The sequence below is a fragment of the Pseudopodoces humilis genome, chromosome 28 (genome assembly GCF_049639895.1).
Source record: "Pseudopodoces humilis isolate 2021_Gansu_Grassland_sample_001 chromosome 28, ASM4963989v1, whole genome shotgun sequence".
In the NCBI taxonomy this organism is placed as follows: domain Eukaryota; kingdom Metazoa; phylum Chordata; class Aves; order Passeriformes; family Paridae; genus Pseudopodoces; species Pseudopodoces humilis.
The window spans coordinates 111,562-252,854 of NC_142227.1; the positions used below are offsets into that span (position 1 = coordinate 111,562).

General features: G+C 45.9%; 6 protein-coding genes across 12 annotated transcripts; 2 read left to right on the forward strand and 4 right to left on the reverse strand.

Moving 5' to 3' along the window:
* Nucleotides 1-5,027: 5,027 nt before the first annotated feature.
* AP1M1 (adaptor related protein complex 1 subunit mu 1) lies at nt 5,028-14,175 on the reverse strand. Its single transcript, XM_005531604.3, has 12 exons — nt 13,698-14,175; nt 13,005-13,161; nt 12,600-12,667; nt 11,922-12,052; nt 11,628-11,775; nt 11,140-11,266; nt 10,303-10,445; nt 9,534-9,605; nt 9,093-9,251; nt 8,362-8,487; nt 8,083-8,158; nt 5,028-7,137 (listed from the first exon to the last, which is right to left on the reverse strand). Exons 1-12 carry the CDS (start codon nt 13,737-13,739, stop codon nt 7,115-7,117), a joined length of 1,272 nt encoding a protein of 423 aa, XP_005531661.1. The 5' UTR covers nt 13,740-14,175; the 3' UTR covers nt 5,028-7,114.
* A 135-nt stretch (nt 14,176-14,310) lies between these two features.
* FAM32A (family with sequence similarity 32 member A) lies at nt 14,311-15,687 on the reverse strand. The gene is made up of 4 exons (XM_005531605.3): nt 15,560-15,687; nt 15,328-15,466; nt 15,181-15,234; nt 14,311-15,013 (listed from the first exon to the last, which is right to left on the reverse strand). Exons 1-4 carry the CDS (start codon nt 15,634-15,636, stop codon nt 14,945-14,947), a joined length of 339 nt encoding a protein of 112 aa, XP_005531662.1. The 5' UTR covers nt 15,637-15,687; the 3' UTR covers nt 14,311-14,944.
* A 20-nt stretch (nt 15,688-15,707) lies between these two features.
* Nucleotides 15,708-22,543, forward strand: CIB3 (calcium and integrin binding family member 3). Of its 3 annotated transcripts, XM_005531606.3 has the most exons (6): nt 15,708-17,553; nt 17,865-17,899; nt 18,689-18,800; nt 19,159-19,306; nt 20,045-20,240; nt 20,744-22,543. In XM_005531606.3, exons 1-6 carry the CDS (start codon nt 17,503-17,505, stop codon nt 20,763-20,765), a joined length of 564 nt encoding a protein of 187 aa, XP_005531663.2. In that variant the 5' UTR covers nt 15,708-17,502; the 3' UTR covers nt 20,766-22,543. The 3 variants fall into 3 exon arrangements, with proteins under 3 accessions (XP_005531663.2, XP_014115804.2, XP_014115803.1); XM_014260329.2 differs by lacking the exons at nt 15,708-17,553; nt 17,865-17,899 and adding an exon at nt 18,422-18,470; XM_014260328.2 differs by lacking the exons at nt 15,708-17,553; nt 17,865-17,899; nt 18,689-18,800 and adding an exon at nt 18,817-19,059.
* Nucleotides 22,544-23,721: 1,178 nt separating this feature from the next.
* Nucleotides 23,722-29,055, reverse strand: RAB8A (RAB8A, member RAS oncogene family). Its single transcript, XM_005531608.3, has 8 exons — nt 28,896-29,055; nt 28,485-28,545; nt 28,192-28,252; nt 27,751-27,828; nt 27,234-27,323; nt 26,540-26,605; nt 26,138-26,188; nt 23,722-25,235 (listed from the first exon to the last, which is right to left on the reverse strand). The coding sequence occupies exons 1-8, from the start codon at nt 29,053-29,055 to the stop codon at nt 25,143-25,145; spliced, it is 660 nt and encodes a 219-aa protein (XP_005531665.2). The 3' UTR covers nt 23,722-25,142.
* A 217-nt stretch (nt 29,056-29,272) lies between these two features.
* On the reverse strand, nt 29,273-38,050 carry TPM4 (tropomyosin 4). Of its 4 annotated transcripts, none has more exons than XM_005531611.3 (9): nt 37,730-38,050; nt 35,642-35,767; nt 32,524-32,657; nt 32,142-32,259; nt 31,685-31,755; nt 31,391-31,466; nt 31,035-31,097; nt 30,886-30,955; nt 29,273-29,685 (listed from the first exon to the last, which is right to left on the reverse strand). In XM_005531611.3, the coding sequence occupies exons 1-9, from the start codon at nt 37,841-37,843 to the stop codon at nt 29,603-29,605; spliced, it is 855 nt and encodes a 284-aa protein (XP_005531668.1). In that variant the 5' UTR covers nt 37,844-38,050; the 3' UTR covers nt 29,273-29,602. The 4 variants fall into 4 exon arrangements, with proteins under 4 accessions (XP_005531668.1, XP_005531669.1, XP_087923741.1 ...); XM_088067615.1 differs by lacking the exon at nt 29,273-29,685 and adding an exon at nt 30,167-30,396; XM_005531612.3 differs by lacking the exons at nt 35,642-35,767; nt 37,730-38,050 and adding an exon at nt 34,649-34,850.
* A 10,548-nt stretch (nt 38,051-48,598) lies between these two features.
* Nucleotides 48,599-59,047, forward strand: TINCR (TINCR ubiquitin domain containing). Of its 2 annotated transcripts, none has more exons than XM_088067802.1 (4): nt 48,599-48,898; nt 55,608-55,721; nt 57,854-57,974; nt 58,941-59,047. In XM_088067802.1, the coding sequence occupies exons 1-2, from the start codon at nt 48,639-48,641 to the stop codon at nt 55,609-55,611; spliced, it is 264 nt and encodes an 87-aa protein (XP_087923928.1). In that variant the 5' UTR covers nt 48,599-48,638; the 3' UTR covers nt 55,612-55,721; nt 57,854-57,974; nt 58,941-59,047. The 2 variants fall into 2 exon arrangements, with proteins under 2 accessions (XP_087923928.1, XP_087923929.1); XM_088067803.1 differs by having other exon boundaries at nt 57,859-57,974.
* The last annotated feature ends 82,246 nt before the right edge of the window (nt 59,048-141,293 follow it).

Consider the following 141,293-nt stretch of genomic DNA (forward strand, 5'->3'; position numbering starts at 1 on the left):
TTGTACTTTTATTTGAATAAATAAGCAAGGAAGAAAATAAACACTTGTTCTGCAGCCATGTGCTCATTATTGGTCAGGGAGTAATTAGAGGTGGCTGAAACATAGAGGAGAGCTCAGCTCAAAGAGCAACAGGTTCCTACCTCTGATGCAGGGCAGTGCTTGACTGATAAGTCCTTTTCTAAACAAACACAGTACAGAGGTGGAATTCTACACTGTAGTACTTTTTGTCCATTTAAAACATATTCCTTCTCAACTTTATAGACTGCTTTTTTGTGTTTGAAGATGAAAAAGCAGATTTCATTTGTTTATAATGTCAGCATTTCTGAACAGTCCTCCTTCATTATCCTTTCCCTCAAACTTTTTCCTTAACTTTTTTACTGAAATTTGTTCAAACCCTTCCTGTCCGTGCAGTTTTGTCCCACTTCCTTGGCCAGACAGCAGGAGTGACAGGTACAGCTTGGAGCAGCATTCCAAGAGTTTTAAGAAAGGACTTCTTGAAACTATAAAAACACAGCTGAATTTTGGTGTTGTATTACCTCTCAATAACTGGCTATTTCTGAAACACCTCTGAGATCTCCTGCAGTCGCCACCCAGTAGATATTTACCAGCCCACAAAGTCCTTACATAAATCCCCCCTAAATCTTGATGCTATCAGAAACCCAGTGCCCCTCCTTGGTCCTGGACTTTGTGGGATAGTTAAATTCTTCATTCTGTGCTGGGGAGAAGTTAGCAGCTTCTATGACTTCTTTAATTACTTAAAGTGGGAAAACCCAGAGCAAGATTTGCCCTCTTTCTAATTTGGAGCAACGCCCAGTTCTCATCAGCATAATCCAGTCTGTCCATAAAGAACCACTCTGCAAAGCTTTCCCTGAAATCCAACAGGTACATCAGTGACCTGTAACCCAGTGGCTTGAAGATCCATAAATAACACATGGATGGATTTACCCAATGTACCTGATTTCCCTAGATACTCTTCTATCCCTCAAAATCTGTGGTGCAACCACCATGCTGCCTCAGATGGTCTAAGAAATTCTCAGATGAGGTACAGGACATTCCTTGAGAAGGACAGAAAACCACTTTTCCTAACTTAGTGAAAAAAAAATATTTTTAAAGCCTTATAATTGAATATTTGGGCTTCAGTTTAGTGAGAAGAGTGAGTCCTTTCAATGGTCTTTTAAGCACTGCATTGCTCTTCACTTACACCTGCCCAACTGGAATAGGAGAGGTAAACCTAGTCAGCATTCTTCCTTGCTCCACTGTTATTCCTGCTGGAAAGAGGCAAAACTTATTGCAGTGGTTTCCTTTGAGTGGTGTTTATTCACAGCAAGTCACAGTGGGAGTGGGTGGGAGGCAGAGTTCATTCATTTTTGTAGCATAACATAGAGCAGATTGTGTTTGGATTTCACTAGATATTTGTTGCTTTACGTTTCTTTGCTTTATATTGGAGAAGGGCCTGCAACAAAGCTTTGATCCAAGGTACAAATCCACAGCCAAGACTTGAACTAAGACTACAAAACTTTCTCCAGAACGGGCTGTAGCCCAGCATGCTGACTCTGGGAGCGTCTTGCTCTTCACGTTGCTGATCATTTGATTCAGGCCTGCTTCTGTTTATTTATTTGACCATCAGCCTGCAAACAAACTTGGAGGCCCCATGATCTAGTCCATCATTTGTTGAGAGTAACTCAGAGTAATTACACCTACAGTAAAACAAAGTTTCATTGATGCAGTGCTACAACTGTCAGGGCAGGTCACAAGACCAGATGGACTTAAAGAGATGCAGTGTCGAGGATGAATGAGATGAGAAGAGAGAAGAGAGAGGTTATAAGCTGGGTGTAATTTCTGATGTTTAAAATTATCCAAATCCTCTGGTTCAATGAGTTTGTCAACAATCACAGAGCAGCTGAAGTGAGAAAAGTGGCTTTAATCTTCCAGTGTAATGCCATGGATTTTGCAGGGCTATGGAAAGTCTCAGTTTCAGATGGCTGTTTGCACCAATGTCTTGGGAACTTAGTCCCAAATGTATCCTGATAAAACAACACTCCATTTTCAGGAGAACAAATACATATCCAAGCTTAGCTATAGCTCCTATCTCTAAAAAAAAACCCTACATCTTTCTCTTTAGGAGCTGGTGTGAAGGAACAGAGCTAGATGTGCTGCTGCCCAGAGCACTGATGACACTGTGAAGAGCCCAAAACCATGATCCCCACACAGCCCCTGCACTGCCAAAGCCCAGGAGGGCACAGTCACAATGCATCTTGTTCTATCCCCTGCCCTAGGCAGGGACACCTTCTACTAGACCAGGTTGCTCCAAGCCCCATCAAATCTGGTCATGAATATTCCCAGGGATATGGCAGCCATAGATTCTCTTGGCAACCTGTGCCAGGGCCTCACCACCCTCAAAACCAAAACTTTTTCCTAATATCAAATCTAAACCTTCTCTCTGTCAGCGTGATGCCATCGCCCCTTGTCCTGTCACTCCAGGCTCTTGTAAATAGTCTTTTCCCATCTTTTTTCTGGGCTCCTTCCAGATAGTAGGAGGTCACAGTTAGGTTACCCCAAAGATTTTCTTTCCCATGCCGAACAATCCCAATTCTTTCAGCCTTTCCTCATAGGAGAGCTGTTCTATCCCTCTGATCAGCATGGTGGCCTTCTCTGGACTTGTTCCAACAGGTCCATATCCTTGCTGTGCTGGAGCCTCCAAAGACCCAAAATTTTTCATTCATTCCCTAATGTACAGTAGTTACAAAGGGGAACCTCCTACATCTGCCTGCAGCGAGCTGTAACTGTGCTTTCACAAACGCTGAGTCAAGACAATGTACTGTAACTACAGGAGAAACAAGTTTTGTCTGGGTGTAGGGAGGACACGACTTAGAAAACACATTTTCTGTAGAAAAAAGTTTTACAATTGTTTGTTTACATTGTGACTTGTGTAGCATAAATAACATTGTTGCATAGTTAATTACCATGGCAATTAAGCTTATTCATATTGTCCCTTAACTTTGCTCTCTCACACTATTTTCCACAAGGCCATCAACCCTTGCCATGCCAGGGCTGCTGAAATTACGAACAGCAGTGGGTGTCAACCACAGAGGGGAAAATAAGCACTGAACATATTGCACCACTGCCTTTGGCACAAGATAAGGACAGAGGTGCCAAGGTTTAGCCTTTTTATTTTCACAGAATAAAGTCAGAAATAAACAGGTGCAATCTCCTAACCAGAAGCAAATACAGTCCAGATAAAATCTCATGCTCTCTCCTTATGTGTAAGGATGTTTTATAGACAAAACCAGCTCAGACTAGAATTGGAACACAAATATAAGCAGTCCAAACTGTACTCCAGCAGAAAAAGATGCCAAGAAAGAAGGAAGAGTAGGAAGACCTTAAAAAAACACACAATGAAAGACTCTCTTCAGATGGAAGACTGAGCTGGAATGAAGCTTTTCTAAGGCACCCGGTTTCCTTGATTAGGAAGTAGGTTCTGGCTTAATTTATTGATACAGAACCAGTTTTCTCTAGAGCTAATCAAGTGTGTGGGGGTGAAAAGGTCCTCTTTCTTTTACATTAGATCACACAGGAGCTTTCAGACCACCAGCTGAGGTTTGTGATCCAGCAATGTCCAGCACCAATGTACAACCCGGAGTAGGTGCTCCTGTGGTGCTGCACTGGGTCATCCCTTCCCTTGGCACCAATCCCTTTACTGCACTTTGCAGGAGTACCAGTATCAGCCACGTGGGAGAAAAAGGAAGAAATAAGAATGTTAAAACCGTCCAGCTAAATTGAGAAGTTACTCAACTCAAAAAATCACTCTGAATAAGGCTAAAAAAATAATGTAATTACATGTTTTGGGTAGTTTTTTAATGCACTCAGAGTCACTAAAATAGCTGTGTCTTCCAAATGAAGGCATGGCGGGTACACAGCGCAGGTCCCTGCTGGGGAGCAGCGCGCTCGGAATGCCATCTACCGGCACAGCCGGCCACGGAGGGCAGCGGCACCGACGTGTGGCTTGTAGCCTGCTCTCGTTCCAAGAGAGCCGAGAGCAGCTACACACACGCACTACTACAGGAAATAAAACTGCTCAGACAGGGAGCGCCGCTGACGCACCTGGAGAGACAGTTATCTAATCAAGAAGCAATTAAATCGTGCGTAACGAAGTGACAGATCTGAGCGCCTGGGGAGGGACAGGGAATGTGTCCTGCTGCGAGGACCTTGAGCCAGTTGCCAGCACAACTATGAAACCACGGTAAACTGAAAACACAGATTGGACACTTCACTGCAATCTGAAACATACAAATTACCTTATAAAAATCTTTTGTATTAAGCACTTACCTATAACATGGTGGCAAACCAGCATTTACATTTTACCACATTAGGAGAAAACAGAGTCCAGTGAGATAAAGATTTAGCTGTTGGTCTAAGAACAAAACTTGTGGGAAAAAAATTACTCATAGGATCACAAACTGGTTTGTGTTGGAAGAGATTACAGCCTCTCTCAGTCTAAACAGGACACCTTCCACTATCCCAGGTTGCTTCAAGCCCTCTCTGACTGGGCCTTGGACACTTCCAGGGATCCAGGGGAAGCCACAGCTTCCCTGGGGACCCTGTGCCAGGGCCTCATCACTCACAGGGAAGCTTCTTCTCAGTGTCCCATCTAAACCTGCACTCTGGACACCTGCACTCAGTGTCCCATCTAAACCTGTAAGTGCTGGAATACCATCCCTTGTTTCTGTCTTTCTGCCTGTGCCTACACTGGCACCCACATTGTAACAATGAACTGATGAAAAGCAGAGGGGGCATTTTGCTTTCTGACCACTAATTTTATGGTGCGTGGGTAGATTTTGCAGAGAATAGAGAAGTGAAAATTTGTTCAGAATTTGGTAAATAAATCAGGAATATCAGTACTTCCTGCTTTTATAAAGTTTTGTTCCACTTATCTACGTCTCACGTTAGAAAAGCTGAGCATACTCTGAGATTAGAGGCTACTACCTGGTGTAGATCGAACTGAAAAGAATCAGGCGAAGTACAACTGATTCAAAGAGGACTTTTTGGCTTTTATTACCTTCTGGACAAGCATGGCTGATGCTCCATCATCAAAACAGTCAAACTGCAACAAAATAGGAGAAAACATAGTTCTGGTCCACAAGATCCAAACTTCAAGAGGAAAATAAAGCTATGGAGAGTCACATTTTACAGGCATAATTAGAGCAAACACTTGGAAAAATAAAGTCAGCAGAAAGTGATTTGTCAACCAGTTACAGTTTTAATATAAAAAGTTTTAGTCCAGTCATAAGCTTAACTGTTCAAATGAAAATGAGTAGTGGAACCGAAATCTTGAACAAGATGCTTTTGTTTCAACATCAAGCTCGTTGGGTGACAAACAGAGTCAGAATACACCTGTCCACACCCAGAGTTGCTGAAAATGGTGTCTGGTTGTTGCTGAACGCCACCAGACATTAGATTTCCTGAGGCATATCTTCTGCGCTGTCACAGCAGCTGCAGCTTGGGGGAGTTTAGCTGATTTTTGGCTAATTGTACACAGGTGTATCTATATACAGTCTACAAGGATTCAGTGAGGACAGTGAATGAAAGACCTTCTCACTCTTTCTGGACACTCCTGGACTCTCCCATCAGTGGAGAATTTTGCACACAGTGTATTATCACATCACATCACATAGATATTTAGGTTTTGATGGTTTAAGTTTAGCACCTCTCAACTGTACTAAATTCAACCCAAAACATCCTAAAAGCTGTGTAAAGAAAATACTGATAATCGTCACAATTTTCCCAGAAAAAACCCTCACCAAAATGCAAAATAACTATGTGCCTATGTAACCCTATGTACACCCATGCCAATTGTAGCTTCTCAGAAAAAAATGAAATGGCATGTAAAAAAAATAACACCTTTAAGAATAACATTGTGAACTGTTATTCATTCTGCCAGGAAGATACAGTAATAGCTGCTTAGAAGGAGAAAAGACTGAGAAAGAAAACATTTCTCCTTAGGGCAAATGAAGTTAAATAATTCTAGCAAACTATAGCAAGAAGGGGAAGTATTTGCCCTAAATTAACACAAAAGGCAAGCTGGAAGAAAGATGGCAACTGTATTTTCGTCAACCTCTTAATAAGAGTAACTTCCAGGAAGAGCTTGGAGTATAGGGTTATCTGGAAAAATAGTAATAAACTCCCAATCTTCCTACCAAATTACATCACCTCTAGAAGTGTTTTGGTCTTTTAATACCTAACCTAAGGCTTTATGCCTACATATTACAATTGAGAACTTGCTTGATGAACAGAAATTTAAAAGATTCTGTTGAATACTGGTCAGTTGGCAGAGGGTTTCCAGGCCCTGGGGTGGTTGGAACGCTTTCATCTGCACTTTGACTGACTGAAGCCAGCAATCCTGCTTCCAGAGACTCTCTCACAGACATTTACTCCTGTCATCTCTTGCTCTCAGTTAACTTAGTCTTTAACAAACCCCTATTTTTGTTTCCAAACCTTTCACTTGAAGTTGTTCTCTCAGATTAATTCCTTTGAAACCATGCAAAAAAACCTATCAGTATGTTTTAACTTCAGATAACTTCAACTCATATTCTGCAATTTTTTTTAAGTTAACAGAGCTATGAATGAGTTAAGGCACCCAACTGCCCAGAAAAAAAAAAAATACCTTGGGCTAAATACAACAAAGTGTTTACCAGTCATTTAATTGCACAATCATCTCCCTAATTTGTAGCACAATGCTGCCAATGTCTTTAGGGATCCTAAGATACATACACTAGAAACTCTGCGACTGTAATGGACAAGGCATTGACAAGACATTCCCAAGGTTCATTTTGGATTCCTGGCTCCTCAATGTAACTGCTACTCCTAATGTAATTAGCATTTAGCAGCAAGATCAGCATGTTCTATCAATGAAATAAATATTCACACAATCAATACTAATGGTTCAAAAGCTCAAACACATTATTGAAATCAATAAATTTCTGATCTTTCTTCTGTCAATCCAAGATTGCAGAAACGAGACCCTTGGCAACAACATTCACAGCTCTCAGACCACAGAAGCTTCTGCAAATGCATTCCAGGCCTGAAGGTTTGTTGTCTGTGGTGCCTGTGAGGTGTTTTACTGTGTTCGGAGCTGATAGTCTGTAAAGGGGAAAAAAACAACAAAAACCTAATTTTAGTAATTTGTCTCATTAAAAGGAGTAAAGCAGAGCAGCAAGTTGGGATAAAGTGATAAAATGCATTCTTATATAAATATATATTAATGCAAGAATATGCAAATATCAATAAAACACTGAGAGGGGGAATAGCCTTCAACTGAAGGAGGGAAGGGTTAGATGGGATATTAGGAATAAATTCTTTTCTGTGAGAGGGGTGAGGTCCTGGCACAGGCTGCCCAGGGAAGCCATGGATGCTCCTTCCCTAGAAGTGTCCAAGGCTGGGTTGGATGGGGCTGGGAGCAGCCTGAAATAGTGGAAGGTGTCCTTGCCCATGGCAGAGGTGGAACTGGATGAGCTTTAAGGTCCCTTCCCACCCAAACCAGTCCGAGATTCAACAATTCTATAAAATAATCTTTGTTTAGAATGACAATGAGAATGAGCTCTAAAGAGATAAAGGCAATTATGGGCAGTCATGCTTAAATGCCAGAAAAAAATTAATTAGAAAAACAAAAACAAATAAACAAACAAAAAACCCCACAGAACACAAAAAACCCAAAATGACACCACCATCACAGCAACAAAAAACCCCAAGGGAACCAAACCCCACCAATTTTGCTTGCTAAAAACCTAGTATTTTGTACTAGACAGTGTTTTATACATTTTAAAGCTGGCAGAATGGTATGTGTGAGCATACTGCTAATGATGTTTGTTCTTAAATTTACCAAATTCCAGCTCAATTAGAAAATACTTGAACAGCATTACCACTCTACCCCATTGGGTCTTTCACTAGGACACCAAAAAGGGCACTAGAAAAGAAACAGTGTAGCTTAATCTAATGTGTATCTGAACCAGAGAGTTCCACGCTCAAAAATATGAGCTTCAATTTGTAGGTGTATTCTGGAGAAACAAAATATTCCCTTCCTCTCACCTCCATTCTGGGTGATGTATCGGACCCAGGGCAAAGCCTGGTAGCCACTCTTCTCAATTATCTTTAAGTAACGCACCTGGAAAGAAAGATCTGTAAGATATAGTCTCCCATGTTGACCAAGTAGCATTTAGCAAAAAGAAAAGCAAAAAACCCTGCACCTTTATGGGTAAAAATCTGTCTTATGGATAAAACTTAACAGGAATCATCAAGATGAGAGACACCTCACAAGTTAGAGACCAGCATGTGAATTTATCAGTATTTCTGTTTTCAGTCACTAACCTGGATTCCTGAAGTAGTGAAATACGGAATCTCAAACTTTACGCTAATGGGAGGTTTTCCTTCCTTGTCTTCAGCTTCAACACTTGGAAGTCCAAAGTGAGCTCTCATCAGGTATTCTTTTCCACCCTACCCAAAAAGGGAATTTTTTTTTTCTTAAACAAAAAAGTAATAAAAAATTGCTATGATACAAGTAGTTTTCTTAACATCAAACTGCTGAACTCCACTATTTATTCCAGCTCTTCTCCAGGGCTTCAAAGGGACATGTTTTTATTTCAAAAATCCTTTTTTTTAAAAAAAAAATATGTGGATCCAGCCTAAGGCATAATTAATTTTCTTCCAGCATCATACTTAAAAATTCAGGTTAAATAGTGACACACAGCTGCACTATCACACCATTAGCATAGGATTGAGCTCATGGAACCACCCAAGAAGTAGAGCCTGACAAAACTCAAACAGCTGCTGCTAAAGCCAGGCCAAGGATTACACCACCCAGAGACATCACTCAAAAATCTGCTCTCTACCCAGGTTCTGAAAAAAATAACCAAGTGAAACAAATACAAACAACATCCATTAGCAAGTTCCAATCTTTCATCCATGGAAAAAGAGCAAGAGTCCACTGCTAATTGTCTGATAGGAACAGAATTTGCTTTAGGCAGAGTCTAAATGTGAATGAAATATTAGTAAGTAATTATTACACTCTTGAGTGGTAAGAGTAAAAAAATAACACTTACTGGAAAAGATTTAATGGACCAGACAATTTCACTGTTCTCTGGAACCCATTTGACACTTCCAACAGTGGTTTTAAACTTTGGCGAGTCTGCATCATTTGGAACTGGGATGTGAATCTCCACATTGTTGGCAGTTGATCTACGCTTAAATTGACTCTTTGCCTAAAGAAGACAAAAAATAATGCAGAAAATCAGGGTCTAACTACTTCCAAAATGCTGTCAAGTTCAGAGAGCTGTGAGACGCATAGCTCCCCTGCACCCCAATCTGCAACCTGAGAACCAGAATTGAAACTGAGATCCTAATTTACAAATGAAGTCTTCAAAAGTATCTAAGTCCCACAGAAATACTGAATACTTCTACAAAAATGCATAGACTTCTCATCAAGCTTTGAAAACAAACAAAAGAAGACTAAAATTAGCCATAATTATTTAAGGATGTCTGACCTTGATCATGTACTCAATGCGGCTGTGGGAATGTTTCTCAATCACAGACTCAATCCAGATCAGGGGTTTTACCTGGTGGGGAAAAAATCACATCACAGCTCTGAGTTTTATTCTCACAAAGTCACTAAAATGTTGCTTTCCCATAAAACTACACTCAGTAAAACCACACAGAAAATGCAGTCTGGGGTGTTCAAAATGACAGAACTGTGGTTTTATAAGAAATAATTATTCAAATGAGCAAGCATTGCTATACCAATGAGCAAACGTACAAGAATTATAGGCTTAAAAATGTATGTCTCAGATTAATCCCTAATAACAAATACTTGCATTAGAAAATATTTGGTAGTTTAACATACTAGGGACTGAACTATTTCTTTGCTATAGACCTTCTCTAGACCGAATTTTTTGACTTTTCTGAAATGAAGGCCATCTTTAACACCATGGTTGGCATACTCCAATAAAACTAAGTGACATAAACACTGTTGTTAACAAGTACAATGAATTGTTACACTGACATTATGTAATTAGATTAAAAACATAGGCACAGTATTTCAAAAACAGTTTCAACAGCAGTTGACAATACAGAGACTTATTGCAAAGTCTAAACTTTCTTCATTGTCCACGAGCAAGCACCAAGTTTTGCTATTAACAGTTGACTTGAAAACCCATGTGTTGCCCATGTTTTAAGAAAAAAAAAAATGGAAGGGAAAGCCATTGTGGCTACAATCTAAACCATTCTCATTTTAAAAAGGTAAACATCCAGACTCACGTGGGTATTGAGACGATAAGACATGAGCTCAAACTCTCCATCAGGTGGAATGAAGGAGATTGTCCTGTCATTCTCAAAGCGAGAGAGACGAACACACTGGTGAAACTTCACATCTTCCAGTTCTACTGATTTACTTTTCCCACCTAGTAGAAAACACACAGGTCACACAAACTGTGGACAAGTCTCACCACAGCACAGCTGCTGCCTGCTGAGAGTCCCCCCTTTTAGCCAACTTTCCAGGATTGGGGCAGCAACTGTCCCCCTGTGCTGGGCACTGCTGAGACACCTCAAATCCTGGGATCAGTTTTGGGCCCCTCACAACAAGGAAAACATTGAGGGGCTGAAGAGTGTCCAGAAAAGGAAATGGAGCTGAGGAAGGGGCTGGAGCACTAGGAGCAGCTGAGGGAACTGTGGGGACTCAGCCCGGAGAAGAGGGGGCTCAGGGGGAGCCTTCTCACTCTCCACAACTCCCTGGCAGGTGGATGGAGCCAGGTGAGGGTCAGGCTCTGCTCCCAGGACAAGAGAAAATGGCCTCAAATTGTACCACTGGAGGTTTCAGTTATATTTTGGGAAAATTTCTTCACTGAAAGGATGGCCATGCACTGGCACAGGTTGCCCTAGGCACTGGTGGGGTCACAACCCCTGGAAGTGTTCAAAAGGACTGTGGATGTGGCACCTGGGGACATGGGTTAGTGGTGAACACGGTGGTTGGACCTCATGATTTTAGAGGGCTTTTCCATCCTTCATGATTCTGTGATTACAATGCTACCCAAGTATCCCAAAACTCAAGACTCCAGACAGCATCTGTCATGATTATCACGATACTGCAGCACTCACGGCCTGTATTATCAAAGAGAACTTTGTCATTCAACCCAAGGCGCAGCTCTGGCATTCCTGAGAGGAAGACTCTCATTTTAATGGATCCAACTATCTCACTCCGTAATACGTTTCCATTGGCACTGACCTGAACAAAGATGAAGAGGAAGGTAAGACATCTCTGATGTGGTGAGTTGTGACATCAAGAAACACTCCCACCCTATCCCTACACCCTGAGTCTTGCTTTTGAGGAATTGATCCAGTAGAGTGAACTAGATCAGGGACATGAAGGGACACAGAGGAAGAAAGGACATATCCAAAAATCAGCAATACACACACTTAAAGCGTTATTTGTATGGGATTTCCTTGGGGGAACTTAATGATTACAATGCTTTGAGTGCCACAGCACACCATCCACAGTCAGACTTTTTCATTGCAGGTTTTCATACAAAAAGCCCCTTTTTAAGCCTTCCTACTACAATTCTCACACAGAAGTACAAGATACCCACCAAAAGGTTAACGGACTCTATGACATCCAGGAACACTTCGTTTTTCCTGTATTTTATCCCTTCTGATCTCCATGAAACAGCGTTTGTAACAGTGGCAGGTGGGCGTGGGGCTCCAGTTTCAAGTTTGTGGCCTTCCTGAGTGATGTACCTTCACAACCACAGAATTGGCATGGATAAAAAGAAAATTAATATTTTTGATAATTAGAACACACCAAAGCATTTGTTTGCCTATGGAAAAAGGCTCAAAACATTCCAAGGGCTTTGCCGCTCTAAGTGATGCAGAGTGATACTTACTCTTGTAAAATTTTGCTATCAGTGGTTTGTGGATAACCAAAATCCATAAGCTCATCTAACAACTCATAAATAATAACAAAATTATCCCTAATGCTCTCTTCTTCCAACTCCTTGAAATATTCAGAAAAAACCTGAAATGCAACAACAGGAGGGAGAGGGAAAAGAAGGACATTAACTACGGAAGCACAGCACATACAGAAGGTATTCTTGCATCTAAAATCATCTAAATCTTCTAAAGTTCCAACCTAAACCCCATACTTCCCAAATGGCATTCTGCTCAGATCAGCCCCAGGAAATCCACCACAATTAAAACAGATACAGAGAATTCTAGAAAAAACTATTATGAAAAATATTTGATCTGGAGAAAATATTTTTCACACTAGATACAGATGAACCAAACACAGGACTTGTGTGAGGCACGACACATAGATTCACACCAATTCACAATCTCCTCCAGGTGCTCAGGTCTTGTATAACTCCTTACAGCACTGTGCCCCATCCTCTGCCTACACAGCTACAACATATCAGTGCCCTTATTAGTGTTTAAGAAGATAGCTCTACAAAATAATCAAATATAAAGTAAAAATTCTATTATTGAAATTCTTAAAAATGTGACAGCTCTATGCACTTCTATTGAAACAGAAAAGAACACAAAGGTTACTTCTGAAATATACTCACCTGAACTACTTTATATAAAAATGAAAACACCAGTGATACACAAGCATTTTTCTTAGAAGTTGCAACAACTGATAAAGGATGTTCAGGAGTGTGCATTTAAAAAAAGTTTACTAAGTGCATTTTAAAAAATCTGATTTTAGGCAATTAGAGTTGCCTAGAAGAATCATGCACTAACTTTTAACTAGAGTAAAATTCATAAAAACACTTCTCTGGACCTTATGCTGCTGGTGCATATTACACTACGTAAAGCAGAAAAAAAAATTTATTTAATATAATGAGCTTTACTGATTATGTCCTCTTTATGCCATTTCACCCATGCTCCAACTTGCATTTTGACATTATTAAAAAAAACCCAAACAAACAGCAACCCTTGGCATGTCAACACATCTGTAGCATAAAGGATACGGTACAGGTTGTTATGTTTAATCCACATGAAACGAACTCCTCCATGTGCTAAAATAGGAGAAAGCGTCCCCTCTTCTTCCTTTTCCATAAGGATTGGCATAAAATGTTCCACCTCTGACATGTCCACATCTCCACGATAATTCCGACAGATAAGAACCTATAAAGAAAGCAACCAAATCCTTGTATTTTCTCTTTAACTTATTTTTTCTCTTTAACGAGGCCGTTATCATGCAAGACATGCAAATGCCTGAAAGGCCCCTTTAAAGTCATCCAGCTTTCCTCCAGCCTCTCTGCATTTGTAAGTGCAAATCTCAATGCCAAAATACTCTGCCGATTAGAACGCAAATAACCGTATTTAATTGCAAAGTCATGTATTAGTATTTTCCAGACCTATCCTTCCCCTGTTATTGCTCACGCTCTAACAATGATTTTAGGATAGGAATATACGCAACTCCCCTGAGGCAAAGCAGCTACAAAAAGGGTAGAGATTAATCACCCCAGGGATGCCGCTCCACTCAACATCTCTACCGGCGAGGGGCTACAGGCGACAACTCCCCTGTCCCCGCTCGGCTAATCCAGGGCTGACAGCGAGGCGGTGCCGGTGAAGGTAACGCGGCCCCCGAAACCTTCAGAGAGGCGCGGAAGCCCCAGCTCCGCGCCCGCCCCGCCGACCCCCCCGCGGCCGGGCCTCACCTTTCCCTTCAGGTCCAGGACATAGACAGCGCTGGCCGACATCGCCGCGGCCGGGCCGCGTCCCCCCCGCCTTCCGCTTCCGCGGGAAGTGACGTCACGAGCCGGAACCGGCGGCTGCGCGCAGCGATACGTGCGGTGCGGCGGAAGGACACGGCGAGCAGACCCCAGTTAAATAGTCCCGCCGTGCTTTTTCCCCCAGGACCGTCCCGGTAGCGCTGGCACGGCCCGTCCAGGGTGAGGTGGGGCGCCGGGCACACGCTAAGCACCCAGGGCTCAATGGCGCCCGCGGCGGAACCTGATTCGGGTTAAGAACAATATTCCGATTTAAGCGGCGCGTTAGGGTTTCGAACATCAAATACACGTCATCCCTCAGAGGGGTTAAGAATCGTAAAGGCGGGTTTGGCGCTTTCAAAACTCCACACACAAACTTTGCTCAGCTCACTGCCCCGATTTTATACGTATATCAGCGCCAAAAAAGGGATGAAGGCAGCGTTTTAATAAGTTACATCGAAGTTACAAGTTGCAGCAGACCACTCTGAAAGAGCTCAAGATAGAAATTATACTGTTTTCCACAACAACCGGATTCAGTACCCGGTGCACAGCAAGACAGTCATTATACACTCGAGAGACACACTGATTATTTATTTCAGAGTTGCACAAGCCTGGGTGCTCGGCGGGATACCAGAAATCCAGCACATCAGCTATCAAAACTTGGACATAGAGCTTGTTGGCTGCTATTTCATGTATTAGACCTCTCCTCTTGCTCATTAGGATTCAAAGTATACAGAGATCAAATATCAAAGAACATCCTTTTGTAAGACTATTTTATATATTTCACGTTTTGCAGCATGGCCTCTGACAGAATTTGATAGAAAGTAATTGTACAATTCACATAACTTAGAAGAGAAACTTAAATGTGAGACTGTCAGACTCTTCCCTTTAAAATGGGAGAACTGTTAAAACCAAAGAAATAAAGGAATGTTTTCCATCTGGCTCACAGTAATTAATCTCACTATAAACACGAAAAAAACAACCCTCTGCATCGACGTAATCCAGAGCTCCTCAGCGCAGAGGAGACATTGCTGGATGTCCGGTTTTGAAAAACAAGACTATAAAATAAGACAGTATAAAGTCATAAAAGCTCAGAAGATGTATTAGACAATATGGAGAAAAGACATTTTCATGGCAACCGTGCTTGATACAAACAAAACACAACTCCCGCTCCAGAGCCGTGAAAAGCAGCCCGGTCATTTAGTCCAGCTGACTTTGGGAATGTCGTAATGCTCAGTCAGAGTATCCAAGTGCCTGTTGAAGTCCTGGGGGAGGGAAAGAGAAAGAAAACGGGTGCTGACATCACCAAGTTGAACCATAAGACTCCTGCGTCTCTGACTGTGTTTCATAAGGTGAAACAGTTTCTTCAACCCAACAATAAACACACGCTGGCCTGAGGAACTCGGGAAGTTTGTTTTGAAGTTTTGCTCACCTCCACTCGCTGCTTGTGGGTTTTCGACGCTTTCTTCAGGATCCGTTCCATTTGCTGCAGGAGACACAGAAGGGCCGGTTACTCCCGGCACTCGCAGCCCCCTCAGCGGCCGCGCCCGAGGGGAGACTGGGTTTTTTAAAGCCTTACCCGCTTCTCCTGCATCTTCTCGTAGGCCACCTGCGCCGGAGTCCGCTTGTCCAGCCCACGCTTCTTCTCCTCCTCTTGCTTCTTGCTGCTCACGATCTGCTCCAGGATCTGGGCCTTGTCTTTCGCCTTCTTCTTCTTCCTGCGGGAGCACCCGGTCAGCGCTCAACCCCGGGCTATGTGTCCCCTCCTTACCGCCCCCCGTTCTCCCCCGGTTCCCCCCGACCCCACTCACCGCTTGCCGGCCCCCAGGGCTCCCCCGCTGCCCTTGAGCCGCAGTGGACCGCGCTGCACCGCCTCGTAATCCGCCATGGCGGAACGGCCCCGCCCGCGACCCCTGCCGGCACCGCCGCAGCAGCGCGGCCGGAGCGCCTCTGGGCCGGGAACCGCGCTCGAGCCCCGCCCGGCCCCGCCGTGAGGGGAACCGGCGGCGAGCCCAGTCCGGAGGTATCTCCGTGAGAGGAACCGAAGCGTCATTTGCAAAATGTGCAATATATCAAGATTATTTTAAATGAGAATGTTTTTGATGTAAACTCTTTGTATACTTTCAAACCTAATCAGCAAGAAAGGAGACCTAACGAGAGGAAAGACAGCAGCCCTTAGTTACGGGAACTAACAAGCTTTAAGGATGTAGTAAATCAAAATGTTGATGTATGTGTATGTATACATTGATAATTTGGAAAAGGACTCAAGGTCTGTATATCCTACAGCTGAACTATCTTCATTATAATACTTAAGATCATGTCTAAGGGTTGAAAAGGCCCTGCTTGGGTGCAGACCCTTCCCCATTGCATGTGGAGAAGTTAGCTGGGGATTGGCTAATTTGTATGGAAATTACTAAATAATCTTAATAGAGGGGTTGACCTTGGAAAAACACTAACTCTGAACTGCTGTAAATAATAGCATGGAAAGTCCAGTGGGGTGTGTTGGGATTTGTGGAAACCCAACAAGCATCCAGGCTTGTGTAAATAATATCTCTCTCAAGTGTGTAGTTATTGGCTTGTTGCGCACCACATAGTAAATCTGCTTTTGAAGAAAACAGGACTGATTAGCCTTGAGAACACCCAGAGGTCCAGGCTACACCAGGAGAAACCAGCCGCATCCCTCCCCACGCTTCTTGTTGCACCCCGAACAGAACCATTCCAGATAGCTTCTCCTATGTGAAGATGCCCTGAGGAGCAAGCCTGCCCAAGGAACAGATCTTCCACCAGCCAGAGGGAACCAGTGACCCAGAAATAGAGACTTTACAGATTAATGAAAAAGCAGCCTGCTACATACGGTGCAGCTAGTGCCTCCTTCTTTTTCTCTGTTTTTCATCTTTTATACAGCCTGTAGCATCACATTTCTGTTCACATGTATGAACTGTACACTCACACATCTTTTCAATGTAAAGGCCATATATGTATCAGTATGGATGGATGTCATGCTAATAACCATTTATTACATCAGCAGATGATGCTGAAGAAAGGGAGCAAGCAGACTTTATGGGTACTACCTCCAGTATAAACTACCATCAGCATTACTGTATTATAACAATGTGCATTAAGGGAAAATACTGGCACAGGCTGGCCAGGACAGTGATGAAGTCACCATCCCTGGAAGTGTTCAGAAAACATGTGTATGTGGCACTTGGGGACATGGCATAGTGGTGACCGTGTCACTGCTGCATTAATGGTTGCACTCCATGATCTAAAAGGGCTTTTCCCAATTTTTTACAATTCTGACCCTTTATTACGAAAAGTGAAAAGGAAAGGAGGAGTGGCTACCAAATTTTCCTCATTTGGTGTTAAATTTTAAAGAAGGAAAACAATACTAACGCTTTTCAGTTAATTTGCCACATCAGGTGAAGGCATGAAAAAGCAGGATCCACTGGGTCTACCTGAAGCTGAAGGGCACTAACAAGCAGCTATTATTTATTTGGCTAAATCCTGTAACCCGAGACTTTGTGATGCACACAAGAGACGCGTGAATGCTGCTGGATAAGAGCCTCAAGCAGCCAGACTAAAGATTTGATGAAATGCTCCTGTTCTGATACTTTGCAGCCTGTAGAAGTTGGTTACCTGATCCTCTGCTCTACCTGAGCCTCATTGTTGCAGCTTTTAATAACTGAATATCCAGACGACCTATAAAGGTGCCTTTGAGGAAAGAACTGACAAGAGTCAGTTTTCCCAGCTCAAAATGGGCAACAAGCAAACCATTTTCACTCAAGAGCAACTGGATGCATATCAGGTATAAAGCAAACTAAATAGCTGTTTGCACAGGACATTGAATAATGGCAAAGGTGTTGGGTTTTTTAAAACAACACCTTTTAAAAATTAATAAGTAGAAGTACTGAATTGCAGCAAGGATTTTAGTAACATAGTTTGATTTTTACATCAGAGGGAAAGATTATAAAATACTCCTAATTGTATGCCAAAAAGAAATCTTTAGTGCTTACACATACACTACAGTGTAACTTCATTTAAGTGATTGCATGGGAAAAGTTTGGACCTATGTATGCTAAAAACTCATTATGTGTTATACCTTTTCTAATTTCATAGGACTGCACATTTTTCACAAGGAAAGAAATTCTGAGGTGAGTCTTCTGCATGCATGTTGTGAGTAAAGGACAGAGATTGCTGTAAAGGCAAGTTACATGTGGGGTGGGGTAGAGTAGTTCAAAAATAATTTTTAAATGAATTTACTCAAAGTGATACCTTGGGGCAATCTGAGCATTTTTGTTGGCTTTTTTCATTTACAAACCCTATCCTAAACTGAGTCAGAATTCTAAATTTTGTATTCATGTACTAGTCCCTCTTTATTTATTAGAAATAAGTGCAATGAATTATGTCTTAGTGGCAGGAACATCCACGGTTCTCTCATATGGTTTTCAGACAGGTGATTCAAAGTGTACTGTTATTCTCTGGAATACTTTGGTGGTTTAGGAAAACTTCTATGATTGTGTCAAGTTTTCTTGTAAATGATTATACTGCTGCTCCAAGATGCATTTTCCCCCAAGTCTTCATGTGCCTCACTGAACTTCCCATTTAATCTTTGGCCAAAGGATCTGATACAGGCAGGATCAGGATTCTGTTCAGGGACTGAGAGTCCTCACTCGAAAACATGAACATGTTCTCCTCTCGTAAGGGTTTGGCTGCATGTCCTGTGTAAGCATTTACACCTAACAGCTCTATAATGAAGTTTTGTATACTTTTCACCAGTTACACTATGTTGCTTGTTGTTTTTTTCCAATAAAAACTGTTAATGACTGATCTCCATCTGGTAATGCATGTGAAGTGTGAAAAATTAGGTGGAAAAGCAAAACACCTTGTTCTCAAAAGTCTGAAGAGCCCGTTCAGTCAACAAGCCTTTCTCTCTGTCTCAGGCTGTTTTACAGGTACCGAGATCTGGCCCCACAGCTCGTTCCCCTTGACTACTCCGACAAACCAGCCGTGACACTCCCCTACGAGCTCATCGGCAGCATGCCAGAGCTCAAGGTACCGAGCACAGGACTCGAGTGACACATTTCAGTTTCATCTACCCTTTTTGAATAATTCATCCAGGACTAATTGCTGGGAGGCTGACATAGAAATAAATATGGACTATCAAAGTCAGAAGTCTTTCTGGAAGCTTCTAGTAATTCCCAGAAAACACCCTGAAACAGCACAAAGGTTGAACAGGGGTGTGGCTGTGTCTGCTTCTGACACAGCATTAGATAAGAACTTAAAGGCAGAAAGGGGAAAATTTGCCGAAAAGGTGATTCAACAAAAGTAATCTCACTCCACTTGCCTTACCTGCACTGAAATAAATGCTAGTAAGGATGACCTTCCCTTGCTCCTGTGCTCTGTTTCCCAGGACAACCCATTCCGCCAGCGGATAGCAGAAGTGTTCTCAGAGCACGGAGACGGCAATATGACTTTAGATGATTTTTTGGACATGTTTTCTGTGTTAAGTGAAATGGCTCCCAGAGACTTGAAAGCTTACTACGCTTTTAAAATTTATGGTAAGATGTGTAAAAAGTAAGCAGGGAAATCCTGCAGCTTCATGTAGGGCTGCAAAATCCTCACTTTGTCACCGTAATGATTTCTAGTTACCGTTTCTTTTAATAGCACTTGAATGTTTGTTCTCCCTCTTCTAAAAGCTTCTGGCTTTCTTTATCCTTTTGTCTCTAATTTATTTGGTATTAAGATTTGCTATGAAATTTACAACTTGAAATTATCTGCAGTTGTCAAGAGCTGATAAACATTAAGGAATATTTCTGTCTGAGGGGCTGCTTGGAAAAGTACGGTACAGGGGATTTGGCTGCCCACGAATCTGTAGGGTGAATTGGGAGGGGCAGACAGGGAAGCACACTGCAGGCTTTTTTCTCCAAGAACAAATGCAAAGGTATTTTTTTTAAACTACCATTTACAGTTACTTTCTTTATGATCAGCTAAAGACAAACAATATATCAAACCCACACTATCTTGCTGGAATAATTTAATGACGGCTAGGCTATGTTTAGCCATTAAACTACTTACAGTTGTTACACTTATGTATGAAAAGGAGAAATTATAAGATTTTTATTTTGTAACTCATTTCTTTTACAAGTAGATAGAGGTAACTTAATTTCTGATTTGAGAGTTCTACTGATAAAAATCCATCACAGCCTGGAAACCAAACCCTTCTACTGGGTCTTGGCAAAGAACCATACAAAATGCAGACTTTTGTCACTTTAAATTAACTTTGTCTCCTTTGTCAGACTTCAACAATGATGATTACATATGCAAATCAGATCTGGAGAAAACTGTCAACAAATTAACCCGAAATGAACTGACCCCAGAAGAAGTCAGCCTTGTGTGTGAAAAGGTGATTTACGAGGCCGATGGGGACAACGATGGCAAGCTGTCCTTGGCAGACTTTCAGCATATGATCATACGAGCTCCAGATTTCCTCAGGTAATACTTGCTTTTAATTTCTAACACAAAATTCTCTTAGTTTCCTTGTCAGAAGCCTCTGAAGTATGTGCTTACATCTCCTCAGCGTTTGCAGATCACCACTCTTCCCTGGCAGGTTCTAGTAGAGCTGCCCACTGCAAACACTGCAAAAACAGTTGCTTGAAAAAGCCTGGAGGCTTCTTGACTTGCTTTTGAACTTCCAGAGTGCTTTTTACATAATAGAAGGTACTTGTAACTTAAAAATTTAGTATTAGCACTCAGGCTGCATTGACAAGTGCATGAGATTTGCTCACTCAATGCTTAATACAGCATTAATGTGGTTTCTGATGCACATCTTACACAAAACAGCACTCAAATCTTGCATTTATTTAATGTACCCAGTCTAGGGAAATGCTTTGACTGTAAATAAAGTTTCCAATTTATCACAGAGACCTACAATTAATTGTAGTAAATACTTCAAACAGAGTGATACATAAGTGGTCACAATTTCCTTTTTTTAACAGCACCTTTCATATTCGAATCTGAATCTAGTCGACCATGGGGACAGGAACTCTTCTGGGACTTCCAACAACTCTTACTTCACCTGAGATTACCAACCATGAAAGCACAAGATGAGAGGGCCAAAGGGGAAAATTTCTGGTACCTGAACCAGCCAGAGAACTGTCTTTCATTTATGTCCTTAATGAATTGTTCCTTTTAAGCTCTTCATCAGGATTTCCCTGTAATTTAGCAAAATGTCTATTTCCTATCATCAGGTAGAGCAAACCTGGCCTGGGCAGTCAGAAGGGGAGTATTTTTTTTAAAGTTCACACACCACCAGGTAGTAAAGGAACTTGTATCAAGCTATAACCTCTAAAAATTCACCTAGAAACACCTTAACCAGCAAAAAAATCCCTTTAGTCTCAAAAATGTAAGTAACTCCTATGGTTATTTATGGTCTTAATAACTGGTCCAGTGAATCAATTCCTTAAGGATTCTCCCACAGTGCAGGATTAACAATGAAAAAGTCAGCACAGTTTAGAGACAAGAGTCTACCCCAGGTCCTGTCCCTCTTCTTCATTTTCAGAAATCCCCTAGTTTCCACACCCACCAGGGTGCCTATATACTAATAATGAAAAGGACTGAAAACTTAAGTTTGCAAAATTCTCTTTTCAAAAGAAGTTTATTTATGCAGTGTTCAGGGTCCTGTACAAGAGAGTAAAAACAGACATACTGTAATAAACAAGTTTTGTTTTAATACAAACATGAAAATCAATGAGAAGTGTTTAAGAAAGCAGTTGTAATGTGGAAAGGGTGGCAGCCAAAAGTGATCATTCAAAAAATACAATTTACAGTTATTTTTACAAATCCTGGGATGCATTAAACTCCCTTCAAAACAAAGCTGTAAGTCCCAACTCACACTCAATGTAGAGCAGATGATTCCTGCAGAAAGGCTGGAGTGACCAGTTAACCAGCCAGTTACCTTTATTAACCACAAAACCTCCAGGGATCAGTGAAGGATGGGTCAGGTAATAAGGCAGCCTGGAACACTCAGACTGCAGTTACCATTCACGTTCCTTTGAACAGATCTTTAATTAAGCTAGAAATGAAGACACAAGTTAGTCATCATTCTTCCCCAAGCCCCACAACTTCTACAAGTACAAAGGAGCCCATCCTCACACAGCTGCTTGTGCATATCAGCATCTCATATGAAAGGAGAGACCAAATAATTTTCAGCAGCAGTAAAGAGACTTACAATAATCCATAGGATTTATAAATCTGAGGCTGGAAGTCTGATGCTGGCATAAGGTTCTGATGTCAGGAAACATGGGCTGTGCCTGTCAGTACAGGACACAGACATCAGTGTAAAGTAAGTGTTAGAACAACAGCTCCACCACTTATTGACAGACTGACAGGTCTCCACCCCAAGGAGTGGACAACTATGCAAAGTACTGCAACCTGCCTCAATAATAAAATCAACCACAGAATTCCATGATACTCACTAATATAAAGGAATTTGAGAACATGCTAAAAAATGGGTTTGTTTCTCTACAAAACAGATGTTAATCGATTACCTGACATTTTAGTGCTATTTAGACACTGAGAATGAGTAGTAAGCACAGTTAGTTTCAATTCCTTCAATTCCCCAGTTTTACAGATTTTGTACCCAATTTCTGATCTTTTTTACTCCTTACTTGAAGAAAGCTTAGACACAAGTAGATTATTGTATGTATCTACACAGTACCTCTCTGACAATTGCATTTTTCTTTACATTCATATTTAATAAACACAATAAAGTAATTGAACGATGTGATGGAACCAAACTGCACTTCTCCTAGATTTAATGCCTGTGTTTAGTGACACATAGCTAAGCCCAAGCGCACTGCAGTGTCTTTAACCTTTTCCTCTTACACTTGAATTTTAGGTTTCACGTTGCTTACACAGATTTCATGTCTGTGTAGAGCCTTCATATCCAGAAGTACAGTGATGACTGTAGTCACAGTAACTGTATGAGACTTCCTGAGATCAAGCAATAATGTTGTTGTTCGTAAACCCAACCATTTCAAAGGAAATAATGTTATAATTAGGCACATAATCACATGCAACAACCAGCGTAAGTTTAAACAGAAGGTATTCACATACAAATAATTCTGAATGCAAGAGTAACTTCAGATTTAGAGAGTGAAAAATCACAATACTATCCTTCATGTTTTACCCACTTGTAAATGAATATGGTTTGCTTTCCCATCTTGAGATCAGTTATTGATACAGTCCACAGGCAAGAACCAGTATCACGGCAGACCCATGCTATCAAGTCAGATAAAACACCAATTTTTCCAGTCTCTCTGGAAAATAAATCTGGCTCAACATCTGGCTGTATAAAGCACAAGACAGATGCAAGACCATCCACAGTTATTACTAAGCCAGAAGCAAATGGTTACAGTTATGTAGGAAATCTAGCCAGTCTTATCACCACCCCAGCTGTGCCTCAATCATTTCTTGAAGCACACACAAACTCTTTAAAAACGTCCTTAGCTCAAGATAGGGGTGCTGCTTGTCCAGTCTGTGGTCTGTGTTAACTACACTCTGAAGCACACACTGTCTAGAAGCCTCTTCAGTAACTTAACATGGTTTTATCCTACAAATACATCAGTGTGTCAATCCACTACAGGGCACGTTCATCAAGTCCTCATGCTAAAAAGCCACAAGTAAACAAAAAAACCAAACCATCATAAGGTTCTGGTTAGAGGAAAGCTTTAATCAGGACAGAGATCATCTAAATGCATCTAAAAATGCATTTTTATAAACTTACACAGTGAAATCTTTTTCCATTTTAAAACAGGCAGCATTCCTGTTGGGCCCAATTGCATGCTGAAGATTTATACAGTTTAATTGTGACTCCAACAGATATCTAACTACAGCAGCACTTACTAGGTGCTACTCTGAGGCCCAGAGTTCAATACCACAAACAAAAGAAAACAAAGCTGGTGAGTAAATTCAATAACTTCAAAATCAACTTTAATTTTACCCTTAAGTGCAGTTGTTAATGTAAACAAAGCATGTTTCAGTTCCAGCGAGCTGCAGTACACAGCTAGTGTGTTCACTGGAGGCAGGTACACCATCACTGCAATCCCTTGACAGCAGCCTTGGAAGCTGATGCTCTTACTGCCTCCTTTTGTCAGCCTAAGCCAGACTCAGGCTCGCAGCCCCCGACCTGGGAGCAACCACCCACCGAGGAGCTGTGCCTGGCTCTTGCATTTCACACATAAGAATACACTGGACTGGGTTTCTGGGAATGAGTAACAGACTGCTTCTGGGGAAGAATGTGCACTGACATGTCCTGTGAACAGGCTGTTGCTGCCTGACGGCTTCAATGACTAACACGCAGCAGCAAGGCCAGTCTCGGTCTAAGAGATAAACTCTCTTTTCATAAAGTGTTCTGATGTGCAACATTTATTTGCATATCTGAGCAAGTGTGCTTGGGAACACACAACTGGGAGCAGTGCAATATGTTTCCTTGTCATGATTTAAAACTACCTACTGTGTCATGATAGGTCTAGAGTCATTCCCACCTGGAGAGTGGTAAAGCTACCCATTCTAAGGTGACAGATTTTGTGTAAGTGTCCCTGCCTGACCCTGGTTCTCCAAGAACAGATGACAGATCATCTGTACAGGACTCAGTGTAGCCATCAGCTCCTGTTAAACACATCTGAATGTCTGGAGTACTTAATTAAGCACAGTCAAGTCTAATATGGATGAATTAGCAATGGTAAGGACCCATTCTATTTACAACACACATTCTTTTTTTCAAAAAAAATAGAGATTCTTTTGAGGAGAATTTTTTAAAACTTCAATTGTACTTGTGGATTGTCTAGAGTGACACAACTGATAAAGGAGATAAAGGAGTTTCTCTGTAGTAGTAAAGAGGTGGAGCTGCAGAAAGCTCCCTTGTACCTCTCCTGCAAAGGCATCAGCCTGCACTGCTCACCTTGGTGCATTTCTGGGATGGTCTCACGCCACTGTTCTGTGTACAGCTACACACTGGATATACACATATACCACGTATCACACCTGTACTTCATTAACAGTGGCATTTAAGTTTCTTATTTTGATCATAACTTCATTTTTCTAAACTGGATACACGACAGATACGAATGAATATTGAAGTCTGTCAGCAATGGTGCTGCATCTCACATGTGTATCTGTTCTTCCTCTGCTAGACAATACACATACCCAATGGCAATCTGACAAAAATAAACTTGTTTCATCTCCAAAACTGAAGAGTCAGACAATTACCAAAATAAAGCATTTCTTATTCAGATGGTCACAAAGTGACAAGGTACGCTGGGAGCACTAAGTCCATGGAAAGAGGAAACCTCACTTAGCACAGGCACAGTCCAGCTCAGATTAAGGCCGTGTCCCTCACAGAAGAACACATCGGAAAAAGCTGCTTTTCTTTTGCTGGTCTTGTGTGATTTTGACTCCCTGGTTGCTGCCTTGGGGGCTATTGCCTTCCTGAAGACGGAAAGAATATCCAGTTATTTATACTTAGCAGATTCTCCCATCCATACTTCATTTGGCCATTCTGCTGAACCAAGCCCAACATACACAAAAACTTTTCCCACAATCAATAACATACTTCACTCATTTATCTGTGTCTTACACCAGCCATGACAGAAAACTGGAGAACTGCATCTGCAGCTTTTGGCTTCAACCAGCTCACACTGTGCTTATGCCTCAGCTTCCACCAACTCAAAGACAACTGAGATTAAAAACAAATAAATTACAGGGCATGTCTGGCTCTTGTTGAAAGGCCTAGGAATCATCAGCAAGACACAAAATATCCCACTGTATCAGTTCATATCTCACCACATGAAGGTGGAATTACCAGTAAGAGTAGAAAGAACCCTCATCAGCTTCATTTCATATTCCTAAAGGAACAATCCAACATCACTGTGCATTTATTTGTTGTAAAAAGACAACCCAATTGTTACTCAGGATATATGTGCAAAGATTATCCAAAACCATTAATTCTTTACCTATTCTTAAACGGTTTGAAGCTTCTACCCTGAAGTATAATGTGTGCCTCCTCTATCTCTAATATATATGAATTTCAGACTGCAAGAGTGAGAAGTATCATAAACTGCTCTACCCCCCGCCTGACTTTTATTGAACAAATAACAGATAATTTTATTTCGAAAACCTCAACCATTGCAGCTAATTCCTGAAATGCAGAAGACAACCAATGTCAGAGCCTGACAAACTAAGAATACATTTCTAGAACTTTCAATGATCTTTCATGTAAGAGACTATGATACATTTTTTATACACTGTGAAACAGTTCTTGCAATGTGGTTTTTTTGTTTGCTTTTTTTTTCTTAGTTAAACCCAGCATGGACAAAATCAAAGTAACTCACCAACTTCTTGTCCATTTTTGCTTTGATATCTCTTGCAAGAGTGAAAAATGCCTGTGACAAGTCAAACAGTTTAGTGTTACAGAATAAATGTTTTCTAACAGTTTTGTTTAGCAATAAGCTACCTTCCCAAGTTTTGACATACTACACAAGAACGCTAGGCTTTCAGTATTTTTCCCTCTGCTCCAGGTTTTAATGTTCCTTCTCTAGCTCCACAATCTTCCTTCCTGAGTCACAAAGCCACACTGGCACCCCCAGCCAGGGTCTGTGCTGCAGCAAGTGCTGAACAACCCATCTGTGGCACCCAGCAATGGAGTTCTGCATCGTACCAGGATGGGCAACTGTCCACACTGCTGGTTTGCACAAAGAGGACAATAAATACAAGAGGAAGGCATCAGTACTTACATTCTCTATGTTTATATTTGCTTTTGCACTGGTCTCCATGAATTTAATCCCAAAACTTGCTGCAAGCTGAACAAAAGCAGATTGCACATTAGTTGAACAATTACAGGAACAGCTCCAAACACAATCCTGGGCACAGCATTTGTCCCTGCTGCCACCAGTCAATGGAGTTGGGGATTTACTCACACAGAACAATTAGCAAAAATTAGAAACTAAATTTCGCTGCAATTGGCATCTGTTATCACTGGCTTTGCTCTGCTCTTTTACACTCTGCACACGTTTTAACTTGCACTTTTTCATTTGTTTCTTGCATAGATAGCTTGTCAGTCTCATAACAACCACAGTGCAAAAAAAGCCTCTGCAAAAAAACCTTCTGACATCAGAAAAGACAATCCCATCTACCTCTGTCTCAGTAGCTTTCAGACAAAACAGGCATTTTCTCCATGTCCAACTCTAGCATCCTTTTAGAAAAGTCCCACTCCTTGCCTTGCCATCTGTTAGGTAATTGACAAGAATCCTTGACACAGGTTCTGCTTTTGATCACAGTGTGGAAAAGCACTGCTACGACAGTTTGGGGAATGTTCTGTCATTCCACTCAGGAACACCACTGTGGTACCATGGCAGCGTGCATTCATCAGTGCAGCTCTTAAGACTCTGAAAAGCCCAAGTCAAAATAAATTGAAGCCACAGCACTTACCTTCTCCCCTTGCTCTCTAGAGACTTGTCTTTTGTCATTTGCATCACATTTGTTCCCCAGGATCATTTTTTCAACATCTGGAGAGGCGTGCTGAGACAAACACAGACCAGAGACTTGGGCTTGGCTTTTGTAGATAAACATTGCCAGACAGATGAGGCACCCACTGAGTACCCAACACAGAGATGCCAGTCCTGAGAATCTTCCACAGATTTCTAGGCTCCCCCAACCCCTCATCCCAGCATGTGTGGTGACTGCACCATGGCAGCTCTTGGATCAATTGTTGTGCAGGAAACCATCACATTAGGTGCACTCAGAAGTACAGGGGCTACAGCCCTCACAACAAATCACTATCAGCCAAGGCATTCCAGAAATATTACTGATTTTCATCCCACTTACCTTCCAAGTACCCCGCAGCACATGATGAAATGCAAAGCTTCTGAAGCAATTAAGCTTCAGTTACTTTCAGAGGAAGAAATGACACTTTTAACAGTCAGTAATAAGTAAAGGGAGAAATTACCTCTTCAATATTCCTCACCCAGTTCCGAATATTTTCAAAAGACTTTTCATTGGTGATGTCATACACTAACATAATGCCCTAAAGGTAAAGAAAGAGAAAGATTGTTTCAGCAGCAGTTAAAGGTTTATCCATAACACAGAGGAGCAAGTCAACAGTGGCTATTTTTAATAACTGGTTCCCATTTAATGGCAGTGAGATAAGGTGTGTGGGACATGTATTCATAGAGCGAAGCATGGAAGAAGCTGCCTTTCCAAAGTCCCACATCGTCCCAGCACAGCTCCAGCACCACTTGGAGCAGGAGCACAGCTGTGAGTGTCCAGCCTGGCAGACCACCACGCTGGGAGAGGGTCAGCTGTGAGTATTCCACATCAGACCCAGGTGACCTGACCCACCAGTGGGTTTTTCACGACCCCTGTCACAGGATCACCAATTTGCTCCTACCATGGCTCCCCTGTAGTAGGCGGTTGTGATGGTCCGGAATCGCTCCTGCCCAGCTGTGTCCCTGCAACAGACAGAACACGGGGCTCACACAAAGCACCTCCACATTACCTCCATTTTACACTACCAAAAGATTGAAATAAATTTGAACCAGTCTCCAGAGCACTAGAACTATCTTTTGGGCTCTAAGATACCATAAACTACTGAACAGCATAACTAGGTAAAAACCTAACACATCCCCACGCACACCACAGAGCCCCAGCTATTAGACGCTCACTGCAACAGAAAAGCCTTACCAGATCTGCAGCTTGATTCTCTTGCCATCGAGCTCTATCGTTCTAATTTTAAAGTCGATACCTGAAAGCAGAATCCATTACTTTAGTCACAGGTCCTGCCGAAAGGCCAGATCCAGCGGCTTTCCCTTCAATTACGCTGCTCAGTTTCACGTCCTCAGAGCTCCCTCCCCGCTGCTCCCCAGCACCGGCCGGCTCCCAGGGGCTGCGGGGCCGGACGGAGCAGCCCCTCACGGACCCCGTACGGAGCCCCCCGCCATGGCGGCGAATCCGCCCCTCCGGAACGGGGGCCCGAGCCCGGAGCTGCGGTAGCCGAAGCCAAAGCCCCGAACGGGACAAGCCGCCGCCTCCCCGCGGGACCCCCGGGCGGGCCGGTGCGGAGCGCAGCGAGGCGCAGCCGCGGCCGGCGCTCACCGATGGTGGAGATGAAGGTGGCGTTGAAGGCGTCCTCGGAAAAGCGGAACAGGGCACAGGTCTTGCCCACGCCCGAGTCGCCGATCAGCAGCAGCTTGAACAGGTAATCGTAGGTCTTCGCCATGTTGGTGGGCACAGGCCCCGCCCGCCACACGCTCATTGGCCGAGCCCGGCGGAGAGCGCACGGAGCCGGCACGCCATTGGCGGGCGGCCTTGACGCGTGTGTAAGCGGCGCTGCGGTTGGCTGTCGGCCCCACCGCTGCTGTCCGTCATTTCCTGTTACGGATAGGCGAGGCCGGGCGGTGACGCAGTGACGTCACTCCCGTGACGCCACGCCCCCGAGCAGCAGCGCTACAAAAGCCGCGAAGAGGCCTCGCTACTGAGAGAAATTGTTTAATATGAAACGGCAGGGACAGGGGCCCGCGGACGTGGCGCCACCGCTTGGGTGCAGCTTCTACCGGGGTTTCTATGGAAGGACTAAAGAACCGTGAGAACAGCCACGGCACGGGACTCGCAGCAGCCCCGGTGCATCAGGGGCTCCCTGGGGGCTCTCGGGATGAGCTGGCCCCGAGGGATGCCCAGAGCCTATGGTGTGGCTTTGCTGGTCATAACTTAATTGGCTTTTCCAGGATACAGAGAGAGAAAGGACAGAGGAACGATGCAGGGACAGGGCTGGTTCCTGGTGGGTGCTGTCAGCTCTGTGCCTCTCATATACAGTTCAGTTCGTTTAGCGTCTGGTCCAGTGTCTGGTGCAAGCCCAAGTTCTCCTCTTTGGCTTGAGCAAGTTTTTCTGGTGAGAAAGAAAACCACAAGATTTAAATCACATTATTTTATAGCCTTTTCTCTTTAAATAAAACCTGGGGTAACTTACCTTCATATTTAAGACACCTTTATAGCAGTATCGTCAAATCAGGGCAAATTTTTTTGTAATTGCTGTCCTTATGGGAGGTTTTTGGACATGTCTCATGGAATGTGAAAGACCTGTGTTTTAATGCGTCATTGTGTCATTTATAGGACATGTTGTGCTGTGTTCTCCTTGGTCTGAGAGGTTTTTAACCAGGCTGGTGGAGCACAAGTAGACAATGAGTGCACTTAAAGCTTTTTGCTGACACCTGCATCCCTGGGAACACTAAAATTCAAGTGTTTGCCAGAGCCAGGTCCTGCCCCATCCTGACTGTGTCTTGCCCAACCCCACATGAGGAGCTGAATGTGTTTTTGGTGTCAACACCAGTGTATTTGAGGTGATTTATATAGAAGTAAACCCTTAAAGATGAAAGGCAGAGGTATGTTTTATTGAGCTCAGTTCCCATGGGGATGGAAGGGTTGCTTGTGGAAGTGGCACAGGAGTGACAGGGATTACAGGCAAGAAAAGCATGAGAAAACACAGTGAGTGCCCTGAGTCCCCACACAAGGGCAGGTCACAAAGAGGTCATGTCGTTGAGGGCATGGTCGAGCTCCTCACTGATGGCTTTGTACTTCAGCTTCTGAGCGTAGAGCTCATCTGTCAGTCATGAGGGCAGCAGGAACAGGCCAGCAAGAAATGCAGGGAAGAGAAGAAGCCACAGGAGGAGAACGAAGACAGGCAAAAGGCAACAGCAGCCAAAGAAGTTGGGGAGAAAAACAAAAGAAAACAGAAGTGTAGTTGAGTATCAGAAGGAAAGCAAAAGGCTCACAGAGCTGGTCAGAAGTTTCACCTATGTGAACATTTTGTCTTTTTGTAATCTCGCAATTATTTTCCAGTAAACAGATTAAGTAGGGCGTGGAAAAACTGGCCATAATCAGGTCATTGTTACCAACCTTATGAAAGAAAACCTTTTTCAGGAGAACTTCCATCACACAGGGCAGGTGTCCAGTGGACACATCACACCCATCTACCAATATGCCTGATGAGTGCTGCTGTTCTTTCCCAATAAAACCAACCACCCACTCCTTGAATTTGTTCTCCAATTTGAAACAGGACACTTTTAACAAAACTTGAGTCATTGCATACCTTCCAGGTCATCAATAGACTTTTCCAGTTTGGCAACAGTTCTCTCTGCAAATTCCGCACGAGTTTCAGCCTAAAAAAGTTGAAATAGCATCATTGGATGCTCCTAGAAAGATTATGCCCAAAGACAGTTTAGGGATGGCCAAACTCACTTCTTTCAGCTTGTCAGAAAGAATCTTGATTTCTTCTTCATATTTATCTTCTTTTTCTGAGTACTGTGAAAACAATAAACACTCTTTAAGGGAAGTTGTAGCAAAAAGAATAAATGTTTATGCAACTGTGACCTATTCATAAGCACTCATCCTTTTACAACAGCTGCAAACACCATTTCCATGCTTTTCTCCTCTCCCCCAGACCTTCAGGCTTGTTTGGGCAGAACTGAAGGAGTGGTATCCACAAGCAGGCAGGTAAAACTTCTCATCTGCTTTGTATTTCTAGCTTATTTCTATGATTTCTATACACAAGTTTTGGCTTTGCCCATGTCCTGTAGTTGACTGAAAGAACCAACCTTTTCAGATTGAGCTTCCAAAGATTTCAGGTTGTTTGTGACGTTCTTTAACTCCTCTTCAAGGTCACTACATTTACTATAAGGGGAAAATATAAGTATGAATTATTAGTGTTCCTGTTATGATTGGAGGATTCTAAAGAATACAAAGGAGGAAGTAATTAAGTTTGAAAGAAGAAAACCAGGTATATAGTGTACAAACAAACTCTTCTGCAAGTACCAACTACATGTTTGCCTACCAGATTTTCTTAATGAAATGGAATGTTGATCTTCATTGAATTCTAAAAAGTTACTCACACTTCAGACACCTCTGCACGCTCCTCAGCTCTTTCCAGTTCACCCTCCAAAATAACCAGTTTACGGGCAACCTGTAAAAAGACAACACCTGTGTCAGGCCAGTCTGTAGTTCACAGAATGACAGCACAGTTTGGGTTGGGAGGGACCTCAAAAATCTTCTAGTTCCATCCCCTGCCACAGGCTGGGACACCTTCCTTACAGATTTCAAAAAGCAGTCAGAAGTACTCCATTCTTGCTTCCTCTAGAATAAGGAATTCGGTTAAAGGATATACCAATACACATACATAAAGCTACAACAGCCCTCCCCAATTATTTAGATTTTGCAGTATTTTTAGCATTAGGTACCTAACATGCTGCAAATCACTATTAAAATTCCTACTTGCTGGGGCTAAACTGAAGAGTAGCATTATTGTTCATGGCCCTTCTGTATGTTTTACCATTTCCTTCTCCCTTTTACCTCCTCATACTTGCGGTCAGCTTCTTCAGCAATGTGCTTGGCCTCCTTCAACTGCATTTCCTGAATTTCCATTTTCTCTTCATCTTTCATTGCTCTGTTCTCAATAACCTTCATTCCTCTGCAGAAGTCAAAGCATGTTTAATGTAGAAGCATTATGGCACTTCTATCTCAACTTCACAAAGTGGAATTTGGTATTTATGACCCAAAAGTGGCCCATTATGACCATCATGTTCATCATGGCATTACTCAATCAAGCTTGTAAAAAAGTTTAAAGTCTCTGACCTGCAGCCCACATGAGCACATGCAGATACTAAATGACACAGGAGTATTTAATTCATATATATCCACTTTTTTAACGACAGAAAATAAAAAAGGAAGGTACCTCTCACTCTCATCTGCTGCTTTCTCAGCTTCCTCCAATTTCTGCAAGGCTGTGGCCAGTCGTTCCTGGGCGCGATCCAACTCCTCTTCCACGAGCTGGATGCGTCTGTTCAGAGCTGCCACCTCACCTTCAGCCTGCATGAAACAGCCACCCAGAACTGGGGTTACACCAGCCCCTTGCTGCTGGCAAATGCTCCCAACTAATCAGGTTCCTTAAACTGCACCAGCATCTCCCTGGGACATGCAAGGGAGCTCAGAGGCCCTTCTGCCTCTGCTTTTGTGTTTGTCTTAACTGTGGCATCTCAGGAATGTCAAGGTATAGAGTGAGTGTTTGTCCCTTCTTTTTTTTAATGACACTTACCATTCCTGCCTCACAAAAAGGAACTCTACAGGATTGCAAATGGATCAGGGTATTTCTGAAGCACTTCACAGGGCTGCATATATACAAACTTAAAGAATGAACTGTTTCCATGATGGCTTAGTTCCAAAACCTTCACCGCTGATTTCTCTGCCCTTGGTTTCACTGACACCCTGTCACAGCTCACTGTGAAGTCTGAGCCAGTTCCTGATCCATTCTGGCTCCCTAGCCTGCAACGCTGTAGATTCTATGTGGTCAGCTGGGCACAGACAGTGGCCTCAGCATGGCAGAGTCAGGCTTTTTTGGGACAAAATTAGATATAGTCTTAAAATAAATTTCCTTTGCTTCCTGTGGTATTTAAGGAATTAGTCGGGATGCATTTCTTAATAGTAATATCTGCTTGTGTATCATTGAATAAACTGCACAGTAACTGAACACCGTTAAAAGTCTGAAAAACAGACTAGTTAATAAATGGAAGAGACTGCTGGGAGAAAGGCTCGATATAGACAACATGGACAAATTTGTGTCCATAAGCATGTGTTTATTAAGATACAGGTCCTTTAATTGCTTGGCTTTGAAGAAAATAAAGCCCTGCTTTAGTAACTGCCAAGCTGGTGCTTGTTATTGTCCCCAAATCTGAGGGGGATTGCTATATATAAGATTAGCTTTTTTTTTTTCCAAACACTTTTATGAGATATAGACCCTGGAGGGGCAGCTGTTTTATGCTTTATGTTAAAACACTTTGGAAAAAAACAGTGTTTTGCTGCAGCTTAGCAAATTTGGTCACTGACCACTCCTAAGCTAGAGGAAGTGGTTTCCATTCACTTCTGAGCCATCTTGGAAAGGAGTTCAATGACTTCAAATGGAAGCTGACCCAGGATTCCTCTAGTCATAAATTATCCAACATTTCATCTGTTTTTACCCAGTGCAGTGTTTAACTTCCCGATTTACAGACAAGGCATCGATCATGTACAAAACTGGGATCTGTTCTGTAGCAGCAACTTCTTCCACTAGATAGGGTACTTTTAAGTCACATTTTAGTTCAGCAAGATTCCATGGCTCTGGAGCCGGGGCCACTGGGAATCTGGGGTGAGCCTGGCTCCACCTCTCCCAGCAGCAGCCCGCAGTCCTTATACGGTAAAACTAACTCGCTGACATGTGATAAAATAGCAGGAAGATGCCGGGAAGGCTGATCGCACACAAATCTAAGTGAAACCAGCTGTCCAACCCCGGGAGATCCGCACGCTAGCGGAGAATTCGCATTTCTTTGTGAAAACCAGGACGGAAAGTTATTTTTCAGCAGTTCGGACATTTCCCAGCTGTGCGGCGCCGAGAGGCGGGAACTCCCCGCTCCTGTGTCATGCAGCGATTTCCCTAATTAAACAGGCATTTCCTACTAAACTCTCGATCGCTCCCCAGTGCCGATCGGTGCTCAAACGCCTTTTCCGCGGGAATGGGCCCCAAAGCGCGATAAGCGGCGGGCGCCGGGGCCGAGCCGCCGCCGCGCCCGGTTCCCCCGCGGGCGGGCCAGGATGGTGCGGGCGCGGCGCTGCGGCAGCAACGGCGGCTCCCGCGGGCGGTGAGTGCGGAGTGGAGCGGAGCAGCGCGAGGACAGCCGAGGGATGGAGGCAGCCGGCGGCCAAGCCGTCCTCCCGCAGCGGGGAAGAGCCGGGCGCGCCCCAGCGAGAGAGAGCCAGAGACAGGAAGGAAGGAGCAGCCCGGGAGAGAGCGACCGAGAGAGGCGAGCAGGCAGCCCGGGCGGTCTCACTTTCTCCCGCAGGTCCCGTTCCAGGTCCAGCTCCCGCTGGAGGACCTGGGCGCGATCCTCCGCCTCATCCGCCTGTTGCTGCAGGCACTGGATCTTCCTCTTGACGGCTTCCAGGGAGCTCGGCGCGGCCATGGGCGCGGACGGCGGGCTGGGCGCGGAGATGCTGCACGTGGCGGGCCCGCGCCTTTCAATGGCCCGGTGACGTCACGCGGCGGGAGGCGGGGCGGTGACGTCGCTCGGAGGAGCCGCCCCGCTCCTGGCCCGCCCGGGCTGCGGCCCCGGCAGCCGCGCTCCCCGCGCCTCAAACAGCCGGTGTGCACGGTGCTGCTGCCGGGCCCTGCCCGCCGCGCTCCCCGCGCCTCAAACAGCCGGTGTGCACGGTGCTGCTGCCGGGCCCTGCCCGCCGCGCTCCCCGCGCCTCAAACACCCGGTGTGCACGGTGCTGCTGCCGGGCCCTGCCCGCCGCGCTCCCCGCGCCTCAAACACCCGGTGTGCACGGTGCTGCTGCCGGGCCCTGCCCGCGCTTCGTCACTGCCACAACGGGGCGGGCTGTGGCGGGGAGCTTGGCCTGGCCTTTAACCCTGCCGCGGGGATGAAGGCAAAGGGCATCCTTATGCTACGGCGTAGTTCTACTGCCGTCCCATTTTGCCTCAAAAGTCACCATTTTGTCTACTTTTATTAAAGGAGATTTTTCCTTTCCTCGGGAATTTCCATCCTTTCTGGGGGGGGGTGGGGGAAGGTCCACCAGAGTCCCACCAGATACCCTCCAGGTACCCATCGAGCCTCAGGTGATGCCGGCTCCCGGGGACAGCTGCGTGTGCCATGGTCTCGGTGCAGAAGAGCCCCGCTCCCTTTTTAGCAGGGGGGAGGAGATTAAAACCTGGCACCGTAACCCCGCCTGTCTATGCCCCACATATCCTGCATATAACCAGTGAAGTGCATACAAAATACACAGAACAGAGTTACAGGCAAGCGTTAGCCATGGATACGTACATCGGTGGCCTTCTTCTCAGCCTGCTCCAGTTTTTCTTGGGCATCTTTGAGAGCCTCTGAGTACTTATCAAGCTCATCTTCAGTTCCTTTCAACTTCTTCTGCAGAGCTACCAGCTCATCCTCTACCTTTCAAGAGAAAAAACCCTCAAGTGAGCACACTGATGTAGTATCAGTTACAATTTAATATTATAAAACCACTCTTTACTATTAGTTTTAACCCAATATAGCATACAAAAGACCAGATCAAAGTTCTGCTTCTGACAGCAGTCTGAAAATGACTGGAAGCAGTTACTAGGGAAGGATCATTAAAAACATGTCAGCTTTGAACAACATTGCCTGCCACCACACACAGAGGATCTGGTTTAATACAGAACTTGGTATAAGCCCTTTTTCACCTCACATTTTTGGTTTTTTGGACATCCTGCAGCAGTTTTGCAGCATAATGATAGATGTTTTTGAATTATGTCCTTTCAGCGTTTATTCAAACACTTACCTGGTGATCTTTTGGGAATTATATTATATTATATTCAATTCCTGTACAGCTGAAAAAAATTAGTGGTCCTTCCTTAACGATCTTTGTGTGTGGTTCAGGACACTTCAAGCCAAATGAGGTACACTGGATGTGGAGGGGAACAGGGCTGGCCTTGCTATAAGTGGGACTTGGTGACCTCAGGAGGTCCCTTTCCAACCTGGATTATTCTCTAGCTGTAGCCCAACATGATATGCTACATTATGCAGTGAGGCTCAGACTCCTCCATACCATATAAATCCATATTGTTCACTAGAATGGTGCTATTTATAACCTGCTGGGAGACTGTTTAGTGACAAACTGTCTCATGCTCCCTGAAGAATTCACGTTATCAAAGGCTTGCTGCTGATAAGGGCGGGCCCGCAAACCCATCTGCTTCATCCTTTCATTTGCAACACACAATAACTCAGTCTGTTGAGATACTGATTTATCCATTTAGCTCCACCTTTACAGAAATTTACTCTATCAGAATAATTTGTGTTTTGGTGTACTTCATTTTAGTTTCACTGGTAGTTTTAAAGACATTTTTGGTAGTGTGCTATTCTGGAATGTTGTTACGTTGCAGAGAGTAAGCAGATAGTGTGAGAGAACTGCAAACCTTGCTTGGATATTCTAACGGAGGGACAGTGAACAGCATAAAGCAGATGCTGGCTTTGTGTATGAATATTTAAGTAACTGTTTGAGTACTGTGCCCACATTAAAAAAGAAGCTGAAAAATTTAAGACAATTCAGAAGAGAGGAGTAAGATCAAAGATTTATTTTTCTAAAGAAGAAGAAATATTAGGTCAGATAACATATTAGAGCAGTGTGGAAGATATAGAAGCAGCCCAATTTAGAGAACATAAAAGGGAAAGACGTTGTACTTTTACAAGAAGTGCTGTAAAAACTTGAATGTAGTCAGCTAACATTTCAATATCATTCTGGAAATACTAAAGCTCAAATACGAGACAGACACCCAGAATAAAGACATTGAAAAGCAAAATAATATGAAAATGTTATCATTAGAATTCAGTTAAAAGAACAACATTCAAATTAGGATATTGTCCATTATTCTTGACAAAAAAAAATAATAAGAGAACATATCTCCTGTTGAGTCTTAGCTGGCACCTCTAAGGGGAACTCTCTGCACCAAGAACTTGAAGTGAACTTTATTAATTCACTTCAGGGAGAGGCTTAATTAATGTTTAGACACAGCTGACTCTATTAACACTAGTCCTACAGGTGTCAGGGTTTACAACTTTGATTTTAAATATGTAAAGGCCTTTTGCATGGAATCAAAGCATGAGAAAATTAGGAAAATTATGTAAGATTCAAGAAAACTTAGAGAAAGTACTGTTAATAATCTGTGCATGATGTTAATTTTGGAAAAACTGAAATGGCTGAGAAGTTACAGCCTAGTCCTGGTTGTACAAGCATAACAAAAAGGCAAAACACTTCAAAAGAAGATTAACAGAAAACTGACTTCAAATTATTTTGCTTTCTGAATCAGAGCATCGCCACACAGTATTTTGTTATACTTCCACAGCACACACATTGCCAGTGATTTTATTTCCACTTACCTGCTTACATTTGTCCTCAGCTGCCTTCTTATCCGTCTCAGCCTGCTCTGCTCTGTCAATGGCATTCTCTTTGTCTAACTTCAACATCTGCATCTTCTTCTTAATAGCTTCCATTTTTGCTCAAGGACAGGATGGATCTGTCACACAACTAAAAAAATCTGATTAGTAAAATTCTAGATTTTTAACAGCTTGGACAGAGAAAGAAGTTGTACCCAGGCAAGTCACAGGGAAAATGAGCTACGAGTGGTTTTAGAGAGCTTTAAAACCAGAGGCCCCCTGGACAAAACCCAGATCTATTGGCCTCTTCTCTGGTGTTCTATCCACAGCCTTTCTAAGGAATAAGCTGGAACAGACTCACTAGAGGAATCTTCATCACTCCATCTCCTTATTTGGGTCCTGTTTTCTTAAAGAGAAAACGGTTTCCATTTTTAAGCTTCTGACAGAAGCAAAAGTGTTGACATATGAACACATGCTTGAAAAAAAGCTGATTAGCTCCCCTTTGTGTGCGCAGAGCAATTAACCAACCCAGCAGATCTTGGGAATGGCCTGCCTTCCTGGAATAATGGCATGAGGCTAATGAAGGGAAGGATCTCTTTAGGTTACTCCAAAATAAATCCATCCATAAAATAAATAAATAAAATTTTTAAAACATCTATGCTTAAGAGGTAGCTAAATTTAAGTTATAAAAAGATGCAGGATATGAGACAGCAGAGGTTTTTTGATGTAAAAATAAGCACTGGTGTTAAGGAACTAGCTATAATGTGTGATAGTATAACACATAACAGAGCTCAAATTTAGATGTCAAGTTCAGACTCAAGGCAAACTCAGTGAGTTTGAGTGCCTGTCCTTGAAATTTCCCTCACTAAATACTTGGGGAACTGAACACCACCTGAAGTCACAGTCTGATGAGCACCCTAAATGATTCCTTCTGCTGTATGAAGGAGTCACCTTCACTCTGTCAGGGAAGAGCAGGCTCTAGGGAGAACAGGAGTAGCTCCACTGACAGAGTGGAGCTGCTCCACCAAGCAGAACATCCAATGGCCCCAGAACGAGCTCTGCTTCCTTTTGCAGCTCTATTAAATGCGTCCCCAAAACCATTCCATCCCTTCACATGCTCTTGCTGAGCCTCACAGCCCAACACAGCCTTGTCCTGACTGCTCTGAGGTTCTGATGTACGGCACCTTCCAGGGCAACCTGGCAGTACTTTGTGACTTTGCTACCCTGGCACCTGCATAAAGCCATGGCATATACTGAGATGGATCCCACAGGGATCATCAAGTCCAACTCCTGGTTCTGCACAGATACCCCAACAGTCCCATCCTGTGTCTGAGTGTTGCCCAAACACTCCTGGAGCTCTGGAAGCCTTGGGGCTGTGACTGTTCCCTGGGGAGTATGTTCAGTGCCCAGCCACCCTCTGGGGGAAGAACCTTTTCCTGATACCCAGCCTTCACATTCCCCCAGTTCTTTCCCCAGTCCAGGCCCTGTTGAGCATACAATGCCCCTTCCCTCCTCAGTTCTGCCATGCTCTGCTCTCTGCAGCCCTGTGCTCCCTCCCGTGTCACTCACAGCCTGAACTTCCTGCACAACCCCTCCATCCCTCCGTGCAAGTGCTTACAGCATCCCCAGCCATAAGGGCACCAGGACACTTGGCACAAGACTCAGAACTTCCCCATCCTCTGGGGCAGAGCTGGCACAGCAATGAAAGGTATTTGGGAGAGACTTTTAAGGAAAAATCTGCCCTTTATTGAGCTAAACATGATGGTAGAGTGGACACGAAGCCAACACCAGCACAATGCCTGTGGCTGGGATAGAGTTGATTTCCTTCCCATTGGCTGGTACGAGGCTGTGGTTTGAATTCGTTCTGTACACAGGATTGAAAATATAGTGATGTTCCTGTTATTGCTGAGCTTGCACAGAGCCAAGGCCTTTCCTGCCGCTTACAGAACCATGCTGGGGAAGGGGCTGAGGGTGCCTGAGAGATTGGGAGGGGGGACCCAGCCAGGATATTCCAGATCTGACATCACACTCAGGATATAAATGGGGAGAAGGAGGAGCAAATGGGGAACTTTTGGAGTGATGGCATTTGTCTTCCCATGTCACCATTCCATGGGATGGGGCCCTGTTCTCTCCTGTTGTGCCTGTGCGCAACACCTGCCCACAGGAATTAAGTCCCTGCTTTCCTTCGCTTGTGTGCACAGCTTTTGTTTTCCCTATTAAACTTTCTTTCAACCCACGAGTTCTCCAGCTTTTACCCTTCTGATTCTTTTGATCCCGCTTGTGGGCAAGCAAGTGCGTGGCTACGTGGTGCTTGGTAGCCAGCTGGGGTTAAAACACGACAATGATTTACAGTTGTTTAAGTCAAAATGAATTAATTTTACGAAAACCGCCCGATGCGTGGTCTCCACCGCCCACCCCAAGATGGCTGCCGCGAGTCCCCAGGGGCTGTGCTGAGGTGGCTCCAAGATGGCGGCGACCGCGGACTTCGGCTCCCGGCGGGCTGTGGGGTCCGTCCAGCGAGGCCCCGGCCCCGCCCGCGCCGCGCCCTTACGAACGGCAGCGTATACCCGCAGGTGCTTGGGTCTGCTTTTTCTGGGTGTGTTTTGCCCTTTTTTCCCCCCTTTTTTTCTTTTTCTTTGGTTGGTTGGTTTTGTTTTAGTATTAAAGAAATAATCGGAATTTTTAACAGCTCTAGGTTCAGTGTTTGCTTGGAAGCTAGTGCTGGCACTGGCACTTGGTGTGTGCCTGTATCCCTCTGAACACTTCACATAATTAAATGTACTTTTCCCAGGTACCTCTGCGGCCCCCGGGCGTTTTTTTAGTCCAATTCCAATGATTTCTAAGCTGTTCCGTGAATTGAACAGTGGAAGGTAAAATCACGTAGGACCCCAGCCTGGAGCAGGTTTAAGGCATAGGGGTGAAGCATTGTGTTATCAGTGTTACCAAACCTTGAGAAATGTCATTACAGCCCAATAAACCATGTTAATCACAATCACTTGCACTTCTCGCCCTCCTGCCCTGGAAGTTTTCTGGCTCTGCAGGGGTTTGGGGGTGAAAACCCAAGGAGCTGAGTGAGGGTCAGTGCTGGTGACCACAGGGTGATCACAGGACACACGAGGTCATGGCAGCCACAATTGTGATGCTGCTGCTGCCTCTTCAGCACAGCCCTGGTGATATGCACCAGATTTTTTTGGGAAAATACATACTTTTAATAACTTTCCTCAGCTGGCTGCAACCTGGTGGTCCAGCTCACATTGCTCCTGTCTGCTCAAACCAGCTGGCTGTGTTTCATGGCTCCTGCAGGGCTTCCTTCCCTCAATCATACTACTGCTGTCATCCTGCCTTCAGACCTGTTTCACCTTGTGGTCCTGCATGCCATGAGGCTGGATGTGCCACAGGCTCTCTGACTCAGAGGAGCAAGTTTTGGGGTGTAGTTTGAAGACAGAAGGGGAGGCAACGGAGTGGGAAGGGCTGTGTTAGCCCTGTTTGATCCAGCACATGTAGGAACTTGTGGAATGGAGGCTGATACAAGGCTGTGCGTGCTGCTCCTTGGGACAACAGCTGCTTATACCCTTAGGTGTGCATTTTGAGCTGTTCCTGTGGCTGCTCTCACAGCCTTTTCATAATTTCTATGTTTGAGAGAAGCACAAGTGGTTTTCCAGTCAGTTCACCAGTCCCCTTCCTGCCACAGGCTCGGGCAGGCTTGGAATCAGGGCTGGGGAAGCAAACACCGAACAAAATTCTTTTTCCTTTCTACTTCAACTGCAGGAAGATAATTTTTCTAAGCAACTCTGTTGGATGACTCAGACTGACATTTAGAAAGGAACATCAACAAACATGTCACCCTCTGTAGCCCTTCAACCAGGTACATGCCCTTCTTCCCTTCCCTGCTTCAGGAGAGAAACACCTGAAGAATTCAGTGATGATAATCCCATGGGACTGACCACAGCCTCTGGTTTTCATTAGCTTGGGAAACAGTGAGCAACCAAGAGAGAAAGAAGAGCACTCTAAACCATTTCTTTTTTTTCCTGTTTGTTACAGGCAGGCAGGAAGGTACTTTACAGGCAGTAAAAGTTCCTTTGTTTTTCCTTTTCTTTCTGAGGGATTGTTTGGGCTGAGCAAAGCTTGGCAAGGTTGGTGTGTAAATATGAGAGGATACCAGAAGGAAATTAAGTTGGATTGTTGGAGAGTGTGCTCATTCCTTTGGCAGCAGGCTGCATGGGAAGCTTGTCACAGCAGGCATCTGAACAGACTAGGGGTGGTCAAACTTGTGGCCTGAAGTCTGGCAGGTCTCAACATTTTCTCTGCTGTCAATCCCTACTCTTTTTTTGTGGTCCAGCAGTTAGCTGAGACCCACAGCATGGCTCATTTCACTAACTGGAAAAAACAGACACTTTATATCCCCTAGTTTCTCCTGCAGCTCCTTCTCTGCTCCAAACTTCAGTCATAAAGGATCTCCTTCCTCTCTTTCACAGATTGAGCTCCAACTCCTCATATACAAAGCTGCATGTATCAAAGCTAGAAGCAATTCAAAGAAGAAGAAAGAAGCTGATGATAGTCCTTTACCAAATTCCTTTATTTCAGTAAAGTAAGTATCTCCTAACAATCCACTATCTTGTAAATTTTCTGTTATAGAAACTACATAGTATGGTGTATCAGTAGAAAGGGTGGCACTAGACTGAACATCCAATTTGTCTCTTCCTGGCATTTCCTGTTAAATGACAAGATCTGTAAACCCTCACATATCAGTGAATTTTTTGTTCTGTGGGCTGTCCCTGCAGGGTGCTCTCCCTCTACCCTTCAGTGTGTGTGCCAGTACCAACCTGAACTACCCTCTCTCTGATATGTTCTCATTAAGTATCCACTACTGACCACCGATGAACCCAAGGTACAGGGCTGAGTGGGATGAAAATAGTAGATCTGCTTTTCCTGTGCCTAGATCCAAGGGAAATCTACCTCTTTTCTTTAATAATCCTGGTTACCTGCATTTCCCAGCAGGATCTTTGAACACCTGAGATAATGAATTTTAGACTGATTTAAACAGGATGGCAGAATTCACTCAATACCTGAAATACACACCTGGTTGGGAAGCCTGCCTCACTGTCAGCATAGGGTGCAGCAGAAGAAAGCAAATCTCACCCTGAATGCATGCTGATATTTCTGGCTAATGCAGAATGGAGAGGATCCTAAAAAATAAGGAATCGGCAGCCTATACTGGAAGATTTTGTCTACCCTTCTTTTCTCTGGACTGCTCTTCATCGGTGAGACCTTTCAGCTGGAGAGGCAGGATTTGCATTTAAAGCAAAGGACTATCCCTGCGGGCCAACTCCTTGTTTTTTGCTGTTCCAGCCCATTGCTGGGCCACAGCCAACGCTTCAAGCTCTCCCTTGCCGTTAGATGGCAATGCAGACCCACAGATTCTCTCTCTTCATTGAGCCTCTGGAAAATGATGGTGCTGCAGCTGGAGTGGCTCATAGAGCCTCAAATCTTCTATTTCCGCCCATCTCACTTTTGAAGACTGAGGCACCTGAATTTGTTTCGCCTGAAAGGAATGGAGCTGGCTGCCTAAGATGGCAGCTCCTCTGAGTCCTCAGTGGCATAAGAATTTGCTGTCTCTCCATCCAGGACCTCCTTTGTGTGCAGAGGTTCGGTTTTTTTGCTCTTCTGTCAGTTAACTCATTTATCTTTTGTTTTATTGTTTCCACCACCATTTTGTTGTCTTGCTTATTCTCAGCTTATAGCCAACCCTCTCAGGCGAGTGAGTCATGGGCTGCCTCAGGCCAAACCCCAAGGATACAGACTTCTTCTGAGGGTCATGAATCTCCAATCTGGGAAGTTACACTGCAGTGAGAAATAGCTACCACCACAAAATGCTTTCCTCCGTATCAATTTTTCAGCTTTTCCATTGTCTGCACTTGACTGGTTCATTTAACATGTGCATTACCAGTATGTTTTTCCTTCACATTACCTTTTCCACCAGAAAACGTCACCAACTCACATCCAACTTTTGCTCAGAAAACTTGCAGGTTCATTTGTGTTCCAAAACCTCAAAGGTTTGCTCCTTCAAAACTAAATATAAATACCTTTTTATTTTCCTGGAGCCAGTTTGAAGTTCATTTCCATGCCAAACAGTCCACCGACTCCCAGTAGTGTAGTATTTTTGCTGGGCAGTTGGCCAGAGCAGTTGTAGGGCCTTTTGGAGTCTGATTTGGATACTTGCAGCAGGATCTGCTTTACTTGGTGACTTTAGCTGTGCTAGTGGCAGAAATCCTCATTTGTAGCAGAAGGAATGACAGTATCATCTTTTTAAAAAAATATGTTGTACTGGTGGAGCAGATGAGAGCTCCTGGCTGTGGCTTTAGAACAGGGCAGGAAGATGTTGTCACTTTCCCCAATGCCAGGAAAGGATGGGTGGTTGGGGCTCCACTTGACACTCATAGCTCCCATATACATTAAAGTAAGCACCTTCCAGCTTTTCTGGATTTAAAATGTCTAAACAAGGAGGATTTTGTCTTAATCCCCAGGAGAAGTGCTCCTCTATCACAGAAAGGCTCTTTTTTTGCTGGTGCACAAGAAGTTAATAGTGTTCCTAAGCCCTTTTGCAATTGTGAGCAGTGTGCTGCAGATAAGTTGTATCAGGAGAAAGCGTTATCACTTGGGCTTACATATTTTGTGCTTATCCATTGGACTCTAAAAAGCTGTTGCATTTAATAACTCATTTCTCAAAGCATTTATTAATCATTTATTAGCTCTTTGTTCATTTGCTGTAGATGTAGCTTGACATATAAAGTGAGCCCAGTCATTTCATAACCAAGAACATCTCAGGAGGAGTAAAGCACTGAGTGATAGGAAAGGACTTACTCATCCTGGCACGTGGTGGTACAGCTCTAGCTGGGGCCTCTGGTACTTTAGAAATATAAGTACCAGTGGGTTAAGCTGCCCCATCACCTGAGATATCTGAGGCACTGATGAATTAAGTGACAGCTGCATATTGGACTGAAGATTTATAACCTTATTTTATCACTGTATAGCCTGCACTGCCATTTACTCTATGAATGAAACTTTCCCAGCCTCCTGCTCCCCAGCACCTAGTGTGGGTGTCAGAGTTCACAATGTTGCAGCCTTCCCTCTGCACCTTTGGTTAATGGAGCAGGAGAATAGTATTTGGGGTGAGAATGTGCCCACCAGCTAATTGAGTCTTTTTGGGAGTCTGACAAAAAGCCCCTCTTAGTACCCAGTGTTGTAGAGCTGCAGGTACAAAGTCTGGTCAACCTGACCAGGGTGGTCACCTCTCATGCTTTGTCCCTTGCTCTGTCTCTGCTCCCAAACATAAAGTCACCCCAAAGGAAAATCCTTAGTGTTTAGCACTGCTGGCCACAAGTCCTGGGATCAGAGGGCTTCAGGGAACAGCAAAAGGTCTGCCTTGGCAAAAGAACAGCGCTGGCTGGGTGATTTCCTCAAAGACTTACAGGTTCTGCCAGGGCAATCGGGATCAGATTTCTCCCAGATGTTTCAGTTTCCCTATGATTGCTACCAGAAAATAAAGAAACCTTTATTTCCTAGTAGCAAGAAACCTTTATTTCCATATTGAAACATTTATTTCCTTATAAAAACCTTTATATTTTCATTGAGCAACATCCCAGTTCTTTGTTGCCCTTTTCAATGAGAACAGCACAGTAACAGCAAAACAGCCACTGTCAAACAAACAACCCCACCAAAAGCTCACCTACCTAAGAAATGAATGTCTCTATTCTGTCATTATGAGAAGTTATAAGGCCCAAGATCATCTCAACCATCTTGAGACATTTTAACAAAGCACCTAATTTAGGCAGGTGTCTCTCTTTTGCTCTGGTCGATGGAGTAAAGAAGCTCTGAGAACAGGAGACATTTTATAAATGCTGTTGCTTTATTTCTTCTGTCCCTAAAAAAAATCACAGCCCACCTGGGTTTTAAATTACTTTTCAAGCTTTCCTGATGAATGTCTCTGAATATTTGCATGTATTTTGTTTTCTTTTGTTTGCCCTCAATATGGGGAAAAGCTTAAGTCAACAAGTTTTTATTTGATTTGTAAATAATGCCAGAGTGACACTTTATTACGGATTCCCAGAACTGCGACTCCATGTCTTATCCTCCAGATATGACATCCCAGAGACATCACCAGAGACAGGCTGCCAGGTGCAGGGTAGGGGACAGAAATTAAAATAATTTTGAGGAGAGACCATCTAGAACTTTGCCTCGTACGTCTGTTTAGCCCACAAACCATCAGGAGCTGGTGAAATAATTGCTTTGGACAGATAATAAAGCATCCTCAAGAAAAACTAAGCTGTTTAATATACTGCTCAAGTCAATTTCCCTTATTTCTGCTGTCTTCTTGCTTTTAATAGTGGTTTAATGAAAAATCCAGAATTAATTGAAACTGGCATTAGACATTCACATGTTCCAGTGAGGATTTCATTGCTTCAATATTTCATAAGCTGACTTCACTGCTCTGCTTCTCCTTATCCTGCTTTCATAGGCTAGGATAATCATCCCTTTTCATAAAATGAAGGGTCCCAATGTGGGCAGATGGGGGTACATGAGGAAAGTTTGCAACCACATAATCGGCAAAGAAATAAAAATAATGGCTGCTTTCTTCCTGCCACCATTCCCCCCTTCCTCTATAATGATTTGCATCTGAGCCTTGATGGGAAAAGAGCTGTCCTAAAAATAAACAGGATCTGTCTGAAAGGTGTCTGAGGGAGGTATTTGGCAACTGTCAGGCTGTCACGTATGCTAGAACGATGGAGCTGATGGACTCACTGACACCAGACAGGCTCTGCTGAAATGAGGATGCCTTATGCTTCCTTTGGCATTCACTGGGCAAATTCTGTTGGCCAAAGCCATCAGATCACGGTGTGTCTGGGGCCTGTTCCAGGTCTGGCTGCCATCAATGAAAGTCTGTCCTTGGATGGCTCTGGGAATTGGATCAGACCCTTGCTTTTCCCCTGAGACTCTGGCTTTACACCAGGGATGAAGTTTGGGTCCCTAAGTCAATGTCATCCCAATGGAGATGGAATCACCAGGCCCTGGGCTTGAGGGTTTCTGCAGGTCTCTGAAAATGAGACCCCTCACTGACGTACCTGGATGTGGGTACCACAGACTGACCTTTTGCCTTTTCTTGGTTGTAACAGCTTTATCCCTCACTTTTTCCATCTCTAATAGGGGTAGTGTTGTTCTGTCTTCAAGGTTATTGGCATATTTGTAGATTCAGGCATCCTTAAATGCTCCCAAACCATGACTGTACTAAACGCTGTTTCCCACAAGGTGCGTAATGAACATGCGTTACACCATAGTGCAGTCATAAGGTGAGTGAACAGAAACATGAAGGCATGACATGACTCATCTCAAGCCTTTGCAGCAACTCGGTGGCAGAGCAAGGACCCAAGAATCCCAGACCCACCAAAACAATCATACCTTTGGAGTGACTCAGGCTGAAAAGAAAATGTTGCCAAGTGGAAGCTTCAGTTCTTCTCAGTTGCACAGGGAAATCTTCACTGCCTGTAGTGTAAGTGAAGATATTTGCTGCTGTTCTTGGCAGAGACATAATGTGCAGGGGAGGGAAAAGGGAGGTGTGGAAGAAAGGTGGACACCTCCTTGTTCCCCCATGGGAGAGTGGACACTTCCCTTATTCTCAATGGGAGCTGACTGCTGCCTTATCTGAAAATCAGACTGTTTTGTTATCTGCTAGGCAAGAGCAGCTCCTTTTTAGTGAAGAGCAGACCCTGAACTCAACTGTCTTGCAGTACTTTGGTCAGAAAATACTGGTCTATGTTGAGAAGAATGAACGAGGGAATTAATGCCTGTAATATGGACTGCAGAAAAGTCACCTACAAGATAAGAGGGTGACTTGATCTTTTTGAGAAAAAGAGCAAAAAAGGCTTCCTTATCTCATGGTGTTTGTTCTGAAGTATCACCTTGTGACTGCCAGAGTCTGCCTTGCAGGATCAGTCAATTACAACCTGTGGCTGACATCAATTCCTTCCTTTCAGAGGTGGCATTGTATTTCCCCAAGTATGGCTGGTTCCTCTCGGCACTTCAAGGCCTCTGTGCCACCTATTTGCCTGCTATGCCTCCAACCCTGTGCTGCTGATCCCACTCACGTGTTGTGCTGCACAGGAAATGATCAGCCCTGCAATTAGACAGCGATCTGAAAGGACGAGGAAATCAAGACAGTGAACCATGAGGAGCTTGAGTGAGTCAATATCAGATATATGAGAGTATGATGAGGAGTGAATGAGTCCTACCCCTTCTGGAGGGTCCCAGATTGTTTGTGAACAGTAATTGTGCAGATCAGGGGGGAATCTGCACTGCAATGATGAGAGGTGCTCACACAGCCGGGCTCTATCTCATCAGGGTGCTGTGGCTCTCCTCTGTGAGGAATTTGTCACTATGCAGCTGTACTTTTCTTCATTAAAATGGCCATGTTAAATAGCTATGAGGTTGCTAAATGCCTACGTTGCTAACTGATCTTCTCCCCAGCTAGAAGCTTTTTACAGCAGGAGACATGAGGTTGCTAAACCCATTAATTTCTCACATGCACCCACGTTTCTAATGTCTGGGGAGATCCGGCATTAAAAGTCCTCTGCGAGCCACTGGAATGAAGAGCACTTCGTGAAGACACTGTAATTATTATGGGATTTAGGGGTGTGTGGAAATGATTCATGGAGATGTTTCCCAGCCAGCAGGCTCATGAGGCCAGGTGAGCTCTTCCCTGGAATGTGAAGCATGCAGCGTGGCAACTGTGAGAAACAGGTTTGGCAGGACGCTTTAAGCTGTTTGCAGCAGACAGCCTCTTCAGAGCCACATCCCTGCTTTGCTGATCTCCCAGCTGGATGCTCCGCTCTGCCACACTGGCCCTGCTGAGCTGGAGAGGATGGACACACTGCGCAGGAGCCTTTCTCGATGGAAGAGGTACCACATTAAGGTGCACCTGGCTGATGAGGACCTGATGATGCCCCTGACGGTCAGGCCCAGGGACACGGTGATGGACCTACGGGCTCTCTTGGTACGGGAGGGCATCACTTCCTGGAAGAAGACATTTTATTACAACTCCAGGCAGCTCGAGGAGCACGAGACTCTCAAAGAAGCCAATATTCAGAATGGTTCTGTCCTCCTCCTTGTCAGCAATAAAAGGTAGGCAAGGAGCTTGTCTGCCGTGGGGGCGGTGCAAAGGAAGGGGAATGCTCGGTGCGTCTCAGGCCCTTGGGACACTTTCTTGTCAGGGTTTGCAGAATGCAGACCAGGAATTCAAATCCTGCTGTTTCCAGCAGGATTGAGACTGCAGGCTCTTCATATCCAGACATGCTGTGCTGTGAAATAAACAGTTCAGAGGAGGAAATCTGGTTGCTGCTGCCTGTCCTGTCTCTGGTCAGGTCTCGTTTTCCTGGATATGGGGCAAGCACAGAGGGAGAGACAGGACAAGGAAAAGGGCAGGGGAGATTGTGTGACATGGGAGAGCGTTCTGGGAACCTCTCACTTGTCCTTACCTGTTGTGCCTGTGTCTCCCTGCTTCTCTGTAGTAAATACTTTCTGCAGGTATTTGGGGGTGGCACAGTCCTGCTGTGACAGGAGAAGAGCTGTGAGCCACCAGCTTACAGCAAAGCATGAGCAGTGCTGGAAAGGGATGGCAAGAGGCTGCAGGTGCCCAAAATGTGTCTGAATCACAGTAGAAAGTACAGTGAGACTAGAGACTCCCAGGAGAGCCATTGCATGGGAGATCAATCACAGTAAGCACTATGTTCTAGTGGGGATGAAAGCTGAGATAATGGACCTTGGACTCACTGGCCCACAGGACAGTTTTGATTCAGTGTGGTGAATTTATGCCCACCTGCACTGTCTTTCCTTAATGCCTGGTTGTTGCTGCCAGCATGATTAAATCTGTGAAGCATTTTAGGGATACTGGGTAGAAGAGGTATGTTGTGGGCATGTTGTGTCTAATTCATCTTTCTAAATCCTGAGCCCTCTGAGTTATCTGTCTATGCTGATCAGTTTCATCTGCAGAAAAACCTGCACTAAGAACTTCAGTTCCTGATTATATCCCACCTACTGGAATGGTCCTATTTTCCAGTCCAGAGGCAGCTTGAAATCTCACACAAAGAAGATTTAATAAAGCATTTCCTTTCAGAGCTCAGCAGACACAAGAGATTTCACATCACTCAGCTAACTGCAAACCCCAAGTCACCCACAGCCCATTCTCTGACATCTCATTTCAGTTCTCTGATTAACTTGGTTCAGCTCCTCCTTTTCACCTGTTTTTTAATGGCAGAAACACTTCTATTTGTTGTTGTTTCCAGTATTTATTTTCCTAATTTTTACAGTGTGAATTTTTGAGAGTAAAAAAGGATTTGGAGGATCTGAGCTGATGGAGTTGATGCTTGTTTGGTAGATGCTTGGTTTCCATAGCGTGCTGTGCACCTTCCCACATGCTGCAGAAGCGGGGTGTAACTGCAGCAATGAAAACTCACTAGGAGATCCTGCCCCAGTGTGCTGAGTTCTGAGGGCCCAGCTGAAGTCATTGGCCATTTTTGAAAATCTAGAGCCTGTTGCTCAAAGTCCCAGCTCATTTTTTGTGAGTACATTAAAAAGGGAGTGGGAATTCTAATATTTTTTCCCTTGGATATTCTGAAAACCTTCCTGGTTCCTAAACAAGCACCTTTGGCCAATTTCATATTGCTTTTTCCAGGTCTGGGTGCAATGTGGGGAGTCTCCAGTCTCTACCTGAAGTCATGTCTCCTTGATTTTTTTTACGTAAAGGATTATTGGGTTGTGCCAACCTCGCCCACTCCCAAAGGGTTTTCTGTAGCATGTAAATGCCCAGATACATTTCTCTAAAGGTTCATGGGTTGACTGAACTATGGTAGGATAGTTCCCTTAGATATTTCTGAGATGTGCTTGTGTGTGGCTAGGCAGTCACCACCCTGCGCGGGACAGTCTTGGGCTGAGGGCAGGGTGTGTGACTCAGCACCTTGCCAGGTCTTCAGCACAGAGAGGTTTTAGAGGATTTTAGATGCCTGACTCTCGCTGCCACTGGGATTTAGGAAATACAGAGGGAGAAGGCTGTATTGTAGCTGAGATTACAGTACCAATTTGAGTCTTAAGATTACTCAGACAGTTCTTTACGTATTGTAAGTCCACGTTGCACCGATAGTGTCTTTGGAAATACACTGGCCTGTATCAGCTGGGCAACAGAGAATAACCATGGGGGCTATAACAAGAGTAGCCCATGCAGTGTTGGGACTGTTGAGGAGCCACAGGAGCAGAGAGGATAGTGAGAACATAGTGCTGCGTTTGGCCAGCAAAAATCTTAAATCTTGAGGATTTAAGAGTTGGTTTTAATGTTTCACTAGCTCAGTGAAGTATGAACCTTCCCCATCAAAGGCAAGCATCTACTTCTTCAGTTCCCCCTGAAAATCTTAATGTCTCCTACTTACTCTTATGTACTGAGGTACCAGGCAAACAGAGTGCTATTAATTCCAAAAGTGGAGTTGTTGTGATTGCCAAGGTCTGCAGCTTAGTGTCGTGCCTATAAATATTAATGGTCACTCTGCATGCTGTGTGTTCCTGCAATGGGCTCACAGGACAGTTTGCTTTGAACCAGAGAAAACATGAAAATGACCCTATTTTTCATCTTCCCCTCCCCACTTAATGCCTTTGTAGATAATTGGCATTTAGCAAAGGCCAAGTCAGCATTTCCACTTCTTGTTCATATTTTCTGGAGTTTGTAACATAGTCATAAAAATTCACTTAAGGCGGCAGCTTGTCAGGAAAGGGATCACCATACCAGCTAATGCTAAAAATTTATTTAGACCTTAATGTTTAAAAGTTTGTACAAGTCATTTTGGAGATCAGTCAACATGACCTCTCGTCCTGGCAAAACACAGGGACTGGCCAGAACTGTGAATATCACATCCACCTAGGATGCAGTTCCCCCTTGTGCAGAGCCTGTTAATCACATTACTGCTGTGCTGACTGAAATTGCAATCCTGTTGCAGTAGAGGAGCAAAGAACTTGCTGAAACAGTTTCTGCCCTAGAGAATGTCATATTACAATAACACGGTTTGCCACTGGGTAAAACAAGCAAAACAAGGGTTGAAAAGGGAATGAGCAAGCAGAGAAATGCCCCAGCTCAGTGGCCATCAGCCAGCATGCGGTGTTCAAGCCATCAGTGCCTAACAGGAGACCAGCAATGGGTCTTGGCATGAGCAGAACAGCCACCCAGCATGGATGCAAAAGCATCCACGGGCATGCAATAGGTTGTCCCATACGCCCAAGGCGTGATCAGTCCTGGCACTGTGGACCACGCCATGGCAGAACCCGTTTGGCTCGCTCTGGAGGCAGTGCAGGGCCCCAGAGCCAGGGAGGTGCTCAGCTGGTCTGGTGGTGACGTGGGAGTTCCTGAAACTGGCATGACTCTTCCTGAATTTTGTCTGCCGCAGTGAGCTGCCCGGAAGCTCTTTGCTGGCTGTGTGCAGTGGAGCACCAGTCAACAAGACCACCCGTGGGGCAGTGAGCAGCAGTGCTGAATAGTGGGCATATGGAATTAGCTGCTCCTTGCTGATCATTTGTTGGCTGTGTTTCGATGTTCAATGGGAGATGGAGGAATATTGCCTTGAACTGATGAATCCCCTACCTAACCCATGAACTGTTTCAAATAGAGGATGTCAGCGGTAGATCCAGAACAATCCCTAGACATGCCCAGCGTGCCTGTCACTGCCTGTTCCTGGGGATGTACAGCTCCAGCTGGATCTGTGTATAGTGTAAGTGCAAGTACATTGACAGAGCCTTTGCTCTTGGTTCCAGGCTCCTCTCCTGTGCAGTCTCCCCTAGCAGCCACCCAGGCAAAGTCTGTGCTGATAAATTAAGCAGCTCCTGGACTTCCTTCTGTTACAATGCTGGAGTATTACACTGCAATTTTTGGCTCAGTCCAGGTGCATTTCAGGAGCCAGCATGGGCCAGGGACTACTCCTTATGGGATGCCTGAATGTGCCCATGCAGGTTTGGGGAGTAACAATTTAATAGAAAACCTTGTCTATTCTATGCAGGCTGTCCTCGAAATGCAGGAGAATGTCCCACATTTGATTTACTGGCACAGACTCAGCCACAGGACATGGGCCCCTTCAGTCTTTTGGAAGCTGTGGTTCATTGAGGCCACGCAGCTTTTCCCATCACATATGGCTTGCCTGGAGAATGGAGTTCAGGAAGTCATTGGTGAATAGGTTAAAAAAAGTAGATGACAGCACTGAGTCCAGCAGAAGTCCTTTACCTGGAATCTATTGATGTTGATTTTTTGGCCTGGAGCCACCTGGAAGCATCTATCTCAGGGCATTAGCTCAGTTACCATAACAACTCATCTAGGAACAACTCCTGACAGCTCCAAGAGCAGACCAAGGTCCCATGCTGTATACTGTAGCCACTCTTGGGTCAAAATAAGTGTGTCCAGGTTCCTCCCTCTCCTGCAATCCAGCCTCAGTGTCCCTTGTGACTGGCAGTCCTTATATAAGCTTTGACATGCTTTGGGAACCTGTTTTATTCTTCAGAGGCTGCTCAGTCTAGTTTTCCAAAGGTCCATCCACTCAAGGGTGGATATTTTACCTCCTTCCAGAACAACAAACCCATCCATTGAGGGAGCCCACTGCATTCCCTTCTTGACATTCAGTTTACAGTGTCTGATTTTTTGAAACTATGAATGAAAACTATGACTGAGCCACTTGCACAAGGTCCAGTTTAGCTGATGCTAAACTCCTGCCTACATTTGACTCCATGATGACATAAAGACCAATGACAGGCACTTGGCAGTGGCTCACTCCACACTCACATCACTATCCTATCACCCCTGCTCACTGTCACCGGAATTGCCTGGGACACAGTCACCTAGCACAGCAGGTGATGTTGGACCTCTAGAAACAACAACAAAAAAATGGGATCTACACAGTTTGACCCTGAAAGCTCAGACCTGTAGTAAGTTCTTTACTCTGAGTTTCAGTGTGGTTTTGTGATGCCTGCTCTTTGCACTGACCCTCCCACTCCTGCAGTTGCTCAGCCATTACTCCTCAGCATGGAGGGGAGACTTCACCCCCATCCAACTTCCACAGTCCTGCCCTGTTAAGCTGAGGCCTAGCAGTGGGCTCTGAGGCATCTAACAGTAGGATAACGATCCTTTAAATAGCACTGGGAGTCTCTCTTCTCAGGGAGAACTAATTAGACTAATGCTTAGACATATGCTGACCTGGTATGGCCTTAACAGGTCCCTTCCACCTACCAGATAAATGATACTGGCTTAAAAATATCCTCCTGGAGATGTGTTACTGAGGCAACAGCCAGGTGGGGGGGCTGACTGCATCTCAGTGGTTGAAGGCAGTATTTATGTGTATTACTCATGGGCCAGGCTCTCTGCTGGTGTACTCAGTTAAGTGATTTTTAAGTTCTGAAAGCACTGGTGCAGTTACCTCTGCTGACACCACACAGCACACAGGCCAGACAGTCACACCTGTATTTAGCTCATTTACTTATTGTTCAGCCCAAGAAGCTCATTTAAGAAAAACACAGGGTTGCATCGATAGAGAATGTGGTCTACAGGATTTTAATTCCTCCCTGTGCAGTTTATGGGATTGCAGTAGAAGAAACTGAGTTAATATGTCCCCCGGGGGTCTGTCTTGGCTCTAGGCAAAGAATTAATGAATGAGAAGTATATCCTAAAGTAGATTTCTTTCTGGTATGATACAGCCCAGCTTCCTGGACTTCTCTGTAGTTGTCCTGATTTATATCAGGTGAAGATTTTGCCCAGCTGGGATAAATCCCCACTCCTGTGTCATGGTGTTTTATGGAACAGATGCGCTACAGAGTGGGCCCACAGCAAACCCCTGGCTATCAAAATTCCCTGAAATTTCAAGTGAAGAAGAAAGTGCTGAAATATGAATCCTGTTCTGGGTTTTACAGGAAACCCAATCAACCAATGTCTGATATCAGCCTTGTTAGACGGATCCTTTGCTAGAACATAGCAAAAACTCCCACCCCATAGACTTCAATTTTCTCTAAGACCTGATAAAACATTTGCATCACAGGCTGATTCTTCTCAATTGAAAACGTAATTGCAAACAGCAATTTGCAGGAGTCAAAAGACTCAGTCCTACTTTTACTGGCTCACCTGGGTAGGGTGACTGCCTGGTAGAGTTGCTGTGGGCCATGAGAGCCTTAGTTGCAGTCCAAGGTGGGCTAATGAGCTCTCCAAGCAAATCCCAGCACCAAAGAGGCTACAAACTACTACCCCTACAAACTTGGAAGAGCTTTAGGCTCTGTTCTGGAGACCCCAGGGGATAGCACTGGGTGATTTCTAAGGGTTTTCAGAAGAGTAACCTAGAAAATAATTCTGCTTTTGCTAAGTTTAGGCCTTCTATGGAGGGTCTGGACCCCTGTCAGAAAATGATGATGGACCCACAACCCCAGAAAGCCGCCATTTAGTACTAATGCCTGAGGGTGTTAGAGAGCAATTCAAGCTCTGTCTTACTGCAAACATTCTCAAAGTGTTCCTAAAGCTATAGACTGCCCTCGTTCTAAGGTGTAAAATGGATTTCCAGGAGCAGGCACTAAAGAGGAAGAGCCTTGCTTATGAGAAAAAGACAGTTGTGGATTATCTGAAGGAGGATGAAGGCATCTGTGGATGGATGAACAGGTTTGAAACCCTACAAGTGGCTTATTCTGGGTTATATAGTGTGACTGAAGAACAAAACCAGTCAGAGGATGAGGTTTACATTCTCCACACGTCAGGGTCAGTTCCTGCTTGGTCAAATGCCATTTTTGTTTGCTTGTCTATAGTGCTCCAAGTATTTGCCTCTTTCTTATTCAGATAATGCCAAAGAGCACAGCCAAAGCCATGAGAGATGGGGAGTGTGAGAAGGGCTGAAGGAAAGCAGATGGAAGAGAGCTTGCCCATGGAAAGGCAGTCTGGCCACCAGTGTTGGTAAGTCCCTCCCTGCATGCCAGCTCAAGGACTGTTCAGAAAGCAGCTCCAAGTGTTTTCAGCATGGTGCCCATGAATAATTAACCCAAACAAAACAACAAATAGCGTTTCCTCATCAGCACTCCATGTGGTCCCAGCTGCCAATGGAGGAGGGTAGTAAGACTTACTCAGCTCCTGAGAGTAATGAATCAGTGAAATGCACAGGAAAGGGGATTTCTGCCTGGGTAATGGAGCAAGAAGGAGCTGAGGTAGACTTTGCTTAGGGCCCTAGATGGGGACATGGGACATCTGAGCCTCCTTCTGACTTGTTCTCAGGATTCTGCAGAAAGTTGCTGGTCTTGGCTTTTGTTTTCCTATATGTAAGTGTGAGATAATTATTTTTCCCTTTCACCCTGTCCATCCAGCTGTAAATGACTCAGGTTAGGATTGTCTGGGCTCAAGAATACTTTGTATACAGTGGAGCTCCATTTCCAGATTACAAGCTCTGTACAGCAAATGATTGATAAATGCACTAGAGACAGTCCTGGAGCTTGGCAGCCTCTGTATGTCCAAAGGACAGGAACTGATTGGTCTCTGTTACAGCAAGCACCTCACCTGATCTCAGGGACCCACAAGTTCACCAAAACTGCCTAATTTTGGAGCCAGGGTTTATATGGCAATGAGCTTCCTTGTGTTCTTATAACTGCAGCTGATCCCCTGCTTTACCCTGCTCCAATAACTTCTGAACCAAAAATTCAACCCAATTTGATGGGAAGAGAGAGGTCTCATAGACCCAAAATTCCTGCAATTTTCATGAACAAACAGCAGCTGCATAGAAGAGAGACATTTAAGTTAATATTCTGTTGAAGGAAAGGTAATTACACCCCTTGCTCCCTGCCTATTTTGGGATGCAGCAGCCAGGTGACTAGATGGCATTTAGATATGACTGGTCAATCAGTTCCTGCCCAGTTTCAAACCAGCCCCTGCACTTGCTGCCCCTTCCCTGCAATGCAAGAAGCTGCTGGAACAGCCAAGGATTTTGCTGTGAAGTTCTGGAGGGCATCAGGTGCCCTGAGGATATTGCAGTAAGCTGGGAGCACCAAGGAAAGAAGAAATAAAAAGCAGTTGTAATACAAATCAGAGGAAGAACAGGTTTCACCAGTTCTTTACTCACAGAACAACTTGATTTTTAGATTCGAACTTATTTTCAGGAAAAGAAATGGATGTTTCACTAATCTCTACAGTATTTTCCTGAGAAAATTCCAGTGACTGGCGACTCTTATCAAATGCCCCAAATTTTCATTGTCTGCTTTTTTTTGGCCATGAGAAAACACTTGATTCTTTTTTCCCAATGCAATTATTTGACAAAATGCTATGGAAAATAGAATTTTTCATTTTCCCAAAGAACAAAAATATTCCCCTGATAACATACTTAGACTTTGCACAGAAAGAGATTCTAAGACAAAAACACGAATATAGTCACAGCTGAACATCCCTCAGTCCAAGCAACTGGGATGGACAGAGTGGGATGGGACTAAGTGTGGGAAGAGGGGATGTGAGTTTCCTAAGGTCAACCAACGAGGCAGGTGCTTGAGGAGAGCTGGTGCTGTTGGGTCAGCAGTTCTGCCACTTGGCCATGCGGCGCCTCTGCGTGTCTGTCTATCCTGAAATAATTAATTTCTTGGAGCAGAGCCAGTACTTTCCCGAGTGCTTGGAAAGTGCCTCACACAGCCCTGGGTGTAGTCATAAATAATAATTAAAATTATAATAATAATATTAAAGTGGATGTGTGCCACTGGAGGTGGGACACACCGCACAACAGAGTCCTAAATCTATGCCCCTTATCTAGTAAAAGGTACAGTTTGCTTCACAAAGCCGGAGACAGGATTTGCTTCCTTGGGCTTGATAATCACAGTCATTAGCTCTGCAAAAGGCAAACTGACCTGAGCTGAATTAGGTCCAGTATCTACTCTAACACCTCCTGCCTGTAGCTGGCAGTTCTGGTCAGCTCTGGAGGCTTTTTGCAGCTCAGGGGGATATCTGGAAAGACTAAATTAACTGTGGTGGTGTGGGGAGCTGCCTGGACTAATGTTTTCTTCAGAGATAGGCTTTGATTGACACTTCAAATCTGCCTGACAATCTTTTATTCTAAGCGCAGTTGCTGCCTTTCTTCAGAGCAGGAAGAGCTGGTTTGATGCATCTTATCACATGGGAAAAAGTAGGAAAAAACCCACAAACCACCTAGAAAGAGCCACAGGACCAGCATAAAAAGAGGTAAAACTAACTGGATCTATTTGAGACTAATCTATTCTGCTTTTTTTCTGTATGCCATGATCCAATGCAAGACACTTGAGAACAGGGGATGTGCTCTGAGGAACAAGAACTGACTGTTTTTCTTCTTTGTTTGCCTGTTCATTGCGTTGTTGTTTCCTGCAATAGATTTGTTTAGGACTTTGCTGATATGTCCTATTAGTGATGAGAGAATCATGGAATACCCTGAGCTGGAAGGGACCCACAGGGATCATCAGTCCAGCCCCTGGCCCTGCACAGACACCCCAACAATCCCACCCTGAGCATCCCTGGCAGTGCCAGCACCTCTGGGGGAAGAACCTTCCCCAACATCCAATCTAAGCCCCCCTGGCACAGCTCCAGCAGTTCCCTAACATTTCCAGTCCCAGTGCTGGGAAGACAGAGGGATAACCTCTTTTACTCAGTTGTTTTAAACTGCCTGTTCTACTTTTCCTCCCCATGCTGCCTCTCACTCCTAGTTGCAGGTATCCTTAATGCTTGCTGTGTGGTGGGATCACACCACTTAGCTGCAGTCAGAACTTTTATAGTGTAATTTAGACACTGAGGGTTTACCTGAGTCTGGCCAAGAAGGCTGGACCACCAAATGGGCAGAGGGATGCTCCAAATCCTCTTCTGGACACACCTAGGGGAAAAATGTCTTTTATTTGAGATGTCTTGTCTCACTTGCTTTTCTAGGTCCTTCAAAACCAGGCTCTTCAGAGTTTTGCCTTTCCGCAAAAGGCAAACTGACCTGAGCTGGATTAGTTCCAGGATCTACTCTAACACCTCCTGCCAGCAGCTGGCAGCTCTGGTCAGCTCTGGAAGGCAGGGGGATATCTTTAAAGACTAAATTAACTGTGGTAGTGTGGGGAGTTGCCTGGATACCAGAAAATATGCTGACAGGAAGAACTACTGTGAAACTGATGTTTCCCTTGTTGTCTGTGAACACAGGTGTGGACAAGACCAAGGACCAGCACTGGAAGGTGTGTTAGGTCTTGAGTGTATTGCAAGATGGAATAGTTTGCAACTTCACAGTGCTGCTCTGTGGATGGGACTGCTGGTTGTTGGGACTGTGTACCTTCAGGATCCTGCTGCTGATGGAGCATCATAGACAGGATTATCCAAAGCACTGCTGTTTACCTCTGCCTTGGAGCTTCAGCCAGGCCTTTCCAGAAGCTTCTTCTCTTGAGCTTCATGAGCAGAAGACAAGCCCAGGCAGGTCATCTCCACCTGTGACTGTGCTCTAGTCAGGCAGCTCAGGCTGAGGCACGTTTCAGTGGCTCCTTGGTGCATCTCCTGTACCTGAGACATGCATGCATCAAATGTTTCAGTTTACAGGGCAATCAATCTGGCAGCTTTCCTTGCTAAATTTACTTTTTAGAGTTACATCAGTGCTGTATCCAGAGGGAATGGAGGAACAGATGCAGCTTGTGAAGTCTGGCTTTAATTCACCCTCCTCATTTAATTTCCTGCCCAGCCTACTAATCAGTGAGTCTGCACTAGTGGCTTTGGGAATACCAAGGTTTTTCCACATCCAGAAGAATTCAATACAGTGGCTGAACTCTCAGGGTCTCAAGCAGGTTGTGTCACTTTGCTTTGAGACCACTTCATTATGGATTTCCCTCCCCAAGAAGCACTTGCAGACATTCTCCAGCTCATGGCAGCTGCACCTCATTTCCTTGCAGGGCCCGCTGCTGCAGGGAAGTTGTGTCACATTATCCTCTCTCAGCCTGTGTGGCATTCCCTCCTGGAAGTGCTTTCCTTCAAGGTTTTCAGCCCCAGGCCTTGATTTTCAGGGCTACACACTTCTTTCTGGGGCTGTGCCCAGGGCAGCTCTGCTGTGCTGGCTGATGTGCTGCTGGGGCCATTTGGACCTTGTCACCTCCCAGGGCTTCCAGAGGCACCAGCAGAGCCTGGCAGGGGCTCCTTCCTCCCTCACAGGGCCCTGAGAGTGTCATTTCCAGGTACTCCTTCTCCAAGGACACTGGCACCATCTCAGCCCAGTGGTGCTGTCAGGCACTGCCTCAGACATTCAGGGCTGTCAAGAAGTGCCAGTGAAAAGGTTTCTGGCACTTTTTCTTTGTTTAAGCAGACTTCCTCTGTACTGGGTTTTTTTGGGCTCCTGTTAATTCCAGGCAGTGCTGCTCTGTTGTTTAATCAGCCGGTGTCGAAGCTCTGGGACACAGGAAGGCTGCCTTTGCCTGGTAGTACCTATTTTGTGACACAACTGCTTTACCTCAGGTATTATAATCTGTACCAGATTGCTCTTTGCCTGCTAAAATGGACAGTTCAGATCCAGTTGTAATGCAAATTGCACAGTAGAATAAAAGCCTGTGGGGAACAAAATCCCAAATAAGTAGTTATGTCAGCCTTTGTTATGGCATGATGGCTTCAACTCTGCTCGTGCTCTGTGAAGGATCAAGAGGAAAGAATCTGTTGTGCCTTTGTGCTTTATAGGCAGGAGCTCGATGTAAGGCTGCCTTTAGGCACTGGCGGCCCTGACAGTGTGTGTGTGTGTGTGTGTGTGTGTGTGTAAACCTAACGGACAAATTACACCCACGCTGGAAATTTGATGATTGCCTTGTTTTTTCAAGGCTCTGTTTTATGTACTACAGGCCAAACCCATGGGGTAATTGCCAGTCTCTGCACAGGGGCTGAGATGACATGATGAGAGAGAAGCATAGAGATGCTGAAATTTCAATCTGCCACATAATGTGCTCCTAATCCTGATGGCCTTGTAATTGTGATGCTGTCACTGGTGCCATTGCAGTTGTTCTTGTCACTGTTTTCCCATGTTTGGTGCTAAATATTGTAAATGTAGAGAAATATTTAGATTTGTAAAGGAATCTAAATTTACAGTGGAAATAAACACACAGGAGCCTGAAAAGTCAAATGGAAGAGGTATGTTTTCATTTCAAATGGCAAGTCATAGCAATGTAAAGCAATATTTTGTTGATACAGCTGCTCTTACTGCTTTGCTTTTTCCCAGGCCTCACGGGTAACAAAGAATGAAGCTGAATATTTTCTCATCCTTGAGAACTGAGGTGGGAATATGTGTGTTCATAAAGTGTTGGAGCTGGCAGTCAAGAGGTCAGTGTTGTAAGGGTTACCTGAGCTCGTACACAACTGGTGAGATCCAAAGTGAGAACAATGCCTGTTCATATCTCCTGGAAATGGTGGCTTCCAGAGGAAGGAACAAGCATGAGAGGTGGTGAAGCCAGATGGATGAGCTGGGTTCAAAGTCCTTCTAGAAGCTATGGCAACATAACTTATATATCTACTCAGAAAAGCCTTTGCAACTACCATAAATGACTTTAAGTGGCCTTATTTTCCTGCTAGCAGTGAAATAAGCAGCTTCAATGGGGAGGAGTAAATCCACTTCATTACACATGTTGCTAGGAATAACACTCTTATTGGTTATTACTAATAACCCAATCTATTACTGGTAGTGTGGCTGCTGAAACAGGCAGTCTTATCTGCCAGGGAATAACTGTACTGCTCCAAAATTTTGAATGACAGTGGCACAAGGGGAGTCAGAAGGGCCTCAAGGGAGGAAACTCAGTAGGAAGCAAAGTCAACATGGTGCACTTTGGTTATAAACAACATCTGTGACAAATTAAATGTGTCGGGGCCAGTCTATCTTTTGAGGATTTCTGCCAGGCAACCTGAGCTCTTTACACCCTGATGTTTTCCTAAGGCCATCCTTGGTGTTTGTATGTCAGATCACGAGGTGATGGAGGTGTTGGCTTATTGGCTGATCTTCTGGAGGAAAGAGGGGCTTCTAGACCTTGGATGTGCAAAGCAGCTCAAGCTCAGGGCTTCAGTCCAGGATTGAGGTAAAATTTCTTCATTGAAATCAATGGCAAAGTACCTGATCACTACAGCAGAAGTGTTCTCACACAGCAATGCCCTGGGAAATTCTCTTTTCTCCTGGGAGATTCTGCTCTTATTTATGCAATTATAAATTCATTGTAGCTCTGTTTGAAACAACCGTTTTCATCCGATGCAAATAAGATCAAGATCTGGCCCAGGCTGCTTTTGTACACAATGGAAACTGACTGAATTATGGAAAACAGGAAACAAATCTAATGTAAATCTGAATGGAAATATGCTCTCTGTTACATCAGAATAAATTGGAAGGAAGTCTGTTGATTCTAGTGGAATTCATCTGGATTTACACCAGACTGTGTCTCAGCATTTGTCAGTTGGCTGCACACAACTCAAAACATCAAAACTCAACATCAAAACTCAAACCATGCCACCTCATGTGAATAGGTTTGAACATTTTCTCCCTTTTCCTTTATATTTAAGCAGTTGCCTCTGCAACCTGATGGCTGATTAGCCTTTTCAAACAAATAAACCCCTGCAAACAGGCATCAACAAATAAACCTTGCTCTCACTATCGTTTGCAGTGAGAATAAATGATGAATATGAAGTACTGAGCTTGGGTTTAGAGTCACTTAAATTTGCTCCTGCTCCTCTGTGTTCATACTTTAGAGCAGTAGGATTGAGCTCACAGGGGGCAGATCTTGACAAAACCGTTCTGATTTCCCCAAAAGATGGAAATCCCAAAGGCAAATTCATTGCCTTCTCGTGGCACTGGGAAGGGCCAGCAGCTTCCTAGGATGCACAGGATTTACCCTTCAGTAGATCAGCAAAATACTGTCATTCTTTCACTCTTTCTGTCTTCAGGAAGATGGTCAGAATGGAGCCAAAACCCTCCCTAATGGAACTAATAAGGAATTATTAGGGAATTGTCACACTCTGTTTCCACAGGTAAGTTCCTGCGCAGGGGAACGTGGGAACCTATGGGTACTTTTCATGGGAAAGCAAGAGGGTTAATTAATGCCTGAGCAACAAATTTGACTCCCTGAGTGAAAGTCACTGGAAAAACACAATATCTGAGCAAGAGCATAGCCACGTCAACCCTTCCCTTGATTCTCTTATACCCCAGCTTCTTACTTAATTCTGTTTTCAGTCTGTGCTCATGTTTCTCTTCAGATAATTAGTAAAATGCATCTTAATTAAAACAAGAGGAGGAGAAGAAGACAGAAACAAATGAAAGTCCTAAGTCAGTGGGATTTAGGGAGGGGCAAAGCCAGTATTCAAATACAAATCTTGAGGCAAACATGATAATAACAGTTATGGAAAATGCATCAAAGGTAAAGAGTTTTCTGAAAATGGGGTAACTTTCTGAAAAAAAGGACTGGCTAGAGCCTGATGTCCGAGTACCACAGAGACTGACCTGAAATCAGTTTCATGGGGAGAAGAGCTGGGGGAGCTGTGTGGTCAGCATTCTTTGTTTTCCTTTGTCACTGATTTTCTGTGTGAACCTCAGGAAATTAACTGGGCAAGATTTTCACAAGTGACCCCTGTCTGTAGTTGCTATGATTTGTAGATGTTCAACCTGAGATGTACCCGATCACCCTTTGCTGAACCAGTAGCAACAGAGCACATGTGGATCTCAACCACAGGGTCTGAATGTGCCAGCCACTCCCTCTCAGAATCCTTATGTTCCCATCTGTAAACTGATAAAATAAATACTTTCCTGATTTTATAAAACTATTAAAGGCTCTCTAATGAAAGACCTGGGATTATTATGACTTACTTTTGTTTAGGCTTATTCCTAAGCCTATGTTAAAGGCCAGGTTGGATGGGGCTCTGAACAGCCTGGTCTAGTAAGAGGCATTCCTGCCTATGGCAGGTGCTTGGAACTGAATGATCTTTAAGGTCCCTTCAAACCCAAAACATTCTGTGATTCTATGATTCCTGCAGGTGAGCTCTGCCTAATTTGTGAGAGCTTTCTCACTGCTGCAGACCCTGTGTAGAATGCAATGTCTTTGCTGTCTTGTTTCAGTCCTTCACAGCATAACCTGGAATAAATACCCGCAGCCAGGATGCACCTGCCAGTGGTGTTGTTGATACACAAACAGAAGCTCCAGCTTACTCATTATCACAGCCTCTATAACTCTGTTTGCCATGTACCACAGGCTTATTCCATCCATGCCAGTGAAGTTGGCATGTGTGAACTTGGAAACAAAGAGAGAGCATTAATGAGAAGAAGCTGGGTCTCAGCCCAGTCCCTGCTCTCTGAAGGACGGCACCATATGCAGTCATACAATCATAGAATCATGGAATGTCCTGAGCTGGAAGGGACCCACAAGATCATCGAGTCCAGCCCCTGGTGCTGCCCAGACCCCCCAACAACCCCACCCTGAGCATCCCTGAGAGCGCTGTCCAAACGCTCCTGGAGCTCTGGCAGCCTTGGGGCCGGGCCCATTCCCTGGGGAGCCTGGGCAGTGCCAGCAGCCTCGGGGGGAAGAACCTTTCCCTGAGATCCATCCCAAGCCCTGGCACAGCTCCAGCCCTTCCTGGGCTCCTGTCCCTGTCCCAGAGCAGAGCTCAGCCCCTGCCCCTCCGCCTCCCCTCGGGAGGAGCTGCAGCCCCCGAGGAGCCTCCCCTCAGTCTCCTCTGCTCCAGAGGGCTTGCACTAGACTGAAAATACTTGTAATCCTAGGGAACCAGCTAAAGTAAATTTTCCAACCTCCCTGGAGAGTCTCAGCTGCATCACTCGTCTTTACTCACTGCCTGTAAATGATCCAAGTGCACACGAGAATAAAGCTGATATTGAGGTGGATGTAATGGAGCCACCAAATAGAGTCAAGAAAGAATCACAATTGCAGAGACATTTTCTGCTCCAGCAATACACGAGGATGTGGGGCAGTTTTTTGCGTTTATAGGAGTAAAACTCTTTAGGCAAGGACCTTAAAAGGGGGAATAATTATAATTTGCTTTTCACACCATACAGTGGGGAATCAGGCCCCAGCTTGTAGCTACAAGCTTTAGCTAGAAATACTGTGTAAGGACTGTGCTGTACAGTCAGTACAGAAATTTGGTACAGTCTCAGTACAGAGATTTAGTGAATCACATTGATTTCAGAACTGCCTTCCTCAGGGAATGGCACTGTTTTATTCCAGTATGGTTGTGAGGCCCTACACTTGATTCTGATCTTATATTTTGAAAAACTGAGTGATTTTTGGTGGGTATATGCCTGACTTACTTGCATATGCATGTAATGTGCCTTCAAGAGCTGATACAACTTTGATAAGATTCTTATTTAAGTTATTCTTCTAATTAAACCCTATTATGTTGGGAAGAATTCTGTCAATTTCCTCACAGAGACACTGAGCTGAGTCTTACAGCAGGAATCAGGTTTGCCCATGATGGCAATAGAACAGGTTAGCCTGTAAACCCAGAGTAAATTTGCAAACTCCATTTGTTAAAAAGAGATGCATTAATGGATTCTGTGACTGATCTCCTGAAATGTCATTTGAATAGTTTTGACTTGGAGTTTGTTTTATTCCTGGGAAATTTCACAGTACAAAAAGACTTTTATTTTCCCTTCTTCATTTGCCAAGAATCTCTTTGGAAATTGTTTGTAATATAGACTGAGGTTTGGGCCTGATCTTAGCTCACATAAGCAGATGCATCTCTATTGACTTCTGTAGAAAGATTCTGATATACCGGAGCTGAGGATCAAGGACAAGAAAATGAAAGAAAGAAACTGCTAGGAATGAAGCTTTTTGACAGGGGAGTAGTTGCTGCAGGAAACATGTAATCGCCTAAAAAAAAAAGAAAAACCAACCTTAAAGAACCACTATTTTATCTAAAATTACAAGCTTATTCTTTGGGATATGAAGGCCTAGAACAAGTCTTCCTGACCCAGTGCTGTTGTTCCATTAATCCCTTTTTATGCTGTTAATTTGAGGCCTTTCCCACTGCTTTCCTGCTCTGCCTCCCAGGGTGTGTGCAGGAAATACTGGGTAGTTTGAATTAAAATATTCCACTGTGAAAAACGTAAAAAAAAATAAATTAAAGTCTTCACTGATGGCGAAGTGGAGAATGTGGTGCTGTGGAAGAGTCTGGATTATTTTAGGTTATTTTAGTGCTTCTAAAAGTAAATGCTCAAAAGCCAAATGCAGATAACGTTTTTGGATTGACATGTAACAGATGTGTTCGGATCAAGAAGAGACAGAAGTGGGAGTAAGGAGAACAACTCATAGACTAATGAGAAATTAACATGGGCAAGAAAAGGAGAAAAAGAGGAAAAATTAGTTAACTGAAGCCTTGGTCAAGCCTGAGCTCATTAGCAAGTGCTCAGAGAGTTGTTCAGAAAGACTCCAGACATAAAGTCATGAGACAAGGCTGTATGACAATGAAGAGCATAGAAAAGCACAATTCAGCATTTAAGCCAGGATTTAAGCTCTGGATACATTTGGCTAGATCTACTCAGTTCTGGCTGCTTACAACTTCCTCTGAAGCTTTCAGTACAGTAAAAGGATGCTGGAAGAGAGGAGTCTCCTGCTGCCAAGCCACCACCATCACTGGGGAGGTGACTCTTTTGTAGTTTAATAGTGGGTTGTCACTTTTCAGGCCTGTCAGTGCAGTGCCTTTCTCCCAGGGCCAGGAGCTCATTTTGTGTACATGAAAGAGGACAGAGCTGCTTTTTCTCTTAAAAGGAGAGAACAAATATTCTTCCTGACAGAATCCCAGTGAAGGCGCTGGACTATCAAATGCTGGGAGAATTCCCCAAAAACATTAATTGTGATTAATGCTGAAAGCAACATGAGCTACACTGAGAGATGACGCAGGAAAGGTGCCCTTGGTAGGGCTGGGCCATCCAACAGCTGCAGGTGCTTGAGGAAGGAACACTAGGCCAGAAGATGCTAGGAAGTGGCCTTTCCTATTCCAGCTTCTGGAAGCTCATGCTATTCCCAGCACTTCTGCTTCCCGTTGCTGTTGACTGAATTATTGTCACTGTCACTTTGAACAAGGGGAAAGGAGAGGAAGCTGGTCTACAAAGCAATTTCCAATGTGCTTCCCTGTCTGTCTCTTCCTTACAAGTAGTTGTTTTTTCATAGGGATAAAAGCAGAAGATAATTCCTTTAAGTGGCAATTGAGCTCCAGGTGGCCGTAGAAAGCTACAGCTTTCTCCAGCTCCTGCAAAGACACAGCTTGAGTCCCGGGTTTCCCTACTTCCCTAAACCAGGAGATTTTTTTTCCTGGATTTGTTTTGTGCTTGATGGTGATTATACTTGTCCAGGGTAGCCCAAAGTGATTGGAGCAGCAGGGAAAATGACAAGCTGAGGTTGCTCCATAAACTGGCTGTGCCCTTTTTTCCAAAATGCACTGATTTCATAGAATAGGGAACAGTTTCATCTCAATCCTGATTTGAACTCCTTGAGTTTCACCTGCAAAACCTCTGTTTTCCAAGCAGTGAGCCCAGTCCAATTTCCTTTTACCCCAGCTGTGCTGGCAAGACCTTAGAAGGAGAATTCTGATCATGTTGGATGGAGTACTGAGGGCTGGTGGAGTAACACTTGTGTTCCAAGACTCCAAGTGAGTCTCATCTGTAGACTTGTGTGATGGCTTTGGCTCATTTGCTAATGAGGTTAATAAGAACTCCTGTATGAGCTGTCTGATAGGAAGGGGCTGTGCCTAGCTGTGACGATTGCTCAAGGTGACACAGCAAGTCACTGGCAGAGCTGGCAGCCAGCAGAGCACAGCAGGGCAGAGTTCCATCTCCAGGTCTGAAGCCATCTCATCCCCCCTTTGGAGCAGGTGGATGGACATGGACATGGGCACAGGCGTGAGCTCGAGGAGATGGGTCATATACAGCCTGGTGCTGGGCTTGTGCAGGGTGCTGTTCTCCAGGAAATGTTCTCCACTGTCAGTGAGGCCTGCGAACCTTGAGAGCTTCAGAGCCAACCCACACCTCTGCCTGCAAAGAAATGTGAGCCACTAACTCTGAGAATCCCACTTTCTCAGACAAGTGTACTATCAATGGCAACTAATAGCAGAATGTTACCATTTCTACCTGGTTTTAATGATTTATCAGCCTGAGTTGTGCACCATGGGTGACTGCAATGTTCTCTGATGTGGACAGGAGGATGGATTTACATTTCTCTCTGTTTGGTGTGCTAACAGAATCAGAATTAATATTTTGTCTTACCTGGCTTATCTTATCTAGTAATTATTTCACCTACTCTGTTTCTCTTCCCCCTCTCCGTCAGAACTGAAATAATTTTGAATTTGAGCTATACTTGAAGCAGGACTCACCTCAAATCAGATTTCCAATTCCTTGACCACAGTCTGATCCCAACACTATCAATCTCCCCTGAGTCCAGGCAAAGTCAGACATGTAATTGGATGGATCAAGCAGGAAGAACACATTTTGTGGGTGACTGCAGACACTTGCATGCAAACACACTTGACTTTGACATGCTAGTCAGCATGGGGAGGAGTAAGTGAGCACCTGCTTCACACCAGCCAGCACAACATGCTGTCCTGTGCTTCACACCACGGACATACAGTCCCTCATGAGGACCTTGGTAACATCCCTGGCAGTGTGTGCCAGGGGATCCTGTGCAGTCCTGCTGCGTGGCTCGGCACTGTGTGTCTGGCCACTTTGTCTGGACACTGTGTGGGTAAAAGCAAAGAGCATTTGATTACTCACAATGTGCTTTTCCTCTGCCCTTCCTTTTTCTGTGCTGTTCCCACTAGTGCTGAATTATAGTCACCATGACTGGTTCCTGCCTTCCAATGTGATGTTAGATTCCATACATATTGCATTGTTTGCCTTCTTTATTTCCCTTTCTCCTCCCTGCTCATGTTTTTTTTTGTTTTTTCTTCATGTGTGGCATAAAAAGGCTGTTTGAAGAGAAACTACCCAATCCAAATGAAAGAGAATGTTGCTTTTGGAAGATCCAACTGAAGCCTGAGCAGAACTGATAAAAAATTATGAATTAGCTGGAGATTTTTATCACTTCTTTTCTTTGTCCTTACTTTTTCTTGTCTTTTTTTTTTCCCCTTCCCTGTGTATCTCCTTAACCCTAATTAAAATGTGCTGGGAACAAAAGTGTAATGAAGAGTTGGACTCATTACTTTTGTTTATGGCAAAATCCAAGTGGAACAGAACTCTAAATGGGCTCTGGTTGAGTCCCATCTCCCTCCATAAAGAGTGTAATAAATATCAGCCACATTGATTTTCCTTCTCCTGAACCTTTCCTATTTGTTCTGGTCTAAGTGCACTATGTTGTCCTTTGAGGTTCTTTTGCTCTAACTGTTCTATTATCTGTTGTTGTTGTTAATCTGTGTTGAGTGTATAATTGAGATCCTAAGAGGGAGGTTAAGAGAAACCCCCTCAGGAAGACATCTGACCTACATGAAGAAAGAGAAAAAATAAAATAAATAACCCAAGCCATTGAGGCTACCTGCTCCATTTACGTGGTTGAGCCCTTTCTTTCAGCAAGGACTTTCATCCACTCCAGGCTCAGCTCTCTTTCTGTAATTAGTCCTGTGTATGTTTTTAACTTCGACTTGATTTTTGCATTGATTTCTTTGCCTCAGGGGCACATTTACCTGTTCATTCCTTACATCTGATTTCCCCACAGCCTGTAGTTACCCACTGATCTGGTGTTATAAGCAGAGGTAGGATGTGACCTCTCTTCCCCTTTTCCTGCTGTGATTTAACCTGGCCCCAGTGACACAGGTACATGTTGGGGGTGATGTGGAAGCTGTCTCAAAGCACAAACGACAGCTACTTAATTCCTCTTGGGTTTCCCAGGGAATGAGGCATGCACACGACTGAAAGCTTCCCGAGAGACTGGGAAACCACGTTCATCCAACCTCAGGAATTGCTTCCATCCTCCTCCAGCCTCCGGATCTCGGCAGTCTCCGTCCTGAGCAGTTGAACTTCCTGTCCCCCTTGTTTGGCCACTGCTTCAGGGATGTATTACAAATACATGGAATCTGTTATTGCCCGCTTGCTGTACCAGTTCCCAAATCTCAGCAGATAAAGAGTTCTTAGTATTTTCCTAATGTCTCTCTGTAGTTTATTAAAGGCCTAGGAGGCATGAGGGGGAAATGAGAATGTGACTCAGAAATCACTGTTCTCAGCCACGTGCTTCCTTCACAATCTCATTTGTAACCAGACTATTAAAAGTGAATTATCTGAGCCAAGTGGCAACACTGAAATGGAAGAAGGGCTGTGGGGAGGGAAGCAACAATTCCCTCTGGTGCCTCAGAGGTTTCATCTGCCCCTTTCTGCCCATACTGAACTGCCGTTACTACAGCAGGATGGTTGCCATTGACAGTTGCAGACATGGCTGGCTTGTTTTACCCTCCAGACCTGGCTGAAAGTGTCCCTCTTGGCCACAACGAGGGGATGTTTTCGTGTGCTTGCCACGGAGCTGGAAAGAGGAGAGCGAAGTGCCTGTGTGGTGCCAGCTCTGCTCTCCCTGGAGAACGCCGTGACTGAGAGGCCCCGAGCTGACAGCTCGACTTGCCGTCGTGTTTCTGTGGCATTGCCATCATGCCTGCTTCCAGGGATGTCTGACAAACTGGAGGAAATTAGGATAAGGGATGATCAGGCGTTAAGTGGTGCTGCTGAGCCAAACCTCCCACTCCACTCATTATGAGGAATCTGTTTTCTCGGGGGGACTGCCGTGATCCAATGGAGCAGGGTGAGGAGGTGGCAGCTGCTGCATCTGGGCTTGTGTGAGGCAGTTGGGGCTCCTCCAGATCCTGGCTTGTCTCTCAGTGAAGGTCAGCTCCTGTTTCTAGTGAAGCAATTTCCTATTTCACAGTAGGGGCTACATCAAGCCTTTAAGGAATTATATTCTGTTTCAGTTCATAGCTCAACCTCTCAGAAATTCCCTTTCGATCTCTCCTGTTCTGTTCAGGAATTGCTCTGAGTGTATATTGACTTTCCATGGAAAGTGGACATGACCAAGTAAAATCCTTTGCTGCTGAAGATTTTACGGGAGTAGTATTGACTTTCCCACAGATACTGAAGAGAATAGAAAGTCCTGATTCTCTGTGAAACTAAACTAAAATTGTATTTGATGAGTTCTATAAAATGCTTATAGATTTGTTTTTTCTACTACTTTGGCTGAAACATCTTTTTTTTTTTTTTTTTTTTTTTCCTCACAAAGGCCAGATGCAGAATATTTATGGAGGAGAAACTTTTTTCTTTGAAAAATATTTATACTGGCAAATCACTGAAAATTGGTGAACTCCCAGATGCATCTAAATAAATAACAGCAGAACTTTGTCTGCATTTGCAAAAAGGCCCCAGACATTGGATTTATGGGCTTCAGGTATAATTGGGATCTAAATTAGGCTTACTGAATATTTACAGATTTTATATAGTTTCCAATGGAAGCAGTACCTGTGCAATCTTTTGGGGAGTAAATCCAGGTCACAGCCACTCCAAAACGAGCTCAACTCCTGTTTTTATTGGCAAGACTCTGCTCTGGAGTGCCCTACTGTGGCCACGGGCTCACAGATCCTCCCAGAGATGTCACAGATTTTCCACTGGTGACATCAGTTCCTTCCTTGGGTGAAAAGCTGAGTTTCTGCACATTGGGAGAAAACAAATAGTTCAGGGTTAGACTGGATTTAGAGGGGTATGAGCTTCCAGGGGTTATTCACTTGCCAAACTTCACCTGGTGCTGGGCTGGGCAGAGAGCTGTTTCTGGTGCCCAGACGGATCCCATGGCCTCTTATGCACTTATAAAAAGGTGCAGAAAAATGGTAATTCTTCCTAAAAGGAGCTCATATCTCCTGTTCTTGTTGTTCCATGTCTCCTGTGGCACATATCCTGACAGGAGCTTATCAGCAGTGCTTGCTCTGAACCCTGTGGCCATCAATCAGACCTCTTCCCTCTTTAATGCAGGAGTGTCTCCAGCAATCACAGAACATCTTAGAACAACAACCATGTCTTTCTTTGCTTTTTGTCTCTCATCTTCATATTTTACAGGTTTGTGCCATGGACATAGTACAGAAATATCCCTCTCATTTTTAAGGAAAACTGAGATAATCTGTGCACAGTAGACAGAGCACTGCTAAAGGTTTCCAAAGAGTTTAAAAAGCTTGCACCCAAGATACTGTGGCCACAGCAACCTGTTGTCTGATATAGCCTAAACCAACTGATTATTACAATGTACTTAAATAACCATTAATTAAAAGTGTATAACCTCATTCTGTGTGTAAGCTTTACAAAGCACATGATCCCTGCTTTCCTCTGAAATCTCCTTCTTTCCACTGAGTCTTTTATTTCCCTATCAGCTCTCTAAGTCTTCTTTCTCTGTCTTTTCTCAGCCTCTGATGGCTTTGCTCAGTTCATCCTCTGTCATTTGTGCCTGGATCTGGAAACACTTCTCAGGACGTTTGACTCATCCATCATTTAGATAATCACAAGGAAAAAAAAACCAGTTTTCAACTATGAACATCCATAAAAAGCACAAAGGGGTAAAAAAGACCCCTCACCTTGAACTTCCCTTCCTGCTTTGCTTTTTATTTAATTTGAGAATCTGACTTGACAGTCTTTGCTCTGGCAAAAGTCCCACAGAAGTTATTAAGAGCAAGAGCTTGTCAGGATTAAGAGGAAGGATTTGAAATATCTGTGAGTGATAGCAATATCCCCAGTTCTATTAGGCCAGATAAGTATTCGCAAAGGACATTAACCCTGAAGCCTTGAGCCAGCTGCTGACTGCCCTGCGGGGGAAAGGAGATGAGGTTTCCAAAGGGGAACACTGCTTCACAGCTGCTGTAATAAGGTTTTGCATCCCTCCCCTTGCAGAGCTGAACTCAGACCACTTCCTCTTGAAGTATCCATTTGACCGCCAGACACAGGGTGCTGGGAGAAGTGAATGGGCAGTGAGGATCCTAAATGGAAATTAAGACTTAAAAGTTGTTGCTGGCACAGAGCCTGGGAATGCTGGTGTCCATCAGAGGGGAGGACACAGGGGTGCAGCCCAGCCAGGCAGCTTTGGACAGTTTTGTGGGCTGGGTTTGGAAAGGCCACCTGAACTGCACTGCAACCTGTGGGTGCAGGTGTTTGGGAAGGGAAGGGAGCAGAGGCACCACAGATGACTGTAACCTGGGATAACGTTTCGTATCTTCCAGCAGCTTAACACCCGCTTCTACCGATGGAAACTTCTGCTGCTTCTCTGCTCCCATTTCTCGGGGAGTGAGTGTCACACAGATCAAACACTCCACTGGCCATTCTAAGGGCAAACATGACTTCAAAGGCAAAGAATCATAGAATGGTTTGGGTTGGAAGGGACCTTAAAACTCATCTCATTCCATCCATGCCATGGGCAAGGACACCTTCCATTGTCCCAGGGTGCTCCAAGCCCCATCCATCCCATCCTTGGACACTTCCAGGCATGGGGCAGCCACAGCTTCTCCGGGCAACCTGTATCAGGGCCTTTCCACCCTCACTGCCAAGAATTTCTTCCTAATATCTAATCTAACCCTGTCCTCTGGCAGTTTAAAGCCATCAGGACAAAGGGACAAAGGTGAGTGGATCAGGAAAGGAGACATGAGGACAGGGTCAGTTAAAAAAGCTTTCCTTACACATTTTTATGCTTTCTTGAGCTTGCAGTATTGGATGGATTCAGGGATTACATGGATTCCCAGCTGTACCCAGTGGGGGACAGTTTACACAAGCAACAACCCCTGCCCTGTGCAGGGAATTGAAAAGTTGATCCCACTTTTGCCACCTTCTCTGCTGTAATTCCTGCCCTGACACACATGGCATCCACGTGTGCACATGGTTCTCCATCTCTCTAGTCAGGGGAGATCACATTAATGCCAATGTTAAAACCAAATAAACACAGAAATAAATTTAAGACAAAAATTACATTTCCAAGTCTCTTCCATCCCCACCACCCACCACCATTTATAACTAACTGGGGCTTTGTTATATTCCTTCACCCAGTGACAGATAAATACTAAACTCCACTGGTTAACAATAATCACCCTAATTATGCCAAGATGACATTTACAATACAGGCAATTGCTAATCCATTACCTCACTCTGCTGAATACTAGAACACTCAAATTAAAAGTTATTCACCCACAAAGAACAATGTTTTAGTAGCTGACACAGCTTAGTAAAGGAATTTATTAAGGTAATTTGCAGTTTTCCCATAAATAAAACATTCTAGTGTTCCCCTGTCCTTCCCCCTCCCTTTCCCAAAGTAATCTTTTGTGATAAATCTAGTTTTTTTTTTCTCTCTTGTTGCACCCTTAAAAAAACTAATAATTGAAACTATCAGGCAGACTTACATATTTAAATTTGCTCACCTGAAAGGCAACAGAGCTGCTCATCCATCTCTTCAGGTTCTTTTTGGAGAACGGGGGTGATAGTTCGGTGTTTGTGATGTTGTAGGAGGAGACTGTGATAAAACCTTCACCAGTGTGGGGCTTCAATGAGACCAAATGATGGCTCTGAATGTGTCAGGGAGTTGTGCAGCACGTTGAGGTTGATGGTCTGCTGTGCCAAACCAGGACTCTCTGGCCCTCATCAGGGAGATGCTGAGGAGGAAGAAAAAGGGCCATAAGTCTCCTCAAGCACAGGCTGGAACTCACAGGGGTAAATGCTGCAGCTCTGCCTATGTGCCATCCCAAACCAAAGCCAGACAGGAACCCAAAGGAAGCTGCCTGTGTGCCCCAGCCTGCAGCAAGCTTCATCAGCATGGGGAGAAGGGAGGCACCTGCAACTTTATCCCAGTACCTGGAGGTCTTTTCTTTCAGTGATCTCTTCCTGGCTCCCATCATTAAAACACAAAAGGGGGAAATCTCCTTCAGTTTCATTATAGGAAGGGAGGAAGCCCTGCTGACAAATATGGATGGAGGGAGAAAAGGGTGAAACACACAGAAGAAATTGAAGCTGGGTTTCATCGCACCCTGTGAGCAGCCCCTTGCATTGGTGCTGGCAAAACCCCCGCCAGCAGCACACACAGCTAAAAGATGGAGCAGGAAGGCATTTGGGGTTTTTTTTTACTGTAATCACAGCAGTGCTGCCCAAAGCTATTTGCAGTAACTCAGTGAGCCACAGCCAGCCAAGAATCGCTGCTAGTGCATCCCCACTCTGTGCTGACATGCAGCAGCCAAGCCAGCATCCCCCCGGCACCAGCCAGGGCTCCCAGGTGGCTCTCGGTCCCACCTGGAGCAGCAGCTTGCGGGAGGAGCCGGGTGTTGAAGGCAGGATCTGCCAGCCTCATCCCTGCCTGCATGGGAGGTGACCACAGGCCTTGGAGTGGAGCTGCGATACATCTGTGGCTCCTCACAGATCCTCTTTCTGCCCGGGCTCTCCATCCCAGTGTAAAAAAAGGACATGAGCCGTTTCCCTGGAATGTTAAAGCCTCAGTAGCTGGGCTGGAGCAGCATTCAGGGTGGAGAGCAAAAACGGCACCCGTGCACGTACAGCTGGGCACGGACCCCTGGGCTCTCTCGTGTCTCAGATTTGCTCCATTTGTTCAGGTTGTCATCGTGGCAAACGGGACTCCGCATTGTTGTGCCCATCCCTGCACACCACGGTGTATAGGACCACCCTTCTGACCAGTATTTTGGGCACAAGAGGAGCCCTGCTTAGATGCCATGGCCATCTGCCCCTGGCTGCAGCGGGGGAGGATTCCAGAGAGGAAAAGCCCTGGCACGCTGCTCTTGGACTGGGAGTGCTCGGAGCATTTGAGAGTGGCTCTGGAAGCAGCAGGACAGCTCTGCACCCCTCATGCTCTGCCAACAGCCACTCTGTTCAGCTCCCCTCAGCACGGCCAAGGGCTCCTTGGATCTTCTGTGCCACAGGTCGCAGGATCACAGCTCACCTGAACAAAGGTCAGCAAGCCCTGTGTTCACCACTGCTCCATCTTCTCTCCCAGCTCAGTTAAGAGAGTGTTTTCCTGCTCACCCCTCTGCTGTTATTTGCTCTGTCTCATGCTGCTGTGGAGCTTCCTGCCCTTCCTCCTGCTTAATGCACTGGGCTCCACTCCAGCTCTGAGCTCCCGGCCCTGTGCAGGCACCCGGGGCAGGAATGAGACAACTTCCAGAACTGCTTCTGGGAAAATGCGAGGTTTTTTCAGGGAAAGGCCTCACTGTAAAGGAAATTGAGTGAGGAAAAGGGGTGCCATGAAAGGCAAGGCTTTAAAACGCACACTGAACTTCATGTGGGGGTGCTTCTATTTGGAGATAAAGTGGTGTTAATTTGAATGAACTTTATTCCTTCCCGAGGAAGCTAAGTGCAGCCTGATTAAAGCCACTTGAATTCTGAATCAGAGAGTCTGCCTGGGGAGTTAATGGCCAATAACAGGCAGAAAACAAAGCCGGGTAATGCTTGTCACAGCAGGGTTCAAACTTCAGCACGTAACTTCTTATGACCTGAGAACTAAATTTCATCTCAATATATAAACTGACAACCCCAATTTGTACAGGCATATCAAGACAGTCGTATATACCATTCTACTTGTTCCTGTTCAAGGGCACACAGAGCCCTGAGTACACAAGTGTGGGGCAATCACAGATCAGAGAAGATTAATTTCTACCCTTGAAGGGATGCAGTGACACCATCACCTCAGCCCTGCTGCTCACCCAGCTCCGGACCACATCATATTGCAACTATGAAAGTAAATGCAGAAGTTTGCTGAGCTCCTCATGACAGTTAATGACTACTGTCTCAATTATCACTGTAATTCCCCAAATTTTCCAACTTGTTGCCATTATCTGGTTTTTCATTTTCCCCTCTACCAAATTCCTGCCCAGTTGAATCCAGTAACTCTGATTCATCTTTTTCTCTTCTGATGGAAGCTCAGCCACTACTTCAGTGGCTGTTCAGCTCTGCTTCTTGTCATCCTGCCTGTGCAAGATACCCAGTTTAGGCCTTTGGATCTGAATGCACTCATGGATGCTTCAGCACTGGAACTGAAGGTGCAATTTCACACAAACTGGAGCAGAGGGAGGCAATGAACTGACTGGAGAGAGCTGAAGAGTTTGTCCTAGAATCCAGCACCTATTTATAAGGAAAGAAGAAGACTCCACAAGTTTGGAATACTTACTTATTTTCTCTGACTGCAAATCTGAGTTTTGGTGGTGAGATGCATCCATGACTGTATGTTTGACCCCCACTTACCCTCTGCCATTAGCAATGCAGAAAATTCACTATCTCACCAAACTTGGGAAAACTGTAATTGTGTCTCCAGGTTGGGGGATTGCGAGGAGCAGCAGGGGATTTCTTGCTCTCTGTTCTTAAAGTAATGGAAAGATGGAGCTCCCTTTTTCCTCATCAATCACAATAATTTCATTTTTTCCATTTCTGAGATACATATTTCTTCCATGCCAAGCTCCCACATCCATTGGACAATGCCTCGTCCTTATACTGAGAGTACACAGAAGTGATGGAAAAGAAAGAAGGAATGAAAGAAAGAGGGAGGGAGGGAGAGAGGAAGGGAAGGAGACTAACACTAAAATCAACAGTTTCTCTCATTTTAGATCAGAAAAAGTCTTCCCAACTTTATGAAAGGCATATTGAAAAAAAATCAGTAAATTCATGAACACGCAGTTATTACTTAGGAGACAAATTGCATTTCTTCCAAAATGTTCCAAAATGCATTCATTTTCAGAGTACATTACTTTCATAATACTGTGTGGAACATTAAATGAGAATTTCCCTGACTTGGCTACAGAACACATTTTTATATTTCAGTGTCTGACACAGAGCCCAGGGTAACTAATGAAAATCTTTTCGAAAAGTGACAATCTTGTCTAGCAGCCTTGCCTGTTGAAGAGATTGCAACATAAAACAGATGAGTGCCCTGCTTGACAGCTAATTGTGTCGGGCTTAATTACAACAAGCAGAATTTAATCGGCTGTGCAGTGCAGTTTTTTAGGATGGGGGAACCATCTGGAATCTACCTTGCTCCTGGGCTGATGGAGGGGTGGGTATCGCTGGATTTCAAAGGCAGGGGAGCAACTGTGTGCAGATTTAAATGCAGAAGTGGTTCCTTCCCTTAGTGTATTTCACTTGAGCTGTTTGATGAATTTTAGAGATATTTATGCAAACCTGAGCGTTGTTGCTTCATGAAGACAAGGTTTTGGAAACCTTCCCACTTTCAGTTTGATGAGGCTCATTCCCCTCTGTGGCCCAGTGCTGTGGCCAGAGCTGACACAGAGCTGTCAGGTGTCATGTGTTGAGTCCCTCCTGGTCCCTCACCTTGCAGCTCCTCCTTTTCCCCTCCCTCCATCCTCTGGATGGCTCTGCCAGGTGTGGCCAGTCCAGGTGTGGAACAGAGCTCTGGCACAGCCAGAGGGATGTTCTGCAAACCCTTTCTCAGGGACAGCTTTGTGTCAATGGCCTGTCCTGCTCCGCAGCCTGACACGAGGGTCCTGCACACAGCAGCACCAGGAGCTGGAGAGCTCTGTTTATATTGGCATGGAAGTATTTGAAAGGACCATAAGTCTTACAGTCACAGAATATTCTGAGTTGGAAGGGACCTGCAAGGATCATTGAGTCCAACTCCTGCCCTGCACAGACACTCCAACAGCCCCACCCTGTGCCTGGCAGCGCTGTCCAAGCACTTCTGAAGCTCTAGCAGCCTCGGGGCTGTGCCCATTCCCTGGGGAGGCTGGGCAGTGACCAGCACCCTCTGGGGGAAGAACCTTTCCCCAGCATCCAATCTAAACCCCCTGGCACAGCTCCAGCCGTTCCCTAACATTCCCCTAACATTGCCAGTCCCAGTATTGGGAAGACCTCTTTTACTCACTCATTTTACACTATCTCTTCTACCTGTCCTCCCACACAGTGTCTATCCATGGCTGTTCCCATGCTGAGCAAGGCCTGTCCAAAGGGAGCTTCATCAGGGAACACGCAGGATCCATTATCCTACAGCACATCCTCTCCCAGGCCTGTTTAACCCACTGCCCTCCTCAGCATCACTTGCTAAGTCCATGACTTTGTGCTGCCCATCTGCTTCTCCACTCCAGCTGCTTGTTTTGCCATGAAGTTCCTCCACCTCATGCAGGGTTTTCTCAGTGTAATTGACTTGAGGTATCTGCTTCCTTTTTTCTCTTCCCTGTCCATTTTACCCTGTCTTCTGCAGTTTGATCTTGGAGAGGCTGCTGGGATTTCTCTGCTGGGCTAACATTGCTCCCACAGCTCCCATCTCCTCCAGTGCCGATGGAGTCATGCACAGTCATGGAGTGGTGTCCAAGAGGTGTTTGTGCCTCCTGCCCTGATGCTGCCTTTTTGGCCCTGCAGCATGGTTAGGAAATGGCCCCTCTGCACTGAACATGAAGGAGACTCCAGGGCATCTTGAGTAGCGTGGGAGTTCTGGGTGTTGTGGGACAGTCCAGTTGAGCCCCCTTCATTTTCAGTGCTTAATCCACCCAAAGCAAAGCACACAGACGAACAGTGAGGCGCTAGGACAGGCTCACAGCAATGGAAGCAGTGAAACTTCTCTAAAGGGTGGATGTGTGCCATGGGATGGGGGGACTCACCTGAGCGTGGCCTGGGCAGCCTCGTTCTGGGTGAGGACTGAGCCCAGCAACCCCATTCTGGTGGTCTGAGTGACCAACAACAGCAAAGCCCACAGCTTTGGGTTGGCAGTGTCTCATCTACAGACTCATGGCAGATCCAGGAGGGCTTCAGGCTGGCTTTTACGCCTGCGTTTTTTGAGAGAGTCCTTAGGAAAGTGGAGGGAGCACACACAGTAGCTCCAAGCCCTTGTAATTTTCCCACACCCACCCCAGCATGTCTGCACCCATCTTCCAGAGGCTGCTTTAGGTTTAAATGGAAGGAAACTGAGATCAGAATTTAGCCCAAACTCTACATTCCTTGGCCTTACATGGGATGTGCAGAAACAGAGCAACTGTGCCGTTGTGTGTCCCCCTCCAGTGCTGCTCTGGATCTGCTGCTGTGGTCCCAGCTCTGCCCAGTGCACCCCAGATGGGGAGGGTTTGTATGTGATGACAGCCTTTACAGCCTGTCTGTGAACAGGCAGCACAACCCAGGCCTGCAGGCAGCACCTGCAACACTTGGGCTCATTCCAGATTCTCCCATGACCTTGAGCAAAGCGCCTGATCTTACATTTTTTGCCCCTTAGGTCAAATGACAGGAATGAGACCATATGTAGAAAACAGCTCTGGGATCTCTAGAGAAGCAGTTCCTGCATCCCACACTCATTGCAAAACCTTCATTCTGTTTCGTTTCCACTCTTCTCTGTAATTTTCAAGCCAATAATCATTAGCCATCCCCCAATGAGTTCCCTACCCTGGCAATTAGTATTTTTATGCCCATTTTACAACTGCAAAAACCAAGAGGGAAGGTCAGCCACTGGCAGACTGGAAGTTAGAGGCAGGAGGAGCGTGAGAACAGCCCATTTTCCATACCAGCATCCCTGCTTTGACCACTAGACCTTGCTACACTCAGAAGCCATATCAGGGAAAGCCAGATGACGAGCATTGTCCACAGTGCTAATCTTCAGAGGACCATATTAGTGCAATTTGATGTCAAGACGCCTTATCTATCACCAAGCAAAGAGTAAGATTAAAGGACTGGAGTTACAAGTGCCTTTTTGTTTGCACTAACTGGCTGAGTGTCTGTCTGGAAAACAGAGGCTTTCAATCTAAATTGCTGTCACGTTTGCCATACAGGAGTAGATTGGTCTCAGCACCCTTATTAAAAATACTACTGGCATTCTACAGCAGCTGCTCCAAATGCTGCAGCTTTCAGTAACGAGTTGCAAAGTGGATGTTGAACACCACGTACTGATCACTGCTTTCCTGGTGTAAATCTGAAGCAGCTTTCCCAACTCAGTGGAATAATTCCTGCATTTACACCAGAACCCTGCACTGGGGACCTGCTTGTGTTCCCCATCCTCTCTACACCAACTCAGCTGCACTGGATTTGGATACAGCTGCACGGATTTGCACTGGTTGATGCTGCCTCCAGTTTGTCACACTAAAACCAATATCCCCACTGGTGTAAGAACAGTCAGAATCAGTCCTTTCCCCTGTATTGTATCTTGGTGAGGTGTTACTCATTATCCATTAAATGACTGGGAAGAAAAATGAAGTAAGTTAGAAAAAAGACTAGATTAATCAATAAAGAAAAAAAAAGGGAGAGGGAGAGAGGAAAGAGAGGAAAAAAAGGGAAGAGGTTGGGGCAGGAGAAATGCAAAAAGGAAAGACAAGGAGGAGCACAGGGCAGAGTGTTATCAAAGGTTTTTGTTGTGCGCTAATGATGCTTTAATCCCATAATGACATGGAGGCGCACGAACACGACTAAGGAAGGCAAGTACATCCAGGATCAAACAGGCTCAGCAATTTTTTGTGTTTTCACCTGAAATGCATCCAAACCACACTGTCAAACAGCATTTGCTGCACTTGTCTCTTACTGCTGCTACTCTGCATGGCAGCTGCACTGACACTGCTCCAGCAACAGGGCAAGAGAGGGAAAAGGGACTGCAAACTTCCTTGAGGAAGAGGATAATAACCATAACACAGCTCAGTATTCCCCTGAGACTGCCGGGCTCTGCTGCTGGCACCGACAGCCCCGCAGATGGCAGTGGCAGGTTAAAATCCAGCTCAGCTCAGAGCTGTGCTGTGCTGCAGCCCGAGGATCTCAGCACAGGCAGCTCCTCCAGTACCCACCAAACCAATAACTTTTACCTGGCCCACACTGGTTATCATCCTTCAAGGGAAAGGCTTTTTTTCTTGTTTTTTCTTACTTCCTGGACTGTAGAGGAGCCAAGGCCGTTCTCAGAGTAGTGCTGGTAGAAGCAGGGTGGCGATGGAAGACAGTGACACAGGACTGTGACAAGTGGAAAATTTGAGACATGAAGGCAAAACTGCAGAAGCAGGGAGGAGCAGTGTAGGGTAGAGAAGTGGGCAGATGGAGAAAAAAGCTGCCTTGCAGGGAAAGGGGAACATATTGGCATAGGTTTTTCAGACAAGCTGTGGCTGCTCCATCTCTGGAAGCGTCCAAGGCCAGGCTGGACAGGGCTTGTAGCACCCTGGCTTAGTGGAAGGTGTCTCTGCCCATGGCAGGGGGTGGGACTGCTCTAAGATCCCACCAAGCCAAACTATTCTGTGATTCTACACCTTTTCCATGGCATTCCTGCAAGCTCTGGAACCCCAGGTTCTCTGTCCCCAGGAGCAGTGTGCATGAGAGGCACCTGCTCATTACCATGCATTTATTTGCATGGTGCCATGAAAGCACAGGGGACTTCATAAGAGCAAGAAAATTGAGTCCTTACCTTTAAGCACTTTGCAACTCAGCAAGGAGAGAGAAGATTAATATGAGCTGGTGCTTTGGAGGGCAGAAGGGAGACAAAGTGCAGGATGGGGACTTATATCATCAAGGCATGAAACTAGGAGGTGAGCATGGGGAACTTAGTGGGGCAGGAACTACATATTCTGGTGTTAAGCAGCTGGATGTTGCATTGCAGTATCCTTTCCACCTGCTCTTCACTCAAATTTCAAAAAAGAATATTCCTGAGTCTAACTCCTGCAAGTTCAGGGGGAGGGGCAGAAATTGACATTCTTTTATTTTAATGAATTATTAGCTCACCAAGACACTGAAGAGTGGTTTATCTTCTCCAGAGCTCTCAGTTCACAGCAAAAGCAAAGGGATTCTGTGGCACTATGGAGTTCCTTGCCCTGTAGCCTCCAGGATAAGTGATGACACCAGGTAACTCAAGAGCTGAGTGCAGGTCCTTGCCCTAAGTTCAGACTTTGCAGTGTGGGTGTGTATGGATAGGTATACATATATATACCTATATACAGATATAGCTCATGGCGAGCTGCAGGTCTCCCCTAGCTGCTTGTGCCAGACTCCAGAATCCAGAATAGAAAACTTCTCCAGTTTGTTCTGAAGCTGCCACCAAGGAGACAACACCCAGAAATGCTCCAACTTCACCTGCAGCCAAGGGCACATTTCACTGCTAGCTGTCTGCAAGAGCAACACAGAGATACAGAGCCCAATCCCTTCCTTATCCTCCTGTGCCTTGTGTCTGTGGTCAGTTTTCCCACGCTGGGTGTTACGATTTCTTCTGTGGCTGCTTGGACAAGAATAACCCATTGTCTTCCTCAAAAAGACAGCTAGCCAGGAGATGTAAACTCTTGTCTGACTTGAATCAGGGAGATGCCTCGATGTCTTTGTGGGCTCCCTGTTGGGGGGAAGTGGCTTCCAAGTGGGCATGTCTGGATTTCTCCTGTTCCCATCTACAGTATCAGGACATGAGCTGTTGTCCAGCAGCTCAGCCATTTCCTCATGGAGCAGCTCTGATCTTTGGGTGTGTTCTGCATACACAATATCCTGGGTTTAAAAGATTGATGATATAAAGCAGGAGTTGATTCCAGGTTGATTCCAGTTGATTCCAGGCTGCCCGAGCTGGGAAGGGAGCAAGCAAATATTAACATTAATCCATCACCCATTGCTTTATTGTCAAAGTTGAGCAAAATTACTCCAGTGAGTCAGCTGCTACAGGAGAGCCAAGCAAGTGCTGGGAAATCCTGAGCACTGGTTGTAGCTTCAGCACTCCCTTTGCTCCCAGCCTTGAAGCAGCAGGTCAAGATGGCACCTCTGAAAGGTCTTTTAACTCCCTTGGTCTTCCCCCTCACACTTTTTTGTCATGTACAGAGAGAACTCTAATCCTCTCTCTCTTGCCAATGAATGATGGATCCATCATCTTCATGTTTCCAGGGTAACAAAAAGAAGTCTCCCTCCTGCCCAGAGGCAGAACAAACCCATTCTGCTGGAAAATTCAAAGTGAGGATTAAAATTTGTAGAACAGCACACAACCTGGTGCAGCATCTCCCATTCCTGTCAAGTTGTCCAAACCACTGTGGATAAGTGGCAGTGCTCACGGCACCTGCATGGGATCATCCAGAGGATCCCTTGTGGTATGGAGGGACAGTGCTCACCTGCATGGACAGAGAGTTTTGTTTGTGGAGTCTTATAGCCACCAATGAGTCTCATGGCTCCCTCAAAATCAGTCCTTGTTTCTTTGACTGGATGCAGACATGGCCTAGAGAATGGCTTTATTTTTCACAATGATTCTGGATCTTCCAGTTGACCTGCTTGATCCTGTCCTGTCTAATCCAGCAGCATTAAGGGCGGCAAGGAAGAATTGTCAAAACAACTTATGCCCAAGTAGGAGTTCAAGTGGTGTTTAAGCAGGAGTTGGTCTGGGTCGATTGGTTCCCCGAGAACCCTGAGCAACAAAGGTAATGATGTTCCAAGGCACCAACTGAAGAGATGATGGTCTGGAGCAAACAACTTCACAAGACTTAAAGGGTAACAATTTATACATTTAATATTTCAGACCATCAAACATATTTCCTCCCAAATGAAACCTCTGGGTATTAAGTACCTGAGTTCCTCTCTGGAACTCATTCTAAGGCACCCCAGTCTTTAGACACCTAAATTTCTCTGGTGCCTTTGTTCTGCCTCTCACCAAACCATGCTCCCTGCCCACGAAGGGTTTACATCCCAGTAATAAGACAAGAGCCAATAGTTTGATGCCAACAGATGGAAGCAATAAGCAAGAACAGGGACTGTAACAGAAATAATAAACAACCACACATAGAACATTTTCTCCTACACTAGCCAAGGAAAGTCCATTAATTCTCATCTGGAAATCCCTGTAACATTTGCAGCCATGGCTGTTCATGCTGCTGCCCTGCAGCACACATTTGCCTTGGTAATGTGAGCCATCACCCAGTAAATTCTGCACTTTTGTCCTACCAGCTCCTTCCCCAATACCCAGGGAAGAATATGCTGCCTGGTAAGAGCTAGGCAAATGAAAGGAAGAAGGGTTTGCACCTTGGTAAACAAGCGGTATAAAACCCATAGCCAAACCTGCTTTGCCCCAAGAAAAGGGAGAGGGGCAGCAGGTGAAATACTGCTGAGGAGCATCTCCAGACAGTAAGGACCAAATGACACAATACCTCTTACCACACCAGCCCTAGCCCCTGCATGTGGCCAGCCCCACTGGGCACAGCAGCCACAGATTGTGGCCTGTGTGCTCTGAGGACTTGGCAGACACATTGGCCTGACTGGTGAGTCAGGGCCAGCAGTGAGAATTCACCTTTCTGACAGTCAGCTGAACATTTTGGAGGACCTGGGTTGAATTTTCAGGCTTGCGATGTATTGCCAAGAGCTGTCACTTCTACTTGGATCAGTCATCTTGAGCAGTGTGTTAGCAGGTGGTGACACAACCCTGCCTGGGATCAGTGAGCAGAGATGGGGAAAGGAGCTGGAAACACATGTGACCTTCTGCCAGTGCCTCTCCTGCTGCTGTTTGTCACAGCAGAGCATTACTGAAGTCACCCTCCACTGCCTTGTTTTAAAGCTGCTGGCAGGCAGAGGTAAGTTGGGATGGAGTCACATCCACCACCCTGCTCTGGGGCCAGCATGTCTCCTCCCTTCCTGGGGTCCAGCAGCCTGGGAATGTTGTGCCAGGGCTGTGACCTTGCCCATTTTCCCAGTGCTTTCTGAGGTCTATGGTCAAATGTCTTCGATATTGCTGCAAAATGTGTTTGTGGGGTGTCTGTGCTCTTCAAGAGCAGGTGGCTTTCCCAAGGGTGTGTGGTGACATGTGACAGCAGAGGCAGAACCTGGGCATCCTGTCTTCTGCTCCACTCTGCTGACCAGCAGTTTATCCCTTACCAGCCCAGGAAGAGAGTCCTTACTCCCCCTTTCCACCCTTGAGATCCCTCTCAGCTCTTTCAGCTGTGTTTGCATTGACCCAACCCTGCACTTAATTGCAGTGACATCAAAGGACTGAACAGCACAACTCAGAGGAGCAGGGAGAAAAGCAAAATGCCAAAAAAACAGAGGAGAAAACATGGAGTTGATTTTTCATCATCCTGACACAACTGGACTGAAAGCCCTGTGACACCTGCAGGCAGCCCAGTCTTGCCTGCACCATCTCCCTCCCAATGGAGAGAAAAACCACTGACCCTGTGAGGTGCCTCTGGAATTAGAGTGGGCAGCAATAAATAGAGGCTGCACTTTGAGGGAACTGCTTGTCTGCGATACTTTTACACTTTTGCCTGCAATGCCATCCTTAGTGTGCTTGAAAGAGCTTTGTCATATACAACAGATAACCATGCAAACATCAGGGGATCTGTTCCAGATTTACACCATGGCAGGAAGAGAATTGTTGCCCAAATCACTTGCATGGGGGTTTTCTTTTTTTTTCCTTCTTCCCCCTCCCACCTCTCCACCCCAGCAATTAATTAACCTTGGTGGTTTACAGCAAATTGCTTTCCAGCAAAATCTCACTGTGATAGCAGTGCTAATTGCCATGCCAGGTATTTCCTAGCCCCATTCATTCCCCAGCACCATCAGCTATTGTTATAAATTAATAAAGCTTGCACACATCCCATATTTAAGAATGAAAGCACAGAGAGAGAGTGTGATGGAGCATTAAAGAGACAGGGCATCTGAAGGCTCCTGACAGGACCCCAAGATTCTGATCTCCTTCCCTGCTTTCCAAAAACAACAAGAAAATATGGGACTGGAGGTATTTCTAAATACAGTTCCCTAAAAACTCATCCATCTGCCTAAAAACACATCCATTCAGAATTACAGTGTATTTTTAGACTGTAAAAGAGAGCAGATATAAATATGTCTTCATTCCTGCTGCAATCCCATTGGCTTAATCAATTACATCACTGATAGGTTTGATCCATGACATCCAAACAGAGATTCTATTACAGAGTGAGCATGCAGAGCAAATACATATGTGTGTGCCTGGGGGATATATCTGTTTTTATATATTTGTACATAATATATATATATATATATTTATATACAGGCATGGACACACGTACCCTTCCCTTTTCTATTAAAAAAAAACCACAAAAAAACCACTGCTTGAATCATTTTCACAAAAGAGACAAACCCCATATTTTGCTGGCAAAATGATTACGGGTGTCAGGTCTGATGGACGCAGTGTCTTCCATGAATTATTCATAGAGGCTAATTATAAGCTGGCAGATTTCTGGCACAAATGTGCTGGAGATCCCAGTTATCTGTGGCTGATCTGCTCCTCCCAAGTTCCTGAGGTACCAGAGGAGAACAACAAATGAGTCCAAAATGACCCACTCCATATGAGATGAGTTAGCTGGGGACTCAGCCCTGCTCCTCAGAAGCTCTGCAAGGTCCAGCATGACCCCAGCAGTGACCCCCGAAGCACAAAGGTTGTGTGCTTCAAACTGCCCTCTCGAAGGATTTGCTGAGAGTGGTTGCTATGTGAAACAGCTACGCTGCTGCTCCAGGAATCTACTGCCATATATCCAGCAGTGAGACACAGATGATGTCCAAGGAAAGGCAGAAAATAGGTGATAACGGTTCAAAGGCAGAGCCTCTTCTAATCAGCACTACTTCCTTCATCTCTTGTGCCTTTCCCCCTTATGATTTCTAATGGAAGAAATAATGTGTCTCCTCCCCCCTCCTCAGCCAATGCCAACACAGCCCCAGCAGCTGGTGGTGAGGAGTCTCTAAAGGAGAGCAGTGAAAAGTGGATTTTTCAGGCCAGCACTGGATGAGCTCGGAGGGTTTGAGAGGCCCTGACCCAGCCCTGGCTAATCCTCTCTGTTTGTGAGGTCTCTGAGGCACATTCCAAGCCTGTGCCAGAGCCCACACAAACTATCTCAGCTGTGCCAACCCCGCCTCACCCTGAGATGTGAGGCTGAAGAAGAAGGGGTTGCAGGGATGGGTGATGCAGGGAGCAGTCAGCCCGGCCTGAGAAGCAGAGGCGCTGCAGCAGCCTGGACTGGGCGCTGTGGCCGGGCTGGCCATGGGACACATGGGGCACATGGGACACATGGGACACACAGCCCAACTTCTGGCACTGTCTCAGGTGTCCCTCCCTCCCTCCAGCTGCTCCTCAGCACTTTCCTGGAAGCCCGCTGTGGGTCTGTAGCTCTGGTTTAAAGCTCCTTGCTTTCTTCGAGCCTTTGGCCACTTTCCAGGACTTTTATTCACCCATGAGTCACTGTCTGGAGAACAAAGATTCAGAGGCACAACCAAAGGTCAAAGGAAGTTCCCTGTTCAAAGTCGTCTCCTCAGCAGGTGCTAAATACAGCATCAAACTCCACTGGAAGCATGATGCTCTCCAAAGCTCTGTTTCCATGGCTGGAGCTCACCTCTGAGCAAACCAGAGGACAAAACTCCCAGGCTTTGACTGGAAACTTAAGAAAAAAGTACCAGGTTCTGCCCCACACCAGGAAATCTGGCATAAGGACAGCAGATAGCAAAGATCAGAAAATCCATGACCACAAATTCCTTGTCTGAGAGAAAGAGACAAGGCAAATTTCTTGAGGCTTCTCCAACCCATTAATCTCCTGCCCAGCAATATAAGGCTTAATTCTGTTAGCACTGGACACCTTAAGGGGAAAATTCAGGGCTTATTGGTTCAAGCAGTCCACCTAATTTCCAAACCCAGTGGATATTTCATTACTGCCCAATGGGGCCAGTTACTAATTGTGTCTTTAGGGCACACCTAAAGAACACAAACCCCATGTATGAGCCCTTCCTTGCCCTGGCTCCCTGGCAGCTCCAGTTCCCACTGGAATCAATACTCCTCTAGGGGACTGGCAGTAGCTGAAACACAGATGTGATCCCTCACTGGCTGTGGGCTCACACACAGATATTCTGGCTGTGTGTGCAGCCACCAGCCCTGTGCACCAAGAGCAGATCCCCAAATCCCGAGTGGGCTGGGAGCACCTGAGGCAGAGTAAATAATCTCACCACACATCTGTCCATGTCCTCACTCCCTTCAAAATAAAAGGGCAGGTTGTGAGCAAGAGAATGAATGTCCCTAATAAGGCCAGGGCTTATTCATATTCTTCCATGCAAAAAGGTAACAGGAATTGTGCAGCAATAACAGATCATCAGCTGTTGGGAGCCTGCAAACTTTGTCTCTTCTCTCAATGCATGCTAAAAAAATTACCCCTTGACATACTGTAGATATAAACTCTTTCCCTGCAAGGAAGGGAAGTTTCTTCTTCCATGCATTCCAAGCTCAGTGACATTCATCACAGTGCCCTGGAGCACAGGGCCTCTATGTGCATCTGTCTCCTTGGTGTGAACTTAAAGATCAGGAATCCTTCATTTACAAAAATAGTGAGGACACTTTTTTTCCTTCTTTCCCGAGTCTCTTCCTAAACCTAAAGAAAGAAGGAGCTTCCCAGATGCTGAGGAAGCAGCAGGCCTGCCCAGGTACAGTGAGCACATCAGGATAATTGGGATGCAGAGAAGACAGACCTGGCTGATGATGTGCATAAGTCTCCCTTGTCTGTGTTCTGCCTTCCCCACCCTATGCTTCCTCTGCAGCTTTAATGTTTTGTTTCAACCTTTGGATTGTATTTAAATATTAATGCTAAGGTTTTATTATAATTTTATATTCCATAGTTAATATTTTAATACAATAAAAGCCCAAATGAAATCTTTCAACATTGTTGTGTGAAATGATTATGCACAATTGAAACAAAACAATCCACTAGGGCCAGGAAGATGTTTTCTTGAAATTTTCTTTTCCTGAGTGTTAACCAAATGTCACTCTTTTGTTCTGATGGAAGGATAGCCTCCCTGCTTTCAAAACATTAGGGATTCAATTGAATGGTGTATTCAAGTGCCTCAAATGGAAACAAACACCCCTAACGTGGCTCAAGATTTACCTTGCTATGAGATATGAAGTAGCTCTGAGGCCTGAGAAGAAAGGGCATGGCCCAGAAAGGGACTGAGTGACAAGCTGAGACATGAGGATGCCCAGCCCTGCAGCTTCCTGCCCATCACTATCCCGCGCTGCTGAGTTTGCTTTCTGCCCCCTAAAGGGCTTCAGTCACACAGTGAGGAGCACCTTGCTCTCCTACAACAGGGAAGGTGAGCAGGTGAGCCCCTGGGAAAACTGAACCTCAGCTGCTCTGTGCTGAGACCCCTCTGGTGTCAAAACTTTGGGTGCCACATCCCTGTGATACCCGTCCATCCCCACCCCCCATTTTATGGCACAAGACAATTGTTAACACTTCCAAACAATTTTTCAATTTAAGGAAGATTAAGAGCAAAATTCTAGTGGGACTAACTGTGTGTAATCTTCTTTCCATTCCTCCTCCTGCATTATGAAGAAGAGTTCTCTGCAATGGTGTATTTCACACTCCAATGCTGATATTTCAATTTCCTGCTTAAGTTACAATAAAAACTGCCCACCCTGCTGATGCTCCCTTGAAAAATAACTTATGTTGATTGACATTCTGTAATTCTCCTTGGATCCAGCTAATGATTAAGAGATGCCAGGAAATTTAAAAGCATGTCCTACCTGCAGACTCCTCTAAGCTCCTTTGAAGGCTTTGAAAAGCTTCCAATTTCAAGCACAAAACACAGCTACTGGTCTTTAAGAACCTTCCTTGTCTTCCCTATCTTCCTCCCCTATTTTTTTCCCACCCCACAGGAAGACAGAGTTAAATTCTCAATATCAGTGAAAGCAAAGGGAATTGAATTCATGGCAACAGGGCAATGCTGGGAGGACACTCACCTTCCCAAAGCTCAGAGCAGGGCAGCTGGTTGCAGGACACCCTTTCTGCATTCCCAAAGAGGTCTTTAGGACAGCCAACAGTTTGATGAAGCTGAAAAACCCATGACTGGGGTTTGTATTGATTATGGAGTCCAGTGGGACCGGTTTCAAGGCCCTGATGGGCAACTGCAACTTTGTGTATTGGACAGCAGAATGACACAAGCCAGGGCTTGGCAGAAGGGAGCAGAAGCACCTCCGGTGTCAGCATTTCAAAGATGTGCCCTGGAGTCATCCCCGTTCCCCTAGTTCTGCCAGACAACCTCAGCTGCTGGGGGAAACTGCTGCAGAGGAAATGCTACAGAATCAGGCATCTGGCTATGAAATCAGGCTACAATCAGGCTGAACCTTGCTCCAAAACTCCTGCATAGACACTCTGAAGCCAACTTTGCTGGGATCCTCATGTTGATCAGATCTGAGAGAACATGACCTTCTTTCCCTCCTCACCTGCAGACACACCTTCCTTGTCTGTCCCTACACACCTTTGCCCCTGCAATGAAGGAATCATTTCTACTGTGTCCTTTTGCCAAGATAGTGAAGGTTTTCCTTGTATTTGGCAAAGCAACTTTCTTCCTATCTTCTGTGGTCAGGAAGTGTTTCTCCACAAGGATTTGTCTATATGGCAAGGATTTACTATTCCAATCAAAATACAGCTCTACAGGCCACTAATCCCGCATATCTACAGCAGAATAATCCATCCAGCACTACCACATGAGGGAATTTCCCTGGGTGGGCAAAGTCTCGTAGGCCCTTTGCAGACTGTTAAGTGAAGAGGAAAAGGGAATTGATCACTGAGCTCCTCAAATTTCAGCAGATTCCCTCAGGAGCTGCTACAGGGTTGCTGAAGCTCTGAGAGTTTAAAAGCAACCCCAAGAAAGGGAAGACTGAGCATCATTTCAAAATGCTGAAGAATCTTCTCATCAAAATAGTGTCAGAGCCTGTCACGAAGGAGGGAAAACAAACGCGCGGAACATGATGCTTCTGCATGAAATGTAAAATGTTGTTTAGTTAAAACAAAGCTCTTTCAAAGCACTCAATGGGGAAGCATAGGGAGGGAAGAGTAAAGGCAAAAAGCACTTCATTTTGAAAATTTAGAAGATATTTAAACAGAGAAACCTGTTGAGTCATGCAGAGCCTTGCCTGTGCTTCCAGCACGCGCTGCTTGACACAGTGAGTGGCAATTACTGTCTCTCAGGGAGATGGGAGCCCCTTCCCCTTGAGCTCATCGGGCACTGCCCACTTCAGAACACCCCTTCCTCTGCTCTGGTCACCATGGGATGGTGGGAGTGGAGGGAAGAAACTTCTTTTAAATAATCAGAAGAAGAAGAAAGCAAGAGGAGGCACTGCTAATTGGAACCTTGAAGAACAGTTGCCAAGAGGTGTTGGATCCCTGCAAATTTAGTTCCTGCACAAAGATATTTCACTCCTTCCCTGGGCCTCGTTTCCCATGACAGGAAAAAAAAAAATGCCATTTTCAGGGGTGCACTGACATTGCTGCAGAAGCCCAAGGTTTGGAGCATGGACTTCATAGGCCAATGTCCTGTGGTGCCCTCAACACAACACTGCTCTGGCTTCCTGCTTCCTGCTCTCCAGAAATCTTTTGGTAGAACTGTCTCTGAAGACCAAGAGGATTCCACAGAAGAGATGCAGGCAATGGGACTGCAGTCAGTACAAAGGGTGTCGCCAATTTTGAGGTTCCATCAACTCCTCCATTTTGCTGCTGTGAAAAAGAACAGAAGTCTTGCATGTTGCCCTACCAATAAAGTCAAATCAATTCAACCTTCCTGTTCCCTGCCATAGATCCTTTTAACATGTACTAGTTAATAATAACAACTCCAAAGGATACCACTCAGACAACAATGACAGAAATCACAGCAAAGAAAAAAAATCCATTCAGAATTGTGAGATCAGCATACTGAGGAAAGAGACTTGCATGGACATGTCTTTAATCTTTCCTGCTTCCAGCCCTTAATAGCAGAACCTGATTCAAAGACTTGGTGATTGATTTCCAGCCCAGACGCAAAGTGACAGGCTCATTTTCAAGTATTGCACAGCTATAATTCCGTGTTTTATTTGTTATTATTGTAACCTGCTGATGGAGTGGGGCTGTATTCAAGGTAGTGGGTAACAACTCTGGCTCGAGGCATTATTTAGAGTTGGGTGTTTAAAGCCAGAACCTCATGCTTCTCGATATTTATGAAGAAGATGTGCCTGTAGCCCCAGTGCTCATATCTTATTTGTTTGTTGTTCAAACAAAGGATCAAGAAATTGGATGCAGTTTCTGGCAAGTGATATCATCTCAACAGTTAAGGGAAGGCCACTGGTCTTTACACACTTCTCCAGCACAGCAATGAAGAGAGCTGCCTCAAATTCAAGGTGAATGGGTCACCTTGGAAAGTGTTGTCTCTGTAAACAGGGAAAGGCTCTGCTCCATTAACCCACAGGACACAACAGCCTCTCACCTAGGGCTGAGCAGCACCCCCACGTTTGTGGGGCCCAGCCCTGCTGCCTACCACTGAAATCTCTCTTCTGATTTGCCAGAGTTTTCCCCACTTCTTACCTTAATTTCTCCCTCTTCTAATTAAAGCTCAAATTAAGAAACCTTGCCTTGGAGAACAGCACATGCCATTTTTCTCACTCAGAATAAGGTTCTTGGAAGAAAAGCTTTCCAGCCAGATTCAGGGAGAGCATTCATCCCACTGGAGACCAGCATGGAAAATCCTGCTGGGATTGTAAGGGCTTTTGTGGGATTAGGGCATGTTTTTGGAGTCAGAGCAAAGGGTCATGCTGGATGCCCCCTTTTCTAGGCCAGAAAATGTCTTAGCCCTGATCTGGCAGCTTGGATTCTGCCCCTGGCTTAAACTTCAGCTAACTCCCCTTGCCTTGCAGCATGGCTGCACAAAGGAGATGGTGCACAACTTGCTGCACTCTATGAACTTACCTGTGAGCTCCTAAATAACTCTGGCAGCTTGGAAAAGCTCATTCAGCCTGAGAAACTGAGCCTGCTGCAGCAGCAGAAGCCAAGGAAGGGACTTTTTGCTCAAGCTCTGAAGTTTAACCTCTGCTGTGCTTTTGTGCTTCAGCAACAAGTGGCATTTGTGCTCACAACAGAAAACTGTAAGCAGTGATTTCTGGATGCTGCCTAGATACCCCTGAGATAGGCACAAGCCTGGATTTCTTCACAGATGAAGAGTTTGTGCTGAGAGGTTGAATGTCTCTGTGAAGTCTTTGGTATTACTATTCCAGTTTCTTCTAATTGTGCAGAAGACCAAACACTGCCTACTCTGAAACGGCTGCAAGCTCTGTAGGGCTCTGCAGACAACAAACAGATACCAGCCCAGTGCATTAAGTGAAGGGAATTTGAAGGTGATCTCATTTTACCTGTTTCTTAAAACCCTCTAATTTTCTAGGTTTTTTCACTACATCCTAGTCAGCAAGGCACTTTTGTTCAAGAGACAGTATCTGTATCACTTTGTGGTACCATTAGTGGGATTAGGTCAAAGCTTGAACTTGATGATCTTGGAGATCTTTTCCAACCCTAACGACTCTGTGATTCTGAGTGTCTGGCATGCCAGCAGTCCACATGGAATGTGATACAAAGACCCTACACCCTGCCTCTGTGCCAGCTGGTGACTTGTTGGACCTGCAGAGCATGGGACCACAGCACGGTCGTGTGCCAGGCATCCTGCTGTGACCCAGGGCACCCTCAGTGGGCAACAGGCAACCACTCTGCGCCTGCCACTTTGCCAACCCAAGAATGAGAGGGGACAGATTAAATATAAATCCCACCCTAGCTGCTACCAGTTCTATTTTGCCAGGGTGTTACTCATAAAAACAATCTCTGGTGCCAGCCCTGGTTCCCAGCCAGGGCTGCAAATTAATGAAATTGCCTTTTATACTGAGCATGCGAACCAGCCTCCTCTGCCTGCAGGAGTGGGCCATACTCCTCACTGTCAGCCTTCTGGGGGTGGTGGCAGTCAGGTCCTTATGGACTTGTCAGCAAATGGGACACTGAAATGAGGGCACAGCTAAAACTGCTGGAGAAGCTGTGAAACTTTCCCAAAGAGGAGACTGCAACAGGGAGAATGGTGAGGAAGCCAGCATCTCCCTGGATGTCCTGCAGCCATTCAGCTGGCTTGGAAGGGTAGAAGGACAGGGGAGAAACTGGGAATTAGCTGAAGGCTTGGAAGAGGAGTTCTTAGGAATAAGCTGTCCTTGGAGAATGCTGCCACTGATCAAAGGGATTCAGTTCTGGTTTCTTCTCAGAGGGTTTTCTCCAGCTCTCAGCCTCATTCCTGCTCAGCAGCACCACATGGTGCAGGCAGAGACATCTCACATTAACACAAGTGTTGAGCAGATACAGGGTGGAGCTGTACTACCCCGTGATACCCTTTCCTACTAGCATGGACAGGGAAGCAGAGTGTTCTCCAGGAGGCACATGGAAGCAGATTTAACAAACCCAGCAGTTCACAGAACTCACTGCTGTATTCAGTAGTCTCCTTCCCAGAGAGCAGTAGACAGATTTAACAAGGAGAGAGGAGAGGGTGACTGGGCCAGCCGGGGCTGTGTCACTGCTGTGCAGTTACTCCCACGGTAGAACAGTGGCTGCACAGCTGCCTGCTGCAGCTGGCCCTGCTTCAGAGCCCGCCTGCCACCTTCCCAGCCTGCTCAACACCCCTGCATGTTCCACCCATATCCCTGACCCCTCACAGCTATCCCAGCATGAAGAAAATGCAGGCATCTACAAAAAGCAGAGATCTTCCTGGAGCAGAGAGGAAAATCTCCCCATGGCACACTCATGAGATCTCAGGCAACTCAACACTGTTGCAGGTTGCTATCCACAAGTCAGCTGCTTAAAAAAAAAATTCTAAGGCTAATTTCTTGTCCTGTAGTGGATTAAAACTGCAACTTGCCAATGCTTCAGTTTCCCACTTCAGAGAAAAGAGATGACGTCCATGAGTGCTGGGAGGACAGACTTGTTAAATCCAAAATGTATTCATCTGCCTCAGTGGAGGGACTGACAGAGGAGCAGAACAGCAGAAGGGAAGCAGGAACTGATGCTGTTGTGCCTTGGGTGTAGCTAATCATTAGTCAGGCACTGCATCCTACCCCAGCCCGACCATCTCAAGTACTTAAGCTCAGTGTTTCTTCCAGACAGCTCCCTTCCCTTCCCCTGTAGCCTCTTTTCTCCACCGAACGTGGCCCTCTTGTGTTCACAAGCAAAATACAGAGAAATCAGTAACAACTGCTCATGAATATGAGAGGATTATCAGAAAAGTGGCTTTTCCACACCTTAAACTCTGTTTAGATGGCTCAGGGAGCCATGAGCAGCATCCTACAGGTTTCTGCCCAAATCCCACATGAGCAAGCTGAACATCAGCTTGAGCATCACAAAGGTTTCTACCTTCCCTCTCACTCCCACCTCCCTCCGGTTTGGAAACAAAGATTCCTTAGAGGTTTGCAGGTCTAAATATGCAGTGCTTGGAAGAAATAAACCCCAAGTGCTGTTATGTGAAGAGTGGAGAGAAAGACCAGCAGGAAAGAATGCAGATCAGCAAGGGTGGGTGTGTACACAGGGATGTGTGGTCACACACACAGGGAGGCTGCAGCACAGCTCAGACGCTCTGAAATGAAACGAGCAGTCGTTTATATCAGGGTTTCCATAGAGACCAAGTTTTGAAAGACTTAAGGTGGAATGATTATGTATGTTCTGAAGGGCCTGAGATAAAAATAACCTTGCTAAGTGTTGCATGGACTAATCAGATGATGATCCTTGACTTGGAGCTCTCCTTGGTGGCGCTGGGCCCCTGGGCTTGCCCACACGTTCCCTGCCAGTGTGCAATGGAGAACGCAGCACCTCAAACAGCAGCAGTGATCCCTGTTGCATTTCCCTGGAAGGCTGTTATGCTTTTCAAAGGCTTGTCTCTCGCTACCACTCTGCCAACTCAAGCAGAAACAATGCGTGCTCCAGCCCTTCTGCTGCCAGACCTGCTGTCACCCACACCCAGGCAAAACCCCTGGGGTCACACACTGGGCTTTGTCTATGGGTTTGCAAAAGAAAGAAAGAAGCAGAAAGGTAAGGGGGAGCCCAGCAATGAGTACTGATGGATTTCCACCTGCCATGGCAAGGAAAGTCTGCCCCAGAAGTAACAAATTCACTGAAGCCAGCCAAAATCCCATCTTCAGTGGCAGCCCACCAGCCTCAGACTGGGGCATCAGACCTCCTGGGATTTACAGGAACTCCAGGGAGCCCCAGGGAATGTCACATCCAGGGCAGGGGGAGGGATGGTGGGGATAGAGGTAGTTTGCTCCTTATGAAATGCCCTGACATTGCTGTGTCTGCCACTGCTTCCACACCCAGGTACAAACAGGAAAACAAAACACAAAAGGGAAGACCCTCAGCCAAAGAAATGGGAGGTTCTCTGACAGCATCTCTCACCCAATGTTTTGATGGAACAATTACTCAGTCTTGGCCAAACCTTTAATCCCTCAGAGACTGCCTGGGGTTTTTTCCCCACTTACTGAAAAAAATACATTTTGGGTTGCAGGTCAGCAAGAACTGCTCATGCACTTAGGTCAAAATGGAAGTGTGGAACAGTTCCTTTTTTGAAGCAACCAGAACAAAATCTTCTCAATACTTTGCTTTGAAAAAAGGGCATTTTGTTTGGAACTGCAATAACAGGGTAAATGCATCCAAGAAAGCAACAGAATCCTTTGTTTTGATGGGGAACAAACACAATTCTTTGAGGCCAATTACTTCTACTTGGCCAAGGGATAATGGAAAAAACTTTGATTCAGGTGGCTTCTGCCCATACCCATCACTCCTCCAGTTAAAGCCATGAAACAAATTAGAGATTTCTCACTCAGCTGCAGTCCTTAGCCAGAAGAGCAATTTCCATGCTGCCCTCAGCCCAGCTGTCTCACAGTCTGGCTATCTAACAAGCCACACTGACTCTCAGTATATTTTTCCTAAAGCAAATTCCTAATGATGGTTATGAAAACCTCCTTATGGTTTCCCAGCTGATGCAAAAGTAACATACTAAGAGGCCTTGATTCACATGTGAACATTTCCAAAAACAGCCTCTGATTCTTGGGGCTGTGTGTGGGTCATAGAATCATGAAATGTCCTGAGCTGGAAGGGACCCACAAGATCATCGAGTCCAGCCCCTGGCCCTGCCCAGACCCCCCAACAACCCCACCCTGAGCATCCCTGAGAGCGCTGTCCAAACGCTCCTGGAGCTCTGGCAGCCTTGGGGCCGGGCCCATTCCCTGGGGAGCCTGGGCAGTGCCAGCACCCTCAGGGGGAAGAACCTTGCCCTGAGATCCATCCCAAGCCCTGGCACAGCTCCAGCCCTTCCTGGGCTCCTGTCCCTGTCCCAGAGCAGAGCTCAGCCCCTGCCCCTCCGCCTCCCCTCGGGAGGAGCTGCAGCCCCCGAGGAGCCTCCCCTCAGTCTCCTCTGCTCCAGCTGAACGAGCCAAGTGCCCTCAGCTGCTCCTCAGTCCCTTCCCCAGCTCCGTGTCCCTCCTTTGGATGCTCTCCAACAGCTTTGGATCCTTCTGATCTTGTGGTACCCCAAGTGCCCCCAGCAGTGGGTGTTCTTCAGGACTAAGAATGAAACACCTTCACCACCAAATCCTGCTTCACCTGACCAAGCTTCAACACACTCACCTGGCAAGTGTTGACAATTTTTGCATCACCAACTCTGCCTTGTTTGCTTTCTGATGGTTCTCACCCAAGGACTGAGAGAGGGAAAATAAAATCTCTTTTGTCTTCAGCTTCTGAAACTTGGCAGAAAGTGGCAAGTGATAGTAGAACTGAAGGGATCCAGCTCTGCAGTAGTTTAGAAAAAGGGTAACAAAGACCATTTTTGATTCACAGGATTGCTCCTCCAGGAACTCTTGGGCAGGATGGAGATTTCTGTCTCTGCATCCACTCAGGAAGTAAGTTATTAGGGGAACCTTTTCCCCCTTACACAGAATTGTCCCTTGCAACCTCTCCTCTCTGCTGAAAGACTGCGGCACCTCCTTCAGAAGCGTCTTTAATAGAGGCAGTTCCTGGCCATGGCAACATCAGCTTGATGTAGAACCGCTGATTTCTGAGTGTGGCTTCTGCTTTCCTCAGGTGCAAACTGCTTGGAAGAGAAGGTTTTCCAACCCCAAGGGCACCAGGCTTGGGAAAGCTTGATAATGGCTGAGCCTTGGTCCAGTAAAATCCACTGGGAGCCTTATTTTTCCACCTTGTCTTAACTCCTGTCCCCCTCCTGAGATCTGGGAGAGAGAGGGAATTAAAAGTCGTTGAAAGATTCCCTTTTCTCTGCTCCTACTTTCCCCCTGGGAAGCAGTGGTGCTCTGGCAGGTGAGGACAGGCAACAACCCAGGGAGTCACATCCTGCTGAAGGTTTCATCTTTGGTGCACCAGGCTGGAGAACATGCGTGATTCCTCCTGCTCACACAGTGCTGAGCGCCAAGGACTTGGATCTCTGTGGAGCTCCAAGATAGGAGAAGGTGGACATGGCCTTTCCCCCTCACCACCTCATGCATCTGCTTTCTTCCAGATCCAGCTGTGGGAGGAAGCTCTGAGGATTTGAAGGTGTCTAGAGCGTGGTCAGCCCTGTGCCTCCCTCTCTGTTAGCAGAGGTGCAGGACAAAAGGAGAACATGGAACATTCTCCTCAAAAAAACCCTGGGACTTTTAAATTGTTTCTCCAAAGAAATAATGTCTTTATTTTCTTTGCAAAAAAGTCCTATGAAAGGACAAGTTTCTAGTTTCAGGATCATTTGATTTTAGGATCTTTCTGAAAGCCTCAAACTAAAGTTGAGGGGGTGGTCTGGACACAACTTTTCAATACTTTGAAATGAGGATTTCCACCACCCTTCATTCCCCTTGTCATAAAAGATCTATTTCATGCTCCATTTGGAAAGTACTGCTTTTTAGTTTCGTTCTTTTAGACTCAGAACAAACCCCACCTTTCTACAACTTCAGTATTCCCTCTCCTGTGCTGGGACCTCTTTGTCTCCCTGTGAGGCAACTTTTCACCAGCATCAGGCATGGATGGAGCCTGCAGGGCAACAGTTAATGTGGTAATTCTCTAAGGATTTTGTTTAGAGTTTTATAGCATTACACACCAGCCTGATTGGATTTAAATGGCTTAAATTAACTGGGTTATTTAATGGATTGTCCAGATTAGGGAGGAATCTGAAAAATTCTCTTCAAGAAGAGAAGCTGCATGGGAAGAAATGATCTCCAAGTAACATTAATATCCTGGAGGCTCACAAGTCCTGACAGGCCACTCCTGTCCTTTATTGACATTCTCTCATACACATTTAGCCAGGTTTGTGTTTAGTTTAATAATCTCCTGAAAGTTTAATTGTTGCTTTATTCATCCATGACCTTTCCTTCTCATCTGGAGACATATTATTGCTAATCTACAAATTTCAAGAACCAGATTTATTTGCAAAACCAATTATTCTGCTATGCAAATCTCTTCTCTTCCTGCAGTCTGCCTGAACAGAGCTTTTTACCTCTGCCATAATATATAGACACTATTCAAATATTTAAATGTAAAATTTATCTATATTTCTTTTCAAGCATGCCCAGGTTCTATGTGGTGCAAAGTTAATTAAAATCTTTAGAATCAAAAGCAGGTCCCCTGACCTTGATCCAGACCTGACAGACTTTAACCTCCAAAGTCCTCACTCAACCACAGGGGATGTGGAACTACCAGCAAAGTGGAAGTCACTTTGCTGTCAGTAAATTCTAATGGAGAAACACATCCTCTCCATCATCATCAGGCATCTCAGCACCAGTGCAGTCCCAGACACACACACACACAGCTCTTCTGAGTGGGCTGCAGAGGCCTGGCCTGAAGGAGGGGCAGAAAAATGCTCAAAAAAAGGGTCTTTGCTGCAGATCTTTACCCCAAAATGTTCTCAGTGGCACCTCCCCACTGTGTCCCCAGGGTGATGCCTCCCCTCAGCCTCAGGATTTCTAATCCTGCTGGCACAGTTGGGACACAGGACAATTAACAGAACCGTGAAATGATCCAGGTTGGAAGGGATTTAAATATCATCTTGTTCCAGCCTTTCCCATGGGCAGGGACACCTTCCAGTAGACCAGGTTGCTCAGAGCCACATCCAACCTGGCCTTGAGCACTTCCAGGGATGGGGATGATGTGAGGCTTCTCCGGGCCTCTGCAGATTCAGGAACCTGATCTCTCTTCCCAAATAGTCAGTGACTGTAATACTTAACATCAGTCATTAATTTCAAAGTACTGAAAAGTTGTGTCCAGACTGCTCAACTTTCGTTTGGGGCTTTCAGAAAGATCCTAAAATCATATGTTTCTGAAATTAAAAACTTGTCCTTTCATGCGACTTTTTGGAAAGAAAATAAAGAAATTATTTCTTTGGGAAAAAAAAATTAAATTAAAAGTCCAAGGGACTTTTTGAGGAGAAAATCCCATGTTTTCCTTCTCTCCCCCACACTGCTAACAGAGAATCAACTTCAGCTGTCCTCTGCCTCAATTTCCCCACCTTCATCACTGACTGGAGAACTGCCTGTTTCTGTTCACATGGGATTTGAAGTCTGGAGTGTCACCTACTATAATCCTCCTGCCCAAAGTCAGTCACTGTCATATGGCTATGGAGCATCACTACTACAATTACAGGCAACCAAGAAATCAACATTCTATACTAAGCCTTATGTCAGTGAATGGCATTAACAGGGAAGCTCACACAATTAAACCATAATTCAGTGGAGCGATGTCAAGGACTTTACCCATGAGCAAATAAAGGAAGCATTAGCCATGGGATTAGAAGGAGAGGAAGTGTGAGTCCTAGCCAGAGAGCAGAGACATTATGCCTGTGCTCCCAGCACTTACCTGGAGCTGTGCCTGCTCAGCCAGCATCCTCCTCCTGGACACAGGAGCTCTGGAACTGCTAGGGGATCCAGAGCTGACAGCTCAGCCTCAGCAGGTGTCTGCAGAGAATCCAGGATCCACTGGTGGTCTTCTGGATGACTCTGAAGAGAAGGAAGCAGGAATTAAAAGGGGGAGATTTTGAGTTAAAGGCACTGTAGGTAATGCAGGGTTGTTTTTGCTGAGAAAGACAGTCTTTATTCCTGCCCCAAGACGTGAAATGTTTGCAGTCCTAGGTCTGGGAAAAACAGCACGAGCTACAGATGAGTCCCATGGGATTAGCAAAGTACCCCAGACTGCCAGGAGAGGCCATGGCTCCCTCAGCTATGAATCCACTTGGACCTGAGAAACAACAGCTCCTGAGCATTTTGCTCCAAGTTGATAAGACAGGAATAGTTCTGTATCTCACCAATAAATCACCACTATCAGACTGCTGGACAGGGAACAACTCCAGAAGCCTTTCTCTAAAACGGAATTACTTGTGCACATGAAAACAAGGTTGGGGTAAGTATTGTTGGAAGAGCCAGCCCCCTTCCCACAGGTTAAAGCAAGGAAGGAAGGAGGATGAGGACACTTTGTTCCTTGAAATGCAATGGAGTGAGAGCTGTGCTTTAGACATGCAACCACAGATGGGTCCTAGACACTTGTGTCTGGAGCAGCCCTTGTCTCCTGCATACCTGCCAGGTGGGAACTGGTCATCTCCTGGCAGCCAAACCCACTGCTTCAGTAACCCACACCCACTGGCTTCAGTAAGCACTGGCTCCAGCTTTCTGTCTTTCAGATATGAGTGACTTAAAGCTGTTTTTCACAGTCTGTGGATTGTTTCTCTTGCTCAAATAATTTAGCTCTAACCTGAGGCTGTGGGCTCAATCCTTGCTGTCAAAACCCAGTGTGTAGCTTTGCATGTAGCTCCTGAGGGTATGGGGGGATACAACATGAATCTCCCTGGCTCCTTCAAAGTCTTGCAGAGCTGCTTTATGTGTGTAGAAATCGACATAAATAAAAATAAATCTGACAGGCTTTAGTCTGTATTTCTCTGGCATATCTTTGTCTGCACTGGATTTACCCGGGTTGGTTTATATCTAACAGCAGCAACAGGGAATGTTTAGAGTGAGACAGACTCCAGTAAATACTAGCAGGGATAAGGGTCCCCTCACAAATATTTCCAGGCCAAATAACATATAATGTGCAGCCCATGGGCATGGGAGTACCAGCAATCCCTGGCTGGGTGTTCCACTGCCCCAGCTCATTTCTGTGGCTGTGCACACATGATCTGCTTGGGGTACCCCAACCCCACGTGCACAGCAAAGCAGGCAGCTTTAACCACATCTGTAAATGGAAGTTTCAATGCAAATGGCTCTGTTTTTACTGCTAGTTTCACTTAGGAATTACTTGTTCTTCTAAGTAGAGGCAAACAAAATTCACAAAACCCTGCCACGGTATCCAATTACACTTGGAGCTGGAAACATCAGAGTTTCTAGTGAGAAAAGAGGCCACATTCCCCTGCTGCTGCCTGTGTCGTGGCGTGGGCATAAATGAAATGTGAATTACACCACTCTTACCAATGGAAATGATTACAGAGGAGCTGCAATCCAAGGTGAAGCTGAGCCTTTAGTAGATTTATTTTAAGCTCAGACACCATTAAATATACCAGAAACATGAAAGAAACTTTCCCTCTGTGACATTTGGATGAAAATGTGACTGATTCTAAGTGATTCTAGGATTTTTCGGTGCCCTGCTGCTGGACTCTGGAACCTGTTCTGGGCTGGCCACAGGCACCCTGTGCTAGGACAAATGTCTCCATGAAGGTTTGCCGTAACCAGCCATCCTCATTTTGCCAGAATTTTTTGATATTTTTAGCTTTTCATCACAAACTGACTCTCATCTTGTCTCACAAAGCTGCTATTGAAGTAGAACTCCACTGAAATCCCACTTCTAATCTAAGTGCACGTCTAATCCATTGACACTGAACCCTCTGGAAAGCAGTGGGTAGCATCACTTTGCTCTAACGCATATTCAGGCAACGAGAGAACTGAGCTATGGCTTTGGTTGATGGACCCTTCAGTGGCAAATCCACCCAACTGCATCCAGGCTCTTCATCCCTGTCCTCTCATTATCCTGCACTGTGCTGACCCATCCAGGTGTCTGGGCAGGCTGAGGAAAGGGCTGGGAAAGTGGATCAGCTGAGAAGAAAACCAAACTCTTTCTGTGCTGAGCTGATGTTCAGCCAGATCAGTTCCACAACTCGCATTGCACACGCAGAGCCACGTCAGAGGAGTGCAGTGTGCCCGTGGGGAGGAGACGGATCAGCAAGGACCAGGAACACCCTCAGTCTGTTCTTGTCATCATGGGTTTTGGTGCATGATCCCACATGCTCCAGACCTGTCTTTCCAAAACAGGTGTCACTCTCCTCACTTCCCAAAGCTGCAATGAGCAACAGCAGCGTCTGAAATGACATCAGCACTCAGCTCCTTTGCCAAAAACCTGGAACACAAGATCCTTTGTCTCCAGATTGCACTCATCTTTTCCACTTCTTCAAATAATATGATTTTTATAATTTTTCACATAGCTGGTGGTTTCCAAACATCATTTACCCAATGGAGGCTGAGGGGGGAAAGCTATTCTTCAGGTCAACTTGTGCGTCATTTGGCTTGCCAGTCAACCAAGTCTCACTCACTTGGAGACAATATATCTGAGCTATAAAACCTCAACTCCAAACATAACTCACCACATTTAGTGAGTAGCCTGTCATCACTGAGAGTAATGATCCTTAACCCCTTATCTAGCTCCAGGGAATCATTATCTGCAGTTGTTAATTTAAGCTTGTTTTAAGTAATAAAAAAACATTTCTTCCTGCTAAAAATGTCTGATTCTACTACTGCTTCATTATTCAGTTTCATACTAAGAGGTTGTTTTTTTTTTTATTGATTTCTGTTCAAATTAACATTCAAATAAATACCAAACATACTAGCCAATTAACATGGTTACTGGCCAAATTCCCAAGCATTTTTGTTAGCCAGGCAAAGGCTGCAGAAGCCTCTGAACATAATGAAGCTGAGTTTAACCCATCCTTGCTGAGCTGCGCACATGTGAACTGTCATCCCAGCCCTTGCAGAGGTACCAGGCAGGGATTTCCAGGCTGCATGGGGCACAGGTAGGGCTCTGGGTTCATTGGCCTCACCTCATCTGTACTCACCACCCCCTTTCAGCACAGTCTCTCAAGCATAATCCTCCAAATTCTCTTCGGGTTGCACTGTTCTCTGTACATTTACAAGAATAAAAATGCTCAGGTGCAATGGTGCAGTGACTTGCAGGTTTCAGCTCCTGTTCAGGGATCCATTCCTCACTGAACTGCAGTGAAGGTTGGGGGAGCTCCTCACACTAATGTCAGCCAGGAAGGAGCTACAAAAATGCAACTCAGCTCATAGATAACAGTAATAGTCCCTCATAGCTGGCACTCCAGCAGGATGAGAAGGGTCGGGCTGAAGGCTGGACATCAGTCACAAATATACAGAGTGGAAAAAGAAATATGCCAGAAAGCAACAAAAGCAAGATGACCAGGTTGGGAACACAATCACGCCCAAACTTCTAAGGCTGGCACAACGACCACAAACCCTCGAGCAATCCATCTGTCAGCTGAGAAGATTCAGATAGTGAAGGGAGCCACACTAGTGGACAGCTCTATGGGAACCAATTTATTTGAAGAAGGAAGAAACTTTTATCAGTCAGGGTTCAAAAGACCTGTAACTCAGAGCAGAGCAAATCTGATTGTAGACTCATCACAGGTGAACAAAAGATCAGAGAAGACAAAACAATTACAAGTAGGTAATGAACTGGATAGTCAGCAGCACAGAGTCTCTAAAGAGTGAATCCAAGGTAACCGTGCTCATAACAGCAAGAAGAGCAGGAGGAAGGAGAACCAGCAGGACTGGCCTCATCTCCCATGTGCTGGAGTCCCCGGTCCTCTCTGGAAGAGGGGATAGCCCAAATCTAACCCAGAAGGTGCTGTGGTTTGGGAGTCAGTGCTTTTCCAACCCCTTTCCTTTGTGGCCTGTGTTGCAACCACCAAAATGTGAAGGAAACCTTGAACCCATTTCCAATTCCTCGGTTCCAAACCACCAGCTGTTTTAGGCTGGCTGCTTCTGCCCTTCCTGCTCTGCTGGAGACCTGACACTTGCTTTGTGGGGTATGAACGATTGTTCTCCAAAGCATCAGCTCTAAAGAAATAATTGCCCCAGGGAGCCCTGAGCTGTAGTCATGGGGAGAGGCAGATTAGAGGAATCAGTCTCATTTTCCACTGGAACAGCTGGGAATGTACACACACTGTGGGTGACTGTCTCAGATGAGACAGGTTATGAGCAGCTGATAGAAAGGAATGTCTCAAACTGCTCCATTGCCTGCGACTGCCCAACTGCTCCATGTGCTGAGGCACAGACACCCAGCAGGATGTTTGCTCTGCTCCTTCAGCCCTCTGTGGAGCAGGGAAAAGGAAAAGGGGAATCTAAAATCCACCTCTACCAGAGGGGCTGATGATGCTCCACACAAGGAGGATGATCTCCAGCCCCACACAGCACTTGGGATCCTGGAGCCAGAGGCTGCAGGGGCTGTGCAAGCCCTGATGGCCCAGGCTGAGCAGGGGGGTGTGGGTTGCTCACACTCACACCCAGCACCATCTCCACAGGGTGAGGAGATCCAGGCACTAAGTTCCCCTCTGTTGCTCTGCTGTGCCCCATCGCAGGTGGGAGACTCAGGGGAGCTCCAGGGGCCTCTGGGGTGGGGGTCTGTGTGAGAAGAGCCTCGCAGAGAGGAGATAATTATTTCAGAAGAAACCCTAATGGCTTCTTAGAGAACAATACATATCTTTCCATCTCTCCTGATGATCCCTTATCATTACCCAATCCTCCTGGGCTTTATAGACATTAGCTAATCTTGTGATAAGAGATTAAGAGAAAAACCAAGACACGTTCCCAGGCATTAATGGCAATTCCCCCCCAGCCCGTGTGTGTGACGCAGAGACCCTGAGATGCCTTACAGGCATTGCTCCATGCAAAAGACAAAGGCAGAAACCTGATTATTCCCAGCTGACCTGCTGGGTACTTAGTCATGGTTGTTCGAGTTGTTTTAAGATGGGAAAAATATTATCATTAGGAGGAGCTGTGCTAGATGGCAGAGCAGCAATAGCTGGAGCTTTGATTATGCCCATGGAGAGATAAACATGCCAGAGGGTAATGCAGAATTCTGGGAATATTTCCTGCATTCAAAGCAGAACCATCTCTAACGGGAAGGTCAGGCTTTTACTCCGGATTGGGATAAACCACACTGAAACTGGTAGGTTTTAACTGTTACTCCTCAATAAGAGCTGCAGTTAACACAGCACCCACTGAAAACAGGAAAGAAATGCAGAGCTGCTCTGAGCAGAATACTTTGAGGAGAATTCCAGCTTTAATTTGGAGAGGGAGTGATAAAAGGAGTAGCAGAGGAAAGCCAAACACAACCATGTGTGTTTTGTAGAGAGGTAGACACACGGAACATGTTTCTGAGCTGTGTTTATGTATGAAAAGTTCAGAGCTTTTACTTTAGGCTGTGGGGTTTCTCCCCTGATCTAAAATCCAGACCTTTTTACATCCATGTAAGGAAAATTGCCTCAAGGATTCTTGACTTCAGCATTAGCTTCCTCCTAAAAAGAGCAGTCTACAATATCTCCAACTCAATCTACAGTAAGTCCTACTGTAGTCAAAAAGCCAGATCACCGAGTGGCAAAACGTAGAATTCTCCACCCTGGGACATCACCTGGGTAATTTTGTGGAGGATGGTGACCAGGCTTCACAGCATGGCTCTCTGTCTTGGGAACCACCTTTGGGAAACTGTGCTACATCCAGAACTTTTTGCTCTACACCAGCATAAATCCAGGATCCCCACAAGATCTGCATTCTCCAATGCTTCCAGTGCCACGCACTCTTTCCTGCCCACAAACAGCAAGTTCCATTAGCCCGAATTGCTTTTGCTTTCACAAAGACACATACCAAAGAAGAAAGAACAAAAATAACATCTCTTGCCCAGGACAACATAGTGTGTGTATTTTCTGGCTCACTTTCTGCAATGGCAACAGTTTTTGAAGACAAAAATATCCCAGAGATGGTCTATGGTGCATAGAGCAACATTTGATATGAGGACCACAAAGGAACTGATGTTTTTGCTGCAGGATCAGAGGGCATTGGGGAGAGCAACTTTCTGAGACACATCCTTCTCCACCAAGAGCAAAAATAGCACAGAAAACCTTGCTCCTTGAATACATTTAATTCTGCATTAAATGTTATGGTTTCTGAGAGCTGCTCCTGTGCAAAACCAACACTGTTACTTATGAAACAATGCATCAAACCCACAGATGGGAATTGGCTCTCCTGGCAGCACAGCCAAAAAAAATCCCTACTTTCTCTCTTTTCCCTCCTGTAACAAATGGCCTCTTTCCCCAGTCATCTGCGTAACATTTAATGATTAATGTCTTATGTGGCACGACACAGAGTCGTTTGCTTCCTTTTAAGAAAGCTTAAAGCTCTTTGGAGATTGGGTTCTACTTTCAGAGTTATCTGTCTACAGAGGAAACACATCTCAGATGTTCAGCCAGTTTCTTTAAAGAACAGGCTAAATGGAGAGTTACCAAGGATGATCTTAATGGACTTTGCATAGCTTCTGATGGCTTTCATCTAGTTTATTGTCTCTTCTTTAAATTTGAAAATGGCTTGGACTGTAAGCAGAGCCTCAGACTGAATTTGGACAATCTGCACGCAGCAAGGAGGGCTGTGCTGTCTCATGGACAAGGAGCAGGCCTGGGACTCAGGAAATGCAGCAGAAGTGCTCCACTCCCAAATCTACTGCTTGTCACTTCTCTAGTTGTCTTACATCCACTAAATGAAGGTAAAGATACAGTTCCCAGGAACAGCACTTACCAGATCACTAGGGATGAGCAGAACCAACTTTTTGCCCTAATCAAGTCCAGGAATCCACTTGCTCTCAGGTCCCCAAACTACTATTCACCCCCACAAAACAGGACACCTGTACTCTGGGAGTTTGTATTTCTCACCTTTGCTGACAAGGAAAATCTCAACAAGTATTTTAGGTTAAAATTCTTAACTTCCAGCTCACTTCTGTCTACCTTCAGCACCTGCCATTCTGTGGGCTCCTTGTCTTTCCCATTTGGTGCAGTTGCCAATAGCACAGGTGAAACACCTGCAGGAGCTCTAGGCACAAGTTGCTTCTGGGAAATATTAAGGATTATTCTGATTGTTGCATCAGAGCGACAGGATGGGCAGAGTGACAAAGTCAGGCCACACATTGCCTGTTAGAGCTGCTCTGTGGAGACCTGTGATGAAGCAAAGCAAATGTACCAGCAAATTCCTTGGAGACTTCTGAATGTTCAACAAGAAAAAAAAGTAATGGAGGAGGCTGCCAGACTCTGACTGGTTTTAAATGAAACAGTCTGATTGCTTCTAAACATTTTTGTGGTTGAGGCTGGTATTTTCCCTTCCATGGGATGTTTTGAAATTTACACCTTTGTTCTGAAAAAGACCATAGCTCCTCCACTTGGGATCTCCCAGAGAGCAGAGTTCCTCCTTCCAGCCCTGTGTGAGCCAGGAGCTCTCCTGGGCAAGGGAAGCTGGCCAGTGACTTTTTCCAGCCCTTTCAAGACCTTTGTAGGCTGACAGAGCGAGGCAGAGGGATGTAATGGAATCCCTGTCCCCAGAGAGGAAATGTGAACAGAATCCTGCCCTGTCTTGAGGCCCTGAGCTTTTAGGGGGGAAAGGTGATTTATTCTGCTTGTACAGTTGCAGAAACCACTCAGCAAAAGAATAAAATAAAAGCAAAGACACTTCCCCTCAGAGCTCCATCTTTGTCTTGCAAGCCTTATTTGCTGACACAGAGCTGCTGATATGAAATGTAGCTCCTGGAAGGGTGGAAGGGCTCTGCTCTGGGCTATTTGGGGACAGAGTCCCTGGTCTGCACAGCAGAACCTGCACTTCCCCAGCGCTGTGTCTCAGTCTAATCCCACTGATTTCAGAGGGGTTTCTCCTGATCAGCATCATCAGAGTGCATGAGCCTGGCCTTTCTCCCACAGCTTTGGCACTTCCTAGAGCAGAGCAGGATCAGGCTCTGAACAAGAGCAGAATCAGACCTTCCAATGCTCTAAGTGAAGGCTGCACTATTTGCCCTCTGCCACTAGTAGTGTAGGTGCTTTGGTGGGTTTTTTCCCCACTGCCTCTTGCCATCTGAGAAAATAATACTTTGACGAGTCAATGATAAAATGGTTTAATGTAATAAACATGAATCTGTCAGACTCAAGTGCCCTGAAATATTCCAGGCTGCAAATGCAGGACCAACAGTGAGCTTGTTGATACAGCCTCAAGCCAGAGCTAATCAGACATAGACACCATTTGCTTTCAATAGAAATTACGTTCAAGAGGGCTGCTTCCTGCTTGCAGGGAAAGATGGGAAGCAAAACAGAATGATGTGGCACACTGAAAGGAAAGAATTCTCTCCCATCAGGCAAAACATCACAGGGTTTCAATGTCTTACAGGGACAGAGGCTCCCTATTTGACTAGAGATCCTGCTGACTCAGCTCGTGGCTGAAGATCCTCCTCGGAAGCAAAACCATAAAAATGAATAAAATAGACCATGTTGTGTGCAAGGCTGTAAATAACAGGTCGTGAAAGCAGAAGCAGCAGCCAACAGGCTGAGGCTGTAAAACTGCACATGTTGGTACTGCATCAGGACAAGCAAACAGTCCTTTACCTCCTTGATCTGGCATAGAGATAACATTAATTTGGCTTTCAAGCAGACCCTCGGATGCCCAGGAAGGCCAATATCACTTGGTTGTGGAGTCTCTGCTGGGAGACTCAGGAAAGAGCTGTCAGGAATTCAGTGCAGACGCTTTCCAACCTCTGTTTCACTGAGTGTAAATCCAACCCAGCTCACTGACAGGGGAGAGGTGACTTACAGTGGTGAAAATGAGGGCAAAATTCATTGGAATTAGCCCTCTGAGATGGTTTGATCTGATCATTGGGGATGGATAACTAGAAGCACAAGAGCCTGTAGCCTCCCCAGCCCCACTCCAAGAACTATCCCCGAGTTAAGCAGAACTCTAATTTTAGCTCACCGTTTCCACAACACTATTATTCCCCAGTTATACTTTGCTATGCTCCTTCCAGGACCCATCTCCTCCCAGTCAGAGCAATATACACATTATGGCACTTCTCCTTTGAGGACTGTAGATCCTGGGAGTATTAAACTCCAAGACCTGTTCTTACAAGATCAGCAGCTTTGCAAGCTCAAGGACTTCAGAAAACTTGGAGGGGATCCAGGTTCAAGGGAACTTAACATAGATGTGACAAGGGCTCCCTGGTGCTAGAGTAATAAATAATAATTAATAATAATTAATCACTTAATGACGAGGTTCCCTGATCAGTCATGATCACAGCTTCATGGCTGCTATCACCATGCTTTGAAACAGATATGACAGCCTTGACCTTTCCTCCTCAGTGGCTTTAAGCTGTTATAATTTTGTTAAGGCAAACCCTCAGCTTGTGTAAATCAGCACAGCTAGAGTGACTTCTGATTTATGTCAGTACAGGAAGGGAATCACATCCCCTACATATTTTACCAGCCTAACAACCTAACACATAGCAAGGCAGAGTCAGAGTAGGACTCTTTTAAACCGCTGTCTGTCACCTACAGAGAGGAAAATAAAATCAGCTTTCAGGCTTCTAGGTATGATTGCTTCAGGGTCAGGAAGGGGAAACTCATTCTGTCTCTCCTCCCATGCAGTAGGTATTCTCCTCCTTCAACATATCACATGGCAGCTGAATTAGTACCACACTGTCTAATTACATTTTATCACCTCTGGAACATCAGATTTCAGGCAGTGAAAGAGGAACCGTGTATTTGTAGCTGCATCCAGAATCCTACCCGACTTTACATGGGAAAAAGAATAGGAGACCCGCCCCCCACAAAAGCTTTTAATATTCCTTTCTTCTTCCTCCTCCTGTGGCTCTTTTCACTTTTCCAGAGGCTGCAGCAAACTGCCTCTCCAACTGAAGCAAACTCCCTCTTAGGGCTTTATCTCTTGAACAGACTTGAGATGTTCTGGCCCAGTGCTCTGCTGTGTGGGCACCCTCCCCACATCCGATGTTCTTATTATCCTCATTGTCATTGGCCTGAGTCATTGTGGGCTCTTTTTGTTACACTCCCTGGAACGGTCTGTGATAAAGACACTTCCACATTATTATTGCTTTTGCAAAGTTCTTTTTATTTCTTCTACAGCCAAACAATAATCTAAGGAGCCATATTGGAGGTAACACATTAGAAAGTGCCCTCTTTATTATCAGCACAATATGGGCCTGTAATCTGATAATGATAAAAATCTGCCCCTTTGCTTTGGCTCTTATCATTTAATTGGAGCGAAGGAGCACATTCGTTTGTTAATAATTTTATAATTGGTGCTATCTGCCGAGACCCATCAAAGGAACTGTGCAAAACAACCTCTTTCAGTACAAACCATCTCCATGTTCAAATGAGCTTTATGGCATTTAAATGTTCCTGTTATTGTTTGCAGGGCCCTCGGGGCACAGAGCCCCTGGAGCACCTGCAGCTGGGCACTCACCCAGCACTGTGGCATTCACCCCAGCTCCCAGCCCACACTCAGACCCACCTGCTGCTACCTGCAGAGCTGGCAGCTTTTGCAATCCCTTCTGTTCTGCTTTAAGTAGACATCCCAATATTTTGACAATGCAAGGATGTATCTCTTCACACTTGTGTCTCCGTGTGCCTCCCAGCCCAACTCACCTGAGGCATCTCTGCTCTCACCCTGCCATCTGCTCATGAGCGGGGACAGCTGGATTTGCATGGGGTGTGAAGGGAAGCACACGCCAAAAGGTTTGTTTCCCCCAGCAATGAAAACACAGAGGATGAGTCTTGCACTGAGCCAAGGCTGTCCTGAGATCCAGAGCCACGCTGCTCCCGCCGGGCTCTGCCCCATCGCTGGGCTCCGGAGGCGAGGCCCAGCTGAGGCGGCACCCTCAGGCCGTCAGCCCCGGCTCCTACAGCTCAATCCACCGACTACTGGCCCACACTTGGCAGCTCTTCCCCACAGCAGGGGCACTTTGGCTGCAGCTATAAATACAGCCAAGCCAAATAAACAGGCCACAGATTGCTCTTTTGCCTGAGGGTAAATAGCATTGATTGGCCCTTTGCCATATAGCTGAACTCTTCCTCTTTCTCCCCCAAAGCCTTCATCACTGCTGCAGTCAGTGTCTTTTGGGATGATGTCTCTATCAGGGAGGTGATCCCACCCCTCTTCTCAGCCCTGGTGAGGCAAATCTGGAGTGCTGCATCTAGTTCTGAGCTCCTCAGGTGGGGACAGATGTGCAGCTCCTGGAGCTGGTCCAGTGAGGGCTGTGAAGCTGATGAAGACACTGGAGCATAATACAAAGCTGGGGCTGATGCATTCACTTAACTGTGTCTATAACCAGCCAAACTCATCAAATAAATGTGAAGTATAAATCCTGCACCAGCCACACAACTGTGGCACCTGACAGCACTGGTCTACAGCACAGCCTGCTCTGTTTAAGGAGGCGGAAATGATGGCAGAGGGATGGGGTTTGGAGCATCACACTGACTGTTTAAGACATCATCATTTCACCTCAAGTGTGGTTGCAAGTCCTGCCCACCCCACTGTCCACTGTTCCTGAAGCCCGAAGTCGTCCCCGTGACCAAACGACTCAGCAGCGTGCCAAAAAACCCATCAGCTTCCCATGCTGCAGCTTCACTTTACTGAGCAGGAGAACAGAGAAATCAGGGCTAATCCTTTTGAGGGCGGTTACCAACATCAGGCACCTGGATTTCTGCAAGCACCCCACCTGCACCTCCCGAAAGAGAAATAGCACAAGGCAGAGCTGAGGGCAGGATGTACAAACATCTGACAGTGTGTCCTTTTCAGACCTATTTTAGGACTGGATCTGATGCTGTGCTGTGGAAAATTTGTAGGAATTTTCTAGTTCTTTCCAGGAATTCCTGGGTCTAAAAGCTCTTGTGCCCAGGATTTCCTGCAAAGCTCTGGAACCCCACAATTCAGCAGTCTGTCATTAAAATTATTTGGACAGAAGCTGAAAGTTATCACAGGCTCCCCCACTGTCAGCTTCTTCCCAACACTCTGATCTGTTTACGCATCACAGAGGAATTAAAAAAATAAATAAATTAACAAAACTGATTAAATTTACATTTGACCTTATCACATCTGTATAGGTCTGTTCATGCATCAATCAAAGGGAGAGCAAATAAAAACCCCTCAATCTTTAACAACACTTTACAACAGCTCTGTGTCAGTCATCTGTGCATACATGGATGGCAGAACGACAGGAGAAGAGGAAAAACCCTGCAAGCTTTGTCTGCCGGGTGCTGAGAGGCTGCCAGGGTCCGGAGGGGACATCAGGAACTTGTGCTGGGGCTGTTTTGGAGCTGCCACACAGTTCTCGTCCCCAGGCACTGAGGTGTCCCTGACCCTGCTCAGCTTCTCAGGGCTGGGACAGCTGTGGGTGCAGGTCCTTCCCTGGTGCTCTCTGCCCCATCCCCAGGAGAAATAAGGAGGGGACCTCTGGGCCATCTGTACCAATGGGGGCTGTACCAATATTAGAAAGCACCAAGCAAGCACTGGGCCAGGGAAACCACAGCCCAGGAACCACATGGGCCCAAAAGGCTGCTCATGTCCCTTCTCCACCTTCACATCCCTCAGCCCTGTCAGGGAACTCAGCCTTTTTATATCCTAGAATAAGCACTGGTTTGACATGAGCAATGATGATTGTTTGATATAGCAAGGGTGAGAAACTAATCAAAACCCAGAGCTTTATGGTTTCATTCTGCTCCTGCAAGATCTGGCTGTCTAAAGGTACATTTATGTGAGTTTTAAGTGTTTTGTGCAAATTCTATTGCTTGTGAAAGGCCCAGGTTTCCCCAGCACGGAGAAGAAAGTGCTCTGTTTATTCACAGGGCTGTTACAAGCAGCAGCAGGTCTGGCCCAAGCTCTGGGGGGATTCTCAAGGATTCCCCTGGGATGTTCAAGGCACTGCTGTTTTGACATCTATTTCCATCCTTAGCAATGCTCTGTGCCTACACACAGAGACCAAACGGGGACCCTGGAATTTACATGCTTTTAGCCAAAGCAGTTGAAAAACCTATTGTTCCCACCTGCAGGGTCTGGAAGCTCTTTGTCAGGAACCCTCAAAGCTGGTAAGGTACATGATGTGATGCCCTGCATGGAAGTCACCAAGCTGTGCCTGCACTAGAGGTTTCTACTGGCTTTGCTGCATTAATCAAAAGCCTGACTGAAATTAAAACTAAGGCCTGGATTTTGCAGCTTCAGCTGCTGTCTGGGTAATGTGACAATAATGGGAGATAACACAGTGATGCCTGAAAAGAAGCAGAGAGCACAAGGCAACAGCTTTGGGGCAGAGCAATCCTTTCCAGCTCTCCCAAGAGTCCAGACTAAACTGAGCTGGATTCCCTCACTCCCAAACCACTGTACTTGGCTTTGATACCTGAAGGGACAGTCCCAGCATTGCTGAGGTGTTGGCAGCCTTCTCACTCTGTCGTGGCCCTGAACGCACCCACAGTGCCTCAGTGCCCTTGGCTAGAACCTGCAGTGTGGGGACAGGTAGGGACCTCTCCCCTTCTGACCCAAAAGCAGGGAATTCCTTCACAATTCAGCAGGGACTTGTGATGAATCTGTCATTCTGCATCTCCTGGAGCAGAGCCCAAATGTGCAGCCACCTGTCTCCCCCAGCGCTGCTTTAAAAGCTAGGCCCTGCCCACCCAACCTCCTCAAGACAAATGGAGAAGCAGAATTAACCCAAAACTTCCGAGCACCACCTAATCAAATACTCCTGTTTCATTCCTTTGAAAATACATACAAATTTCCTTTCCTCCCCACTTCCCAGGGCCGTTCAGAGGATTCATTAACACTGGATACACGTTTGGGCCTGACACACTTTATAAGCAATTAGTATTAATCAGATGGAGTTTGATCAGCTCTGGCTCAGCCCTTGGCAGCCACTGTCCCACCTCAGTGCTCACTGCCAGCACCAGGCTATGTGGCAGAGCTGTGTCCAAGCCCAGGGCTGACCACTGCCCCTTAGAGCACTGCAGCGTGTCCCTCCCCTTGCACACCATGAGATATCCACACAACAACCTGGACTAGTGCGAGGTGTCCCTGCCCACGGCAGGAGTGGAACTGGCTGAGCTTTATGGTCCCTTCCAACCCAAACCATTCTGGAACTCTGGGACAACTTGGATGTCGGTAAAAGCCACATTTCTGACTGTGAGGTCCCTGCTAAGTGTGGCTTTTGAGATGGAGGAGCTGTTCACCAGGGTCTGCATGCCTTGTTTACCCCTCAGTGATGTAACACAACAGACTCCTCTGAGAGGCAGCTCTACAAGTGTTTTGCCTTTTGAGGATACACTGAAGAATCCCCCATTTGGGACACAGGAGTGTGATCTCATGTGCCACACGTGTGAGCCCCAAGCACTCCAGGGAGCAGCTCATTCACAGCAGAGCTCTGAATCGTGGCTCCCTCTGCAGTCAAGGGGGGCAGGACCAGCCCCTCTGAGGGGGGAATGAACTCACCCCAAGGTCAGCGTTTGGGGTGGAAGGACTGCTCTTCACCCATGCTGGAGGAACCTCAATGAGATGTTTTCCTTGCAGAGGACTGATGTAATTTTATCCTGTTTTCTGTCTGAGTAAAAAAAAAAAATCTATGTTTGGCAGTTCTGTTGTACAGTTTCTATTGCTTCACGCTAGAAATAGGAAAAAGTAAAACGGTGTGAGGTGCCAGACTGGTGAGGGAGGAACTGGGACCTATTTACCCCACTTTCCCCTGCAATAAGGCAGAACAAGCTGACTTTCCCTGGCTATAGATAGACCAAGGCATGTCCTATATCCTGCCTGCAGAACCAAGTGATGCTGGCTCAGCATTAGCCTGGCTATCCTCCAAAATTGGATTTCCAATTAATAGCGCCAACTCATCACAGAAAAGAGGGAGCTTAGGTCTTAGCTGAAGGTCAAGGAACTTCAGGCAGCACGGGAGGGATTTACACACCACCCAGCTTCCAAACCTGCAGCACTCAGGGAGAAGCCAGGCCCAATGCAGGAGCCTTTTGCCCAGGTGGATGGAGCTTTTTGGACGAGTTCAAACCCAGCAGCACTGCAGGAAGTGGGAGAGAAAGACATGGAGAGCTTCCCCCCTGCCACTGGCATGGAAGAGAATTTTTACCCTCAGCCAAAAAAGGTACGAAAAGCACCTGAACTGGGGATGAAAACAGCTGAAGTAGCATTCAGATAATCTTGAAGAGTCTCAGCTCACTCCACACCTTCCCTCCCTCCATGCTAAAGGATCAAGACCAGCCAGGTGCCCTGTTCCCTGCATGTGGTGAGTCCCTTGGAAACAGGGCTACAGCACAAACATCACCTTAAAGCCACCAAGTTTGCACTTGGAAGTAATTCCCATTCTCCTGCTTAGGCAAAGGTTCACGACTTGAGATTGGATGGGAAAAAGGGGAGGAGAAGATATTTTATTTATAGCTGCACACTCATTTGATTAAGAGCTGTTTCTGAAATATTTGCCTGAAACAATATGAAGGGAAGGGGTGGGGTGGCAGGGAAAAGAAATCACCACAGTTTAATCCCAGCAGCACTGCAGAGGCTTGGGAAGGGGTGGCACTCTCCACATAACCCCTTCAGAAGCAGCCAAGCAGAGCTGATTCTCAGCTAGAGGAGATTTCCTGGAAGACACTCTCTTTCCACACACCCTTGGAGCAAACTGGACAGATAGGGTCCATCCAGTTGGAGAAGACTTAAATTCCCAAGGAAAGGACCAAAAATCCATCTGCTGAAGCTCACCAGACCACCTCCTCCCCTCCCCAAGCACGCTGTGGCCTAGCAGGACAGTATAATCACCTTATCAGTATTTCCCTGTCATATAAATCCACACACAAAAATCAATTAACCACCAGTGTTGCTGATTATAAATCAACTATTTACATAATTAACTACTATATTTTAATAAATGGTATGCAGGAAAGGAAGCCAGCAAAATACAGCCGTTCTTTTGGTGCCATCAATTATTTGGAAGGGAAGGCAATTATACTAAATCTCTCTTCCACCTCGCTCTCTTGTCAAGGGAAATTCCTGCCCTTCCTTCAGCTGATTCAAAGCCTGGAACTGAGCCTCCAACATCACATTACTAAATTGCTTAAGCAGCATTTTAAATAACAAAAAGGGATATCATTTAATTTTTTTGAAACATGAAAATCAATAAGCTGTCCTTCAGCTTTCCTGAGTGATTGGCCAGGGCTGTCTCTCTCTGAGCTAATTCAATTTTCAGTCTTATTTGGAGGAACCAAGGCTTCAAAAAATAATCAGGCTGATCTTATGGGCCTATCTGGGATTTCAACAAGGAATTCCTTTCACTGAATTAGGTATCCTGTCTCTTTGGAAAGGAGATGCATTTCTGTCATTATTTGGAGACAGACCCTGATCAATAATTCTGCTGATACCTGTGGCTGCTCTATGGGTTCAGCTCTTTGTAGGTACCTGTGCAGTAACGTGGGAAGCAGTGACTGAGGAGGACTCTGTTGCCTGCATGGGCAAGGATCTCTCCAGGGTGGATGCCCAAAAGTGTCAGCAGATGCTTCTCCCTGGAAATTCTTGACCCCTGGCTGCAGGGGGGGAGGAGAGTTCACAATGCTGAGCACCTTTTGTCAGGAACAAGAGTACACCAAGGAGCCTGGCTGGGTGAGAGCCTTGCAGGCAAAGAAGGTTGGCCCTGGGTGGGAGGAAAAGCAGCAGCTGTGGGGAAGGACTGCTGAAAACCCCACAGGTGGTTCCCAGCAGGATGCTTGGACTGCAGAAATGCCCCTCCTTAAGGCAGCTGTGTAGATGAAGTCCCTAACCACTGCAGAGGGTTTCAGCTACATGCCCAGCAAACAGCAGTGCAGCCAGCAACTTGTCCCCTGTTGGAGGATACCAGATCATGCAGAACTTTGCCATGGGGAGTTCATATTCAGCTGTGTTTTCCCTTCAAAGGGGAGGGAGAGAGGCATTAATAGTGTTTGCAAAAGTGGTCCTCATCAAAACGCTGATGAATTGCCTTTGGGGCCTGGGGCCTGGTGCTTTTCAGCCCACTAATTCAAGGGTTTGTATGCTTATAAATAAAATTTGCCCAGCAGTATGGTTTTGGCAGCCCATCTCCAGGAGTGGCCAGCAGAGGATGCTTGGAGAAAGAATAAGAAATAAGTACAGCATGAATTTTTACCTTACCAGCAAATCAGCGAAATGAAGGCTGAGCCAGCTTCTACATCTGGAACATCCTTTCTAGTAGTAATGCTCCAAGAATTTTTCTGTTGTCAAACTAGCATCTGCATGGCCTTCCTCCTGTTTGAGGAGTGCATCTCCATTCCTCTGGGACTGGTGCAAGGGTCCAGATGTGACAGTAATGGGGGCTGTACCAATATCAGAGCAGGGAAGACAGAAAACAGGTCATTTCTTTACAACAGCTTATGAGATTCAGTGAGAAATGATCACTCATTAGAGATTTCACAGGAAAATCAAGCAGAAGTATAAATCTGCTCTGCAAATCTTGACGTCAGCTCCAGCATTAGGTCATGCAGCACAGAGGGAGATCCCTATTCAATTCACTGAGATTATAGGCTCATCCATCAGAATCTTACTAGTTTCATCTCATTACAGTCATCCACCCCAGAGCATAAAAGATGCTGTAGCCATTACCTGACTAGCACTGCCCCATTTTACAGATAAACTGGCATAGGAGAGAAAGTTCTGGTGACCTCCCCAAGGGCAGAAGCTGAGAACAGAAAAGTGCTCACCCACCTCCTCCTGCTTTACCCACGAGAGATTTCTCCCTCCACACACACACACGTCTGTGTGTTTTCCAGAGTGTGTGTTTACACGGAGTTCAGTCATAACAGAGCAAATTTGAACATCCACTGAACCACCATAAACAACACTCGGTTTGAAACATTTTCTCCATCTTTCAAGATTATTGCAGCATCTGTTGATCACATTAAGTTGTAAGTGTGCTGTCTCCATGGAGACTGCAGAGTCTCTCTGGGTTTCCAGTTACTGTACGTGGCTTCAGCTGCAAGCAGAGTCACCCCATGAGTCAATCGCTGTTCCGTGTCATGAAAGGGAAGGATGTCACTGGGCTGATAGCTGGACATGCTGGATAATGAAGCTGGATTTACCATTGCTCTTTCTTAAAGGGACATTGGTATGGAAGCAACACCTCACACGGGGGTTTGTATGAGGTTTTGTTACATGACACTCCTTAAAAGCAGTAGACATCCTTTCTCCTTGAAAAGATCTCCATTCATCCATAGGGAAGCTCTCCCCATGAATTTGCACAATAACCATGAAATAACCAGAAACTCTCTTGTGAAGCAAGCAGCAACAGATGAAAGCCACTCTTCAAGGGGAAAAAGACTGCAGTTGAAATCCCTTTTGCTTTCAATCAGCTTGAGGGCCCCTCCCAAGAAAGTTAAGGAGAGTATTTTTTGAAATGGGTTGGGGCTGAATTCAAGAGCATTTAGCTAGCACACAAAGTGACACTAGTAATGAGGAAGCTCAGTTAATTTGGCTCACAGAAATAATTCTGTCAAAAGATTGGAAGCCCTGGAATTCTGTCTTTTAACTGTGCATTTGCTTTTAGTTCTTGTAAAGGGGAATAAAACCTCCCATCATAATATTTGAGTTCAAATCCTACAGGAGGCAAATTAGACACCAAAGCAAGCGATGACAAGAAACGAACCACCTCTTATTGCAGATGCATTATAAATAAAAAACACCAAAGAATCTCTTTTTTTTCCCCTGTTCTCCCAAGCTAAGAACTCAAGAGAAGCTGACCAGACTTCACAGCCTTTGCATGGAGAGGCTTGATTCAAGAGGCTTCTGCAAGAACAGGAGAATTTGTGCTGATGAAGGAGGAATCACGTCTGCTTGAGAGAAATCCCTGCCCCAAGAGCACTCTCACTGCTTCCACCCAGCTGCTGCAGCACTGTGGTGCTTCATGGTGTGGCAGGGGGAGGTTGCAGAGGGCAGGAGCTGCTCAGGATCAATAGGAGGGGGCGCTGCCTCACTGGCAATCCTGCCTTGGAAAAATCCAGCTCTGTACCCAAATGCTGGTGGAGAAAGTGGGCTTGCTTTTTATCCTCAGCTGAAATCTCACCATTCCCCTTTCCAGCCCTCCATATGGTCACAGCACCATGTCTTGATCTTCCCTTTCCCTGAGAATGGGCTGCTCCTCACTCACCCTTCCTGTTCTCAAGGCAGGAAAGGGAGGCACAGAGATGCTTCCCAGCCTCGGCTGGGGCAGCCAGGTGTGCCACTACTCTGCATCGTTCCTTCTCATTTCCAGCAGAGCCATGGGATGACATCCTGCCCTTGAACCCGTGTGAGTGACTGATCTGGACCCACTCTCTCAGCCGCACCAGTACTCTGTGCTTTCCCCTTCCTTTCACTTCCCAAACACCACCACAGTGTTGCTTGCCCAAGGATGAGGGGCCCTTCAAAGGACACTGAGCCTCACTGTGGTCACAGGCTTTGCACAAGCAGAGCAAACCCCAGAGATGATTGAGTGTGGCATCCCAAAAGGAGGGGAGGGAACACAAATAAACAAACTGCTCTGCTCTAAATGAAAGAGCTGCTGGATTTAATGTGACAGGGCCTGGGATGCTTCATTTGACACAGACTGGCAGCAGGCTGGTGATTGGCAAGAGCTCGGAATAATGGTTCTCTGGACTGTCACAACATCGCAGGATCATCTGCAGAGCAGCCCAGCCAGCCTCGAGCAAAGAGTGGGATCTGCTGGGCTGTGGTTAAAAATGAAATAAGCTCAGTGGCTTGGGACTCTCCTTTGCCAGGACCTGGAAGGAGGCAGCCTGCAGGATGCAAGATCACACCCACCTGGCTGAGCTTTTGGGCACTGTCTGGTTGTTCATTCCTGTGGGAAGAGCAGCTCCCAGGCCACTCAGACCTGCAGACCTGTTGCTTCATGTGTTTCTCCATGAATGGAAAACCTTGAAGGAGGCAAGAAGGAGAAAAGTTTAACTGAACAGCCCTCAGTAGTACACTGCAGAGCACTGACTTCTTTTGCACATGTATTGGCAGCCCTGAAGCACAGCACCACTCTTATTCCAGGACCTGTCACCAGTAGCTGAGTGTATCTCCAGCCTGTGCCCAGAAAGGTCCTGGAGAAAGGTGGAGGCTACAACACTGCACACAGAGCCAGTCCAAGCTGCTTCAGTGCTGGAGGGAGGATTAAAAATTAATTTTACAACAGGAGCAAGAGAAAAGAGCTGAGGGAATTCCCAAACATGGGGTCTCTTGGACATTATTACCACCCCTGGCAAAAGTCTTAAACACACCATGAACTGTGTGTTTCCACAAAAGAGGAGAGCAGGAGCATGGCAAAGACAAATCTTCCCCCAAAGGCCACTGTTCAAACCTAGCAGTACCCCAAAGATCTTACAAGACTTGGAGGCAGGCCAGAGATTTCTCTGGGAATAACAGACTTGCTGCCTTCCAAAACACTTCACTATCAGAAGGCTGGAAATAGCTTAAATTGCTATAAAAAATTCCACCCTTGCAGAGTTCTGGAGTGCAGTGCTGGTGCTGTTACACCAAGGCTGAAAGGCTTCCAAAGTGGAGTGCAAACACACAGAGATTTGTATTCATTTTATCAGCAATAACACGGCCAGCAGGACCTGGGAAAGGATCATCTCCCTGTGCTGGGCACTGCTGAGGCTGTACCTCAAAACCTGGGGTCAGTTTTGGGCCCCTCACGCCAAGCAAGATCTTGAGAGGCTGGAGCATGTCCAGGAGAAGAAACAGAGCTGGGGAACAGTCTGGAGCCCCAGGAGCAGCTGAAGAATCTGGGGGGGCTCAGCCTGGAGAAAAGGAGGCTCAGAAGGGACCTTCTGGCTCTGCACAACTCCCTGACAGGAGGGGACAGCCAGGAGGGTCAGACTCTACTCCCAGGGAACAGCCTCAAGTTGCACCAGAAGAGGTTTACACTGAAGATTAGGAAAAATTTCTTCACCAAAATGTTCTCCAGCCCTGACACAGGCACTGGTAAAATCACCAGCCTTAGAAGGATTTAAAAGATGTGCAGATATGACACCTGAGGACATGGGTTAGGGCTGGCCTTGGGAATCAGTTGGGTGTGATGATCTTGGAGACCTTTTCCAACCTAAGGGAGGCTGTGTTTCCACTGCTGAATCTCATATGCAAATTACATTCTCCTCTGCCTGTGTGCAAGACACCTTCCCTTCTCCCCCCTAAACTCCATTTACTGCATTTACTTACCTGAGTTCAGGGTGGGGAGGGTGATGCTGGCACTGCTTTGAGCCTGGGCACAGCCCCCTGCTCCAGTCCTGGAGCTGCAGTTCTGCTGGGACATTACTTTTCCTTTTGCTTTTGGCTGTGACAGTAGAGCAGCTGTTTGGGTGGGAAAGCACTTGTGTGTGAGCAGTGGTGTGGCTCAGTTGGTGCCCAAGCTGTATTTATGGTTTTCAAGGCTCAAAGCTGGCACTGTCTGCCTGAACAGGCTGGTTTAGAAACTGTGTCTGGTTCCAATACCACACTCAGTTTGCAGTGGTGGAACAGGATATTTCAAAACAAGCCAGGCACTGGCTTCTTTCTAGGTTAGTCCGTGCAGCTCCTGCCTCGTGTGTTTGGGAATATTCACAGTCCCCACAGCTGCAATGCAGTGCGAGTCTTTCCTGCTCACCACTCCCATGCAAGAAAGAAAATAATCAGATTCTCTTGCATTTTGATAACCTGTGGCTATACCAGCCCCCAGAATTGCTCAGATTAGAGGGGGAAAAAAATGCACTGAGGTCCAGCACTTACAGCAGATGACCCAATGGGCTATTTTCATTCTCTGCAAGATGCCATCATTTCCTCTGACCAAAGTCTTCCAAATCAATGGGTGTTAAGAGCACTTGGAAAAACATTACTTAAAGATAATTTTTTAAATTTTTTTTTAAAGGGCAGCTGGTGAAACCTACAACCCCAGTTGCTAAAATCAGTATCGTCTGTTATTTCCCATACTGTCGCAAAATGTTCCATTTTATCTGAACTAAAAACAGCTTTTCTCTGCTGGAAACATGCAAATATCATTCCTTCATAAAGAAGCCACCAGATGGGAACTTAATAACTGTAGACTCTAATTCGCGTTGCCTGGAGTTGCAAAAACCACCAAACTTTGAAAATTCTTGTTTATACCCTGCTTGTTCCTGTAATGGTTTAAATATGTTTCCATGCACAGGGATCTGGCCCACAGCCAAGCTGTGTTAGTACCAGGGCTGTTTCTCCATGCAGGACACAGGCTGAAGTGACTGGTGGTGGTTCTGGCTCTCCATGACTCTTTTGTAAAAAGAGGAGATTTACATGGGGTAATTGCTCTGAAGGTGAGCTGGTGCAAGTACATCAGCTCTACCAAAGCTGCCCTTTTTCTCTCTGCTTGTTATTTTACTCACTGTTCATTTTTTTAACATAAAGTCTGTATCCCCCACATCAAAATGTCTGTGAAGTGAAGCAGACATTTTTCTGCTCCTGCAAAAGTTGTGGGAGAGAAAATTTTATGGGAGTTTTATGGATGCCTAAATGCCTCTGCTGTAGGAGAGAAAGAAAAAGTGCACAGGAAGGAGATGGACAGCAAAGCACAAAGCAAGAGTGATATCCCTCTGTGCTCCAAAATACAAGCAGAGGAATACAGAACCCAGAAACAGCAGAAGAAATAAATTCTTCATGGATCCATTTATAACCAGAACAAGTGTTTGCAGTGCAGGGAGTAAAAGCAGGCACTGACAGGGCAGCTTTCACATTAACTCTACCCATCCTCCAGGACTCTTTCAGAGCATTTTGGTGCAGGCTGGGCCTGGCTTTGTGTGCCAGCAACTTTCACCAGCTCCCTGCAAGGTCTGATTCACCTTCCTCCCTGGTGTTTGGCCATTAAAGCCTCATCTCTGCCCCACAACACCCTTTGGACAGGGACAAGCTCCTCCATGCACAGTCACAATTCAGCATAGACCCCTTCAGGGGTTCACAATTGATTGTGAATTCCAGGAACATGGCTCAGCATGCTCAGCCAGGTAAGGGGACTTGTCCTCCCACCAGGACTCACAGCTGAGAGCCAAACCCACACTGGTTTGGCAGCTGGCACCTACACTACACCGGCATGGTGGGGTCTCAGCCTGCCACCACTGTCTCCTGATAGGTATCTGATATCTCCTAGCTCTCGGGAATCCTGATTTATATATTCAGGTGCAAATTTAATAATTTTCATTTGTAACATTAGCTTTTGCTGGTTTAAAGTGAGCAACGCTATGGGGTTCTTGAGATTCACCTTGCAGGAACAGTGTCTATGTTTAGCTGAAAAACCCATTTCTCCTACTTGGTGCCTTTGCAGGGCTCCGTGGTGGCCAAAAGGATTAAACACCTCGTTGTTCACCTATTCACCTCTGCTCAGCACATTGTTTACACTGACAACTCGAACAATCCCCGGTTGTCACCTATTCAGCATTAGTGACCTTGGAACACACACATTAACACCATCAAGCTCCCTCTCTTTGCATTTCACATTATGTGTCTGTGATCGAGTTCCTGTGAAGGACAGGATCAGTTGAACATGTACAGGAATCTCTTGGAATCATTTAATGCCCCGGTTACAGCCCCTGGTGTATCACAGAACATTCCATAAGGATCTTCAAGGCCAGCCCTTAAGCAAATAGCCCATACTGGGACTGGAGCTGCAGCCTGGACATTATTAGCAGTGTCTGTTTTAGCTTGGCTGAAGGGCTTGGTCAGGTGCTTGCATCTGCTCCTGTACATTAACATGAAAGGCTGTTGCTGAGGACAATCCACCACAGCAGGCTACTGAAGTATGGAAGAGCCTTCTTCCAGTTCAGATCCAGTCCAGGCTGGGAAGAACTAAAAGCTGGAACAAGACTGTGAGCTCATCTCATTTCCTAATGGGAAGCTGTGCACAAAGCAGAGCTGCCACCAGTGCCACTTGCTGGTGCCACTCGTCAGCACAGACAGCCCAGCTGGGCAGGGCTTCTCTCCTGCTCTGGGGGTAACAAAGCTGCCATTGGAATTGGCTCCTGCTGTGCCATAAACCAGGGCTGGTCAGGGGCTGAAGTGGAGCCCTTGCTAGAGCTGCCAGCATCTGCACAGGAGGAGATATTTTCTGTTGCTATTTCTGTTATTATTTCCAATTGCAAACACTGAGCTGAAAGCTGAGAGCTCAGAGCACACGGCTCCTCTTTCCTCCCACCAGCAGCACTCCTGCTGCAGCAACATCATTCCACTCTTGTATTCCTACATGGGAGTCTTCCAGTCTCTGTGGATATTTTACTCTCTTGAAAGAAAAGCACAGAGGAAGGAACACATAAATTCAGGTTCTCAATTCATAACCAAAGAAAAATCCAGCTATTAAAAGGAGGCCCATCAACCTTCCAACACTGAGGCAGAAACTCAAGAGGAATGAGAGGAGCTCACAACTTCTGTGGGAAAATACATGCCTCAATCACCCACTCACCTCAAACAGGTAATGAGAAGTTAAGACCAATTCTTTAGAGATGAACCCAGGAAGGGAGGCTTGAGATTTCACCCAGGCAGTAAATGATAATTAAAACCTGCTAAATCTACCATGTTTTTTTCCTCTCTGGGTGTACAAAGAAGAAAGAAGAGAGAAGCAGGAATGGAGGGAGGCATTTTATTCTTGCATCTAACCTGTTTTCCAGATGAGTTTTTCAATGATCAGATTCAATCTACTGTAAAAACTTCCCAGGGAGAGAAACCCTCAGCACATGAACCAAAAATGTAATGATCTGGGAAATGCATTCCTCCTTAGAGGGAAGAAAACTGGTTTCAACTTTGTGCTCCTACTTTTATTGTTCACAAACTATGAAGATTTCTTTGCCACAGTGTGAGGAGGCAGTGACAGAGCCGTGACACTGAGCCAGCCACAGGCACGAGGAGATCAGGTCTGTGTCAAACACACTTCCCTTGGAGGGGCTGCCAAACTGCATCAGATCCAATGTCTGTCTGCTCATTCTCCTCCTCACACTAGGTACCATCCTGGGCTCTACCAGGAAGAGACTGGACTAAATGTGTGGTTTAATAAACCTGCAGCAAAATTTATCATCATATTTATATATGTATTTGCCATTTTGTAGCAGTGCCCATGTCTTGGGTGACTCTGGTTAAGTGCCTGGCCTCAGTGGCTTCCTGTGGCAATGAGTTTCATGGTAATTATGTCCTATGTTAAAGAGCACTTTTAAAAACAGTTAATGCAGTTCTGGCTACATCTGTGCTTCCAACTTCTGCTGAAAGGTCTGGTCCCTACTCGGTGCTGCTGTGAAACCACGAATGCCCCTGTGACCATCAGCAGAGCTGATGCTGCCCCGGGGCCAGCAGGGCTCAGCACACAGGGAGCTGCTGCCACTGGAGCTCCCGTTCCTACAAAGCCCCAGGGAATGAGATTTTCCACTGGATAACTACTGCAGCTGCAGTGAGCAGACTCACAAGTGAGAGCTCCCAGTTTCAGAGGAGCTCTGGAAGCAGTGGCTCTTCATCCACCATGCCCTGGAACTCAGGCCTCTGCTGTGCTAAAACAGAGTGGGAATTGCTAGCAGCTCAGAACAGGAGGATTTTACAAGTGTGTGAGCAGCCATGCAAGCTGATGAGTAACAGAGAAGGAGGTCTCATAGTCCAACCAGTCCCTGGGGTAACTGTTGTTACTCAAAAGGAAATCACATGATCATGTTTGTCACTTTTAAACATTGCTAAAAAAATGAGTCCTTCAGAACTTTATGACTTGGTAGTAGCAAGAACCTTTATAATCATGGGTGCAACATGATTTAACATGTGAGAAAAATTTACCAGACCAGCTGAGGTCACCAGAGCCAGGCAGAACAGGCAGCTACAGAGAACTGTCACACTCATTGCATTCAGTGTTTTCTGCAGGACAGTGTAAGGCAGCAGGGAGGAACCTTCAGCCTCTGCCCTGAACACTGGAAAGTGCCTAGGGCACAGGCAGGTAGGGAGGTGAGGGGCTTTTACATCATTCCTAGTAAGACCTTTGTGTGATTCTGCACCTGCTGGTGTGTAATCTCCACTGCTCTCAGATTACCTGGCCCCAGAGGAAATGTTCATCACTTGACACCAGGGCTTATTGCAGGCTGCAGCCAGTCCAGGACCACCTAAACACAACGAGGGCTTAAGGAGAACCTGTGCCATTTCAAGAGGGTGGCAAGCCTGGAAATGGAGCTCCAGAACTGAATTTCACTTTGCCTCAGTGTTCTCTCCAGGACAGAACTGACCCACTTCATAAACAACACTCTCTTCCTGCAGCATCCAAATGCTGCTGTATCGTTTAGCACTACCCATGGACTAATTTTCTCCCTCAGGGACAGTAGATTAGATCCCACAATTTCTCTCTCCCCCTGAGTTTTCAAAAGGTCTTTCAAGCGTAATAAACTCAGGTATTTATATATCAATCTGCGTTACCTGAGGCACATATTACAGAGGCCTGGGTCACAGCAACATCATTACAGTGAGTTTTAAAGAGAGCAATGGGAATAGGAGAGATAAATAATTCTCTCTGTGGTGCCCCTTCTATTTGTATGCTGAAGCTTAGAGCACTTCCCTGCCTTGGACACACCTTCTGAAATACAGCATTTCATGCCAGAGCTGAAAAAAACCAAGGCAAGCAGCAACCAATCCTCCCGAGCTAAGAAAACAGCCTTTTCCCCTTTAAATTACAGGCACTTATACTTCACCTTGGCTCCTGTCTTCTGCTGCTTCCTCCCACTTCTTAATCCCTTGAAGCTCTTGCACACCTGCAGTCACTGCTTTTCAGAGCATTTATGCTGCATTTTTACATTGCCAGGGATATTACAGTGTGAGAAAAAGAGGTCATGGCTTGGCTGCCTTGGGGAGCAGCATCAGCCACTCTCTGTGGCTCTGGGGCAGCTCAGCTCCAAGAAATCTACTCAATCACAGACACTGAAGGAGAGTTCTGTTTAAACATTTGCTTAATATTTGTTGGACTGGAGGCTGAAACTGGGCCAAAAAAGGCCTCTGAACACCTGCAGAACTCCTTGGTACAACACTTCTCTGATATCACTTCACCCAGTTCCTAAAGAACATAGTACACGCTTCTGACTGAAGAAAAAAGCAAAGCACATAAAAGGGCTACAGAAGGGTTGTAAGCTCTCTTGCTTACTCACTAGCTGACACAAGCAGGTCAGATCATCCCAATAGCAGCAGTTTATTGTTGTATTCAGAGGCCAAATGGAAATCAGGTTCCTCTGGCACTAGGTGAGGTACAAAACCACTGCAAAACCTTTATGACAGCTTGGGGCTGTGACGAGGAAGACAAACATCTGGAGCTGCCCAGCAAACACCATGGGCTTAGAGAGTCTGACCCCTAGTCTGGGGCTCTGGCCACGCTGACACATGGGGACTGACCAGCCCTCACGTCTGAATTCCTGCTCACCGTATGTTTCATTTTGGTTTTAAAGGCATTTTAATGCATTGACTTGCCTCTGAGGAAGAAAGTGCCTGGCGCTTGTTTAAGTGTCTTTATTAGACCTGAAACAAATACCACATCATTTAACTTTGAGGCTTTTGTTGCTGGTATCAGTCCTGTACTGCAAATCACAGACTCAAGACTGCATCTAACCCCTAATAAGCAAGCAAACTGCTATTCGTCCACCGCCCTGCTTCCCCCAGCTGCTGTTATCTCTGTGTGAGATGGGGAATTGGAGGAAAGAATGACCCAGTGATTGTCTAAATCAGCCCAGCTCTAATTTACTGGAATATGGTTTGAGCAGCTAATGTAACACCTACTGTGAGCAAGATGGAGCTATCTCCAGGACTTCTGTAGGCTAGGAATATTCACTTAAATGGCATTGTCTGGCTGCACTCACTGGAGGGCTGCTGTACCACAGAGAGCAGTTAACCCTTGGAGTGTGAAATTAGGTCAAAAGAACCAAGCTTTCAATGGCAATCGGAAAAGTTAACTTTCCACTGAAAATTGGGTGTCCTGTTTGCCTCTGACACTTTCTCAACTCCTTGAGTAGCAAACAGCTTGAGCAATTACAGTGCTCAGGTAAACAGACACTGGCAAGGCGTCCTCAGGATGCCCTCAGTCTGGCAGGATCTTTTCCCAGCCCTCACTGAACAGTTACATGCCAGGTTTCCCGTGGTTGGATTAAGCAGCTGGTCTCTCCTTAGACAGAAAGGATGGAATTTTTTCTTCTTTAAAATATTGCCTGAGACACACAGAAGTCAGCACCTTCCCTGGCCCTGGTGCAGAAGCTGAGATCTCCAGAAAATTACCTTTGCCTCGGTCCTTCTGCTCCTCACAATGAGGTGAAAGGAAGAATTCCTCCTTTGCTTATTTTCTGTGAGCATTTCAAGGCAGACACTGAATTTTGACCTGAGCACATAAAGCACCCAGGACCCCACAACAGCAGGACCTGATGGGGCAGGAAGATGCTCATCATATAAACAGCTTCAGTTTCAACAGCAAGGTCATCTCAAGCTGTTATAAAGTCAACACTCACAAACCTGCAAGTATAAGACAGAAATCCTATTTTAACTGGGTTTGGTAGAAAATACATATAATTTGACCTTCTTTTTAAGTGGAAGGGCAGATTTTCAAGAAGCAATGCTTTCCAATCAGGTGCTAAGGCATTTTACAAAAGAATACACCTGAATCAAACCACTTATCTCTGTTTTACAGATGGGGAAACTGAGGCACGGGAAATTGTCGTGGTTCCAGACTAAGCTGGAACCTTGCTGTTCACTTGGTTGTGTGCAGGTAGCACTGAACCATCTGGTTTAAACCTGCCTGTGGGAAGCACAACCCCTGTCAGCCTCAGCAGCTCAGGAGCAGGTGAGCTCCCTCAGCTTGAAAAGCTGGGTCAGGAGAGAGCACCCTTGTGCTGCTCCATCTTCTGTCCCTTTCTAACTCAGCCTCTGCAGAGAGGAGGCCACTTCCAGGAGCTGACCCTCACCTCCCACGAGCACACAGGGATCAGCTGCACCTGCAAGAGACACGTCCCTGTGTCCTCCACAGTCCTGGAGACTGGGCACAGGCTGAGGAAAATGGCCTGGATGTGAACAACGTCCTGCTTATGGCTCCTTCATCTTCCCCGTATCTACATTCCCAGGGAAATGACACACTGGCTCGCTCTGGACCACTGGAATTAGTGGAGGGGTCCTAGCCAGCATCAGATGGAGGCTCCTGTCCTTCTTTTGGGTACAGCTGTGAACTCTCCACCTGGCCAGGAGCCTGGCATCTCCCTCCATTCTAGGGATGCCTTTCCTATAAAAAGTCAATCCTTTCCTAACACCAGCCTGAAGGCAGAGAGCAAGAGATTTAAAAGCCACAGGAGGAACAACATTAATGAGTGTAGCACCATCTCTGGAAACAAGAAGAGAGAAAGCAAGATTAAAGCCTGGGAGGCAGATGCCAGGTCAGCTCAAAAGGAGACTGAGGACTCGGAGGGGGAGCCAGAAGTGCCTCATGGTGGGCCAGCCCCTGCCCTGCCCACCTGCCCTGCCCATCTGGCAAATGTCACAGCTCAGGTACCAGCGGCTGAACCCCCTGCTCCTGGCCAGAGCCAGCCGAGGGCTGAGCTGCCACAAGACATCCTTTGGGATGTTCTCCTGTGCCCTGGGTACCAGCACTCCCTGTTCCTGGGTCACCCACAGACTCCATCCCTGGCAGCACAATTAGCTCAAGAAGGGTGATGGCTGTGAGGGGTTAAAACATCTCCCTGCCTCACACCTTTGTGTGCACGCCTTTTGCTCTAACTACACCTAAAGCCCAATTTTTAGTTATTGGAAAAAAAACCCTGAAACCACACAAAACCCACACACAACCCCCTCCCCCCAACAATCTTTATCCTAATTCTCCCAGGAAATAATGGCTTTCTGTTATTAAATAATGTGAAATGATTGAGGTGAGTCATAAAGCATTTGTATTAACACTAAAGGATCCATGATTAATTTTTTTCTTTATTTTATTATTATAAAACTTGTCTGCGTCTTCCCTTCCCCCTTTCTCTGTCCTCCCCATCACATTTTGTTCTCAAGGGAGGTAATCAAGACTTCACTTGAATTTCTCATTACTTGAAAGGCTCCACATCACAATATGATAATGGGACAGTTTCATAATTACAATTAAAAAAAAATATTGGAGCTAGAGAAAACTGGAGAGGTTTTCAGATGCTTTTGTCTTTGTCACCCAGAAATTAGAGGATTGCTTTAAAACATATTTTAAAAACAAGAGGAGAGGGTGGTTTCATCTTACTGTTATGCAAAATCCATTGTGCTCAAGCTTCATTTTGCAAAGTCCATCCTCCCTTTTTATTTCCTCAGACCACCTTCTCCCTCCTTTTTTTTTTCCTTTTGATAAAGTACCAGGCAACATTAACTCCAGGAAGATGCAAAACTAGACCAGCAATTAATTCTACCACTGTTTCCCCTAGAGGCAAGTTATTGTGCCTCAGTTTCCCATTTGCAATGGAAGACACTCCAGGAGCTAAGTCTGTTTTTGTATTGTTATCCAGAATACTAAAGGCTTATACCAAGTACTTTAAACCCTGCCTTTAGGAGCAGGGCGCAGGTGGCAGAGATGAGCAGAATTAGCCCTGTGCTCTGCTAACAAGCTCTGCGATCCCACAGGATATAAGGCTGGATTAGATGTGACAAATAATAATGATTACTCTTATTATTCCTCCTAGAACTGGTCTAAGGCATCATCAGCTAAAAGATGTGTCAAAGTGGCAAGACATTATGGCTTATGTGGAACTCTGAAAAAGCTGGAATTTCTGTTTAAAAATCAGAGTCCTTTGCTGGATAGAAAACCACACATTTTCTGCTGAGTGTTTCTCCCTTTAGCCTCGTTCCCTCCACAGCATGAGCAGTGATCCCAGTTCCTGGGATCCCTTCTTAGACGGCTTTGTGACACCCTTGGTGACCAGGGACACCTCGCAGTGACCTCAGTTTACTGCCTCCTCCCCATGCCGAGGCTGAAGGTGCTCAGGGAGACTCAGAAATTCATCCAGGGCTTGGAAAGGCTGGAGGAGTCACCCCCAACAAGTGCCCCAGCACAGCCCAAAGAGGGACAGGGACCACCAAAGTCCCCTCTCCTTGCCTTCCACCCTGATGTTGGATGGGAGCCCAGGCTGATCCTTGCCCTGTTCCAGTGGTGAGAGGCCCCTGGCCCTGGGGCACAGCTTGTGGGGGCAGGACCAGCTCCCTGAGCATAGCACATCTCTGGGGCCTGGCCCCTGGCAGGGATTAGGTGCTCCTCTAAAGCAAATAATGCCAAAATGCAAATAGTAGCAGCAGCAAATTCTTGATTAAATATGAACAAGCACAGAGAATTGCTTATGTCACTCACCCCACTCCTCTCTGTCCTCCATCTGTCCGCTTCTCTCCTCTTCCACCATCTCTTCCCCCAGCCATCTGCTGGGTGCTCTCCCTCCTTCTCTCTCCTCCCTGTCCCTGCTGCCCTTCCCTTCAGGGCTGTTTTGCTCTGAGGGGTTTGCTGCTCCTCTCCCTGCTTCCAGCTGGGTCCACATTGCTCCTTCAGGCTCTGTGGTGTGAGCTGGGGGTCAGGGGATGTTGTGGAGCGCTGAAAGGCTGAAGACAGACGGACAGACGGTTGCTGCTCCTCTGCATCCCTTGGGAGTGTCTCCCTGGCATCCTGCTGGAAGGAGCTGCAGGTGGGGTGGGCAGGGGAAGGGAAGGTGGATTTTAAACCAGGTCAGTTGCCCTGGGGCAAGAGGGATTGATATCACTTCCCTGTGAACCCGGGGATGCCTGCTCTCAGAATTCTGTTTGGGCCAAAGGCAAAGTAAAACCAAACCCATTAATGTTTGCCCATACATGTAGGTAGTTAAAATATTCAGTGATCATGGTGGGAAAGATCAAACGGTCCCACGAGCCTGTTGTCCATCTTGCAGCACCAGAGCAGTGTTTGCACAAGCTGTTTTGGAATCAGAATAATGGCCTTTTAGCCACCTTGATGGGATTTATTTCCTTTCCTATGAAGTAAACAAAAGCACAAGGCAAAGGCACTGGATCAATGGGCATTAAAATCTCCAGAAAGGACATAAACCTCATTGCTCCAGTGCACTGCCTACACCTTCCTGAGGTGGGAAGGATTCCTGCTGCCTGGCTGGGGTGCCACCAGCACCCCAGCTCAGGGGATTTGTGTGCTACCATGGAAGCCGACAAAACTGGCTGCTGTCATAGACAGATTGGGTTTGATCCAGACTGGCAAATCCAGGGTTCCTGTAAAAGAGCTGAATAAGGGCCCTGTGTCTGACAAGAAGGAAATAAAACTATTGGACTGTTGGCTTTGATAAATCCTTTCCCTGATACATTCCTCTGTCTTTGTTTCAGCAAAGGATAATGGGAGAGAGAGAGAGACACTGTGTCCTTTTTTTCTGATAATTTAAATACAGTGAAACAATGACCTGATATCAACATAAAGCTGTTAGAGGAATAACCTGACTGTGCACCTTTTTTCTAGAGTCTCCAGGGTGAAATCAGTTGAGATTGATGCATGATAAAGGAACAAACCTGTTGCCTGAATGGGGCATCTCAGTGCAATAGGCAGCGCTGTTATCAGACCTGTTAAACAAATAAAGCTGTGAAGTGCAGACACATTGTCTGAAGCACACTCAGCTCGCAGGCAGCCAGATCTTCTTAAGGAATCCTTGATAAAGGAACGAGCCTGTTGGAGTTAATGGATATCCTGGGGTGGAATGGGGATCTGTGCTGTGGCTGCTGATGCTCATCCCTCCCTGCACAGCAGCACCAGGGGCTGTTCTGCACACGCAGGGCAGAAGGTGCTGGGGATGAGCAGCCCCAGCGCTGCTCAGCTGTAGCAGCAGAGGAGCTCCTGAGGTGCCAGGGCTGTTGAACCTCAGCTGGGCCTTTGGACAAAGACTGTGCTCCTGAAAGAGTCATGGAGCAAGGGACAGGGCAGAGGGGCCTTGGCTCAGGGCTGCTTTGCCCCAGATCTCACCCCAAGTGGCCAGGTTCCTTGGAGAAGGGAAAAGAGGGATGACACAGGGTTTGTCCCCAGCACATCCTCCAGGTGAGCATCTTTCAGGAACACCTTCAGTCTGAGCTACTCAGACTGAACAGCTCCATCCTCAGCCCGTGCTGAATCCACACAGCAGGGCCCTGACCTTAAGATCTTCCATCTGGGAGCAATGTTACCAAAAGATGCCAAAGTTACCTTTCAAAACGAGCTTCACACCTCCTTCGTGTCACAGCCATCTTTGGACTCTGTCCTGATTTGCCCCCAGCCCGAGTGAGAACAACGCTGGGCTCCCTTCGACGGCACTTCTGGCAACAACAAGAGAATAGCAATTTCACTGCAATGTTTTTCCTAAGGAAAAAAATAAAAAGCCCACAATTTGTTTGTCTGCCTGTGACAGGGAAAATTTTTCATGTTGCCATGAGCCCTGGAGTTCATTCACCTATTGGAAAGATGTCCAGCTTTGAGAGATGTTTAATCTTACTTGAAAGGCGATAATTAGGAAAACACACACAAACACATGTGCCACATGCTCCCAGTCTCATTAGAGCCTGCTTCCTCCTTCAGCTGAGGAAAGGGGTTTGTTTTGATGAAGGGGATGGATGTGTTTTGTGCTTGGTTAAGGTGTGTGTGTGTATGTGTGTGCCCATGCGGAGATGTAGGTGCATATTTACATCGCTGGAGGGGAGAGGTGTTTCACTTGTTGAAACCTGTGAAATTTCCCTTCCTGGTTCCATTTTTGGAAGCAGATTTTGATGAGATCTCTCCCGTCACTGCACAAGAGAGGATCTAATCACGCTGTACAAAGACAGCCACAACTGACAATGCATCTCCCTCTTCCAGGAGAAAGGAAGAAGGGAACAAAATGAATAATTCAAATGATAATTAGCAGTGTAATTATTCCTGTTTTTAGAGTAACCTACAGGACAGAACGCATGAGTCACTGGCAAAGTATAAACAGAAATAATTTGGAAGATGCTGTCCTGATGCTTTACAAAGGGACTTGTCAGAGAGTTTCTCTTTTGATCTCTGTCCTGGGGTGACATCTCCCATTGGCGTCAAGACTCCCCTTCAAGTGCTCCCTGTAAGGTCAAAGCTGGCATTTGTCATCCAGAGCTTGGCTCAGGGAGAGGGCAGCTTCAAAAGCAGCATCGGGCAGGGAGGGAGACACAGCCTGGGAGAACAGAGCTGAGACCCATCAGCTGAACACCCAGGACAGCAGACAGTGGTCTGGGCTTGATTCAGGCCAAGGAACAGTGTTTTCCTGTGTGTCTGCACAGCCTGGGGCAGCAGCTGCCAGTTGCAGGTCTGGCTTTGATGTGCTCCAGCCCTGCAAATGCCCAGAGATGGGATCCCCTGCAGGCACCGGAGGCTGAGACCTGCGTGGGCTGAAGCATTGAGAAGGAAGGTGGGGGCTGCTGGTTATTTTAGGTTGAATGGAGAGAGGAGAAAGTAAAATCTCAGTCTCAAGGTGTCCCACACTGTGCTTGTGAAGAGCCAAAACCCTGCACAGGAGGGAGCTGTCACAGGCCTGATGCTGCACTTATCCTTTCTGATAGGGATTCCTGCATTCAGCTGCAGTCCAGAGATCTTAACCAGCAGCCTTTACAGTCTTTCAAACATAGAGTCACTTTTGCTTTTGTTAAAACCTGGAGAACCTCTCTTTAACAGGAAACATGAAGCCTTGGTGGCTGGAGCAGATCCCATCCAAAGAGACACAGGCAGCAGCAGCCTCCTGTGAAAGCAAACAATGGGAAGCCTCTTGGCACTGTAACACAAGAGGAAGAGAAGAAAGATGTCTTTAATTTGCCTGGTAATGATCAATATAGAATCAAATCTGACCTTGAATTTTAATGGCTCTGTACTAATGGGAGCCGCTCAGATGGAAGGAGGAGGAGCAGAACAGCCTGGGGGAGGGAGGGCTGGGCTGTCCAAGGCTCAGCACCCTGTGTGGCCAGCCCTTGCCACCATGAATGTGATTTTTGGGAGCTGGCAGAGGGGAAATCACTCTGGGGTGGTAGTGGCTGGGGATGGGCTGTTGTGGGTACAGGAGCTGGCACAACCCCAGGGTTCCCCCAAACTCTGTTTCACTCAGCAAGTTCAAAACACTGTCTTAAAAACAAACAGAACATTGGGGAAATTTTGTCACGAAACAGGTAAGTCCTTGCCCCAGGTTCACCTGGCAGCAAGCAGAGCTGCAGCTCTCCCAGGTTCTGTGGTCCTTCCCTGTGACACTGGGGCCTCTTCACTGCTCCCTGTCTTTGACACGTATCAGGTGCTGAACACACACAATGACTCAACTTCTAACCCAAGGCACTGACAGCATTTGCAATTGGCAGAGACTCCTTAAAAAGTGTAAAAAAAAATAAACAGCATAATACATTTATATACATAAATAAATAGTGATTGACCAGTTGAAATTATATGGTAGCTGTTAACATTGGCATCTTTATTTGCCACATCAATTGTATTTGATTTAATCTTAATCTTGTTCCCACAATTCTGAAAACATTTGACTCATCTGCTGGGGGTTCTTTTTGTTGATATAGAATCATTTTGACAGTTATCCTGTTGGCTGTTAATAAATATCTCTATAATCAATCATAAAACAAATCAAATTGCCTTTTCACTTTTTATTTGACCTTAATCCTAACAAATCTCTCACAATTTTATTGAATTTACTCATGAGCCAGCAGAAGAAGAAAGAAGGAAGAGAGGGTATCCACTGATGCCTGTCCATCTGTTTAAGATGAAGAGGGTCTAGAGGATCTGGGATGGAACCAGGAACATATTCACCTGTAGCCTGACGCTGCATGCTGAACCACCCCAGCCAGATCCTTTGGCTTTCGTGTGTGCTTCTCCCCTCCCCGAGGGCAGAGCAAACCCGCAGGGAGCTGAGCACCTGAGCCAGGGACTCACAGCACCCTTCTGCCGACCTGGCAAGGGAAGGGAGTTACTCCTCCGGGAGCTTCTCCTTCGGAGCGGTCTCGTCCGGAGACTTTCTGTGCCCATCGCTCTGCAGGCTTCCCCTGGAGCCCGGGGGGCTCAGCTGTGCCGGGGGAGGCTCTGGCTCCTGTGGTGCGGCAGGAATGAAGCGAAGGGAGCTGCAGGGCAGAGGATGCTCCATCCTCGCCTTCCTCCTCACTGCGAGGCTGCTCTTGCTTGTGTGACGCTCGCGTTTTCCCCTCGCTCCCCTCCCGGACTTGTGCCTGCCAAACCAATCCACTGAGCACTTCAAGACTGCCAGCGAGGTGAGGTTTGCCTCTCGCACAGATCCTGTGTCATGTGCTGGGGAGGAAGGATGTAAGAGCATTATTCTGCTCTTAAACCAGGCGTGGATCTTGCTTTCCACCACCCCAGGAGGCACAAGGATGCTTTATGAGCAGTTCTAGCACAGTTTCTGCTTTGCAAACATTTCCATCCCTCCACCTCTAACAGAACAGGATGCAGGGTTTATATATAAAAATTAAAAAAAAAAATAAAAACAATCCTGCAGTTAAAGAAGATGGGGGGAGAGAAAGGATAAAAGCAGGAGCAGCAACTTTGTCCTTTGGTGGCAGCAGCAGCAGCAGGCTCCCCAACGAGAGCCAAAGTATCTTCATGAGGATCTGGCTGGAAACAGCAGCTGCTGCTCGGGCGGGACGGAGCCTTTTACGAGAGCAGGAAGGGAACAGTGGGGCAGGGAATTCAAATACAGGCTACAAATTGGAAACAGCAGGGGCTGCAGGGGGATTCAGCATAGCCAGAGGATGCCCAGTGTGCTCCCCATTTATGCTATGCCAATGACTTTGTTCTCAAGCAGCTTGCAGAAGAGAAAAGGAGAGAAAAATATATATATATATACACATATACACATATATCTTTATCTTGCAGCTTGCCTTGGCCCAGGAAATTCCTGCAGAAGCCAATGGCAGGAGGGAGGGACTGCAGTGCTGTAGGTTAGAGTGATGCAACAGCCCATCTGCAGCCATGAATTACCTGCCCTTGTGCAGGTTGCTCTGTCTGGAGAATAATCTCATGGATGAGGAACTGCCTGGGGAGGAGGGGTAGATGCAGCAGTGGCTGTGTCCCCTTACAAACACCCTACGAGGCTGAGCCCAGGCTGAAAACAGGATTGGACCCATAAAGGCTGATCTTCAGCCTTACCTCCCACTCAGGGGAGCCTGAACTCAAATTTATACTTGTGTATGACCTTGACACCTCTGAGTCTGTTTTCCTGCCTTTAAAATGGGAATCAGTGCCCAGCACAACAGGATGAACATGTGGAGAGGTTCAGAGTGCTCAGACAGGTCTGCGGTGGGGCCACAGAGCCCAGCCTGGAGCTGCAGCCCCTCTGCAGCAGGGTGGCCCTTCCCAACAGGACGCTGCCCTTGTTTCTGCTTCTGTGGCCCCAAATCACCCCAAAGCTGGCCAGCAAGCCTGCCCTCAGCACGCACTGCTGCCAGAGCAGCACGCAGACGACACGGGAAGTGGTGACTGAGAGGTGCCTCCCTCACACAGCCCGGCCAGAAATAGAAGCAGAGGACCATGAATTAAACACTGCAATCTCTCATCTGTCTCCAGCAAGGTTCAGCTCAGGGCAGAGCTCTCCTCTGCATGGATGGACACAGGGCTGCTTGCCTGGGGAGGCAGGGCATGGGGCAGCAAGTATCCTGCTGCGCTGGTTTCAGCAGGCGCAGCTCCTGTGGTTCCCTCTTGCCATGTCACCCCCACTGTCACAGCACCCTGGGCTGTCTGGGACAGTGCACAGTACCCAGGCTGGGGACCACCCTGCCAACAAACACCTGGCCCCTGCCACCCTGCCAGCTCCCACTTGGCTGTCGGGGGGCACAGGCAGGAGGAGGGGCCCAGCCCTGAGGTACCAGGCTCTGATCCTCCTGCCCAGCTCCCTCCACCCTCAGCAATTGTCTCCATTCCCTTTGGTGGCACTGAGGAAGGAGCAGCCCTTCCCAGAGGCAGGCAGGCAGTGGATGATCAGCCTTGCTGACAGCTGTCTCCAGCAGATGTGAGGGATGATGCCTCGGTCTGCTCGAGTCTGTCCGTGTCTCTGAAGTCCGGCAGACACGGAGCTGGCGGAGGATTAGCCCGTGCCTGTGGCCCTGGGGCTGGAGACGATGCCAGGAGTGATGGGGAAAATGAAGGAAGTAATTTAGAGCCTAACAAGGGGAAATCCAAAAACCCTGGCTCAGCCTGAAAGCCAGTTGCTTCAGAAGGGGCTTGATTTCCTCCTGGCTTTGCAGATGCTCTGAACACATTTTTCTGACTCACTGAGGGGTTCAGCATCGGGATGGCTTCTCCCTCCCATCTCCAGCATCACTTCATTAACTGCCCTTGCAGGACATGCACAGCCTTTTCAGTTCACAGATGAAACACATTGGCTGCGTGGCTCGCACATGCCAGATGGAAATGAGACGCAAGCAGTCGTGCAGATTGGCCACACACAATTAGGCTGCGTTTGCAGCTTCTGCCGTGAGCGTGGCAGCGCTGCCAGCCCGCTCAGCCACACCAGAGCAGTTCCTGGGTCCCCAGGGATGACCATGCTCCTGTCTCTGCTCCTCTGCTCCTTTCACTGCCCGCAGGCAGCGTGTGTCCCCTTCTGTGCACGCCCAGCTTGTCTGTGACGCTCCGGAGGTGCTGCCAGGTCCGTCGCATGCGAGCACATCCAAAATGTGAGCACAGACCCTGAACCGTGGCTGATCCCACACACACAGTGATGGGCTTTTGTGGATTAAACAGCCGTACCCACTAGCCTGGGAATCACAGCTTGGATGTGCACGTACGTCTTGGGGAGGGGATGGTGTTTTGAGAACCAGAAATAGGAAATCTCAGACCAGGAGTCTCACATGCTGTTTTCTGTAGGGACAGCTGTGACAGTGTCCCCTTTGTGTTTGCACAAAGTGGGGCTTTGTGGACCTCTGAATTCTCTGCATCTCTCTCTCTGCTCCCCTCCCTCACCTGAAAAGGCCTTGCCTGCCCCTGCAGAAGCCCTGTCTGATCCATCTCCCTCCTTCCATCGGGTTAATTGGCCGCTGCCTTACCGGGGAAATCTCAGCCTGGCTGTCAGCCCTGAGCTGTGCTTAGCAGGCTCCAGAAGCTGCACAGGGAAGGGGTTTTAACCTGTCACAGAGGCAGCTGGGGAAAGGAGCAGGACTTGGCTGCCTCTAATTGCTCTTTGCGCAGACATGCCTTGTTTATTCGATTAATTTGGAGCCATCAAATACCAAGGCTCAACAAGCAGCTGCTGAGTGGGGGGATTTTTGCCTCTCCAGAAGCTTGGGGTATGCAAATCCCTTCTTTCCTTTATCAACAAAATTCTTTCCTAAAAACCTCCATTTCTTGGTCTGTATAGGCATTAACACTCATTGTGCCCTTAGTGGGAACTGCATTGAAACATATCTGTAATATGCTTTTTCCCCTGAAGTCATCCAGAAGGTAAGTGTTAGAGCAGGATGGAAAACGCTGGTCCAGAACCAGAGTTAAACCCTTGAGGTTATGCTATCTGGCTAAAGGAAATGCCTATTTCCATTGATGAATTAATAGTTACGAAGTAATAGATATTCCCCCTTCACAAAGGCTGCAAATCCCAAACCCAAACTGTCCTTGTTAGCAAACAAAATCCCCTCCACTCCTGATCTCTGAATGTCGTGTACCAGCCCAAGGAAACTCACAGTAACAAGCTCAGCCTGAAAGGGGATAGAAGGACTCCTTGCTCCGAGACATGAGAGTGTAAATCAGAGCAGAATGTGCTTCCCCTGCCTGGATTTCACAGCT

Excerpts from the sequence above, each read along its gene's own strand:
- FAM32A (XM_005531605.3), bottom strand. The coding sequence starts at position 15,636 with ATGGCGGATTACGAGGCGGTGCAGCGCGGTCCACTGCGGCTCAAGGGC. Across the intron at positions 15,235-15,327 it reads AGAAGATGCAGGAGAAGCGG|CAAATGGAACGGATCCTGAA; the intron begins GTAAGGCTTTAA and ends TGTCTCCTGCAG. Across the intron at positions 15,014-15,180 it reads CCCACAAGCAGCGAGTGGAG|GACTTCAACAGGCACTTGGA; the intron begins GTGAGCAAAACT and ends TCCCTCCCCCAG.
- RAB8A (XM_005531608.3), bottom strand. The coding sequence starts at position 29,055 with ATGAGCGTGTGGCGGGCGGGGCCTGTGCCCACCAACATGGCGAAGACC. Across the intron at positions 27,829-28,191 it reads CCTACTACAGGGGAGCCATG|GGCATTATGTTAGTGTATGA; the intron begins GTAGGAGCAAAT and ends CTTTACCTTTAG. Across the intron at positions 27,324-27,750 it reads GGGTGAGGAATATTGAAGAG|CACGCCTCTCCAGATGTTGA; the intron begins GTAATTTCTCCC and ends TGTTTGTCTCAG.
- CIB3 (XM_005531606.3), top strand. The coding sequence starts at position 17,503 with ATGGGCAACAAGCAAACCATTTTCACTCAAGAGCAACTGGATGCATAT. Across the intron at positions 17,554-17,864 it reads AGCAACTGGATGCATATCAG|GACTGCACATTTTTCACAAG; the intron begins GTATAAAGCAAA and ends CTAATTTCATAG. Across the intron at positions 19,307-20,044 it reads CTACGCTTTTAAAATTTATG|ACTTCAACAATGATGATTAC; the intron begins GTAAGATGTGTA and ends CTCCTTTGTCAG.
- TPM4 (XM_005531611.3), bottom strand. The coding sequence starts at position 37,843 with ATGGAAGCTATTAAGAAGAAGATGCAGATGTTGAAGTTAGACAAAGAG. Across the intron at positions 31,756-32,141 it reads CTGACCGCAAGTATGAGGAG|GTTGCCCGTAAACTGGTTAT; the intron begins GTAAAAGGGAGA and ends GTCTTTTTACAG. Across the intron at positions 31,467-31,684 it reads CGTGCAGAGGTGTCTGAAGT|TAAATGTAGTGACCTTGAAG; the intron begins GTGAGTAACTTT and ends TTCCCCTTATAG.
- TINCR (XM_088067802.1), top strand. The coding sequence starts at position 48,639 with ATGGACACACTGCGCAGGAGCCTTTCTCGATGGAAGAGGTACCACATT.
- AP1M1 (XM_005531604.3), bottom strand. The coding sequence starts at position 13,739 with ATGTCGGCCAGCGCTGTCTATGTCCTGGACCTGAAGGGAAAG. Across the intron at positions 11,776-11,921 it reads GATAGCAAAATTTTACAAGA|GTACATCACTCAGGAAGGCC; the intron begins GTAAGTATCACT and ends GTGGTTGTGAAG. Across the intron at positions 8,488-9,092 it reads GGTCCATTAAATCTTTTCCA|GGTGGAAAAGAATACCTGAT; the intron begins GTAAGTGTTATT and ends CTTTTTGGGTAG.